Source organism: Nicotiana tabacum, chromosome 17 (genome assembly GCF_000715075.1).
Source record: "Nicotiana tabacum cultivar K326 chromosome 17, ASM71507v2, whole genome shotgun sequence".
Lineage (NCBI taxonomy): Eukaryota > Viridiplantae > Streptophyta > Magnoliopsida > Solanales > Solanaceae > Nicotiana > Nicotiana tabacum.
In genome coordinates this window covers 88,595,287-88,739,465 of record NC_134096.1, presented here as the reverse complement: position 1 = coordinate 88,739,465, position 144,179 = coordinate 88,595,287, and the positions used below count along the sequence as shown (strand labels likewise).

At 39.1% G+C, this 144,179-nt stretch overlaps 6 protein-coding genes and 1 long non-coding RNA gene across 11 annotated transcripts; 6 read left to right on the top strand and 1 right to left on the bottom strand.

Annotated features, from left to right (window-relative positions):
• Window positions 1-30,513: 30,513 nt before the first annotated feature.
• LOC107795620 (glycerophosphodiester phosphodiesterase GDPD1, chloroplastic) lies at window positions 30,514-33,139 on the top strand. Its single transcript, XM_016618281.2, has 6 exons — window positions 30,514-30,772; window positions 30,858-31,039; window positions 31,640-31,699; window positions 31,790-32,167; window positions 32,267-32,463; window positions 32,565-33,139. Exons 1-6 carry the CDS (start codon window positions 30,676-30,678, stop codon window positions 32,788-32,790), a joined length of 1,140 nt encoding a protein of 379 aa, XP_016473767.1. The 5' UTR covers window positions 30,514-30,675; the 3' UTR covers window positions 32,791-33,139.
• Window positions 33,140-38,690: 5,551 nt separating this feature from the next.
• LOC107795632 (NAC domain-containing protein 83-like) lies at window positions 38,691-40,213 on the top strand. Of its 2 annotated transcripts, none has more exons than XM_016618296.2 (3): window positions 38,691-39,021; window positions 39,177-39,472; window positions 39,554-40,213. In XM_016618296.2, exons 1-3 carry the CDS (start codon window positions 38,820-38,822, stop codon window positions 39,731-39,733), a joined length of 678 nt encoding a protein of 225 aa, XP_016473782.1. In that variant the 5' UTR covers window positions 38,691-38,819; the 3' UTR covers window positions 39,734-40,213. The 2 variants fall into 2 exon arrangements, with proteins under 2 accessions (XP_016473782.1, XP_016473781.1); XM_016618295.2 differs by having other exon boundaries at window positions 39,174-39,472.
• A 19,198-nt stretch (window positions 40,214-59,411) lies between these two features.
• On the top strand, window positions 59,412-66,256 carry LOC107795630 (uncharacterized protein At2g33490-like). Its single transcript, XM_075234569.1, has 11 exons — window positions 59,412-59,787; window positions 60,142-60,214; window positions 60,553-60,627; window positions 61,480-61,541; window positions 61,625-61,693; window positions 63,199-63,227; window positions 63,321-63,510; window positions 63,619-63,840; window positions 64,427-64,483; window positions 64,672-65,647; window positions 66,049-66,256. Exons 1-11 carry the CDS (start codon window positions 59,683-59,685, stop codon window positions 66,057-66,059), a joined length of 1,869 nt encoding a protein of 622 aa, XP_075090670.1. The 5' UTR covers window positions 59,412-59,682; the 3' UTR covers window positions 66,060-66,256.
• A 731-nt stretch (window positions 66,257-66,987) lies between these two features.
• On the top strand, window positions 66,988-71,116 carry LOC107795619 (putative inactive shikimate kinase like 1, chloroplastic). 2 transcript variants are annotated; one of them, XM_016618279.2, is made up of 11 exons: window positions 66,990-67,246; window positions 67,566-67,612; window positions 67,701-67,755; window positions 68,866-68,938; window positions 69,025-69,112; window positions 69,206-69,288; window positions 69,384-69,507; window positions 69,668-69,746; window positions 69,827-69,891; window positions 69,995-70,093; window positions 70,867-71,116. In XM_016618279.2, the coding sequence occupies exons 1-10, from the start codon at window positions 67,078-67,080 to the stop codon at window positions 70,061-70,063; spliced, it is 852 nt and encodes a 283-aa protein (XP_016473765.1). In that variant the 5' UTR covers window positions 66,990-67,077; the 3' UTR covers window positions 70,064-70,093; window positions 70,867-71,116. The 2 variants fall into 2 exon arrangements, with proteins under 2 accessions (XP_016473766.1, XP_016473765.1); XM_016618280.2 differs by lacking the exons at window positions 67,566-67,612; window positions 67,701-67,755 and having other exon boundaries at window positions 66,988-67,246.
• Window positions 71,117-95,952: 24,836 nt separating this feature from the next.
• LOC107795628 (uncharacterized) lies at window positions 95,953-96,648 on the top strand. Its single transcript, XM_016618291.1, has one exon. The coding sequence runs from the start codon at window positions 95,953-95,955 to the stop codon at window positions 96,646-96,648; it is 696 nt and encodes a 231-aa protein (XP_016473777.1).
• A 2,248-nt stretch (window positions 96,649-98,896) lies between these two features.
• On the bottom strand, window positions 98,897-115,047 carry LOC107795618 (phytyl ester synthase 2, chloroplastic-like). 3 transcript variants are annotated; one of them, XM_075234568.1, is made up of 15 exons: window positions 114,678-115,047; window positions 113,511-113,562; window positions 113,249-113,304; window positions 107,598-107,756; window positions 107,410-107,514; window positions 105,870-105,976; window positions 105,403-105,524; window positions 105,053-105,161; window positions 103,584-103,714; window positions 102,872-103,241; window positions 101,961-102,074; window positions 100,481-100,566; window positions 99,734-99,843; window positions 99,475-99,644; window positions 98,897-99,288 (listed from the first exon to the last, which is right to left on the bottom strand). In XM_075234568.1, the coding sequence occupies exons 1-15, from the start codon at window positions 115,045-115,047 to the stop codon at window positions 99,274-99,276; spliced, it is 2,076 nt and encodes a 691-aa protein (XP_075090669.1). In that variant the 3' UTR covers window positions 98,897-99,273. The 3 variants fall into 3 exon arrangements, 2 of the variants coding, with proteins under 2 accessions (XP_075090669.1, XP_075090668.1); XM_075234567.1 differs by lacking the exon at window positions 98,897-99,288 and having other exon boundaries at window positions 99,292-99,644; XR_012701309.1 differs by lacking the exons at window positions 98,897-99,288; window positions 99,475-99,644 and having other exon boundaries at window positions 99,760-99,843; window positions 100,481-100,603.
• LOC142171582 (uncharacterized) lies at window positions 114,659-116,207 on the top strand. The gene is made up of 3 exons (XR_012701310.1): window positions 114,659-114,795; window positions 114,879-115,084; window positions 115,970-116,207. It is a non-coding gene; the product is annotated as an uncharacterized LOC142171582 (long non-coding RNA).
• The last annotated feature ends 27,972 nt before the right edge of the window (window positions 116,208-144,179 follow it).

The window sequence follows — 144,179 nt, the reverse complement described above, 5'->3', positions numbered from 1 at the left end:
ATTCTACTTCTACTAGTGATTTTTATGCCATTTAAAAAAAATTACCGAAAATTTAACGAACCGTACCGATACCAAAGAGAAACCGACATGATTGAGACGGTTTCGAAAAGTTTAATTTTGGTTATACATAACAGAGTAAATCGAAAATTTAGTGTGATACAAATTTTATAAAATAACCAACCGAACCATTGATACCCCTATTCAGGGGAAATATAATATGAGAGACCAACATAGACTAAACTATAAATTAAGATGGGTTTAGTTTTGATACTATGATTAGAAAATAAACTTCAGGCCTAACTCAACCCAAAAAATTAGTTATCGATTGAGAATTGTCGGAAATAATATAGGGAGATCAAATAAACCACTCACAGACGATGTGAGACTAGGGCTGGCAAGTGGGCCGATCCCGGGCCTAAACGGGCCAAGTGGGCCGGTCCAAACGGCCCGGGCCCCGGTCTCGGGCCGGTCCCAAATTAAACAGGCCCGGACCAAACGGACTTTTTGTATGGACCGGCCCGGGACCGGGACCGTTTGGTCCCGGGCTAAACGGTCCCGGCCCGCGGGCTAAACGGGCTAAGTGGGCCCAACATATATTATTTTAAAAAAATAGATATTCTTAGTCTCCATCTCCCTTGGGATTAAAACAAAGTTGGGGGGTTAAATGACTATTTTCGACAGCCCAACGGTTATATTTTTTTTTAAAAAAAAAAAAAATAGCCGTTGGGACCGTTTGGCCCGCTAAGAGGGACCGGGCCGGTCCCGGGCCTGACGGCCCCAAATCATAGGACCGACCCACGAGACCGGCCCAGACCCGCTAAAGCCGGGCCAAACGGTCCTGGCCCGTTAGCCCGTTTGGCCCGCGGTCCCGGGCCTGGACCGGCCCATTTGCAAATAGGTACATCCCCTTCTGCAAAATAATTTGTATAAATTATTCTTTTTGCAGTATGATCACCGCCCAAATACTCCATAATAGTGGGTTTGTTGCCATTATAACACAAGTCAATTTCCTGTATCCTAATTACACTAACAACGATTCACGAATATAACATGTATTTACGAAGAGCTTGTAGATTTTGCACTATTTTAGTGGGCGTTTGGACATAAAAAAATTGTAAAATTCGAAAAAAAAATGAAAATAATTTCTTGAAAATTAGATTTGTGTTTGAATATGAATATAATTTTGGGTTATTTTTAAAATTTTGTGAGTAATCCGAGCGAAAATTTTTAAAAATAATTTTTTTGAGTTGGCAAGCCATTTTCTCTTTGAAGCATTAATTTTTATGGAGAAGGAAAAAACCAACCGTTTATTTATGCCTTTATGGAGTTGTACTTCCTCGAAGAGGGGGGGAAGAAGTTTTAAAAAGATTTTAAAAAATACCAAAATTAGGATCTCAATGATAGTGGAGACATACACGCCACTGGTATGGTCATAGTCACATTAAAATTACTATTAGTAACTTTGATTTAAATCTTGTATTTATATTAAAAATTAACTTTATATATAAAAAAAAGTTATTTCAAATCAGTTAGCAAAAATTATTGTAATTCAAAACTCATAACCTTAAAATTTTGGCATGGAGACTATTAATAGAAGTAATGCAGCAGAACCAACTACCTAACTCAATGTATGTATGATGTGCTGGCGTTATCCTACTTGCGATATTTTTGGCCTTTTGTATATAAAATAATCCGTATGTAGTGGTGGATCCACCTCACCTTTAACTCAGAATAACAATAAATGAATGCTATCCTCTCGAAAGCCAACCAGATTCCAATAACTACAAGTTTCAAAACACTCTGGTTGTCGATAAAAATAGTAATAAAGTATACAAAGGATAGAAGGCATCACAAATGTGGCTGACAAAAGTAGACAAATCCTGAAGCACTGCTTTGGGCTGCCAAGAATTGCGGAGTGCGCGTTGCTTACTCATATTCCTATCCATACATGTCAGCAGCTCGTGGTTACACTTCATATACCATCTCCCAACACGAATTAATTCCATTTAGTTTATGGCGTAAGAGATTGCAATAATAGAATTTAGGTGTCTCTTCTTCAAATTTATACTCTTTTGTTTACTACTGTATGGTCTATAGACGTTAATAAATTGAACGTTTGAATTAGAGAAATTTCATGCGCTACGTAAGGCCTATTAGAAGGAACGACACCTTTTATCAATCTCATTATATTTCCTGGCCGTGCAAACTATATAAGCTAAATTATTTCTCTTATCCATATCTCCAAGTCTACCATAATTTACAATGAATGTCAAGTTATAAAATAATTGTATACGGTCGAAATCGAGCTCGCTTACAACATGGTAGATTAGGTTTATCGAGCTCGCTTACAACATGGTAGATTAGGTTTATCGAGCTCGCTTACAACATGGTAGATTAGGTTTGGAACGTGACAACCAAGGACTGTAGATCGACCTCGAATCCCACCGAGCTAGGGCCCGAGGTCGAAACGCCTGCCTTCGACTAGCGGTGAGTCCGGTGTCGACCTTAGCCTCGAAGGATCTCGGAGAGACATTGTTGAGATAACTAACAGAAGAGCAAAATATCCGTGACCGGCCGAATATTGCGGCGGGAATCTCGACACGTATCAATAAGGAACCGGCAATCAGCAAATCAAGAGATTTTTTACCTTTTATAGAATTGTACCTAAAGTAGGACTCATCTACTATATAAAGGGGGTCTGGTAATTCATTGAAGCCATTGTAACTCGCATTCCAAAGCAATATATTGTTATTCTCTTTAAGTTAATATTATTTTCTTTAAGTTCTCGTCTCTCTTGTCTTGATATCAATCGAAGCACCAGGGCTCGCAGGTGATCAATTCTTCAAGGCTAAGACCGCTCAATTTGTGTGGTTTGCATTTACTTTTCCATTACTTATTTCGATTATAATCTAACTTATCATTTTGTATCAAGATAGACCATGTATCCTTAAAACTACTTACAAATTTAATTGTTATCCGATTTTGAGGGTAAAAAGTTTGGCGCCCCATCGTGGGGCTAAGGATAATAGTGGTTATTTGATACAAATCTCCATAACACACACTACTTTACGCTTGCTCTTTGAAGTGTCTATGATTTCAGGTTAAAACATAAAATATCAAACTCTCAATCAGCACCCCTACATGTTGACAGCGAGTCTGGTTACCACGGTGAAAATAGTAACGTAGCACCCAGTAACGAAGTACCGCCCGCTGATCCCATCGAAATTCTGGTCGCAGACCCAATTGACGCTAATTCACATGTGGCTATCGACGCAAACTTGCCAACTGACCTCGAGAATAGCGTCTGTGGCGGCAACTCAAAATACACAAAACATTGGAGAGGGCGGGATCAGTTTACGGGTGATCTTCGAAATGTTGCAAGCTCAACAGGCAGCGATAGCTCAGTTACAGACCCAAAGTCGCACACCGAGGAGAGTTGAACCTGATCCACCCCGGGAAGTCACCCGTAGGGATGAACCGGTCGCAGAAAGGTCGAATGAACATGAATCGGGGGGTAACCCCGAGATCATAAAGATGCTCGAAGAGCTGACAAAACGGATAGAATCGGAGGAGAAGAAAATCGAAGCTAATGACAAAAAGGTGGAAACCTACAATTCCAGGGTAGACCAGATCCCAGGAGCACCACCGATATTGAAAGGCCTGGATTCCAAGAAGTTCGTACAAAAACCTTTTCCTCCGAGCGCGGCTCCGAAGCCGATCCCTAAGAAATTTCGCACGCCCGAGATTACTAAGTATAACGGAACGACCGACCCAAATGAGTATGTGACCTCTTACACATGTGCCATCAAAGGGAACGACTTGGAGGATGATAAGATCGAGTCTGTCCTATTTAAGAAATTCGGAGAGACCCTGTCAAAATGGGTTATGATATGGTATCATAACTTACCTCCTAATTCTATTGATTCATTTGCTATGCTTGTGTATTCTTTTGTGAAAGCACACGCGGAGGCCATCAAGGTCGAATCCAGGAATCAGACATTTTCAAAGTAAAATAGCAGGATAACAAGATGCCAGAGAGTTCGTGTCCCGGTTTCAAATGGAACGAATGGAACTTCCACATGTCGCTGATGATTGTGCAGTTCAGGCTTTCACCCAAGGGCTCAATGTTCGAAGTTCGGTGACTTTACAACAGTTGAAACAAAACCTGGTAGAATGTCCGATGTTACTTAGGTCGACGTGCATAATTGGTATCAATCGAAGATCAGAGTGGAAGATGATAAACTAGGGTCCCCTTCGGGTCTGTTTATCCCATCAGAAATATTGACAGAGTCAAGATAGGCATCGATCATGAACCGAGACCAAATAGGGATCGGTACCAAGCGTATAATGGAGACCTCAGAAGCAGCGTGCCCGGGCGGAACTCTATGAAAAAATGAAAGAAGAAGCGACATAGGTCATGGCAACCGGGGACTCATGAGCAAAACCAGCTTCCATAGGCCCATCGGGCCTAAAGAAGCATCGAGGTTATCGGAATACAACTTTAATATCGATGTTGCCGCCATTGTATCAGCTATCGGACGTATCAAAGATACCAAATAACCTCGACCTCTATAATCCGATCCAACCCAAAGGGATCCTAACCAGATATGTAAATATCACGACACTCACGGCCATAGAACGGAGGATTACCGACAGTTTAGAGAGGAAGTAGCCCGACTATTCAACAACGGGCATCTTCGAGAATTCTTGAGTGACCGAGCCAAGAATCATTTCAAGAATAGGGATTCTAATAAACAGACCGAACAAAAAGAACCTCAAGACATCATTAACATGATCATTGGTGGGGTTGATGTCCCTCAGGGGCCGATGTTGAAACGCACCAAAGTGTCCATCACAAGGGAGAAACGAACTCGAGATTACATACCAGAAGTAACCTTGTCTTTCAATGACGAGGACGCGAAAGGGATCGTGCATCCCCACAATGATGCACTGGTAATGTCTGTACTCATAAATAAATTTTGGGTAAAATATGTGTTAATTGAGCCAGGTAGCTCGGCTAACATCATCCGATCGAGGGTCGTGGAGCATCTCGGTCTACAAGATCAAGTCATGCCTGCAGTCCGAGTTCTAAACGGATTCAATATGGCATGTGAGACCACTAAGGGTAAGATAACATTACCGGTGAACAGCACCGGGACCATCCAGGAAGCTAAGTTTTATGTAATCGAAGGAGACATGAGGTATAACTCTTTGTTTAAAAGGCCATGGATCCACAATATGAGGGCAATACCCTCAACTCTACACCAAGTGTTAAAATTCCCAATACCAGGTAGAATTAAAACAATCTACGTAGAACAGCCAGCTGCAAAGGAGATGTTTGCGGTCGAAGAGGCAATTCTGATATCCGCGCTTGCAACGGATCCTAAGTTTTCTCGACGCCTACTCCGGGTACAACCAAATACGAATGGACCCGAGTGACCAGGAAAAAACCTCATTCATCACTAAATAGGGCACCTACTTCTATAACTTGATGACATTCGAGTTAAAAAATATCGGTGGCACTTACCAACGATTGTGGACAATGTGAAGGCTGTGCAAAGATTAACCGAGCACATAGCCGCCCTCGGGCGATTCATCTTGAGGTCCTCTGACAAGAGTCATCGGTTCTTCACATTATTGAAGAAGAAGAAAAACTTCCCATGGACCTCGGAGTGTCAGCAGGCTTTGGAGGAACTCAAGCGGTATCTATCGAGCCAATCGCTGCTTCACACTCCAAAGGAAGACGAACAACTATACTTGTACTTGGTAGTATCAGAAATAGCGGTAAGTGGAGTCCTGGTCCGAGAAGAACAAGGTACGTAATTTCCAATTTACTACGTTAGCAGGACCATATGTGAGGCCGAAACTAGGTATCCTTACCTAGAAAAGTTGGCGCTCGCTTTGCTAAGCGCCTCTAGAAAGCTAAAACCTTACTTCCAGGGTCACCCCATATATGTCGTAACTACTTACCCATTTAGGAATGTTGTGCATAAGCTCGAGCTCTCAGGCTGGTTGGCCAAATGGGTCATGGAAATCAGTGGGTACAATATTGAATATCGACCCCGAACCGCCATTAAGTCTCAAATTTTGGCAGATTTTGTGGCCGACTTTGCGCCGGTCCTAATACCCAAGGTCAAAAGAGAGTTATTAATCAACTCAGGGACGTCCTCGAGGATCTGGATCCTCTTAACGGACGGCGCTACGAACACAAAAGGTTCTGGACTTAGCATCGTATTGAAACCACCAACATGCAATATAGTTAGACAATCTAATAGAACTGTGAAATTGACTAACAATGAGGCCGAATATGAGGCCATAATTGCAGGTCTCGAAGTAGCCAAAAATTTTAGAAGAGGTAATTGAAGCTAAGTGAGACTCCCTCATTGTGGTAAACCAAGTAAATGGAATATACGAGATCAGAGAAGAACGAATGCAAAGGTACCTGGATAAACTGCATGTAACATTACATTGATTCAAATAATGAACTTTGCAACACGTACCTCGAGATCAAAACAGTGAGGCTGATGTCCTCGCTAACCTAGGGTCATCGGTCGAGGACGGCGAGTTCAACTCGGGGGTAGTTGTACAACTTATGAGATCGGTAATGGAAGAAGGTCATGATAAGATTAACTCAACTGGTCTAACTTGGGACTGGAGAAATAAATATATAGAATACTTGAAGACTGAAAAACGGTCATCGGATCCAAAGGAATCAAGGGCCCTACGTACAAAGGCAGCCTGGTTTAGCCTATCCGAATACGGAACCCTGTTAGAAAGACATTTGATGACCCACTAGCGATATGTCTAGGAGTAGGGGACACTGACTACGTTTTGAGGAAAATCCACGAAGGTACATGTGGAAATCATTCAGGCGCCGAATCATTGGTTCAAAAAGTTATCAGAGCCGGCTATTACTGGATCGATATGGAAAAGGACGCAAAGGAGTTCGTACGAAAATGTGATAAATGTCAAAGACACGCTTAGATGATTCATCATCCCGGGAAGCTGATGCATTCGGTTTTGTCATGATGGCCGTTCATGAAGTGGGGAATGGATATTGTTGGCCACCTTCCATGGGCACCGGTAAAGCTCAATATATATTATTTATGACTGACTATTTTTCTAAGTAGATGGAAGCCCAGGCATACGAAAAGGTCAGGGAGAAAGAAGTCATTGACTTTATTTGGGATCATATCATATGTTGATTCAGAATGCCGGCCGAGATCGCTTGCGACAACGGGAAACAATTCATCGGCATCAAGGTAAGCAAGTTTCTCGAAGATCATAAGATCAAAAGGATCCTATCAACACCCTACCACCCTTGTGGGAACGGGCAAGCAAAATCGACCAACAAAACCATACTCCAAAACCTCAGAAAGAGGTTAATTGACGTCAAAGGAAGATGGAAGGAAATCCTGCCCGAAGTCTTATAGGCATACCGAACGACCTCAAAGTCCAGTACCAGGTCCACCCCATTCTCACTAGTCTACAATGCCGAAGCTCTAATACCGGTCGAAGTCGGAGAGCCAAGTCTCAGGTTCTGATATGCAATCGAGTAATCGAACGACGAGGCTATGAACACAAGCCTAGATTTATTAGATGAAAGGTACGAAGCAGCCTTGTTTGGTTGGCCTCCCAAAAGCAGCGGATCGAGAGATATTACAATCGAAGAACCAACATTCGACACTTCAATGTCGGGGACTAGGTGCTAAGGAAGGTTACACTAAACACCCAAAACCCGAACGAAGGGAAGTTGGGGACAAACTGGGAAGACCCTTATCAAATTATCGAGATCACTAGTAAATGATCGTACAAACTCAGAACGATGAACGATGAGCAACTAACGAACAACTGGAACATAGCTCACTTGAAGCGATACTATTGCTAAGGTACGGTCCCATGCATTTCCTTTTATTTATTTACATTCCGAACTAACACTTGCAGGGAATCATCAAAGAACGATACAACCTTTAGGCCCGAAAGCACGCGTTGCACTCTTTTTTCCTTGAACTGGTTTTATCCCAAATGGGTTTTCTAGCAAGGTTTTTAACGAGGCAACAAGTAAATCGTGCTAACTTGAAATTGAAGGCCGGTTACAAACCGGTATCGAAGACTACAACAGTATTCGAGGCCTCTCGTCGATCGGCCTCGAATGCCGGGGGGCATCACCCTCGGTTAAAAACTATAGCCAGGGAGGAAACTTTATGATCTCGGCTCGATCGATAGGATTTACTGTAAGGGCCAAACGGTCACATGAACCATGCCCGCATAGACTACTCGAGCCCTAGCACAAAACTTGTACACATGTGTAACTATTACGCATAAGAATAAAGTCTCTACCTTGCGGATAAATATCTTTTCCCTTTAAAAGGTTTTCCTACATACGATCCCCTAAAGGTATCGAGCCCAAGGGCCACCTTATCCGGGTTCAAACGATCATCCCAATCGGGTATTGTCATTCAAAAACAAACTTGGACGGCTCGAGTTATCGAAGCCCGAGGGCGCAAGACCTATTAGGCGACGCCCAAACCTTAAAGGTTGCGGCCATCCCTATTCGTGAACTATTATCTTGGGCGAGCCCGGATAACTCAGGGTAACAAGCTCTCTAGGAAACATGCGAACTAAAGACTATGGCCATATTACAATGGCTCGGAGACGTCCGAGACCTATAACAAAAAACAAGGCCTTCAAAAACTTCAGAACCGGTTCTAAAGGCTACCCTCGACAAACTACAATCTAAAAAGTCATAAGTACTTCAGGGAAAATGTTTTTTGATCATATCAAACCCCCACGATGCCTTAAACAAAATAATGAGGCAAGGTTCGAACATGACCTAACTATTTTATGCTACGTCATTTCGATCTTTGCAAACATAAAAAATAAAGTAAAGTAAACTATTTTATGCTAAGTCATTTTGATCTTTGCAAACATAAAGAATAAAGCAAAAAAAAATAGAATATAAACTGTCGAAGGGGAAAACAAGCCTCATATATTATATGTAATCTTTACAAAGGCCAAATGGCCCTAACAAAAATAAACGGTCTGGTCGTCTTCGCCCCGGTTCTATCGGAACCATCGAAGTCTTCTACTTCGGGGCAAGCCAATTTCTTAGCCTCGGCCTCGAGCCCCCTGGCGATTTCGATCTCCTTTATATATCGAAACCCCAAGCATGAGTTTCCTCGAGGGCCTCTCTTCGTGACTACCGCTTCTCGTATTCAATGATATCTTTTAAGTGGTCCTAGACCGCCTTGGCATCGACCTTATATTGGGCCACCATCTCGTCGGTGTCGGCTTTAACCACCGCCGCCACTGACTTGGCCGTTTCAAGTTCCTTGGCCATAATTTTCTACTCAAAGGCAGACGAACTTAGCCGAGACTGAAGCTCTTCAACCTTTTTGGCCTGTGCCTCGGTTTTTTCCTTTGCTGCTCGAAAATGGACCTCAGCCGAAGTCAGTTATGCCCGCGTAGCCTCCTTATCCGAGGCCGGACGATCCATCATGCCCCTCCATTCGTCGGTCTCGGCCTTGACAACATCCATTTCAACTCGAAATTGGGCAACCTGATCGATTTTCTATTGGAACTACGGATTTCGATCGTTAGTTACTGAGCCTAGCTCGTTATCGCTAACCTCTAATATTTTTACCTGCTCGACCAGATCGGCATGTTCCTTCCAAGCCACCCCGAGCTCAGCTCGGAGGCTCTTAGCCTCCCCTTCACACCACTCACTAAGAAGTTTGTAGGAATCTTTCTTCTCAGTGAGCCCTCGGACCTCGGTCTCAAGCTATTTCAGCTTATCCCTGTATCAAAGGAAGTCTCGTGGTAAAGCACCGAGGCCTACAAACACAAAGAGAAAATGTTAGAGTTATCTGCAAAATAGCCTAAGTACAAATTGAGAACCATTGAGAAATATCTAAAAGTTACCCGGTTTAATGCCTGTTGCGCTTCGTTTAACAGACAGGATACATCCACCTCATTCATCTTGGCCTGATCATCGTCGGGCACCAGACACCAAAGATAACTAGCCAACCCTACAGGGCCGGAGAGGACCCGGGAGTCCTTCGGGAGGGAGAAAGTGATGAATCGCTTCTGGCCAGGATTCACACTCGGGGCAGGGAATCAATTTACCAGTTTTGGACTCGAGGAAGGTTTGCTTGCTCTCGAAGATGGGCTCTTCCTCGATATCTCTAAATCACCCAATCCGGTGACTCCCTCTTTGGTCGTAGAATCCACTCCATTGAAGAAGCCGCGGAAGGGATCGTCCGTTCCGAGGACTCCCTCATTGGGAAGTTCTTTCACCGTCTGAGCCTCATTGTACATGGACTCAATGAACTAAGGTGACTCGGTATCTCTATCACATCGAGAGCTTCCTTCGGCACACTGCCCACGTCCTGGGAAGCTTCGGTCTCGGCCTCCTCCTCGACCTCCCTAGCTCGAGGAAGATCAGCATCGTCTCCCTCTAGTTCGGAGGCCCCTTTCCCTTCGAGTCGTGTTGACACTCAGAACACTAGATTGGAAGGTTTCTTCCTCTTGTTCTTCTTTGAATTCAACCCTCAGCTGATAGAGAGAACCCGAAGGTGGTGCCCGAGCACTTATGCTTTCTTTGGACTTACATACCAGCCTTCTCTTTGGCTTTTTCTTCTCCAAGCTCGGAGAACTCGGGGCCCTTTTTCTTTACTTCTCTTCACCCTGTTTCAGAGTAGGGAACTCAGTGGGGATATAGTCATTACCGGATGGAGGTCTCATTTGGGCATCCTTGGGTAAACCGACAAAAATAATAAAGCAAGTGAGGACTTAGTCATGCAAGAGGGAAACTAAATATTACTCATGAAAGAGATCTCACCGTGCGAACGAGCCTCCCATCGACCCTTTGAAAGCTCGCACCACAAGCGCTCAGAATATGGCCTTTGCGATACATTGCCCTCGACATACTCCTTGAGTCGAGGAACCGCGTTCGGGATCCGGGCAACAGCTGCACCGCCACAGAACACCGATAAGAAGGAAGGAAAAGGGAGATAAATAAAACCTTAAAAGAAAAATTATATACTTACAATTCATGTTCTACTTCTCAAGAAATGGCATGTGCTCGGTGATGAGTGGGGATTTTGACTACTTATTAGCACCTTTTTACTTTCGTTTTAGTCCGAAAGCATTTATTTGTATTTTCGAAAACTGATGAAATATGCTTAATTGTAGGAGTAATTGGAAAATGAGCCACTAAGATGAAATCTAACTCAAGAAGAAGTGACTTGAACTCAAGGACAAAATCAGGCACAAAAGCTCAAAGTGCGGACCACAGATTTTCATCTGCGGCCATAGATTGCGAAGGAAAGTTTATCAGAGTCCAAATGCAAAGTGCGGTCCGCACATGAAATGTGTGGCCGCAGAAGTTAAGCAATATCAGAAGTTTAGAGAGTTCTCATTCCAAGCTCAAAGGAAGTGCGGACTACACAATTATTATGCGGCCGCAGAAGTCAGCTACGCGGTCGCACTCAGAAATGTGCGGTCCACAAAAGAACCCTGTGCGGCCACACTCAGAAATGTACAGTCCACCGAAGAACCCTGTGCGGCCACATCCAGAAAAATGCGGACCGCAGAATATGAGAGATGCGACCGCGGTTCAGAATTGTGCGGCCGCAGATTTACATCCTGTCAAGACTGAAGCAGAGTGCGGACCGCACATGGAATTGTGCGACCGCAGAACCTCCGAGAAGGGCAATTTTGTCTGAAAATTATAGCATTGTATAAATAGAATGGTTTCAATTTTTTAGGTCAACTTATGTACCTTTTCACATCCGCTGCCATTTACTTTGCTTATTTTGGTTATTTTTGCCATTTTGATCTTTTTGAATATTAGTTTTATCATTTCAATCTTTAATATGGGTTTAATTATCACATCTTCTTCTTCATCTCCTAATTTAAGCATGAGTAGCTAGATTTTTACTAGGGTTGTGACCCAACCCTGGGGTGTGAACTTAATGGGTGTTTGATTTATTACTTGTTTATGGTTGGGTGTTGATTATCTAGCCTAGTTCTTGCTTTTATTTGAAGATTTAATGGTTGCAAATATTATCTCATGCCTAATTGACTTGGTCTCTACTTGAGAAAGAGAGTCATAGTCTAGAAAAACTTGGCTAGCAAGAAATTGGGTCAATCGAGAGATTGATAAACCCAATTAAAAGGTTGAACCTAGAGATAGTACAACCCGACTTGAGCTTATTATCAACTGCTTTGTTCAATACCCATTTGGAGTTGAGAAAGCCAAATTAGGCAAAATCACTCTCTGACCGAGAGGTATTGAGTGGGTACTTGAGTGTTGATAGCTATAATACACCCCGACCAAGAAAACAAGCTTTAAGGATTACAACCCATTAAGCGAATACCTAGGTGAAGGACATAGCCCTAGGCCTTTTTACCATTTGAAAAACAAACAACTATAATTTGCTAGTTTTAATTCTTAATTGTCATTTTTAGTTTAAAATAGATTTAAAAACAAACCAAATTTTGCGAAAGTGTAATCCGAGATAATTCAAACTCATTCACTCGAATATATACTCTTAAACCCCATTCATAGCTCTGTGTGGAAAATCGACCCTGACTCCTTGTTGGGTACTATTATTGCTCCAACCGTTTCACAACTCCAAGTAGAGGTGTGGCTTGGACGAGATCAATTTTTGGCATCGTTGCCGGGGAGCTAATAACGGATTTAGCTATATATTTGGTTTTGTGTGTGAATTGTCTCATTTTCCTTCCTTGTTACTAACGTGTGAGTATTGTAGGTGCATTGATGGCAAACAACGAGTTCGAAAACATAGTTGTGGGGGATGTGGACGTTGATGATGATGCAATGGATGGCGTCCCTCTAGAACCTCAAGCCAATAGACGAGGCTGACTGCCTCGGGACAATGTGCATGTTCCACCCCTACCTCCACCACGAGCAGCTCCACACCGGGTGTTGCCGAATGAAGGGTATGCAAGTGCTATAGTCCCACCCCGTATTAGGGCGGGCAACTTTCAAATAACCAACGTGATGCTCACTTGGCTTGAGCAACTAGGGTTCTTCACCGATGCATCGGGTCAAAATGCATATAAATATTTGAAGGGGTTCGTTGATACGTGTTACGGAAGCAAACAAACAAATATCTCAGAGGATGCTTTGAGGCTAAGGTTTTTTCCCTTCTCTCTACAGGGAAAAGCTTTAGATTGGTTGGAACGTTTGCCAAATCATTCCATTCGTACGTGGAATAAACTTGCGGAGAAATTTATTTCAAAGTGCTTCTCTCCCGTACACATGGTTGTTCTTCGGGATAAAATTCTAGCATTCAAGCAAGAGTCTAATGAACCACTACATGAGATATGGGAAAGATATCGGACAATGGTGAAAGAGTGCCCCAATAATGATATGATGGAAAATATGATTCAACAAACTTTCTATCGGGGGATCAATACCACCAACTAATGTGTAGTGATTCAACTTGCTGGTGGAAACTTCATGACTAAGCCTTATGCGGAGGCATGTGAGGTTTTGGATGAAATGGCGGATACTTCATCGGCATGAAAATCTAGAGCCAATGTCCCACAAGGTGATCCAAATGTGATTCTTTTTCATAAAGAGTTACATGACCATGGGCAAGCAATAGCCGAGTTGACAACCACCATGAACCAATTGGAAAAGGCTCAACTTCAACAAATGCAAAACCCGAGGCAAGTCAATGTTATGGAGGGAGTCAATATGATGGTAAACAAAAGAAGACCAAGAAGTCCACATGTGCAATAAAGAATGGACAATTTTGTGCAAGATGAAAGTGGGTTTGATGAAGGCAATTCTTACAATAATCAAGACGAAGAGGTCCAATATGTGAACAACTTTCAAGGGCAAAGAAACAACCACCAAGGCCCTAGTCAACAACAATGGAGACCTTCGAATAATCAAGGCAATTGGAATTCTAGCAATCAAGGCAATTAGAATAGTGGAAATAATCAAGGCAATTGGAGTGGAAGCAATAACCAAAGAAATTGGCAAAATAAAAATAATCAGGGAAATTGGGGAGGCAACAACCAAGGCGGGTGGAACTACAACCAAGGAAATCGGGGGTCGGGTTTTCAAAGGCCCCGATGTACCAACAACCTAGCAAACCACCTCATTATCCTTCTCATGGTCCTAGTTCCTCCAACAATGAAATGGGTCGTATTGAGAACATGTTCAAGCAAATAATGGAGAAGAATGTCGATTCTGATGCCCAACTTGTTTCACACAACACATCAATCCGTAACTTAGAAGTGCAAATGGGTCAAATCTCTCAAGCTTTAAATTCTCGTCCTAAAGGGGCACTACCAAGTGATACGGTAATGAACTCGAAGGGTGGGAACACTACGGGGCATGCCATGAAAGAAACAACCACCAAGGCCCTAGTTAACAACAATGGTGACCTTCGAATAATCAAGGCAATTTGAATTCTAGCAATCAAGGCAATTAGAATAGTGAAAACAATCAAGGCAATTGGAGTGGAAGCAATAATCAAGTGAATTGGCAAAACAATAATAATCAGGGAAATTGGGGAGGCAACAACCAAGGCGGGTGGAACTACAACCAAGGAAATCGGGGGTTGGGTTTTCAAAGGCCCCCGATGTACCAACAACCGAGCAACCTATCTCCTTATCCTTCTCATGGTCCTAGTTCCTCCAACAATAAAATGAGTCGTATTGAGAACTTGCTCAAGCAAATGATGGAGAAGAATGCTAATTCCGATGACCAACTTGCTTCACACAACACATCAATCCGTAACTTAGAAGTACAAATGGGTCAAATCTCTCAAGCTTTAAATTCTCGTCCACAAGTACAACAAAGAATGGACAATTTTGTGCAAGATGATAGTGGGTTTGATCAAGTCGATTCTTACAATGATCAAGATGAAGAGGTCTAATATGTGAAAAACTTTCAAGGGCAAAGAAATAACCACCAAGGCCTTAGTCAACAATAATGGAGACCTTCGAATAATCAAGGCAATTGGAATTCTAGCAATCAAGGCAATTGGAATAGTGGAAACAATCAAGGCAATTGGAGTGGAAGCAATAATCAAGGGAATTGGCAAAACAATAATAATCAGGGAAATTGGGGAGGCAACAATCAAGGCGGGTGGAACTATAACCAAGGAAATCGGGGGTCGAGTTTTCAAAGGCTCCCGATATACCAACAACCGAGCAACCCACCTCTTTATCCTTCTCATGGTCCTAGTTCCTCCAACAATGAAATGGTTCGTATTGAGAACATGTTCAAGCAAATGATGGAGAAGAATGCCGATTCCAATGCCCTACTTGCTTCACACAACCATCAATCTGTAACTTAGAAGTGCAAATAGGTCAAATCTCTCAAGCTTTAAACTCTCATCCTAAAGGGGCACTACCAAGTGATACAGTAGTGAACCCGAAGGGTGGGAACACTACGGGTCATGACATGGTCATTACTACAAGAAGTGAAAAAGGTGGTAATGCACCTACCTCAAGTCAAAGGCAACTTGTGGATGATGAGCAAGTGGTAGAAGAAGAGGAGATCTCAAACAATGTGCTGCAAGCAAATGATGAAGTGTGGATTGATATTGATGACACGGTGGAAAAGACTCAAGAGGATGTGAACTCGTCTAGGGATCATGTGATTGATATACCGGAAACAGAATGCAAAAATCTAAGGCACCATTGCCTAAGCCACCTCCTCCCTATCCTCAAAGGCTTGCCAAGAAAAATGGCGAGAATTAATTCAAGAAGTTCATTTATATGATGAAGAGTCTCTCTATAAATGTTCCATTAGTTGAATCTTTGGATCAAATACCCGGATATGCTAAGTTTATGAAAGACTTGGTGACAAATAAGAGATCGATGAATTTTGAAACTATCAAAGTCACTCACCAAGTGAGTGCAATTATGCATTCGATGGCTCCAAAGTTGGAAGATCCAAGTGCATTCACAATTCCTTGTGCCATTGGAAGTGCCGAATTTGTAAAAGCTCTCTGTGACCTTGGGGCGAGTATCAACTTGATGCCCTATTCGGTTTTCAAAATATTGGAAATTGGGCAATCAAGACCTACATCTATGAAATTACAAATGGCCGACCGTAAAATGAAGAGACCATTGGGGTGATTGAGGATGTATTGGTTCGGGTTGACAAGTTCATTCTCCCGGCGGATTTTGTGATTCTTGATTGTGAAGTGCACTATGAGGTGCCGATTATTCTTGGTAGACCTTTCCTTGCTACAGGAAAGGCTCTTGTTGATGTGGAAGCCAGTGAACTCACTTTCTGGGTGGGTGATGAAAAGGCAGTGTTCCACGTGTGCAAATCTATGAGGCAATCGAATAGCAATGAAGTGTGTTCGTTCGTGGACTTAGTGACCGATGTTATTATTGATGATACAAGTGCCACGATTAATGTGGGTGACATGTTGGAGGCCGTTTTGCTAAATTTTGATGATGAGTAAATGGATGGCTTCATAAAATGTGTAAATCTTTACAATGGATGGGGTCATACAATTATGCACCTCGAAAACTTTCCTTGGATCTCGAAAATAGGAAAACTCCTCCTACAAAGCCTTCAATTGAAGAGCCTCCTATCTTGGAGTTGAAGCCATTGCCTCCACATCTCAAGTATGAATTTCTTGGCCCTTGTTCTACTTTACCGGTTATTCTTTCCTCTTGTTTGACTAACGTGCAGGTTAACTATACATTGGCGGTGCTCCACAAGAGGAAGAAGGCTATTGGGTGGACTTTGGCGGATATTCGGGGAATAAGCCCCGCATTTTGCATGCACAAGATTAATTTAGATGAAGATGCCAAACCCTCCATTGAACATCAAAGGAGACTCAATGAAGCAATGCAAGAGGTGGTCAAAAAGGAGATCATAAAGTGGTCGGATGCTGGGGTTGTCTACCCTATTTCTGACAGTTCATGGACTTCTCTGGTACAGTGTGTTCCGAATAATGGGGGCATAACTGTGGTCACCAATGATAAGAAAAAGTTGATTCTAACAAGAACGGTGACCAGATGGAGAGTATGCATGGACTATCAGAAGCTAAACAAAGTCACGAGGAAAGACCATTTCCCACTACCCTTTCTGACCAAATGCTCGATCGGTTGGCCGATCGGGCGTTCTATTGCTTTTTACATGGATATTCGGGCTACAATCAAATCCTTATTGCCCCGGAAGATCAATAGAAAATAACATTCACTTGTCCCTATGCCACTTTCGCTTTCAAGCAGATGCCATTTGGCTTATGCGATGCACCGACAACTTTTCAATGGTGTATGATGGCGATCTATACGGATATGGTAGAGGACTACCTTGAAGTCATCATGGATGACTTTTCGGTAGTCGGGAATTCCTTTGATGATTGCTTGGAAAATTTGGATAAGGTTTTGGCAAGGTGTGAGGAAACGAACTTGGTGTTAAATTGGGAGAAATGCCATTTCATGGTTGAGGACGGTATTGTCCTTGGCCACAAAATTTCAAAGAAGGGAATAGAGGTCGACAAGGCGAAAATAGAGGTGATTTCTAAACTTCCACCTCCAACATCCGTGAAGGGCGTGAGAAGTTTCTTGGGTCACGCGGGGTTCTTCCGGCGTTTCATAAAGGATTTTTCCAAGGTGGCGAACCCCTTGTGCAAGCTTTTGGAGAAAGATGCTAAGTTTCACTTCAATGATGATTGCATGAGAGATTTTGAATTGCTCAAGTTCAAGTTGACAACTACTCCCATTATCAACTCCCCGAATTGGAGCATTCCTTTTGAGCTCATGTGTGATGCTAGTGATGTGGTGGTTGGAGCAGTTTTGAGGCAACGTATCAACAACCTCTTTCATCCGGTCTACTATGCTAGTAAGACCATGAATGATGCACAAGTCAACTACACTGTAACCGAAAAAGAGCTCCTTGCCATTTTGTTTGCTATTGAGAAGTTCTGCCCGTACTTGATGGGTGCAAAAGTGATTGTCCACACGGATCATGCAGCACTTTGTTACCTTATGAGCAAGAAAGATTCCAAAGCCCGGTTGATGAGATGGGTGCTTTTGTTGCAAGAGTTTGACATAGACATCCAAGGACGAAAAGGAAGTGAAAACCAAGTGGCGGACCACTTGTCTCATTTAGAGGAGGAGGGGAGGCCACATGATGGACTTGAAATCAATGACTCCTTCCCCGATGAGAAACTCTTAGCCATTTCAATAAAAGAGGTGCCATGGTTCGCGGATCTAGCAAATTTTCTTGTGAGTGGTATCATCTCGGATGAGTTCTCTTCAAACCAAAGGAAAAAGCTCAAACAGGATTGTCAAGACTAATATTGGGACGAACCGTACCTTTCCCGGATTTGTATGGATGGAGTAATTAGAATATGTGTATCGGAGGAGGAACAAAGTGAAATTCTTGGGGCTTGTCATTCTTCACCATATGGTGGTCACCATGGTGGAGCAAGAACGGCGGCCAAAGTATTAAGTTGCGGTTTCTATTGGACCACTCTTTACAAAGATGCAAGTGATCTCATCAAGCATTGTGATGAATGTCAAAGGGGCGGTGGAATATCAAGGAAAAATGAAATGCCCCTCACTACCATTTTAGAGATTGATATTTTTGATGTGTGGGGTATTGACTTCATGGGTCCCTTTGTGAGTTCTTGTGAAAACACCTACATCTTGATCGCGCTTGATTATGTGTCCAAATGAGTTGAGGCCATTTCTTTACCCAACAATGAAGCGAGAAGTGTGGTGGCATTTTTGAAGAAGAATATTTTCACAAGATTTGGTACTCCAAGGGCTATCATAAGTGATGGGGGATCACATTTTTGCAACAAAGCTTTTGAATCCCATACTCACCAAGTATGGTGTCACTCATAAAGTTACGACTCCCTATCATCCACAAGCAAGCGGTCAAGTGGAAGTCTCCAACCGAGAGATAAAGAGCATTTTATCCAAAACAGTGAATGCAAACAGAACGGATTGGTCCAAGAAACTTGATGATAATTTATGGGCTTATCGGACTACTTTCAAAACTCCTATCGGGATGTCTCCATACCGGTTGGTGTTTGAAAAAGCTTGTCATCTTCCGGTAGAACTTGAGCACAAGGCCATATGGGCCTTAAAGAAATTAAATCTTGATTGGGATGCAGCTGCCACCTTACGGGTTGCATATCTGAATGGATTAGATGAATTCTGGTACTATGCATATGCAAGTTTGTCCTTGTACAAAGAAAGAATGAAGTACCTTCATGATAAATACATCCAAAACGGGGAATTCAAGGTGGGAGATCTTGTTTTGTTGTTCTACTCACGATTAAAGATGTTTCCCGAAAAGTTAAAATCCAAATGGAGTGGTCCCTTTGAAATTGTGGATGTGACACCTTTTGGTGCATTGAACTTGAAGAACAAAAATGATGAGGTATTCCAAGTCAATGGTCACCAGGTGAAGCATTATTTGGGACAAGCTGATGATGGCCACGTGGTGGCAGTGATTCATTTGAAGTGATGGTAATATACGTCGTGCCGCGACGTTAAATCAGGCGCTTCTTGGGAGGCAACCCATGTTTATTTTTCTTGTTCTTTTTCTTCTTCTTTAGATATGTCTTCTTTTGTGCTAACTGGTTTTGAAGTGTGTTGCAGGAATAATTGTGCTTTAATAGAACTGTGCTCAGAAAAATTGACTAAGCATGAAAAAAGTACGGACCGCACAATTTTGAACGCAATAGCAAAAAGGGATCTGCGGCCGCACAAGTCTTGTGCGGACCGCACAACTTGAGATGAAAAATTGCACACTCTCTGAAGTTTGTTTGTCAGAGAAATGGCCATTGTGCGACCGCATAAGGAAATCTGTTGTCTGCACAAGAACCTGCGGTCGCACAAGGAATTCTGCGGACAACATATCATCAAAGGGTAAATGCACATCAGGCAAAAGAGTATGGACCACAGAAGGAATTCTGTGGCCGCAGTCGTCTCTTGAACTTTTGTCCAACCCGTTAAGTATAAATAGTAGCCTTCACTTTACTATTACAACTTTACACTCTCGGAGAATTAAAACAAAGGCACAAATATTTCACTCAACTGAAGCACTCATTCGCCTCCTAAATCATCATCTTTGATCACTCCTTAACTCCACTTCATCACTGGTATGTTCAAATCATCCTTAGAAATTTTTAATTTTCTTAATTTAGTTGATAATATGTTTAGTTATTTCCAATTGTCAAATTCATAACCATGTGGACTGTACTTTATGTTGGGTAAACTCCTAGTATCTATATGGGTATTTGGTTGATATAGTTTAATTGCTACTACTATGTCCAAATTGTGCGTAAGAGTAGAAACCCTAGAATCTACCCGATAAACTTTTGGACGCACAAGGAATTGTGTGGTCCGCAGATCAGTAGGCTAGGGAATTTGGTGTAGAATGATTGTTGCGGACCGCACTTGAAATTGTGCAGTTCGCAGAAATTCAACTGTGGCCGCAGAAAAGTGTGTGCGGCCGCAAATCAGGAAATTCTCTGTCTTCAGAGAGTTGTCATTTTTGAAGTTTCAATGCGCGGTCGCACCCAAAATTGTGCGGACCGCACTTCAGATGTGCGGTCGCACTTAAAATTCTGCGGACCGCAAAATCATCACTGCGGCCGCATTTTGAAATTGTGTGGTCCGCACAACCTCATCTGCGGCCGCACTAAACAAAAGTGTGGTTCGCACTTCCCCAACCTGCAACATGTTTTGTTCTGCAAATTTTCTGCTTACCTGCACTTAACTAGAACTGACTTTTACTGCTATTTTGTACAGAATATGGTTAGATCACGTGGTCGTGGTGATACATCAAAAGGGAGGGATGAACCTTCCAGAGGCAGAGGCAAAATCACCTTACCCCTCGCCCTCCAAAAAGTGATCAGTAAGAAGGCAACAACAGGCCGAGGTAGACAGCCGGAGCCCTCCAAATCAAGTTCATATGCCCTGTCTAGGGAAGTATCGGAGGGCGACTCAACACAAAGGCAGCCCGTTATGCAATCACAGCCACAGCTGCCCCAGGACAGATACCGATTGAGAAATGAGCCTACCTCTTTTTAGAGTACTTCTGAGTGGTCAGAAGGGAACAATAAGGCTTCAGAGCCTTCATCTACACATGCTCCCGACACACCAGCTACTACAGTGGAGGTGGATGAGATCCTAGATGATGGTCGGGGGGTGATACCAAAGTTGCAAGCCTGGAGAGGTCAAAGAAGAAGGAAGTTTGGGAAGATAGGTTTGTGAGCCTGACTGCATTCAACATGTTCCGAGAGTGGTGGCCGCAGAGATCGCTCACTCTTGAGCGGTAGTTTGTGTTGAAAAATCTGGATAGATACAACCCAAATGTGTTAAGATAATTTCGGAGAAGAAAAGGGTGGACATGGTTCACTCAAAGTGTAGTGTATGCCAAAGAGCACTTGGTCTGGGAATTTTATGCCAGTGTGGCTCACATCAAGAAGGGGACCAAAGTGACGAAAGTGAGGAACTTGAAAGTGAGGTTTGACCAAACCACCCTGAACACATACCTAAGGTTGGAGGATGTGGAGCCAGTGCACTACTTGGAAAAGCTGGCTATGGGCGATGTAGCTCGCCCATGGCTAGCTGAGCTTCTGGCAGCTCCGGGACCACCACCACCATGGATCACAGTAGGGATTCCAATTCAGCGGAACACCCTAAATTTTGAGACAAAGTGATGGCAGACGTTTGTGTGTAGCAGAATAGACTCATGCCAGAATGAAACAAATCTACCAATCCCGCGAGAATTGCTAGTCGCCTCGATCATGGCTGGGTACCCAATCAATGTGGGTGCCGTGATGTCGGTAAACATGTCCTTGGTTCCCAGGAAAGGTGACACCTCCTACCCGTATCCCAACACTATCACTGAGTACCTCACAGATGCTGGGGTGGAACCAAGGGATTTTGACACCAAAGTGAGGGCGAAGAAGCTTTTCTCGTGGTATTCGTTGATGGATGGTGGAAACCCAAAAAAGAAGGGTCAGCTCTCTACTACTGCAGGCCAGTCTGATGAGCCTGCCGAGGTAGCTGTTAAGACAGTTGACATGCCATCTACTTCAGCAGATCCTTCTGATAGTGCAACAGCTATGCCTCCACCTCTTTCTTCAGGTCCTTCAACATCAGTACCTTCCACATCGGTTTTGAAGCCGATGCCCATACCCGCTCATCTACTATCTGCGCTGCGAGTCCCCCAAACACTGGCGAGCCTCAACAACTGGATGGAGACAACCACTACAAAGCCGACGGACATATCCAGTGCTGTTGCAGCACATTCATCCATCTCTACACCCCAGATTCCTTCGACAATAGAGGACACATTGAAAAAGATCTTGGAGAACCAGACCACCATCATGAACACCCTGGTAGCACATGGCACAGTGATTGAAGAGCTCGGGAAGCAGGTAAAAAAATGAAGGAATCCCAGGCATCCAAGAAATCAGTTGATAAACTGATGATAGAGGTGACAAAGATAGCAGCAGCTGGTGACCTTCCATTTGATATGTTGATGGGGACAGACCCAGCAACACTAGTAGATCCAGCTGCACCAGTTGGCCAGTCTGAGGTGCCAAACATGGCTACCGACATTGCTGAGGCGGTGTACCAGATGTTCACCAACCCAGTTACTCCCAGAGCCGGGGATGATGGGATCCAGTTAGAGGAGACTGAGGGTGGTGACGCTGCTATGGACACAGAGATGTCCAAGGCCACATAGGGAGTCCTCTTTACTCTTACATTTCCTTATTCTTATTTTGTTATGCATTGGAGACAATGCTTATTTTTATTCAAGGGGTGGAATTTATTTGATATTTGAATATTTGACATTTGGTTTGTAATAACTGATAACATTTTCCTCTTTCCTTTTATTTATGTATATATTCTTCCCTCTTTCTCTATCGATGTATATATTCTATCTTTTTCCCTCTCATTATGTACATTCATTTATGTCTTTAGTAACTTTCTTTGTAGCTTCTTTATTTTATTTTCTTATTAGTCTATGTTTAATTTTATAGCTTTTTTTTATGTTATTAGTAGTCAATAAACCTTTGGTTTTCTTAATGCCATGATTGTTTCCAAAGGTAGTTTTTGTGTGAACTGGGTGATTCTTCCCAACGATGGATGGCGTGACAACCTTCATAAGAGATTGAGTCCGTTTTTGATGTTTAGGTAAGAATAGTAGTAGTAGTAATGAATAAAAAAGTCAAACATGCTTCACTTGGTACCAGCTTACTTAACTACATGCTTATGGTTAAAAACAAGTTTTTCGGGAAAGAAGTAGCTCTAATTAGCGACCTTGTGACTCTTGCATTGACTTAGGCAATCATCGAGTGGTTTAGTAGAGCCATAGTGATTTTCAATCTTGAATATGGTCATTGTGGGCCCTCGACTCTATCCTTTTTAATATTCCAGCTGCGTGATAGGTGAGATGATTTTGTTGCAAGTTCAAGTACCCATGCAAATAGTCTAGAACTTGCCCCGAATATGTTTCTAGGCGAAATTTTAAGTTTTGCTTGGCTATAGAAGTGATTGTAGGCTATCCTTGACCCGCTTGAAATTTTCCATGACCCACCAAAGTTGTTATCCCCAGTGAACCCATTTGATCCTAAAACCTTTCTCATTTGATAACCATGTTACAAGCCTTTACCCGTTTTATAGTAACCCTCTCTTGGCACCCGAACTTTTCTTAATACTCTTGAGAAACAATTGGCTAAAACATAAGTTTGGGGGAGAGACGAGGAGTTTGCAAAAAGGTATCAAGGCATAAAAAGAGAAAAGAAATGAAGAAAAGGGAAGGCAATAAAAAGAAAGAAGAACAAAAAGAAAAATGCAAAAAGAAAATGAATAAGTTAAAAAATTGAAGGGATTTCAAAGAATGGTAATGATGCAAAGCATGGAGAAAACAAAAAAGGAGAAAATGAATATCATGACCAAGAAAGAGTGATGTCAAGTCTCTCTAGCCCCCCCCCTCCCTCCCCCCTATAAAAAGCCTTTTTTTTAAAAAAGCATAGCATGAGCCGATAAGAGAAAATGGAGTGCTTAAGGAAAGATGAATCCGTTCTATCCTAGTATATCCAACCCTAGTCCAAAAGCCTTCATTACATTCCCAAAAAGCCATACGTGATTTCAAGCCGAGTGAGCTTAAATTAGTGGTGATTTACATGAGGGGCAAGCCTCTGGTACTTAAAGTCGTACTTGACATTCTTTTAAGAGAGATGAGCGAACCTTTCACAAAAACTTTGAATTGAGTGCTACATTCTTAAGTGAGGTGCAAACAGAGAGTAGAAGAGGAGGAGTTTGGGATCCACAATGACCTACATGAAAGAGCGAGCTTCCTTGATGAATTAAGTCAATTCTTGATGCTCAAGTGTCACATTAGAACTATTTGTGCTTAAAAGTTCAATCCATTTCTTTGTTAATAATTCATGAGTGTGTGGGTAATTATTGGTCCCAATTGAGGTGTGATTGATGCATTTTTAATTGGCTGGAATAGCTTTTAACTTGGGGAGGTGAGAATTACTTTATTTGCTTGAGGACAAGCAAAAGCTTAAGTTTGGGAGAGTTGATGAGTGGGGATTTTGACTACTTATTAGCACCTTTTTACTTTTATTTTAGTCAGAAAGCATTTAATTGTATTCCTAAAAACTGATAAAATATGCTTAATTGCAGGAGTAACTGAAAAATGAGCAACTAAGATGAAATCCAACTCAATAATGAGTGATCTGAACTCAAGGACAAAATCAGGCACAGAAGCTCAAAGTGCGGACCGCAGATTTTCATCTGCCGCTGCAGATTGCGAAGGAAAGTTTATCAGAGTCCAAATGCAAAGTGCGGCCACAGAAGTTAAGCAAGATCATAAATTCAGAGAGTTCTCATTCCAAGCTCAAAGGAAGTGCGGACCGCACAATTATTGTGCGGCCGCAGAAGAGCCCTGTGCGGCCGCACTCAGAAATGTGCAGTCCGCCGAAGAACCATGTGCGCCGCACCCAGAAAAGTGGACCACAGAATATGAGAGATGCGGCCACGGTTCAGAATTGTGCGGCTGCATATTTATATCATGTCAAGACTGAAGCAGAGTGCGGACGCATATGGAATTGTGCGGCCGCAGAACCTCCGAGAAGGGCAATTTTGTCTGAAAATTCCAGCACTGTATAAATAGAATGGTTTCACTTTTTTAGGTCAACTTATGTACCTTTAGACATCATCACCCGTTTACTTTGCTTCTTTTGGTTATTTTTGCCATTTTTATCTTTTTGAATATTAGTTTTATCATTTCAATATTTAATATGGGTTTAATTATCACTTCTTCTTCATCTCCTAATTTAAGCATGAGTAGCTAGATTTTCACTAGGGTTGTGACCCAACCCTAGGGTGTGAACTTAATGGGTGTTTGATTTATTGCTTGTTTATAGTTGGGTGTTGATTATCTAGCCTAGTTCTTGCTTTTATTTGAAGATTTAATGGTTGCAAATATTATCTCATGCCTAATTGACTTGGTCTCTACTTGAGAAAGAGAGACTTAGTCTAGGAAAACTTGGCTAGCAAGAAATTAGGTCAATCGAGAGATTGATAAACCAAATTAAAGGGTTGTACCTCGAGATAGTACAACCCGACTTGAACTTATTATCAACTGCTTTGTTCAATACCCATTTGGACTTGAGAAAACCAAATTGGGCAAAATCACTCTCTGACCGAGAGGTATTGAGTGGGTACTTGAGTGTTAATAGCTATAATATACCCCAACCAAGAAACAAGCTTTAAGGCTTATAGCCCATTAAGCGAACACCTAGGTGAAGGACATAGCCCTATGCCTTTTTACCAATTGAAAAACAAACAACTATAATTTGCTAGTTTTAATTCTTAGTTGTCATTCTTAGTTTAAAATAGATTTAAAAACAAACCAACTTTTGCGGAAGTGTAATCCGAGAAATTCAAACTCATTCACTTGAATATATACTCCTAAACCCCATTCATAGCTCCGTGTGGAAAATCGACCCCGACTCTTTGTTGGGTATTACTATTGCTCCGACCGTTTCATAACCCCAAATAGAGGTGTGGCTTGGACGAGATCACTCGGCCGAGATCAAATTCGAGGTCCTCACTCGGACGAAACAACCTAGCCATCCTCGATTCCTATCTTCGTCGATACTTGAGAATGCGGCTTTACTAGCCCAACGGGCAAGCTTGGTCAGTCCTCCCGGTAGAGTCGGGGGCTGTATAAACGCATAAGGTGGTCGATCGTGAAAGGGCACCCCTTGATCTTGCTCACAAAGAAATGGAGGAGGATTACGATCCTCCAGAAAGAGGGGTGAATCTGACTGAGGTTACCTCGTATCTCTTGCAGAAGTCAATGATGACCGGGTCCAAGGGACTCAACGTGAAGGGATAAGTGTAAACAATTAAAAATCCCTCGACGTGGGTGGTGATGGCTTCGTCAGGTTCAGGAACCACCACATGTTTGTCAGCCTAGTTGCAATCCTTTCTTACTTCATAGAGAACATCCTCGGTAATCGAGCATATGTACCTCGATACCGCCTCACATCGGCCTGGTACGGAAGAAGGTTTTTCAACGTTGAAATCGGCATTGACCGGGCACCCTCCGGGAATAAACATTATTAGAGGAGGCTTCGTTACTGGTTCCTCGATAGCAGTGCGTGAGACAATTTCCTCGGTAGCCGGCCGCGAGAAAGAGGGAGTTTCTTTTTGGGATACGGATTTTGAAGTCTTCGCCATTTCTTTTAAAATGAAGGAAAATGAGGGATTTAAAAGAGTATGCTTGATGATTTGGGATAAAGACAGATCAGAAGTTCTTATAAAAGGATTTCAGAATAACCAGAAAATTAATGCTTGGAAGTAGGGGTGTACATAGACCGGGTTGGTTCGAATTTGATCAAAACCAAACCAAACCAACTATATCGGTTTGGATTGGTTCGGTTTTGTCGGTTTTTTCGGGTTTCTCGGGTTTTTTTGTTACATGAGTATTATTTCAATCTTACTTTGTTAAAATTGTAGATAAAGTTTTGATAAGTGAATATATATTTAGTAAATTTGAAAAAACTGACAAACTTACTATCTATTAATATATTCTTATAGGAGTAGTTTTTTAGTAGCACATGATAGTTATTTTCTTAGTCATCTAACAATAACTTGATGTATACTATTAAGGTTAATCGAATTTAATAATTATATATAAAAATCAATATGGAACCTAAATAATAATATGTCTATTTAATTTTAAAATTTTGAAATACCATTTTAAATTCGGAAAAGATATAAGAATTTAAGTGATGATACAACCCATTATTTAAAATAAATAAAAATGGATGCACTTCATAGTTCTATTAAATATTACATCCCATGAGAGGATCCCAAATATGTCTAGATGTTTTTTAAAGAAAATTCTATATAAAGTCTTAGAAGTATATATAAAAATTATATATTTATATGTCGGTTTGGTTCAGATTTTTTACTCGATACCAAACCTAATCGGATTTTTTAATCGGTTTGGTTTGACTTTTCGATTTGGTGTGATTTTCCGGTTCGGTTTGAACACCCCTACTTGAAAGTGTTGAAATCTCTAAGGTACGAGGTAAGAAGGTTTGAAAGTAAAGTTTGAATGAACTAATGATGGGGTATTTATAGTTTTCCAGCGACTGTTCACATCTGGGAATGGCCGACCGGCAACTGACGAGCATTTAATGCCATTAAAACTTGACTAACGAGATGTTTCAACTGTTTTGTCGTTTCTGTCACAAAATATCGAAGTCAGCATAGGAAGTTCATATCGCTTCTCGTCATCTACTCTCCGAAAAATGAGGGGACTATCTGCATACGGTCGAAATCGAGCTCGCTTACAACTTAGTAGATTAGGTTTGGAACGTGGCAACCAAGGACTAAAGATCGACATCGAGTCCCACCGAGCTAGGACCCGAGGTCGGAACGCCTGCCTTCGACTAGCGGTGAGTCCGGTGTCGACCTTAGCCTCGAACGAGCTCGGAGAGACATTGTTGAGATTACTTACAGAAGACCGAAATAACCGTGACTGGCTGGATATTGCGGCGGGAATCTCGGCACGTATCAATAAGGAACCGGCAATCAGCAAATCAAGAAATGCTTTACCTTTTATATAATTGTAGCCAAAGTAGGACTCTTCTACTATATAAAAGGGGTCTGGTAACTCATTGAAGACACTGTACTCGCATTCCAAAGCAATACATTGTTATTTTCTTTAAGTTAATATTATTTTCTTTAAGTTTTCGTCTCTCTTGTCTTGATATCGATCGAAGCACCAGGGCTCAAGGGTGATCAATTCTTCAGGGCTAAGATCACTCAATTCGTGTGGTTTGTATTTACTTTTCTATTACTTTTTTCGATTATAATCTAACATATCGTTTTGTATCAAGATAGACCACATATCCTTAAAACCATTTACAAATTCAATTGTTATCCGATTTTGAGGGTAAACAATAATACAGTAATAAAAAGTCATATAAATTGCACTAAAAAGAATACTAAGATAGAGCTGCTTGTTTTATCGTATTGTACCTCTAAAATCACTAATTCTAATTTCTCTATAAGAAAAAGCTAATAAAAGAATGGAGTAAATTTTTTAGCCAAAGAAAACTAAAAAAGATGATTTTCCCTTTTCGTAAATAAATATGGCAACGAGAAAAGAAGAATTGGATCTAAGCTGCTTCGGTCAGATGGGATTCAAATTAAATCCATCTCGTCTTTATTTTTATTTTCTTCAATCAATATTGATCTAGAAGAAGAGCTAGTAATGATATTCACGTGAAACAAACGTGAGGACCAGTCAAATCGGACGGATAACATATTTTCTTCCACTCGCAGCACGTTTACATATCTACCTACTTCTCCAAGTCCACCAAAGGAAAGCAATTAGCTGAAAGGTGGCCAATTTGGAAAGTTCTCAATACTAGAATTTTGTTTGGCTTTATATTTTTCTTTTTAATTATTTTAAAAGAACGTTATACTTCATTATTAATGAATACTTAATAAGACGATTTATACTCACATAGATTTATAAAACTTTTTTTAGATCATAAATTTTATTCTTCTTTAAATTTCCTTCTCAGTCAATCACCATGATGCAAAATGAAATGGAAGGAGTATTAATTATGATTAACCTTTTGAAAATAGAATCTGAAATATATTTGGAATATATTTCGCATATTCTTCCTTCTAATGTGCGCTACGAATATCCAGACAACTTTAAGAAGGAAAAAAATAGACACACATAGACGTGACTCGAACACAAAATTTACCAACCAGCCAATATAGATAATATTCAACACAATTACATTTCATTTTATAGTAAGTGGCCTAATAATAGTGATATCATAGTCTAGAAAATTACTAAAACAATATTCCAAAAAGAATTATTGTGCCAGGCTTGATGCATGCATAGCCGAAAGCGTTAAACCATTATGTTCTACTTGAATTGACTTTCCTGGAAAATATAAACAATTATTGAATAGAGTATAATATTATATTGATTTTGGAAAATTTTAAATTAATTAAAATTAAATTGTAATACTACAGAGAAGTTAGTTGAAAAAGGTCTTGCATTAAAGTTAAGGGCAATTCAAAATGTAAACCACTTAAATAAATTGCAGTTACCTTAGGAAATAGGAATGTGGATGATTAGGTATGAGCGTTGGTGAGAATTATGATGCATATTAATAACAAAAGTTTCAGCCATGTCAAATGCGTGATGGCTAGGAGAAGAAGAAAAAACTTAAAAAGTAATATTCGCAATAGTATGGTGAATGAGATTGATGCAACTTGCAAGATATATTCGGATTATCGTGAAAATCATTGAGATGCTACATATTACACTAGGGGTCATTTGGTTTGAAATATGTTATCTCGAGATTAATTATTTTAGGATAACTCCATCTTCCTTGGATAAAAAAAATACTATAATTTTAAGATAATTAATCTCAAAATTAATAATAAATACCGCAATTTTCTCTCAATTAAATATAAAATAAATTCTTCTTATATTTAGTCACGAAATTAATTATTCTTTATCGCTTATACCAAACGAGCCCAATATTATTCTGAGGACAAGAAATATGATAAGCATATTGTGCCTCTTAAAAAACTATGTTACCAAAGTTAGGCCGTTAATAATGCTATTCTTTTCTTTAGATTTTATTTTATTTCCTTTTGTGCATTAAAATAATACTACATTATTGTATGTGATTAAAAAAAATGAAGTTAGCATGACGTGGCAAAACTAGAGGGATAAAGTTGATGGGTGGCTTAATACAGATTTAGGTACATTTCATAATGTATTGCTCTTAATTTAAGTCTTGATTTTTTTTAATATTAATTTATGTCTTGATCACCAAGGAAAATAATTAAAAAAACATAAAGCATGAGAAGAGGGAGGAAATTCAACAGTTGAGGACGCGTCTGATCTACGTGAGAATTGATAAAGAGGAATATCCAAAAGCATAACCCCGTTGTGGATTGGGAATATTCTTTCGTGTCAATGGAGATCCCATTCCAATTCCACCCTCCTTAAATACCATTGTTGTACATTACATCTTTCCTAACTTCTCGTACAATTTCCATCTCCTTTCTTTGTCCAAAATTTCTTCCCCGTTTTCTCTCTTTATTTTTTCTAATACAATGGCTCTTAAAGCCGTTCATGTTTCTGATGTTCCCAATTTAGATCAAGTCCCTGAGAAACCTTCTCTAGCTCTCTATTCCACCCGCTTCTCTCAAGGTTTGTTTTGTGTCTATTTTTATTTTGAGTTGTTTCACATTGTGTGGATTTGCAGAGAATTTGACAGAATATTGATTTTATGCAGGGGTTGAAATTGGAAGAACATCGTTCAAGCCATCGAATTTTTTAGTCGTTGGCCATAGAGGGAACGGGATGAATTTGTTGCAGTCTTCTGACCGGAGAATGAAGGCTGTTAAGGAAAATTCAATTCTTTCATTCAATTCAGCTGCTAATTACCCCATCGATTTTATCGAGTTTGACGTTCAGGTAGGAATATACTTTCTCTTCCCCCCATTGTTTTTTCAATGTTTTCCTCTCTGTTTCCTTTTTTTTCTTCTCTTTTTTGGGGGTTTTCCGGCGAATATTTTGTTTCGTGCGCACCGCGTGCAATATTTGTTTTTTTTCCTTCTATCTACTGTAGCAAACCGTAAAGCCCGAAAATCAATAAAATTTTCTCCGTAATAGTCACGACAAATTTTTTAAAAAGGAAAAAAGTCCGTCTTTTTTAGCCCATTTGAATAACTGTTGTAAATGGGATTTTGGACAATTTACTTTAATTCCAAAACCCTAGCAATTGGATCTTGCCCGAGAATTCTAAGAAAAATTCAGCAACGTAAATGAAAATTAGGTTAAAAAAATATAATATGCTAGTTTAAACCCGATGTTTTTTCCCATGTTCACCACAAGTAAATTTACAATGATATTTTATAATGATACTGATTTGTCTCTCTTTTTCTCTGCTATCTTTTGGGATTGCAAATTAATAGATGTGTAAAGAGTATCATGAAAAAAGTTGCTGATTACTTGGAGTAAAGAGCCCCTTGGGCTTTGACGGGAAAGTAAAGAAGTAAATGTCGTTTTTTGTAGGTGACAAAGGATGATTGCCCCATCATTTTTCACGACAACTTCATCCTCACTCAAGAAAATGTAAGCTCTTCCAATTTCTTTATGATTTACCTTTTCCTTTTATGTACTTTGAGCTTGATTCTCATGGTTGCAGTTATGTAATTTATGCAGGGTACAATCTATGAAAGAAGAGTAACCGAATTGACGGTTGCTGAATTTCTTAGCTATGGACCTCAAAAGGAAGAGAGTGTCACTGGAAAACCTTTACTGAGGAAAACAAAAGATGGAAAGATTGTTAGCTGGACAGTTGAAACGGATGATTCAGTGTGTACCTTAAAAGAAGCCTTTGAGAAAGTGAACGCTTCTATTGGCTTCAACATCGAACTCAAATTTGATGACCACATTGTTTATGAGCAAGACTACCTCGTCCGCGTTCTTCAAGCCATTTTACATGTTATCTCAGAGCACGCTAAAGGCAGACCAATTATCTTCTCAAGTTTCCAGCCTGATGCTGCTCTGCTTGTCAAGAAACTCCAGACTGCTTACCCTGTATGTTCCATTTTATTAAACTAGATTAGAAAAAGCTATGATTTCAATTAGTAGTACTATTTTCAATTGATTTTGACTTTTGGCATTACAATCTTGCAGGTATTTTTCCTCACAAATGGAGGAACAGAAATTTACTATGATGTTAGAAGGAACTCATTGGAGGAGGCCACTAAACTGTGTTTAGAGGGTGGTCTTGAAGGGATTGTTTCAGAAGTCAAAGGAATCTTTAGGAATCCAGGAGCAGTTAACAAGATCAAAGGGTCTAAGCTCTCTCTTATGACATATGGCAAATTGAAGTGAGTAATCAATATTGATTCACATGTTGTTTCATCAGTATTACTAATCAATGATCTGTGAAGGAGGAACACTAACTGTTTTCTTTTTTTTTGTGTCTCAGTAACGTGCCTGAAGCTGTGTATATGCAACATCTGATGGGAATAGATGGGGTGATTGTGGATTTGGTTCAAGAAATAACAGAGGCTGTGAGTAACCTAGTGAAGAAGCCTGAGGAGGTTGAAGATGAGATTTTGCTGGAAGGGGAGGAGAAAGTTCAAAATAGACCTCAATTCTCACAAAGGGAATTGTCTTTTCTTCTCAAGCTTATCCCCGAATTGATACAATAACATGCCTGCTCACTACTTTATGTTTGTATTTCTAGTGTGTCAAAACAAATCAGTCAAATACCAACAAGGACATTCCCCATTTCCCACCTTTTGGTTATTGTAGATAGTGTTTTTAAGCCATATAACTTGTTTACAAGCGTTATTGAGTGCTCACCCCTTTCGCTCTGGGATTGTCATACTTTAGTGTAGAAATTTAGGTATGGCCTTCAACTTTTTCATTTTTTCCTTTTTTCTTCGTAACCTTTACTACCTCTCGTTCTGTCATTTTTTCTGGCCATACCGGGTCCTCTGTAATCGACTATTGTACAATATCCTTGAACCAGAGATAAAGAAGCAAAGGTTCCACATCTATAGATGTTACTCCTATTGTTTATTTTCTTAATTTCATGTGCATATTACTCTGCCAAGTGCCATCTCCGTTACTACAACAGGATGCTACTATTAGTGTGAATATTTGTTTTGATAACAGCTTTATGAACACTAGGGCGGTAAGTGGTTGAATTGGACTTTTTTATTTTATATACAATTTATAACATTAGGAGGCATAGTTCTTGTATTGCTCACCAAAAATTACAGCATAAGAGACGAAGGCATCAACCTAGCCTCAGTTCAACCAAAAAAAAAAAAAAAAAAAACTGTAATAATAACCAGGGTCATACACAAGTAGGGGTGGACGTTCACTCGGTTCGGTTTGAAGAAATTTGGTTTGGTTATTTGGTTTTCGATTTTGTAAAAGTAGTAACCAAAATCGAATTGAAATAAGTTAGGTTCGGTTTTCTAATTTCAGTTTGATTTATTTCTAATCGATTTTCGGTTTGAACATTATCATATTAGGTTGTTTCTATGTAATAATTGGACGGACGAATTTGTTGGTTTTCTTTCAAAATTTCGGTAAGTTAGAATAAAATGGTAAGTTTTGTTAAAGTTAAAAGTCTTAATTGGGTCTTTGATGGACTTCAAAATTAGGTATATATTATTACCTATGGGCTTAGCCTATATATAACTTAAAGAATCTATCTCTAATAATTTGGTTTTTCGGTTAACCAAACCAATTAAATTAATAACCGACAACCGAACCGAAAAACTGAATTTTAAAATTTTAAACTGAAACCGACCGAAAAAAACGAATAACCGAAACCGAAATAAAAATATTTTTGGTTCAGTCGGTTTCTTCAGTTCTGACCGAAATATGCCCACCCCTATATACAAGTACAAAGATCCACAATCTAAGTTATAAACACTCATAGGATCTTATACCAGATTAGTACCCATGTACATCTAATTTATCCAAGACAAACCAGTGCCAAAAACAAAAAACTTATACAACACATTCCTCCTTTACTTATGCCTTATTGAAGTCATTTGAGCCTTGTCTATCAAATAGGGTCCAGCGGCACACCTGGGCAAATCTTTAGGATTGAGGAAAATGGATTCATTCTCCTCAATGCCCCATTTAGCAAGAGCATCTGCTACTTGATTAGCTTCACGGAAACAATATTGGATCTCAAAATTCACATGTTGAAATAGTTATTTAGTATCCAAAATTATATTATGCATTTGCCATGCTAAGCTTGTGTTCCCTTTAATCATATTGATTACTACCATATAGTCACATTCAAGGACGATATTTTGGAAACCCCGTGAAATACACCACTTCACCCGAGCCATGCTGCCTTTGCCTCCGCTAAATTGCTACTGCCCCTTCCCATGTTATATGCAAAAGCCAATATCAAATTGCCTTCAGAGTCTCTAATAATACCTCCAGCCCCCATAACCCCTTTCCCATTCTGACTTTCATCAGTATTTATTTTTACCTAGTTGGAGAGAGGTTTCATCCATTTAACAATAAAGCATTCAATCTTATGGGAGAGTGAAAGAACTTGATCACAGATGCCAAACCAGTGCCCAGGCCACTCCTTGCTGCAATGGTGTTTAGATATGGACCGTCTTAAATGGTTCAGAATTTGATACTTTATTCTAGCCCTTGAAATTCTAGTATCTCTGTACCTTGATGCACATCTTGCCTTCCGAATTTTTCAACAAATTACAATATGAGTTATTCTCAACAATTCTTGATGTATAATATTTTTGGGCTTAATTGACCACCATCTAATAAACATACCTTTGATGGGGATAGCTTCCCACCTGATATTCAAAAAAGTCCCAAATATATTCCACAAGTCCCTTACAAGTTCACCAGCCATAAATTTATGTTGACTTGTGAAACTCTACAACAACACTTAGAAACATAGTTCAGGCTAAATTTGATCACAACCTCATCAAAGGGAAACTTCTTCTTCAACAATCTCCAAGCCAAAAAGGACATCTTAAAGAGAAGATGATTGTGCCATACTTTATGCAATAAAGGTATTGCATCTTGTATATGTCTTACTAGGCCCCAGGCTGAAGCGGTAGAGAAAGTTCCATTAGGAGATGGCATCCAGATAGGTGAATCAGAAACATTTGAATCACCAATACGAATACTCAAAATATGTTCTGTTAGAAATTCAGGCAGATGCAATTGGTCAAACTGCCATTTGCCATCCACAGTAATATCTCTTACATATTGTCCTCTTGGAGTGTTCTCATAGGAGATAATATGAGTTATCACCCTCATACCTGTCCAATTATCCCACCAAAAGCTTGAGTTGCCAGCGTTAATCTTCCACAGTAAGTTCTCCTCAACTTTCTCCTTTATTTAAGGCATTTTTCGCCAACAATGTGATTGTCCTGTCCTCCAAACTTTCTCGATTGGATGTGTTAACCTAAAATATTTAGTGTTGAGGAAGTTGGACCATAGGGTGTCGCACATCCTAAGTCTCCGCCATCTTTTCATAGCTAGAGCATCACTGAAATCCTTCAAACATCTGAACCTAATGCCTCCTTCTTCAGTTGGACAGCACATCTTAGACCAAGAGCTCCAATGAAAATTCTGCTTACCCACTGAAGTACCCCAAAAAAATCTAGCAATCTACCTCTTAATATGTTTAAATGTAGTCTTTGGAGGTTCTAATGCCGCTAGTAGATGGATATGTTGGGATTGTAAAACATGTTTAATATGTGTTGCTCTACCACCAACGGATAATAATTTTCCTTGCCAGCCTGCTACCTTCTTGATGATCTTGGAAACAACATCATTGAAGATTGCTATCTTTTTCCTTCCCACATAGATAGGGCAGCCCAAATAAATCATAGGGAACTCCTTATGTTTATAATCAGTTAAGGTTTTAATTCTTAATACCTCACCGGCACAAGTATTAAAGGCTACCAAGAAACAACTCTTCTCTTTGTTAATCAGCTGACCTGAATACTCTTCATATTTAAGTAACTATTGTTTTACCATGTTCAAGGATGGTTGATCTCCTACTGAGAAAATAATGATATCATCTGCATAGGTGAGGTGAGTGATTTGTGGTCCATGTCTTGGCATAGAAAAGCACTTGAAATGTTGATTTTCCTTTAACTGATTCAGCATCTTCGACAATACTTCAGCACCAATAATAAACAAAACAAAGCTGGGGAGAGAGGGTCCCCCTGCTTTAATCCTCTAGAGGAGTGAAAGAAGCCTTGCCTGTTGTTAGGGGTGTACATGGACCAGGTTGGTTCAAATTTGATCAAAACCAAACCAAACCAACTATATCGGTTTGGATTGGTTCGGTTTTGTCGGTTTTTTCGGGTTTCTCGAGTTTTTTTTTGTTACATGAGTATTATTTCAATCTTACTTTGTTAAAATTGTAGATAAAGTTTTGATAAGTGAATATATAGTTAGTAAGATTTGAAAAAATGACAAACTTACGATCTATTAATATATTCTTATAGGAGTAATTTTTTAGTAGCACGTGATAGTTATTTTCTTAGTCGTCTAACAATAACTTGATGTATACTATTAAGGTTAACCGAATTTAATAATTATATATAAAAATCAATATGAAACCTAAATAGTAATATATCTATTTAATTTAAATTTTTTGAAATACCGTTTTAAATTTGGAAAAGATATAAGAATTTAAGTGATGATACAACCCATTATTTAAAATAAATAAAAATGGATGCAATTCATAGTTCTATTAAATATTACATCCCATGAGAGGATCCCAAATATTTCTAGATATTTTTTAAAGAAAATTCTATATAAAGTCTTAGAAGTATATATAAAAATTATATATTTATATGTCGGTTTGATTCGAATTTTTTTACTCAATACCAAACCAAATCAAACCAAACCTAATTGGATTTTTTAATCGGTTTGTTTTGACTTTTCGGTTTGGTGCGGTTTTCCGGTTCGGTTTGAACACCCCTACCTGCTGCCATTGATGGGGATAGAATACCAAACATTGGCAATGAAATTCCAAACTAGATCTATCCACCCTTCAGAAAAACCAAATCTTCTCAAATATTGGCAATTGGACTAATTTAAATGAAATAAACAAACGAATTGGGCTAACTTTAGATGGATCAAAACAAGTTGAGTCAGTGACTGATTCTGACTGAACATCTCTAAAGTTTGCTTAGGTTAATTGAGTTAAGCAATTATCATTGCCAATATTCTTTTCCATTTGTTTGTTTATCTTTTATAATTTGTTTAGTTACCAAACTAATTTTTTCTCTTCGTAGAGAGTGTGTTAGAGAAATGAAAATAAAAGCCAAACTCCGGATGGATGAATTGGATTTTTGCGCAATCTGACCTATCAATATATGTATTCTCAGCCGAATCCGTTCGGGCAAGTTTTGCGTATTAACCTTAACTTTAGGTAGTTCAGTACGTGTAATCAACATATTAAGTGACATCAGTCTAATTTATACGTACCATTTAATAACAAAAGTATTTTTCTTTATATTTTCTTGTTTGCAAAGAGAAATTCTTCTAAATAAAATCGTCGTTTGAAAATTTTTGGAACTTAAAAATAAAAAAGGGAACATCGGCCTGAAATTTTCTAGAAATCATGAAAGAGGAATCTACATGTTACAATGGGTACGGCTGTAAAATCACAGAGTAGCAAAATAAATTCTCCCCGTGCATCGTATTCTTTATTTTCAAATGACGTATCTACCTTCACGAGAAAGCAAGAATAAGGGGAACACTAATGTAACTTAGGATAAATGGATGTCGATCGCGAGCTATATGTGACTTTTCTACCGACAAAAGTAGAGGGGAGATGGTTGTTATTTTACCCTTAAGGAACGGAAAGAAAGAAAATTATTTGGCATCATATGATAGTAGTCAATCGCAGAGCAATTTGAACTGAAACTGATCAAAAATTATCTTTGAACTGAATGTAAAACTTGTCAAAAGTGTCGGTGATGTCCCTATGTAATTTGTATTTCCGGCCATACTATTGGAGGAATGATGTAATTTAACAAATCTGTGAAATATCAAATTATTTACTTTTATCAGGAAAAATAATGTACTTTTATAAACAACAATAGGTTGTAAATGTAATACTGGATCTGTGAATTCATAGTGCAATGGTTCGTAACAAGATTACAAACTACTACAAAAGAAGGCTTTAGGAATATTTGGCTTTAGCCTTTTGAAGTTGAGCAGGGCTTTACATTGAGAAACGGCCCTAACAAATGGAAGCTCCATTGAGGAACTACCTTTGAAGTTTGAATTAATTTATATTTTAATCAAACTTTTAATGGCATGAGGGTGCACACTACCTACCAGATTATTGAATAATTTATTACCATTTTCCTTATTGAGAGGAGGGGAATCTGAGTAGAGCACATGACACAATACTTTGGGGGGATGGCTGGTGAAAGTTGAACTCTTTAATTGGGGCTTGGTGTGTTTTATTACACGTTTCCCACTGTCTACTTATTACTAACGAGTCAATTTTGGAGATGATAAGTTATGGTCCTAGTCATGGAATCCGTGTTTGTCAACTTTCAACTTTGTTTCTTTTCTACTTCCTTAAGACATACATAAGACAAACCTTCCCACTCTCCCAAATGCCTAGTCCTTTACCATTTTTCTAGCTGGCCGAGGATGCTGTCGTTGGCTTAAGAGAAAAAATTTCAAACCAGATATGGAGGAGCAGAAGGACGGTGCAAAACGTGGAGGGGGCACAGTTAGGAGCTTAAATCTGCCCATTGGATTTAGGTTTCGTCCCACTGATGAAGAGCTATTGGCTCACTACTTGAGTAGAAAGATCTTTTCTATGCCTTTGCCTGCCTTAATCATCCCTGAAATACTGGATATTTTCGACTCCTTTCCCTCTGACTTGCCTGGTAAATTAATAAGTCACCCTGCTAATTCTTGAACAAGATTAGTCTTTTTTTCAACTTTAGTTATGTGTATCCTATGTTATATGTACTTCCAGTAGATGTCATTGTCGGTTTTTTTATGTAGCAAAAACTTATTAGTGAATAACAATTTATAGCAGGGGACTTGAGGGAGAAGAGGTATTTCTTCAGCAAAGCAAATGGAGATATAAACAGCAAGGGGTGCAGCAGATTGATCAGTGGCAAGGATTGTTCTGGTTATTGGAAAGCCGTTGGCCAAGGCCAGTTAATTGTGGTTCCAATTTCGGGTTCTGCAATAAGTGACCAACAACAACAGCGGCTACTTCTTGGGATGAAAAAAGCCCTTCGATTTTACCAAGCAACGCGTTCTGGATATTTAACAACTCGTTGGATTATGCACCAATATTCCCTTGTCACAATTTCCCCCTCTGATCAGGTATGAACGTGACATTTCCTATGTTCGATCCCATATCTGTGTTATTTACATATAAACTTAACTTAGTTCGTCGATATGCAGAATGTTAACATGATGCAAGTAGGAGATTGGAGCATCTTTCGCATATACCAGAAGAAATTACTAATTTCCAAGAATGTGAGGACTAAGTCTAATGGTTTTGCTGAGCAATGTAAGATCAAGACAAATACCCGAAAGAGGCTTTTTAATGAAGTGTTAAAAGACAAGGAAGTTCTCATTTAGGCTCTTCCTCTTCAAAATCAGCAGTCACTTACATCTCCTCTAATCAATTACTGGAATTAGATCAAGAAGCTAAGCAACCACTTGATACTTCAGATTCTATCTTTTGTTTTTTTCTTGGGCCAGCTCAGTAGTGAGCATCCACAAAAGCTTGCTTTAGTTTTTATTTTCGAGTAACAACAAAGAGAAAATTGGCAGCACTTGGCGTTGTCTTATACTCCATCTATTTGATTTCGGTTCTTCTTGTATGGCTGTTACACGATTGGAGCACTATTTTAGAAAAATGACATCAGTTAGGCACGTAGGGACATCTTACTTTGCAAATTGAGACCAGTATATCAAAAGCTAGCTAATGAACGAAATTTAGATTAATGTTAAGAATATTTGTTATTTCTGCGTTTTCCTATCTAATTAAATAGCGACTTTCACTTGGGATTTAGATAAATTTTAAGAATAAAAGGGATTAAGATGATTATTTCGTCATCTCGAGTTAAAAGCAATTATTGAGAAGTGGGAATACTTATATTAATATTAAAGTAGTTGAGAACTATAACAAGCCAATTCTGTATTATTTAACAGCTCAAGATTCCCATTGTCACCCATTTTGATAAGTCAGACACGGACAGGAAAGTCAAATATCATACAAACATAATAGTAGCACTATTCTCGACTCTCCAGAAGACAGAGCGGTAGTTAGATGGAACCAAAATGTGGTTCTTTTGGACTTAAAAAATTTAAATGTGGGGAAAAAAACTGGTGATCATAATATATATAATGCCCTTTTATAAGGCGTTATACCTTAAAGGCCGTTTACCTAGTTAAGCATAGCACCCTTTTTTAAGGCGTTATATATATAACGCCCTAACTTACCGCGCTATATATATTATGTGGCTCGCCAATGATTCTTCTGGGCTTAACTGATATAACAATAATTTAACTGGGTATAGCGCCCATATTTAAGACGCTATACCTCAAATAATTGTACCCCCTGACTGGTTTTTGCCTTATTTAAAGAGGTTAAAGATTTTGTAAAAATCCATCCATAAATATTCTCAAATCTTCTGAAATATTTCTTCGTTAAGTTATTTTGCATTTTGTCATAATATCTAAAGAGCGAAAAATTAGGGTTTCATTATATTTGGGGGTGAGGTTGTGGTGGCGAATAACTCAGTAAGCTATATTTTATCTCCACAGTGTCATGTTAAGTTGTCACTTACAATGGAGTACGATACATTGGTATTGTTGTTATGTAAAAAAATGAGTGTGAGCAAACGTTCAGTGAATATTAAAGTAACCGGAAGATATCTGTATTCTGTCACTTCGCAAGGGGTTGCTTGTTATGCTGAGTTTAACATCGAAGACAATGAAACTCTAAAAGATTTTTTGAAGACTCCAGATGAATACCGGAATTTTCTTGTGATAAAAATGTTGAAAATGTACGTCAAGGCTGAAGACGTTCGCAATAATGAGATTGCGCAAAGTAGGGATATTCCTCAGTCATCGGGTGGTTATTTTGGAGCAGTTTTAGCCGAACAGGTTCCGGGTGAAAGAGCTTGGCCTGATCTAAACTTATCTCCATGGGCGAATGAAGAGCGAGGAAATAATTTCTCCCCTAGTTTACATAATCCATAAGCCGAGTGGTAAACTTCATTTTTCCTTTGTGTTACGATGTTTATTTTTGATGTATTGAATTTGTATTAACACTCATATATTCCACAGGGGGTACCAGTCAGATATGAATTTTACAAGTTATGAACCAACGCCCAGTTGGAATATGCCTAGTTTTGGTGTGTTGGATCATGGTGGTCCATCCGGGAGTCATCACCAATAGGATAATGTCCATCATAGGATATCAACACATTATGATTTGTAAGTGAAGTGATAAAGCTTTATGTAAAGTTTGGATCAATTTGAGTAACTCATTAGTTTGTTGGTTGTGCAGTGAAAACGAGCAACTTGAAGGTCTTGTCCTTACTCAATTGCCCGAAGACGACATATTTAATCGGGATTTGGCAGATGCGCAGAGTCAGAAAGAGAATAGTGATTATGACAACAATGCCGATGAGTCTGGAGATGACACACCTTTCCCTGATAAGGGTGATGATGAGGAGGAAGAGAATGTTGAACCTGATTTGACGAGAGAGCATGCTCCACCTCCCGTTAGACCAAGAGCGTACGAGTCCCACGTGCCGTTTCATTCAAGGGAGATTCTCTACCTTGATCATTTGTCAAGTATGTCGGATGTGGATGCCCTCACAAGGGATATTGACTAAATTCGGACACCAATGTAGGATGAATCTAGAGCAACGGTGTTGTCAAAGGGCATACTTTTTCATGATAAAGCGCGCCTAAGCAGGGCGGTGCGAATGTACAGCGTAAAATAGTGTCGTGAGATCACGGTAGCAGAGTCATCTCCGGATGTATACAAGGTTATTTGCCGTAGATGGTTTACGGGTTATAATTGGATGCTGCGTGCGAGGAAGAAGAAAGCAAATATGTGGGTTGTGGGTAAATATATTGGCACCCACAATTGTGAAATAGACACATTCAGTTGGAATCATTTTAACTTGAATGTTGACTTAATTTCTCTTGTCTTGATTTCACACATTGAAGCGTCCATAAGGTACAAGATCAAAGAGTGTATAACATCTGTTCATCAGGAATATGGGTGTTCCATTACCAAAAGAAAGGTATTTCTCGGGCACAAACGTGCGTTTGAAATTGTTTATGGTAGCTGGGATAAGTCCTTTGCATCTCTACCCAGGTACATAGCCGCATTGCAACACTTTAACCTCGGGACTGATGTTGAATGGAAGCTTGAGCGGAGTTCGAGAATACCAGAACATATATTCAGATATGTGTTCTGGGCATTTAAATCAACAATTGATGATTTTGTGCATTGTCGGCCGATAATATCCATAGACGGCACTCATGTATATGGAAAGTATAATATTAAGTTGTTGATCGCCATTGCAGTAGATGGTAATGGAAGTATATTTCCCCTAACTTTTGCTATTTGTGCCAATGAAAGCCAAGAGACGTGAACACTATTTTTGAACCACTTGAAGGAGCACGTTGTCAGACAACGTTCAGGTATTTGTCTAATATCTTATAGGCATGGCGGTATTTTAAGTTCTGTACAGAATTTGCCTGCATGGTAGGAACCGTATGCCTACCACTGTTACTGTGTGAGGCACCTGAAGGCCAATTTTCAGAAGGCACATCCCAACAAGGATTTGCATGATTTAATGTAGATGGCTGCAACAGATCACTAAGAGTGTAAATTCAGGAGGCGCATGAAATCGATCAGGCAGGAAGACCAAGGAGCCTATCTTTGGTTGATGCGACATGAGCTTGACAAGTGGACTTTGCATGCGGATGGTGGGAGGAGATGGGAAATTCTGACTACAAATGTGTCAGAATCTTTCAACGGGTTATTGAAGTCTGCACGTGGATTGTCTGTCACTGCCATGGTGCGGATGTCATTCAAGCAGATGGCGGAGAGGTTTGTTGAAAGGACTAGAGGTGCATCGTCATTGATGGAAAAAAGGGTGTTGAATTTATGCCAATACCAATGAAAAAATCTGAGAAATACAGGAGGCGAGCACATTGGCATTCATATTTACAGTATTGCAACGAGCGAAATATTTTTGAAGTTCGCACTGCTATCCATCAAAATTGGGGGAATAGTACACACACCGTAGATGAAGCCAGAAGGTTATGCTCTTGTGAGAAATATCCATCTACCACATGTCGTGCTCACATTCCATGAAGTGCTTTCAACATACAGGTTTCGCGATAACCAGCTACGTTGATAAAGAATATAGTATTGCTGCATACTTAAACACCTATAGTGGACAGTTGCAGCCAGTGGGTGCTGAGCATTATTGGCCGCCGAAACCATTTAAAATGGTGTGTAACAAGGAGTATTTGCGTCAACGACAAGTGCAAAAAAGAACGCGTATACGAAACCAAATGGATGTTGGTGATACCGTTTATGCGCGTAAATGTGGCATATGCTCGCAAACATGACACGACCGTCATATATGCCCTTCAGCTGGTTTGGGTAGCGGTAGTAATTCAGCTCCCAGTGGAAGTTCATGTAATGTTCCCAATTATCAAGGATACCCATAGTGTTGTATTTCAATAATTTGTTGTAATAAGTGTATGTACATGTTCATCTTGCAGAATGTATGAAATAAAATTGTGTTTCTATTGGTGTTAAGTCTTATTGATATTTAGCATTAATACTTCAGTACAATAATTTAACATACACCCCAAGAAAAAAAAATTGTCATTCGCCATTATCGTCGCTGTCTGGCACTATTTCATTGTCACTGTCTCCATCTTCTCCGTCAACATCGTGTACGTACCATTCGGGACCGAGGGCATCATAATCTAGGCCCAGTTGACACACATTTCTCGCATTTCATCGCTATCATCAAGAAGATCACTTGCTTAATTTCTACAATAATATGGGACTGCTACGTCCAACGTCTATGGTAGAAACTTAGGTATTCCCTCCCCCTCGACAACTGTTGGGAAAACAGTATAATCATTGTCTCTATGTATTTTATCATTTTCTAATAAATTCCAGTACTGAGCCTTCGTTCCTCCCAGGAAGTTAAGATCATCTATTACATGATGAACAACTAGTACCTTTTCCATCTCTAGAATCTCCTTCATCAAATGTCGAATCACTTCTGGTTCATCTTTGTGTGTGTTTGTTTGGAAGGTTACAGACAGTGTTTGTGGCACAACAAGCCCATGTCAGCGACATAGTACTTCGTAATCACACCGTTTTAAGTAAAGGGGAACCCATTATAGTTTTTCGCCCCAAATTCGCATACCTTCAGTCTTTGTAGAATGCGCTCCGCCCTCAATAATGTGCCCTGCAACTTTGAGATCAGTGTGTATATTGATAGGATTATTTTCCAAGGTACGCAGAACATCATACCACTTGTCATCAACCAAGTTAGTGTAGCAACCTAGCATATTTTTTTCAAGGTAGGGATCGATAGTGTTAAGACGTGTTCCATGGGGATCTGTTGAACTACCTTCATTCTTTTGCCTCTTTTTGAACCACTTGTTAAATGTTAATGGCATTTTTAAATGGTTGTTGTAATGTTTATTCAAAAGGTTTTTGAAATACATATGACTTGGTTCAGTTTAACAAGTTGTTTTATACCCGAAAGAATCATTATCACGCGAAACATAGCGCGGTGAAATACCACGTTATGTGTATTGTCTTGTCGACCTGAAAAAGCTGAAGGGGAAGGGATGATTATTTATATAAGTATAGCGCCTTAGGTAAGGGCGTTATACTATAGCGCCTTAAGTGAGGACGCTATACCTTCCCGCCCGTTTGAGTTCAAATATAACGCCTTAAAAAAGGGCGCTATACTTAACTGGGCAAACGGCCGTTAAGATATAGCGCCTTATAAAAGGACGTTATATATATTATGATCATCAATTTTTTTTCCACATATTTTGATTCTTTGAGTCCAAAAAATTATATTTTAGTTTCGTGCTCGTGGTAGACAAACGAGTCTCTCTCAATAGAGTGCAATAAGTTAATTAATTGGTTGTCGTAACTTGTGAGAAGTGGCATTTATTACAGTTACAAATACAAATAAAGACAATTACAGATGGATCAGAATTCAGCACTTTGAGCCGGTCAACGTGTCTGCTCAAAGCTGAAAGGACAAAGTAACGGGAAAAAGAAAACTCCAAATCTGCACTGCAATAGAGAAGAAAGAAGAAAGATTTTGGGTTACATTTGTTTGTTTCCTCATTTACTCTCAAAATACCACACCTTATTATTTACAGCTTTTTTTTTCAGACGTGTGAATTCTTGGCAAGTTTCTGAATTGGCTAGATAACTAGCTAGGCCAAAAAACAGAAGATAATGATAGTAGAGTAGTTAATAGGTTGAAACTAGTATAGTAGGCCTATGCAGTACTAAAAGTAGACAATGAGAAGTACTAGCAAACTCATTCATGTGTTTAATGTTGAACTCCAATATATGGAATGTGTTGAATTTGACAAAATTAATATCAACTACTATGAATATTTGAAACCTCATTTTAGGAAAAAATTGGTAGATGAATTTTTTAATGCATTTATATTGCATGATCACACTTATAGCCTGTTTGGCCAAGCTTCTCTCCAAATCAAAAGTATTTTTTTTTTTTTAAAAAGTACTTTTTTTCCTTAATTTGAGGTGTTTGGTCATGCTTTTTTTGGGAAAAAAATGCTTTTGGCTAGAAGCAGAAGCAGAAAAAAGTAGCTTCTCCTCGGAAGCAGAAGCACAAGTAATTTTGACTTTTCTTCCTACCAAAAATACCCTTTGCAAAATATTATTTATACCAAAATAACCTTACTTAGTTTAAACTATTAAGTAATATAAAATGACTTTTGGGATGAACTTTCATATTTATTGGATGCTTTTTGATATATTTAAATTATCTTGAAAGAATAAAGTACTTTTCAATTTTATTTTTATATTTTACTTAAATAAAATAAAAAAACTTAATTATTATCTTTAATAATAAATATTTATAATTATTTATCTACTTATATAATATTAACTATTAAGCAAATTTCTTCATGTCCTTATTTATAATTTGACATTTAAAAGCACTTTTCGAAAAGTTTGGCCAAACACAAATTATTGTTCAAAAGTGCTTTTCAAATTGATTAGTCAAACACAAACTGTTTTTTCTCCAAAAGTACTATTTTCGCACTTTTGAAAAAAATACTTCTCAAAATAAGCAGATTTTCTAGCTTGGCCAAACAGGCTATTAATGTGATGCCATGCATGTCATTATTAAGATCATTTCCCTTCTATAAATAGCAAGGGTTTTGTTCATTTGTAAACATCTCTCACTTGCCTTCTTATCTCTTAAGGCATTTGAATCTTCTTTCTCTCTTGTAGTATTTCACTTGTATTTTCGGAGTGAAATAAAGTTTGAGTTGATTATGTCCGAGAACTAGGCAAAAATTAAATTTTATCGAACCTCATTAATTTCTGGTGTTCTTTTTATTATTGTCTCATTTACTATTTATTAGCTACCTTTAGATATAGTAGATATGATTTAATCACTCTATATATTCGGCTTTCACAACAATTGATATCAGAGCCAATGTTCTATCTTAGTATGCACTGTGGTTGTAGCATAGTCTGAACTTTACATCAGAAAAGAATTACTTTGGTGTTCTGTACTGTCAGCAAATAAATAGTATATGTAAAAAAAAAAGGGAGATAATAAAATGAAGAGTCCACATCGGGTGTTAGTAATACGTCGTTGGCATCTTCGCTTATGATAAGAATTATGTCACATGCGAAATTTGCAGTTGAAATTTTTTACGGGTCAGGACATTTCGGGATGTAGCAAGCTAAGGTTCTTGATGTCCTTTTTAAAGAAGGACTAGATATTGCCATAGAAGAAAAGAAACCAGATAAAAACGGAGAAGGAGATTGGAAGATTATCAACCGTATTGCTTGTGGTACTATTCGATCTTACCTCGCAAGAGAACAGAAGTATCCATACACAAAAGAAACTTCTGCAAGTAAATTGTGGAATGCATTGGAGGATAAATTCTTGAAGAAAAACAGTCAAAATAAATTTTACATGAAAAAAAGACGGTTACACTTTACATATATTCCTGGTACTACAATGAATGATCATATCACCAACTTTAATAAGTTGGCGACAGATTTGCAGAATATAGACGTGACTTTTAGTGATGGAGATATGGCTGTAATATTATTAAGTTCACTTCCCGATAAGTACGAGAACCTCGAAACTACTCTACTTCATGGGAATGATGAAGTGTCTCTCAAAGAAGTTTGTTCTGCCTTGTACAACTATGAACAACGAAAGAGAGAAAAGCAAAAGTGTGGAGAAGGAGAAGCACTGGTTGTGATAGGTCGTTCTCAAAACCAGATGAGAACGAAGAAAGGAAGATCAAAGTCAAGATCAAAACCCAGTAAAGATGAATGCGCTTTTTGTCGAGAAAAGAGGCACTGGAAGAAAGACTGTTCAAAGTTAAAAAACAAGGCCAAAACTAACAATGGAAAGGCTGTCATAGATTCAAATGTAGCTGATTATGACGATTCTGATTTCTTACTAGTTACTACTGAGCCATTCAAACCATCTGACATATGGCTGATGGATTCAGCTTGTAACTATCATATGTGTCCCAACATGGACTGGTTTGTTAATTTTCAAGAAGGACAATGTGGAGTTATTCACACCGTAAATAACAATCCCCTTACCGCATATGGTATTAGTTCAATCCAATTAAGAAACCATGATGGATTGATCAGAATATTAACAGATGTTCGATACGTACCGGAATTGAAAAAAAATCTCATTTCTATAGGAGCCTTAGAGTCAAAGGGGCTCAAAGTCGTCGTAGAAAATGGGGTAATGACAATATGCTTCGGAGCACTAGTGGCAATGAAGGGAATTCAGAAAAATAATAACATGTACCACTATCACGATAGTACAATTATTGGGACAGCGACAGTGACATCCAGTGATGACAAGGAGGCAGAAACAACCAAGCTATGGCACATGCACTTGGGACATGCTTGAGGAAAATTCTTGAAAATTTTATGAGATCACGGATTGTTAAAAGGAGTAAAGACTTGCAATTTGGAGTTTTGTGAGTATTGTGTCAAGGGGAAACAGACAAGGGTTAAATTTAGAACAACAGTCCATAATACTAAAGGTATTTTGGATTATGTTCATTCTCATATTTGGGGTGCTTCAAAAACACCTTCATTAGGTGGGAAACACTATTTTGTAACCTTTATTGATGACTTTTCCCGAAGAGTGTGGGTATATACTATTAAAATCAAAGATGAGGGGCTGAGAATTTTTCTTAAATGGAAGGCGATGATAGAGACTCAAACATGTAGAAAGATAAAGTGTCTTCGCACAGATAACAGTGGAGAATACAGAAAATGATATTTACAATAATATTTGTGAAGATGATGGCATTTTGAGACATTTCACAATCAGAAATACACCACAACAGAATAGAGTGGCAGAACGTATGAACCGGGCTTTGCTGGAGAAAGTTCGGTGTATGCTGTCCAATACTGGCTTGGGCAAAGAATTTTGTGCTGAGGCAATACCATATGCATACCACCTTATTAATTGTCTACCATCTTCCTCTATTGGTGGCAAGACACCATTTGAAAAATGGTATGGATAACCTGCTGAAGATTATAATTTTTTGCATGTATTTGGCTCAATTGCATACAATCATATGAAAGAGTCAAAATTAGATCCGAGAGTAAAGAAAGATATATTTATGGGGATTACTTCTAGAGTCAAAGGATACCGCTTATGGTGTCCAGAGACAAGAAAAATTATATTCATCAGAGATCTTACTGTAGCACCCCGAAATTGTTTTTGAAATACTTAAGCGCATTTAAGAAAGTTGATGTGTGCTAATTATATTATTTCTTGTGCAGACTAGGACTATTAATATGATGGATATTAATTTGGATATGATAATAAGTATACGAGGCATATTATAAGTGATGTGGGGACTAAGGAGAGCCCTAAGTCTAAGCCAACTTGGAAATTACATAATAGACTAAAGTTCAAAATGAGTACGCACAAGACCAATCTCTCTCTCTCTCTCTCTCTCTCTCTCTCTCTCTCTCTCTCTCTATATATATATATATATATATATATATATATATATATATATATATATATATATATATATATATATATATATATATATATATCGAATATAGCTTATATAACATATAAAAAGAAATATCTATGTGTCTAGTTTATAATGCTTCAAACCGTTTGTCATTTGGACATTCCTACAAGAGGTTATGACCAAATTACCAAAGGCTAGCAGAGGAGTCTGCGGATGCGAAGCATCCGGGGCCGCGTCCGAAAGAATGGCTGGCAGTGAAGTACTGCCATAGCATCCAAGGCGGCGTACGAAACCCAAAAATCTGGGCCTATAAATACCAAGTTAGGGGAGAGAGTATTTTGAGTATTGGGGGTAGGGTTCTTGAGGTGAAGGGGTATTTTAAGCTCAAATCAAGTCCAATCAACCAAGGTAAGATGTTAATGTTATTTTGGATTGATTCTTACTCAATATACATGAGTTCTAATATCATTCTTGTATCTAAATGCTAGATTTCATCATCAAATCCTCAAGAACACTAAAATCACCAAAGTTGTGATTTTTCAAGATTGAGCTACTAAAGGTAATTTAATGCTTCAAACTCGTTTATTATGAGTAGTTAGAAGTATTTGAAGCATTTGTTACAAGTTTTAATGGTTGAAAGATTGGATTATAAAACTCTAGTTCATGGCATGAATAGTACTTTTGAGAAAATAAGGGAGAAGATGAATGGTAATCTTGGCGATGAAATTTATGAATACAATGAACCTATGAAATTATTTGTTAGCAAAAGATGGAAGTGATCAACTAAGTAATCACCCGAATTGTATATTTTGCAAGTATTGATTATAGAAGACGATGAATACTAACTCGGTGATAATAGACAATTGATGTAGTATCATTAATGACTATGAATGGGTATTAAAATATAAGAATGAAGTTGAATAGTCTAGCATGTAAAACTATTTGGCGATTTGAGTTGTTGGAGGCTTGTAGCTAACTTATGAACCATATATGGATGTTGATCAATATCTTAGGTCATATTTTGATGTAATTAGGATATCTAATTGTAGATACTGACTTGTTGGTGATGTCAAGTATTTTAATCAACATTAGAATGATGGAGGAGGATTGAAAGCTTGTGAATGTTAATAAAGCGAAAGCGAGGTAAGTTGATTAAAATTTACTCTTCTTGATGGACTTTCTCTAAAAGCATGTTTCGAGTTAATACTTAAGTTGTTTGCAAATGTGCTTTCGTACTTGTGGGGACAAACAAGTACGGATGTTTCCATGTATTAAAATATTATGTTATTTTATAAAATTTTATTTTAAATCTTATTGGCAAAATGGCACTCAAGGTAAATGTTATAAGTTTTTATCAAAACCTACATATTGACAAGAGTATACATATTTGAGTGCTAAAGATAAGTTTTCATGGAAAGTATTTCTTTTGGAAATTGATGAGCAGAATAACACTTGTGGTAAATTTTAAAGATTGATGTTAAATTACTAAAAGCTTTAGCATGTAAAAGGTTATTTATTTAAATTTTGATCAAATGATTTATATTTTCTATAAATGCTATGATTTGATAAAAATAGATCCTTTGAGGCTACTATGCAATAAATCTATTTTTGAAGTATCAAATATTTTGGAAATTACTTGTGTTCACCTAGATTGGCTTCGTATATATCGTGTTCGTTGTCATAAAACTACACGTGTCGGTGTAGACGTAGATGGCCACTTGTGGTATAGACTACGACAGAGTGCTCTCCCTCGAGAGAGTACTATTTTGTGCTATTATTAGCATGGCTGAGTCGATTCGTACGGCACTACGATGAGACGACCTGAGCAAGTAGGGTATATGATACTTGCCGCTAGGTACATAACCTAGTTGACCTTCTTATGTCGGTGATGGTATAATACTCCCAGTGAAAGGTAATGAAGATTTTCTTATGTTTAGGCCTAAGGAGCCAAAAGTGATTTCGACGACTTAAAGAAAATGTAATGATTTTGTATGATTTTATCCAAAATCTTGGATTGATGTAAATATTTTAAAAGTTTATATTGTGGGTTATATTTCACTTAGTTGTTATTTAAAATAACAAAGGTCATGAAATGATAAAATTTCTTATCGTTTTATATCAAATATTAGTGCATTGTTGTCCCAAGAACTTAAGTTAGAGAGAGTCTGTGACACTTATTGAGTACCGTTGTGGTGTACTCAGCCTTTATGGGCCCCCTTCCAGGGTCTTGCTTACTTTACATGTTTCAGGATGATGTATGATATGTGGCATGTGGTCAGGTTAGGATAACTCTCTTTTCGAGGTATTATGAAGCACCACTTTTATCTCGTGGTAGCTATCATGTTCTTTTTTATTTTATTTTGTTGGAATTACTCTAATCGTTGGTTCTATTCTTGGTATAGAGGCTTCATAGATAGTTGTGAAAGGTTGTAATAACGGGGTTGTACACGACATACATGAAATTATATTTATTTTACTTAGTCACATTTTTATTATCATGAAAGACGTCATGTATGATTTTGAATTGGAAAATATTTTATCACTTAACTTGAAAATGTATATGATTTTCAAGGAGCTTCCGCAATTAAATTTGTTTTCATGCATATGATTTGGGTGCATCACATGGTTTGGTTCGCTCACGTCGGGTGCCGGTCACGTGGTTTTGGGTCGTGACAGTTACCTTTAATGAATCTGCCATAACAGATAAGGTGACTGTTGAAGATGTCAATCAAACTAATGGTGCTTCAAAGCAGGTGGAGTTTGAGGGAAAAATTTATTTTCCCAACACAAGGAGAAAACGAGGAAACAATAGAAGATTTTTTCCTGGAAGAAGAGTTAGTGGAAGGGGAGGTTCCAACTCAGGAACCCCAACAACAACTTGAATCAATAGCAACCAACAAGCCAAAACGAACAATAAAAAAACATGTTCATCTCATAGAGACGGTGGCTTGTGCAGCCTCAATTGTCGCTGATGGTGTTCCTATCACTTATAAAGACGCAGTCCAAAGTTCAGAAGAAGATAAGTAGAGGATTGCCATGAATGAAGAAATGCAGTCCCTTTATCAGAATCGCACATGGAAATTGGCCAATCTCCCGAAGGGCAAGAAAGAAATTGGATGCAAATGGGTATTTGCAGAGATAGAAGAATTTCCTAACCAAGAAGACGTTCGCTACAAAGAAAGATTGGTGGACAAAGGGTACCTTCAAAAGGAGGAAATTGATTACAATGAGGTATTTTCTCCAGTCGTGAAACACTCCTCCATTAGAGTTTTGTTGACTTTGGTAGCACAATTGAAGTTGGAACTAGTTCAGTTAGATGGAACTTGGAGACTTGGAAGAGGAAATCTATATGATTCAGCCAGAAGGATTCAAAGTCACTGGAAAAGAAAACAAGGTGTTCAAACTTGAAAAATCGTTGTACAAATTGAAACAATCTTCTAGACAGTGGTACAAGCGATTTGACAAGTTTATGTTGCGGTAGAAGTACAGAAGAAGCAAATACCATTATTGTGTGTATTTGCGCAAGCTTATAGACAGATCATTCATATATCTTCTCCTATACGTTGATGATATGTTGATAGCTCCAAAATCAAGAGGAAATTGAGAAGTTGAAGATTCAACTAAGAAAGGAGTTTGAGATGAAGGATTTGGGTGAGGCGAAGAAAATTCTTGGCATAGAGATAAAAAGAGATAGACATTTAAAGAAATTCTATCTATCTCAGAAAGAATACTTGAAGAGAGTAATCAATCGATTTGGCATGAATGATAATACGAAGTCAGTTAGCACTCTGCTTGCTCCTCACTTTAAGCTTAGTGATGCTATGTCGCCGAAAAATAAAGCTGAACGAGAGTATATGTCAAGAGTACCATATATGAATGCCGTTGGTAGCTTGACGTATGCAATGGTTTGCACAAGACCTGATATTTCACATGCTATTAGAGTTGTAAGCAGGTATATGCAGGATCCAAGAAAGGAACATTGGCAAGCTGTGAAATAAATTCTACGATATATTCGTAATACTGTAGATGTTGTATTGATTTTTGAGCTGGAAGATAGTCAATATCTGGTTGGATATTGTGACTCAGATTATGCGGGTGATTTGGACAAGCGTAAATCAACTACTAGTTATGTTTTCACTTTTGCAAATGCACCAGTTAGTTGAAAGTCTACTTTGTAGTCAACGGTTGCTTTGTCTACTACTGAGGCAAAGTACATGGCAATTACAGAGGTTGTAAAGGAGGCAATTTGGCTTCACGGGTTGCTTAGAGAGTTTGGTATTGGTCAAGAAAGTATTACACTATTTTGTGATAGTCAGAGTGCCTAGCAATTAGCAAAGAACCAAGTTTAGCATGCAAGGGCGAAGCACATTGATGTTCGATATCACTTTATACGATATATTATATAAGAAGGTGGAGTCATGGTGCAGAAAATTCGGACTACAGACAACCCTGCTGATATGCTAACAAAAGTAGTGACTGCGATCAAGTTTCAACATTGTTTGAACTTGATCAACATTGTTGAACTTTGAAGATTGAAGTTGAAGACACAATCAAAATTTATCAGTGAGAGAAAATTGAAAAAGTGACATCTTGCCAAGGTGGAGATTTGTTGAATTTGACAAGATTAATGTGAACTAGTGTGAACGTTTGAAGCCTCCTTTTAGGAAAAAATTGGTAGATGCATTTTTTCATGCATTTACATTGCATGATCACACTTAATGTGATGTCATGCATGACATTATTAAAGCCATTTTTCTTCTATAAATAGCAAAGATTTTGTTCATTTGTAAACATTTCTCACTTACCTTCTTATCTCCTAAGGCATTTGAATCTTCATTCTCTCTTGTAGTATTTCACTTGTATTTTTGGAGTGAAATAAAGTTTGAGTTAATTGTGTCCGAGGACTAGGCAAAAATCAAATTTTGCCGAACCTCGTTAATTTCTGGTGATCTTTTTATTATTGTCTCATTTACTATTTATTAAGTACTTTTAGATATAATAGTTGTGATTTAATCACTCTATATATTCGGCTTCCGCAACAATCTGCATTGCTTATGTCCAGTTTTGGATGTATGCGGTAAAGAGAGAGGAGTATATAAGAGTTTCTGGTCGATTTCTTCTTATATAATCTTGAATATATAATCCTCATAACTAGCTTTTCTGTTGAGTTAGAGAACCCAACTGCGCAGCACTAAATTCAAACATACTCCTCGGACAGAAAAGTTAGTTATGAGGATTATATATTCAAGATTATATAAGAAGAATATGCACTTATTTTTTTATTATGTTTACAAACAAAAAGAAAAAAAATCAGAACTTTTCTTGTTTATCCTAAAATTTATCCAAAGATCCCCAACCCAAATTAAACAACCCATATGTAGTTTCCTTAATTTAGTAAGCACAATTCTCAACCCCTCCTCCCCACGTCTAAGCTGGAAATGATCACTATGTTTATCGTTATAAATCATAAAAAATCTAAAAGTTTAAAAACCGTTACACTTGGGAACGTTCTAAAAGTTAGCTTCTCATTGAAATATGGAATCAGAGTGGAAGAAAGCTGGCGTGAAAATGTTGCAAAGACCTTAGACTTGATTTAAAAAGATTGGATTTAAAGTAGTGAGTCCTCCGGAACAACCACTATGTGTTTTAAAGTTAAGGTTAACATTTGTTTACGCTCTACCCTTTCCAAATCCCACTTGTAACACTACATTAGGTATCTTGTTGTTATTGTTGGATTTAAAGAAGTGCATATAATAGTACCGAAAAATGTGAAATTTGAAATCCCTACATATAGGTTTTTTAACTTGGGTTGAGTTGGGTTTTTTTCAGGAAGCTTTTTTCAGTTTAATATATGTATACGGTCGAAACCGATTTTGCCCTTCGTACGACTGGTCGAGATGGGAACATAATGGACCGAAGAGTGTCTTCATAATTTCGGGATAAGATCCGAAGCCGGGTTACCTAGCTTCGAGTTTTAGGAACCGATCAATCCGAGCTCGAAGTCATTATCGAGCTCGAATCCAAATCGAACCATGATGCGAAGCAACGTTATCGAGCTCGAGAGCCAAAGACCGACCAATGCTGAGCCCGAATCAATACCGGGCCTCAAGTCAAAATCGAGCTCGAATCAATATCGAGCTCGATTCAGTATCGAGCTTAAGTCAATATCAAGACTATAGACAAGAGCCGTTACAGCCGCACTAAAGGAGAGAATCTCAGCAGGAAAAAGGAGAAAGTTGATTTATCATGGTTCCCCACTATGTATTTTTAATTATATCTAAAGTAGGATCCCCCACTATAAGAGGGATGACTATTATCTCTGTGAAAGCATAACTATTGAGACATTAAGACACCATAACTAAGATACTGTGCATATGCTCCATATTGAGAGATTATCATTTTGAGCTTTATACATTATTTTCATCTTGCTTACTCATAAATCATCCTCCCTTCAACCTTGTTTGTATTTTCATTCTTGATAGTCAATACTCGATATTTTCGCTTATACGATTCGTATCAAGATATACCACGTACCATTAGAACTACGTACAAATTCAACTTTATTCGTTTTTTCGGGTAAATAGTTTGGCGCCCACCGTGGGAATAAGGATAACAGTGGTTATTTGACACAAATCTGCAAAGCACATCATTTTACGCTTGTTGTTGAAAGTGTCTTTGATTTCGGATTAGCAACAACGAACTCTCAATTAATGGCCTTACATGTCGACAACGAAGCTGGCCTTCAAGGTGAGAACAACAACTTGACGCCCAGGGCCGAAAGGCCGCTTGTCGATGCCGTTGGGGGCCGAGTCGAAGTACTATCAGATGTTAATTCGCATGTGGCTATTAAGGCAAACCAACGTTCTGAACCTGAAAATAGCATTCATGGTGGTACTCGATCTGCAGTTCGAGACACCCATAACGTTAGGGAAACGGAATCAGCTTGCGTATGATTTTTGAAATGTTGCAAGATCAACAGGTAGCGATAGCTCAGTTGTAGAGTCAAACCCAGGTACCGAGCAGACCGGAGCCCAGTCCACCCCGAGAAATTACCCACAGAACAGAGCCAACTATAGTAAGGTCAAATGAGCAAGAATCGGGGATTAATCCCGAAATTGCTAAGATACTAGAGGAACTCACAAAACGGATCGAAGAAAACAATAAAAAAATGGAAACATATAATTCAAGGGTCGATCATATCCCGGGGGCATCACTAGTGTTGAAAGGGTTGGATTCCAAAAAATTCGTGCAAAAGCCTTTTCCCCCGAGTGAAGCTCCAAAATCGATCCCTAAAAAATTTCTCATGCCCGAGATTCCTAAATATAATGAGACGACCGACCCTAACGAACACGTCACCTCTTACACGTGTGCCATAAAGGGTAACAATTTAGAAGATGACGAAATCGAATCTCTACTGTTGAAAAAATTCGGAGAGACCCTTTCGAAGGGAGTAATGATTTGATATCACAACCTGCCACCAAATTCCATCGACTCATTCGCCATGTTAGCAGATTCTTTCGTAAAGGCACACGCATGGGCCATAAAGGTCGCAACGAGGAAATCGGACCTTTACAAGGTAAGACAAAGGGATAATGAAATGCTGAGGGAGTTCATGTCCCGATTTCTAATAGAACGCATGGAATTGCCACAGGTCACAGATGATTGGGCCGTTCAAGCTTTCACCCAAGGGTTGAACGAGCGGAGTTCGATGGCATCACGTCAGTTGAAACAAAGTTTGATCGAGTATCCGGCCGTGACCTGGGCAGATGTGCACAATCGATATCAATCGAAGATCCGTTTCGAGGACGACCAACTAAGAGCCCCTTCCGGTTTAGTACATCCAAACAGGTCGGTAGTTAAGAACCAGAGGGACATCGACAGGGATGTTACAGCCGCACTAAAGGAGAGAATCTCGACAGAAAAAAGGGGAACATTGATTTATCATAGTTCCCCACTATGTATTTTTAATTATATCTAAGGTAGGATCCCCACTATAAGAGGGATGACTATTATCTCTGTGAAAGCATAACTATTGAGACATTAAGACACCATAACTGAGATACTGTGCATATGCTCCATATTGAGAGATTATCATTTTGAGCTTTATACATTATTTATATCTTGCTTACTCATAAATCATCCTCCCTTTAACCTTGTTTGTATTTTCATTCTTGATAGTCAATACTCGATATTTTCGCTTATACGATTTGTATCAAGATATACCACATACCTTTAGAATTACGTACAAATTCAACTTTATCCGTTTTTCGGGTAAACAATATGTTTCTTTAATGGAATAGTATTGATTTTTTCGGCCAAGACTTCACCAATTTTTGGTTTAAACAAACTCCTAAAAGATATTATAAGAAATTTAATGAAGTTGAGGAAAAATTATCAACTATAAGTTGAACGACCTTTTTTGTAATTAACCTCTATTTATTTAATCCAATCTTTAAAAATCCTCCTGCCTAGACCGAATTGTTTCCATCGAAAAATATGAAGCAGGCTCAGCTTATTTGAGAGTAGAACCAGCAAGAAGCCCAAGCCCAAATCATGTGCTCGGATCCTCAACTTTCCACCAAGTTGATACATTTTTGAGGCCTGCAAATTCACTCACCAAACCTGAGGGCTAAGTCCATTATCCTTTTCCTTTATTTGGGTCTTATCTTATGGGTAGGGATGTACAAAAAAAATTGATAAATCGCACCAAATCGGTAATCCGAATCAAACCGAAAAAAAATCCAATATGGTTTGGTATTGGAAAATAAAACCCGACCATTATTGGTTTGGTTTGGTTTTAACTAAAAAAAGTCAAACCGAAATCAAACCAACCCGATAGTACATTTATATAATTTTTAAAAATATTTTATACATATAAACATTTATTATAATATAATTTATAAATATTTCTTAAACTTTTTCACAATTTTATAAACCCAACTTTGTTAGTTTGGTTTAGTTTATAAATTTAAAAATCCGACATCATTGATTTGATTTGATAATTGAAAAATCCGAACTAACTCGATATATGTACACGTTGCTTATGGGACTTGCTCATCCGTCCATCTCTCTCTAAATTAATCAAGTCTAGCATGTACCGCATGTTATATTAGTAGCTATAACACGCCAATTATGCACGCCAACCGTTTTATCTGAATTTTCCCCCAGCCTTTTTTATGCTAAATTGTTCTTTATTAAGAATGATTACTTCTACTATATAATTTTTGTTGGTATATAAGTTTGAAAAATTCACTAGACTTTGTTTAACTATTTGAAGAAAGATTAAGAATCTAGTGCAACGAGAATAATAGCTATGCCTCGATTTCACCAGTTTAAATCGAATATATGAATATAAATTTATGAACCCGTTTTGGCTACTCTTTTTCAAAAAAAAAAAAAAAAAAAAATCGAAAATATGTTTGTTCATGTAATTAGATCAGTTTTTATTTTATTTTTTTGAAAAAATATTTCGAATTCACAAAAACCTGAAATTTTTTTATCTACTCACAAAACTTCTAGTTTTTTTCAACTAAAATACATGTCCAAACTTCAACTTCCAAAATTATTTTTCAATACAACTTTAAAAACTTTTATTTTTCAAATTTCAAGCAAATATATGTCCAAGCGCTAGTATAGAATGAAGTTTCTGATGCTTAGATAAGAGCCGGGCCGGATGTAGTATGCCAATGACGGGTTCAATTGAATCCATAACTTTTGACGCGAAGTAAAAATTTATATATAAAAATTCGTTAAATTATAAAAATAATAGATATGAACCTATAATTTTAAATATATAATGACAATACTAAATCTAAAAAGTGCATAGAGGTTGAAAATAAAAAAAAAGAAAGGAAAAGGTAATTAACCATGGCAAAAAGAAGAAAAAAAGAGTATGCAGTAACAGTAACTAGTAGAAGCGGAGACGAAATTACAAAGATGGGTCAAAGTAGAGACGTGTTAGCAAAGAGAGGCAGTTGCCTTTCTGACTTGGGCGCATGACATTAGAATTTTCTTTGGTAAAACTAAAATAAGCTCCTTTTTTCCTCTGTAATGCAAATTATACTACTAATTTATTTTATTTCAATTCTAATAAATCTAAATTCTTCTCCGGCATACTGCAGCCCGTCAAAATTATACTCCACACAGAGAGAAAAAGAGAAGAGTGTGTGTGTGTGTGTGTTTGTTTGTGCGCGCGCGTGTTTAGGTGAGAGAGAAAGAGAGATCATTGAATTGAAAGAAACAGTAAATCTGATTTAGAGATGAAGTCGTCTTTGGGGAAGCTGAAGAAATTTGCACTGCACAATAAGGAGAAGAAGGATCCTCAGATTTTGTTGCATTTGGATGGCCTCTCTCAAGCTTCTCAGGTTTCTTCTTCTTTTCCGCTTTCTTCCCCACTCCCTTTCCACCATTCCCCAATTAGGGTTTCCGATTCCTCTTTCTTTCCTTTGCTTTGCTTTTACCCGACCCGTATCCATTTTCTCACTTGCTTTCAATCAAAGTTCCACTTTTTTCGTAAGTCTCCTTCTGTTACTTGTGGTAGTGCTGTTCCGAATTCATCTCCGTTCAAGTTACGAATCTGATTTATCAGTCAACTATTTCAACTCCTCTTACAGCAGTTTTTCATCTCTCTCTCATTTTCCTGTTTCATTGGTACTTAATTTTTTAGCTCCGTGGTGCTATGTCTAAATTAAGGTTTTCTTATTTTCCTCTTTTTGCAGGATATGAAAGACATGAGAGATTCCTATGACAGCTTACTATCTGCAGCAGCAGCTGCAGCTAATAGTGCATTTGGTACACACTTTATCTGCTATATTTTTCATTTTTATTGTTAGTAGCATCGCTTTTGAAACGGGTTGTATGGAAGCATCTAAAGTTCACTTCCCTGTTTGTCAAAAGAGAGTTTGATAACAAGAAGTGCCCTATAGATATGGGAAAGCTCACTTCATTTGCAGTGTGTAACAGGATCATCAAATGTAATCCTCCCCCTCCCCCCCAAAACCTTTATTTTAGTCTTTCTAGATGATCTATATCTGTAAACCTTTATGTAAATTGCGTATTTAGTTACTTCGTAAAAAGAATCCCATTTTTAGCTCATCAAAGACCATCAATTTTGTCTTTTCCTTTTGCAGAGTTTTCAGAATCCTTGATGGAAATGGGCACCTGCCTGTTGGAGAAAATTGCACTGAATGGTGATGGAGAAAATGGTCAGTGAATCAATGTTTAGATCTCCTTATATAATTCTATAGTTCTTTTCTTTGTTGGGCTCTGCTTGAACAATTAGGCTGGGATCGTTTCTACTGCTTAAATAAAGTTATCAGCTAAACCTGTGCTTCCTTGTAAAGCGTATTTGAGCATCAGCATCCTTGCTTAATGTATACTTAGATGTTAGGTGAATATAGAAGTTGAAATAAAAGATTGGGCCCCACTTTTTGTGCTACCAGTTCTTGTTAATTCCTTTGAACTTTTCAGTAAGAAAAGAAAAATTGGATTTGCCCTTTTTAGTGCTTGAGTGAATGTTACGCCTTTCGCAGTGTTATACCTTTACCATGCAGGAGCTCTACCTGGTTTCATTGGTTTGGAGTTTTTTATTTGGTATCTAAGATTGTCAATTTGATCACGATTTCCCCTCCAGGTCAAATGATATTAGGCACTGTAAAAAGTGTTAATTTCCCACTGATTGCTGTGTCTTCCCAGGCCCATCCACAGTGCAGCAAAAGGAAAATGGAATAGAATAAAGTAGTACCAAATGGAAATAGAAGAGTCACACATTCTTGTCTTAGTATTTTCCAGTGTCTGCTGTAGTAAATTTATGATATCTGTTCCATTATTCTCTTCTCGAAAATCTGATTACACATGCATAACATTTGTTTTCTATCCATTTCTAATCCCTATTTGTTTGCTGAGTTTTTCAGTTCCTCTTTCTCTGTGGCAGAAGTTCTTTGAGATTTTCCTTTTGCTACTATATGCATGTAATCTCCCATTTAAATATGAACTTGCCCATAATTCCTCATTCTGTTGTGTGATTATTTCCTTTGTCAAATACTATCCATATGCAGGCAAAGCACTGTCAATGTTAGGAGGAGTACAATTAGAACTTCAGAAACTCGTCGACTGCTATGTCAGTGCCATTCTTTCTCTCATTAATAATCGTTCTACCAAATTACATTGAATGTGTAATGACTTTTGCTTTTTGTATTGCAGCGTTCACATATCATCCTAACTATCACAAATCCATCTGAATCTCTTCTTAGTGAACTTCGGAAAGTGGAGGTTTGTTCTTTTGTGATTCTGTTATTCACCTCTACATCTTCCTGATAGTGGTACAAATTCTGGGAAGAACCAAAATTCCAAATTCAATATGGGACGATTTAATAGTTTTTCATTCATTCCCATCCAAATCAAAAGACTTTTCTGTATTTTGATGAATCATAAGATAAAAAGGCACTTTTCTCAATTTTCTCAATTATTTGATAATTATTTATAACTTTTCCTCAGCTTTCCCCTTTCTCTTTATTGATTTAACTGTATCAGTCTTGATATTTATGCGCTTTATTTTCTTCTCCACATTTTAGATAATAAGAAGGCTAAATGAGCTGTACCTTTTCAATAGTAAAGGATTTCCATTTCCTTCCTTTCTCTTCCTCAATAACCCCACTTGTACCAATCATGTGCCGCAACCACTTAGCTAACCAAGAGTTGTTGGATCTGAGCAATTTTGTCATACTAATTCAGCCTAACATGTTCCTGAAACGAATGAGATGTAGTGAGGTTAATGGTTGCCAAATTGTTTCAGCAACTCTGATATGAAAGTACCAAAAAAATGGAGAGAACCACAATGAATTTGTTCTGCATGCTGCCTGAAATTTCTTTTAATCTTGTTTTCTTTTCTTTTGAGCCATTGCTTCTATGGTACTTTTGATGCAGGTTGGTTTTTATTGATCTTCATTGCCAGTTTCATTTGACTCCAACAATTTGGAAACTATTAATTCTTTGGTCCTGACTGATAGTTGTATCTCTTTAATTGGTTGAAACTTTTGAAAGTAATATCGTTTGATGATGTTTCTTTTCCTTTTCTTTGTTGTTATTGCCAAAAGAGCTAAATTGGGATAGAATAAGGAAATGTCTACGGTTATGGTCATTCGAATCTAGTAACAAGCTGTGAGACAAAATTGATGATCTCTTAATGCCTTTGACCTAGGTACAACATGAGCTTATATTACAGTTACTTGATAATCTTCACTTCTTCAGTGTATCTCTTTTGCCGCCTTAGTTGAAGATGTCCTGCATTAGGTGCTGTGGTAACGTTTTAATTGGGTGCGCTTGGAGTTACTTGTATAGATGCACCACAACTGTGGCTTCTTTGCTCTCTGATAGATTTTAAATTATCGACAATATCGTTACACCAACAATCCTATAAATACGGGGGCTTGGTTGGTTGGGATTAATTCAATTAATTTGCTGATTTCTTTTTCTCATTAATTTGGTTTATTTAATCAGAGTAGTTTTTGCTAATTCTATAAAACATCAACTTTTACAGCTAATAACTAAAACTACTTCTGTGACTGGTTAATTAAATCAATCTGATAACCAGTCAATCAGATGACCAAAAACAATTTGGTCTATCAAACAAAGCAGATCCTATTAATTTACATCAACCGCCAAAAGTCGGTTATATGAATGGATTCTTCAGGAGGTTGCATATAGAACACTTCTATGTAAGAATTTTTGCATGTTTCCTCATTACTCACTGGGCAGTATCCTTTTCCTTAATGCAGGAAATGAAACTGCAGTGTGATGAGAAAAGGTATCCTTCTTCACATGTCTTTTGGCATGGTACACAGATATCTAATTTTTCTTTGAAAAATTATGTCTTGCTAACATCAGGCATGATCTACAGGGAAGTGTACGAGTATATGGCAAAAAGGGGAAAGGGTGGAAAAGGGGAGAACTTTACTTCTCAGCAGTTACAGGCTGCTCGGGAAGACTATGAGGAAATGGCAAGACTTTGCATTTTCCGTGTACAATCTCTGAAGCAAGGGCAATGTCGCAGCCTTTTGACCCAAGCAGTTCGTCACCATGGAGCACAGGTGTCCTTTTGCATTTTTTTAAGCTCCATTTGTCCCATTATAGGTTATCCATCTTTGTCTTGGATCGGGTAATGACTTGTTTGCCTAATTTCTCTTTTTCTGGAGCAGTTGAATTTCTTCCGCAAAGGACTGAAATCTCTTGAAGCTGTTGAACCACAAATAAGGGTGGTTGCTGAAAAGCAACACATTGACTACCAACTTGTTGAATTGGATGATAGTGAGGATGGAGGGAAGAGCTATGAGGCTAATGATGTTGGTGAATTGAGTTTTGATTATAGACAAAATAAGCAGGAACTAAATGATCCTTTCCCATTGAGGGATTCAATGGAGGTAAATTACCATATTGTTGTCATGCCTCTATTTTCCTCTGTGGAAGATTATGAACTGCCTTCATTCGGGTTCATCCTGGAGATCTTGACTGTTGCAGCTTTTGGCAGCGTGTCAATTTTTAAATCCTGTTGCCTGCCCTTTGCTTGTAATTAATACAATAAAACTGGCTGACGTAAATATGTTCTAGTTCACGATGCTATACCCATTTTTTTTATCGTATTGTGTAAAGTGATAGGGTGCTTGCTTTAAGCAGAAAAAAAATGTCTTTTGGTTTTCCTAATCTTCTCTATGCATTTCTACACAAACTGAATCTTATCCCACTATTACTAAGGCTAGCTAAGCCTTTTTATTACTGCCTCTGTCCTTCAATGGCATTTCATCCCTTGACTAATTTCTTGTACTCATCCAATGCACATCTGAATTCATCCGCCTGTTAATTTTGTGCGTACAAAAAGGGAGAGCCGAGAATGGTGGTTATTATCTGTCTTGGTAGCGATATAGGCATTATTGAATTTTGGTTTGAGATGATGAACTTGTTTAATTTGCCAAATGTTGGATTTTGGTCTAATATGCCTGACTTTGGCAGTTTGATCCAGCGGATGCTCCAAGTGCCCTACTAACCTCTGGGATGGAGGAAGGGGAGGTAACATTCTGTTACTGTTACTGTTACTGGTACTCAGTATACATATATTCAGCTATATAATTGTCTGTAATTTATTTCGAAAGAGGTTTATTACTGTTTTGAGCTACTTCACACATTGCCTTAGATTTTCGCTTAGATTATCAACTTGTGCGACTTAACTTATTTAATTTGGAAGACTCATCTTGCAGTTGGATTTTGGCAAAAACCAAGAGCAGACTTTTACTAGACAACCTCGTGCAGGCAGTCATTCTGCTCCAATATTTGCGGAGAAATTGGATATTTCTGATAGAATCAAACAAGCACAGACATCTGTCCGCAAATTTCACACATACGTTTTACCAACTCCAGCTGATGCGAAAAGTTTGAGTACAAGGACAAGTGTTTCCCTTCACTCTAGTGCTACAAATCCTAGTGGAGGAGCCAACAATCCCTGGCATTCTTCCCCGCTTAATATTGATAATTATTCTAAATTTGCAGAAGGAAACTTGTCAGCGGACATTCTTGCAAAAGCCCAACCCACTGTTAATAATCTCTCCGCCCCACTACCCCCACCTCTTGCTGAGGGAACTTCTTTCCCACAATATGATGTACAAAATGGACTTGATGCTAGAAAAATAAGACGACTTGCTTTCTCAGGTCCATTAGCAAGTAAACCTTCATCGAGCAAGCCTTTGTTATCTGCCAGCGGACCTATTGGCTTGGCTGCTGAACGGCCTCTTCTAGAACCTGGATTGGCCTCTGGAGTACCAATAACTCAGCCACCATCAGCTCTAGATGTATCCTACAGTGCTTCACCTCCCCTTGTTTCTTCACCAAAAATTAGTGAGCTTCATGAGCTCCCGCGGCCTCCTGGCTCATTGGCCTCCAAGCCATCAAGTTCAACTGCAGTTGGGCACTCTGCGCCCCTAGTCAACAGAAATCGAGAAATGTCTCCAACAAATCAGAGTCCTGTGCTGGCATCAAATACGGGTTCTCCACTACCACTTCCTCCACTAACCATTCCTCGAAGTTTTTCTATACCGTCCAACAATCAGAGAGCAATGGCACTACATGTAGCCCAGCTACTAGAGTCTCCTCAAAGAAAGGGCAAGGGTGATGTAATGTGCTCTCCTCCATTAACACCTATATCTCTTTCAAACGCTTCAAATTCTGGGCAAATCAGAGGTAAAATATCTTGATTATATTAACTTGGCAACTATATTGTTTCCAGATGGATTATTTCTTTTTCCGAGCAAATGATAAATTCTACAGTGAACCTCTTATCTGTGAACCTGATTATGAAGATCTGCCTGAGTCACCTTTGGAATGGAAAAAGAAAGGGTTACAAGTAAAAAGGAAAAAACAGTTTTTTTTCTTGTCAATTCTTCACTAAAAGACTATGTCAGCTTGGTTGTTTTTGGGGGGGGGGGGAATGGTCAATAAGTAGTTAAGTATTTCTATAGCTAAAGGAGGCTCTGGATATATCATAGAGGCAGATTGGAGAATGCATTGTTTTTATGTGTTTATTGCTCATTTTATTCCTTTCCCCCCCTTGTCTTTTGACATCTAAATTTCGGTGGATGCAGGTAGGAGCTGATTTACGTAAGCCTTTGCAGAAAGTGACATTTTTTTTTTCTTTTGGGTTCGGGGTGTAGAGTTTTTTTTTCCACAAGCTGGTGTTGCGGGAGTGGGTTTTGTACATATGTTATTAATGTAAGTTTTTATTTTTTGTCCATTTGACGTTCTCCATATATCTTACACGAATGTAATGGAAGCTCCCTGCCTCAGTTTTGATCTCGTGGGGTTTGATACCGGAGTGTATTCTTTACACTGCCTTCACCCTTTCTAGCGTTTGGAGAAGCCTTGAAAAGAAAAATCAAATCAAGAATGAATCTCAGTTATGTTCTTAATAAGGTATGTAGTCCAGTAATTATTCAATATATGGTCGATGAGAGATAGCAAGTAGACTAGTGGGGACGCATAAACTGGTTCTAACCCCATTGTTATGAAAGAAAAATTAGTACTTAGTATAATGTTTAACTGGTAAATTTGAGCACAAGGCAGTTTAATTCCTCAAACTCGGGAAAATTCTATGTGTTTCTAAGTTATTTCCAAGATCATCGCTGCCAAAACATCTATGCGGGAATAAGTAAAGTATGTGTACTTTGCCCTTGAGCTTACAAATTTTATTTCCGACAGGAAGTAAAATGAAATGCAACATACGGATAAATCGAAAGCGAAAACGAGTGGTGTTTTTCTCTCCAGTAATTAGACGTTCAACAAAGTGGAAAAAAACCACAATATGCATTACGAAAGTGTTCTTTTTTTTATGGTAAAAGATGATAGTAGTAAGCTACGAATTCTCATTTCTCAATATTAAACTTCAGTAAGTTGCATGACTGATAATCTGTAAAGCTTGAATAATTCAGTAAATGTCATTTGCAGAAAAGTTTGAAATTTTAAGTGATTACGTGGAGTAGTTTTTCACCTGTACTATACATTACCTTGAATTTAGGCCGAAAAAGGACAAAAATGGAAAATAAGTTGATAGAGGAATGTAGAAGTGAAGATAAAGAGGCGAATAGGAGCGAAAAGCAATTGGGCATATAGAAAAAATGAAGCTATTCCAATTGCCTCAGCAATTGTGGCTGCAACAACCATACGCCGGCAAGTCTGGCCATTCTCAGCTTCCTCCTCCTACTCATCTTCCTTATTCAATTCCCTCTCTCAGGCTCAAAATTCGCACCTTCACACTCCTAGCACTTTCCGACCCTGGTGCTTCCGGTGAGCTTTACACTTTTCATTCCTTCTCTCTTCTTTCTGTTATAGTCGCATACCAAGTTCTTGATATTGGTTCCTTCGAAGCAGATTCGAACATTTTATATACTTAGCAGTGTTATAGTACATTATGCCTTACTCAATTGTAGTAATGGGTGCAAAGTTAGTATAAATAATGAATGCTAACTGTTTAAAATTGTCTTACTTATATATAGAGTTCGTCTAGTTCAAAGCAGTGCATGGATGAGCTCATCCACATCCAATTCACGCTCCAATTTGGAAAAGAAAAAAAATGTTACGTAACCTGTCTTTTGCGCTTTTTCAGATTCCACAACCCAGGCCACTCAATTTGATCTTTCGTTAACCGTGAAGGTAGGACTGGGAATGAAAACCAAGCTTTGAATAATATTAGTTATTTGTTTTTAAAATACTCAGTTGTAGTTCTTCTCTTGTGATTCAGAGGAAAGCAGCAGAAATATCTCCAGACATGAAAGGAACTTGTATCTTCCTTGTTGGTGGGCATTACTTTTCTGCCTCCATTTTAGCATTCTCTTTGTTTCTTGTCTCATTTTATCTAGTTTGTGTCTCAATCCCAAATTGGTTGGGGTAGATATATAAATCCCTCGTAGTTGTCATAGTTAGAATATCTTTAGCTAGCTCGTCTAGGGCTGTTCAAAACCGAACCGTAACCGTTAACCGAACCGAAAAAATGGCTTATTGGCTTATTAGTATTGGGTTATCGGGGTAACGGTTGGTGAATGGATTGAAATTTTATAATTAACGGCCTAATGGTTTGGAGGCGGATTACTCAATTTCCTTATCGGATAAACCGTTAACCCGTTAAGAATTTTTATATTTATACTTTTACCCCTATGTATATAAAGTAATTTTTGAAACCTTAAGGCCTAAAATCTAAATCCCAAATTTATCAAATATAAGCACCCCTCCTACAAGAATTGGCATGGTTGACTACTAACATGAACTAGCAAAAAAAACTAACAAAAATAATAGAATTGGTAGTAGACATGAACTAGTTCATATCAAATAAACACCCAGATTGGTTGAAATAATGTTTAGTTTCTTATTTAGCATTCCTGGAGGGCAAGGAAATTCCAGTTACTAAGCTGACTAAGGTTGTTGAAGGATTTTTGTCAAGTAGGAGGAAAGAGCTTGGATGATGTAGCAACGGATTATTTGATGGATCTTATGGTTGAGCTAGTTGTAATTGCCAATAAATAAATAAATCAAAGGGTGGGGTAAAAAGAAGCTGTCTTTATAATCTAGCACATGATTTCTGTGGGAAATTAAATGACAAATTTTCTAGTTCTCTACTTCTCTTTTATTGTCTATTTGATTTAGCCGATAAACCGCCCGATAACTGGCCGCTAATCCTTAATCCGATACCAATCCGCCCGATGTCAATTGGATGGCTAGTGGGTTACTACATTTATAAATCGATAACCTATAAGCCGAACCGTTAAGCGTAAGTAACCGCCTGATCCGCCCGATAAGCACCCCTCCTACTGCAACCCTCCTCCTTTATTCGGGCTTCACAGTGGTTATGCTTTACAAAAGTCACTTGTGCAGATTTATCTTATCCAATTTGTGTTGCTTTGAACTGACAGGCTTAAACAGCTCCATCAAATCTAACTTGGGAAAACTTCTTGCAGATGCACTGCGCTATTATTATTTTGACAGGTTGTACATTTAAGTTGTTTGCGGGAACTAGTGCTACAATAATAACCATGTCTAGTAACTAAAGTAGTTTCCTTAATCTGTTGCAGTGACAGTGTCGTTGAAGAAGCTTTGGGAGGAAAGGATGCTGTCAGGTCATTTGTGAAGACAGACTTGAAGGGCTTTCGAGACTCAGAAGTGACTTTCTAATGTCCATATGCAGTGTTTTCCTGTCTTTTACTGCTTTTTCTGTGTTGAGATTTATGACCAAAACTACACTTTGCAATGCAGACGGAGGTACTGAAGCAGTTATCGTCCATGGGTCGCCTTGTTATTGGTGCTGGGAATGGTGCGGTTCAGCGTGCAGCTAATCTGTAGGACAGCTGCTAGTTGTATTTTTTCTCCCCTGTCAAACAGGAAGAGGAAAAAAGAATAATCACTTGTTCTTGATCATACTTGATGTTTGTAGGGCGCTTATGAGACACGGCATATCAATATGGATTGACGTCCCCTTGGATATGGTAGCCAAGGAAATTGTGGAGGAGAGTTTTCAACCTCCTGCTTCTGAAACAATAAAAGGAGCATATCCCGAGGTCTATTTCTGATGACTTCCACCCCAAAAAGCTAGACAAACCCGAGATATTTTGCTCATATTCATTGTTAATCTTCCTTCTGTTAACCTAATGGTGCCTCTTGTTTGTGGATTTCTTCAGCTGTTGGGCTATGCTGATTTTTAGCCTACCATGGTAACAGGTGTTGACTCAATTAACTGCTATTTATGAAGAAAGCCGTAAGGGATATGCTACAGCTGATACAACTATCGCACTCCAGAGTAATTTGCTATTTGCTTCATACTCAGTAGCACTAACGTTTCTTTTGCTGTATTTTTAACAGCTTATTTTACATTTGCAGAGGTTGCTTCTCGGTTAGGCTATGATACACTAGATGCAGTAACCACAGAGGATATGGTTTTGGAGGTAAACTAAAAATTCCCCATTAAGTGGGAGGATTTTTTAAATATTTTTTGCTAATTGGCCGTGTAAGCTTAAATAGACTTTCTGTTTTTTATGGTGATTTTAGACTCTGAAGGAGATAGAGAGATTGATGAGAGTAAAGAAGTTGATGGAAGAAGCTGCCAGGCCATTTTAGTTTCGGTCACAACCAATGCCGACTATCTTGGTTAGTTCTTATCAGTATTGTTCACAGGGGTGTTTGATGATTTCTTTTAATCTCATCCTGCTAATTAACTGGACTTTAAATTTATATGCCGTTATCATTTAGAAAACCTGAGATTATTCTTGATGTGTCATACCTCTTGCTAGGCTTGCTCTTTTAGATGAAGGCAACCTAAGGCAACCAAACTATCAAGTCACTCGGTCATTTCATTCATAATATATTTTCTGCTTCTACCAATGTCGGTGATAATACATTAGCTGCATCTAACATTGTGGTATATGGAATCTTTATGCGGAAAAAGAATTAGATCAAATAAAATAGTACATAACAGAGCGTGACATGCTGAATCCTGAAGTTACATTTGTGGATTTGACTAAGATGATGCGGGGAGTTCGAGAGGGAAGACTAAGAAGAAGATAAAGGAAGGGTGTAGGGAGGAAAAATGGAAGCACCTAAGAGGTTTTGACATCAAGGACATGTTTTGACGAAGCTGCCCAAGAGGGATGTCTGTTTTCAAGGGAAAAACAGAGAAAAATCAGTGTTACTTCCTACTAATTGCAATTAGTCATTTAGAAGTTCAAGTTAAAAAATGCCGATGACCTTAAGAATGACTAGAAAACAGTATATTGTTGAACAAAATAATCATATTGAACAAGTCTTAGATGCACAACTGTGACTTGTAACAAAAAAGTCTTAAACATACAATGGAATGCGACGATTTTATTATTAGAACATCTAATGAAAGATTTTGAAATTATTCGAATTATTATGTGCAGAATCAACATTTATTGTTTGGAGCCTTAAGTGCTGTGCTGAAGTTGGAGAAAGATGGCAACACTTGAAGCTCTTGCAGTTGAATGACTTGTAGTATTGTGAGAGTAATTCTTAAGCGGCATGTATATTGCGAGTATTGTAAATGTTGTACTTTTGTGCACATTTGTATCTTATGTGGTCGGATGAAACTCTCTTCTAAGTGCCAATCTGCAAAATAAGTTTCAACTTCCTAATACTTAAAAGTTAAACATCTACCAACCGAGTAACTCCCACCTCTAAATTTTTGCTTCCATTTATATGCAGTTAGCGTTAGAGCCTTGTTCTATATAGTGACCATACAGCTATTCTTTTGTTGTTTCACTTTTTCCTTTTTGTCATTTTTTCAATAATAGAAAGGGTATGACACAGCTTGTGAATTTTTCAGCTATACATACTATTGTCCTTGAGATGGTGTGTTTGAAGCAAGAAGTTGGCTAAATTCGTTTGAAAAATTTCAATATTTAGCTTTGCGTAATGTTATTTGACCTTTTTGGTTATTCTTAATCAGATGCAAGCAACTCACACTTACCGATTCCCTTGCCTCTAATTGTAACATGCTCAGGTTTGAATTGGGCAGCGCATAATGCAATGTTGGATAAGGGAATCAAAAAAATAAATCAAAATCCTCTGGATCTCATTAGCAAACGACACCAGAAAAATCATCCTCAGGTTTTGGAGGGGTTGGTGAAGACATAGCATTTTCACATATGCGTTTCAGAACATTCAGATTATTTACAATTAAATCCTCAAAATCTGACCTCTTCTGTAGTTGAGTTTCATTCAATTATATATATTTGGGCCTTATCAGAACAATAATACTTTTCGGACGTTTAATCCAGGGTGAATTGGTTATAAAGGGAAGGAAATATTGCAAAGCTAGTAACATCAATGTAGTGCTTAATTAGAACAAATAAGTAAAGACACAGATGTGTGCCTGGGTAGATATATACTACGTAGTAGTTTTAAGTTTTAGTTAGGCATGTTGTTAAAGCTCGAGAGCCTTAGGTCCAGTACAATGTTGAATGGAGCAGTCAAGTCATTGGAGAAAGGTGGCAAGTCTGTTTTGTTCAAACATATAACTTGATGTTAGATTAGCTTTGAACTGGTTGGTGAAGCGGTCCTAATCCATTTCAGGAAAGGCTCGTCCAAATTCGACCTACAAGGTTGCCCCTCTTTCTCTTTGTGATTATATATGTTTTCTTTTGGGTGAGAGCAGAAGTGATGTTTGGTTGTCGAAATGAAAGGAGATTGAAGGCCATATACCCTAGTACGTTCCATAAAAGGGACGAGTGTCGGATCGGACTAGCTATCGAGGATGACGCAGTTGCTGAAAATTTCATGCATAGGCCACACAGCCATGTGCTGATGCCAATCATATTTAATTCTTTATTACTATGACTATTTAGTGTATTTATTTTATATACATTGGGGAGTGAGCATAATGTATGCGGTCGAAATAGATTTCGGCCTTCATACGATTGATCGAGGTCAAAACATAATGGATCGAAGTAAGGCTCCGTGATGGGTTCCGAAGATGGAACAAACAAGCTTCGAGCCCGAGGGACCGATCAACGTCGAGCTCGATATCATTATCAAGCTCGAATCCAAATCGAACTATGATGCAAAGAAAAGTTATCGAACTTGTGATTCAAAGACCGACCCACATCGACCACGAATCAATTCAGGGATCCGAGTCAGAATCAAGTTCAAGTCGAGATCGAGAGCTCGAGTCAAGATCGAGAGCTCGAGTCAAGACCGAAAACTCGAGTCAATATCGAGCTCATAGACAAGAGCCGTTGCAATCCCACTAGAGGAGAGAATCTTGGCAGGAATTGTGGAAAAGCTGATTTATCATGGGTCTCCCACTATGTATTTTTAATTATATCTAAAGTAAGATCCCCCTACTATAAAGGGGATGATTATCATTTCTGTAAAGGCCAAGTTTTTTGCTTATATTGTAATTCAAGCACCATATTCCCCTACAGTGAAGAATTGTTCTTTCAAGCTTCATAAATTGATTCAACTTATTTAGTCCTAGCAATCATCTTCCTTGCAACTTTGCCCACTTTGCATTCTTATCAATCTATACTTGATTTTTCTATTCATCCTTACGATTTGTATTAAGTTATACTATATATCCTTAGAACTGCGTACAAATTCAACTCTATCTGTTTTCTGGGTAAACAGTTTGGCGCCCACCGTGTGGCTAAGGATAACAGTGGTTATTTGATACGAATCTGCAAAAACACACCATTTTGCGCTTGTTTCCGAAAGCATTTCAGATTAGCAACAATTGACTACCAATCAAATGGCCTTACCTATCGACAACGAAGCCGGTCTTCAAGATGAGAATAACAACTTGACACCCAGTACCGGAAGACCACTTGTCAATGCCGTTGAAGCTCGAATCGAAGTGCCGATAGATATCAATTCGCATGTGGCCATTGAGGCGAACGTACATCCTGAACCTGGGAATAACATTCATGGTGGCACTCGGTCTGCATTTCGAGATACCCATAACGTCGAGGAAAACGGCGTCAGCGTGCGCATGATTTTCGAAATGTTGCAAGCTCAACAGGCAGCGATAGCTCAGTTGCAGAGCTAAACGCAACTACCAAGCAGACCGGAGCCCAGTCCACTTCGAGAAATCAGCCACAGAACGGAGCCGGCCATAGTGAGGTCAAGTGAGCAAGAATCGGGGACTACTTCCGAAATTGCTAAAATGCTCGAGGAGCTCACAAAGCGAGTCGAAGCCAACGATAAGAAAGTAGAAACGTATAACTCCAGGGTCGATCAGATCCCGGGAGCTCCACCAATGATAAAAAGGTTGGATTCCAAAATATTCGTGCAAAAACCTTTTCCCTCGAGCGCAGCCCCAAATATAATCCCCAAAAAATTATGTATTCTCGATATTCCCAAATATAACGGAACGACTGACCCCAACGAACACGTCACTTCTTACACGTGTGCCATCAAGGGAAATGATCTAGAAGACGATGAAATCGAATCTGTGTTGTTAAAAAAATTCAGAGAGACCCTCTCGAAGGGAGCAATAATTTGGTATCACAACCTACCACCGAATTCCATCGACTCGTTTGCCATGTTAGCGGATTCTTTTGTAAAAGCACACGCCGATGCCATAACAGTTGCAACAAGGAAATCATACCTTTTCAAGGTAAGACAAAAGGATAACGAGATGCTGAGGGAGTTCGTATCTCGTTTTCAAATGGAACGGATGGATCTGCCACTAGTCACACACGATTGGGTTGTTCAGGCTTTCACTCAAGGTTTAAACGAACGAAGTTCAACGGCTTCACGGCGGTTGAAGCATAACCTGATCGAATACCCAGCCATCACGTGGGCCGATGTGCACAATCGGTATCAATAAAAATTTAGGGTCGACGATGATCAATTGGTGTCTGAACCCGCTGCTCGAAGGGATATTAATCGAGAACAAGGTCTGATTGGTGATCGATACCGACCATATAACGGAAACTGCAGAATCAGTATGGAGACATAACCCCGAGCAAAATAACAAAAAAAGTGATCGAGGTCAAAGGTCCCGTAGGATGATGAACAGAAGTAGGTTCGACAGGCCTGCAGAATCTAAGGAAGCGCCTCGGTTATTGGAATATAACTTCAGCATCGATACATCCGCTATTGTGTCAGCTATCGGACATCAAAGACACTAAATGGCCTCGACCCATGCAGACCGATCCTGCCCAGAGGAATCCTAATCAAATGTGAGAATATCATGGCACCCATGGCCACAGAATGGAAGATTGCAGGCAGCTAAGAGAAGAGGTAGCCCGGTTATTCAACAAAGGGCACATTCGAGAATTTTTAAGCGATAGGGCGAAGAACCTGTCACGACCCAAATCGATGGGCCGTGACGAGTGCCCGAGTTCTACCTATCGAGTACCCCTAAGCATTCGTCTAAGATATAAACATGAAATAAGTGTAGGTCATGCATAACATCTGGAAATAAACTACTAATCCATATGAACAACCTATGTGAGAAAACATGCCAAAAGAACATACGTGGGAAACACATGCCCAAAAGACAAATATACATATATATACGGAATACGGTAGGGCGAGCCGACAAGGCCACATACTATATAACTATACATGACTGTCTACAGACCTCTATTAGAGTGTACAACTGTATAAAGGACGGGACTGGGCCCCGTCGTACCCATATATATATATATATATGCAAACACATCGTACCAAAACTCAAAGCATCGTACCAAAACTCAAACCAGCACCGGATCAAATGGAGCACACCAACTCTCGCTGATCAAGGATCTTAAGAAGGGGGACCGTCAGCCTGTCTACATGCACCTGCGGGCATGAAACGCAGCGTCCCCAGGCAATGTACTGAGTATGTAAAGCATGAAAATCAGTACATAAAAGACATAGATGAAACATGAGAAGAATTCCACCTGTGAGTCTAAATAACTTTGTGAATCCTGAAACATTTATAATATCATGCACATGCGTGTAAATGTCGTATTATGCATAGGTATAGGTGTACATAACATCATCAAGCCTCTAAGGGTATCTCATCATATCATCTCAGCCACTGTGGGCAAATCATCAATGTATACCAACTGATCAGGTGGTGGTGCGTATATAACGCCTTAACCTTTTTCCATATCCCATATACATATAATATATGCGTATATAACGCCTTCTGGTCATGGGTCAATGTACATGTATAAATGCATGAAATGCATAAGAAATACGTTAATAAGATTTCTCGAATATCATAAAATCAATATGCCTTTCGGACAAACTTTATCAAATACGTATTTTTCTGAGACCCATGAACAAAGGATATAATAATAATTCACACGGGGAATCAAGTATATAGACACCGCTAGTATTTCTATAAATAGAATTATTTATGAAAGTTGCGTATTTTGCTCGTTTCAATTGTATCATTTGGATCATGCCAAAAAGAAAGAAGGGATAGCCTTAACATACCTCAAGTCGTCAATGCAACTCAACAACAAGCTTACGACAACTAGTGCGCCAACTCTATAACAAAGAAATGCATGTACAATTTAGATGGCTGTAGTATATTACGTATCTCAAACGATAACTCGATTCTAAAATAAAACGGGCAGCATTTCCCTTGATTTTATTGCTCCCTCAAGCCTACTATAGGTGAGATACAAACATAATATAATCAGCAACTCAAAACCAACCTAGTTACAATTCGGGACCTTCAATACAACAAAACCCCTAAATATACCATAATACACCCAATCAACAGGTTATCAATTAGCCTGTAACTACAACGACGAGCGACCAACCTACTACCCTACCACATGTGGCGTTTCTCCACGCCATATTTATCCTTCCAAACTCCATAAATCAGCAGCACAATAAACAGCCCAAAAGCAACATGAAACAACCCACAAAACAGTCTACTACAAGTCAAATAACTCGAACTCATGGCTTCCGATCATCGTCCCGTGAGGTCTAACTATTAGGAAACGAATTTATCAACTTTTCTTGATATTTTAAAGCTTAAATACAGAAATTAGGAATTTTTATTAACTATTAAATACATTCCAAAAGTAAAACTATAAAGAAAAAGAGAGGCGATATAGCGATACTTACGTCGTAGGGATCGTTCTGATGTTATCACTTCTCGATTTCGTACATTGTTCTTTTAACAAACTCAGCTCTACAAGTGCCATTCTATAAGGAGGAATAGATATCTGCTGAGTATCTGGTAATGTGTCAATAGCAAACTCAATCTCCCGCTCTGGCGAAAGGCCTGGAAGCTCATCGGGAAAAACATCGGGAGACTCATTAACCACCAGAATAGATTGAAGGGTCGGTGACTCTGCTTTCACATCCTGTACCCGAACTAAGTGATAAATATAGCCCTTTCTGATCATCTTCCTTGCCTTGAGATAGGAAATAAACCTACCTCTCGGCGATGCAGTATTACCTTTCCACTCTAGAACTGGCTCCCCTGGAAACTGGAACCGAACCATCTTTGATCTACAATCAACGTTATCATAACAAGAAGCCAACCAATCCATACCCATTATAACATCAAATTCTACCATATCTAGCTCAATCAGGTCCGCTACTGTAGAACGACTAAGAACTCCTACTATACAATCTCTATATACCTGTCTAGCTATCACTGGATCCCCAACATGTGTAGACACCTCAAAAGGTTTAATCAACTCAGGTTCTATCCCAAACTTGATAGCAACCAACGGAGTGACATACGATAAGGTGGAACCTGGATCAATCAATGCATATACATCATATGAAGAGACTGATAATATACATGTAACAACATCAAGTGACGACTCCTGATCCTGTCAACCCGCTAATGCATAAATGCGGTTACGAGGACCGCTCGAGCTAGATGCTCCACTTCTGCCTCTACCACGATCGGCTAGTGCCTGTAATCCTTGCCCAGGGGGCGTACTGATGATGACGAACCAGCTATAGATCCCGCTGGCTGAACTATACCTGCACCACCTCTCGTCGAACAATTTCTCATAACGTGGCTTGGATAACCATAAGTATAACAAACCCCAAACCCCACGAGGCATTGCCCGACATGATGCTTACCACAATGAGCACATCATTGCAAGGGTGGCCTCAACTGACTTGACTCACCCATATACTGAGAATGAGAGGCCCTGGAACTCTGATTGGGCCCTAAATATGTGGAATGATCAAATCTCCTACCGGAAAACTGAGGGGGTGCACTAGCTGATGGCTGAGCTGGATACCTTGGATACTGCTATCTCTGACCATCTCGAAACTCACCAAAAGGACCTGAATATCTCGCTCTCTTACTCTGGCCCATATCTTGCTCACGATCGGCCCTCTACTTTTGCTTACGCTCCTCTACACCCTGAGCGTATGCCTGAATACGAGAAATATCAATGCCTAGATGAAATGAGACCAACATACAGTCATTGAGCAGGTGCGGCTCCAACCCTATCACGAACCGGTGAACCCGATTCTCTATCTTAGCTACAATAGTGGGAGCATACCTAGCCAAAGAATCAAACTGAAGGCTGTACTCCCGAACACTCATATTACCCTGTCGAAGAGTCAAGAACCTATCAACTCTGGCCATCTAAGCTCTGGTGGAAAATAATGGCGAAGAAAAGCCTCTGTAAAATCTTGCCATACTGCTGGAAGGGAATCCTCACCTCTGGACAACTCCCAAAACTCGTACCAATTAATTGCAATATCCCGAAGTCTATAGGAAGCTAGCTCAACAGACTCAGTCGCAGTGGCCTTCATTACCCTCAAAGTCCTCTGCATCCTCTTGATAAATACCTGAGGGTCCTCATTTGGATCTGCTCTAGTGAATATCGGAGGGTCCAAATTAATGAAATCACGAACCCTCGCACTAATGGGCCACTAATCGAGTTAATAGCTGAATAACATCTCTCATCTCCTCACCCGGTGCATCTGGCTGAGGACCTGGTGTTGAGGAGCGGGTGTTGAGGAGCGGGTGCTGGAGCTGGTGCCCCTCGGATCTCCTCTGGAGAGGGCAGGGTATGTGAAGTCTGAGATGGAGTCTCACTATGCGACTCTCCTCAGCAGATGATCATCCCAGCTACCTTTGAAGTCTATCACACAAGCCCGTAACATATCCTCCAGTGTCTATAGCCTTCTTAGGAATCGCTGAAAACATAACATGTCGTTAGGAAAATGAATTCTTATATCGCACGATCTAAGATAAGAAAGAAAAGTAACCATCCTAAATATCTTGTAGCCTCTTGTCTATAAGTGTGGTACACAACACACCCATAAATAAGACTCTACTAGACACAGTCTGTAGACAACCCTAGGACAGAACTGCTCTGATACCACTTTTGTCACGACCCAAACCGATGGAGCGTGACGAGAGCCTGAGTTCTACCTATCGAGCACCCCTAAGCATTCGTCTAAGATATAAACATGAAATAAGTGTAGGTCATGCATAACATCTGGAAATAAACTACTAATCCATATGAACAACCTACGTGAGAAAACATGCCCAAAAGAATATATATATATATATATATATATATATATATATATATATATATATATATATATATATATATATACGGTAGGGCGAGCCGACAAGGCCACATACTATATAACTATACATGACTGTCTACAGACCTCTATTAGAGTGTACAACTGTATATAAGACGGGACTGGGGCCCCATCGTACCCATATATATATATATATATGTAAACATATCGTACCAAAACTCAAAGCAGCTCCGGATCAAATGGAGCATACCAACTCTCGCTAATCAAGAATCCTAAGAAGGGAGACTGTCAGCCTGTCTACCTGCACCTGCGGGCATGAAACGTAGCGTCCCCAGGCAAAAATGGAAGTCAGTACGAATAATGTACTGAGTATGTAAAGCATGAAAATCAGTACATAAAAGACATAGATGAAACACGGGGTAAAGAATTCCACCTGTGAGTCTAAATAACTTTGTGAATCCTGAAACATTTATAATATCATGCACATGTGTCTAAATATCGTATCATGCATATGTATAGGTGTACATAACATCATCAAGCCTCTGAGGGCATCCCATCATATCATCTCGGCCACTGTGGGCAAATTATCAACGTATACCAGCTGATCAGGTGGTGGTACGTATATAACGCCTTAACCTTTTTCCATATCCCATATACATATAATATATGCATATATAACGCCTTCTGGTCATGGGTCAATGTACATATATAAATGCATGAAATGCATAAGAAATACGTTAATAAGATTTTTCGAATATCATAAAATCAATATGCCTTTCGGACAAACTTTATCAAATACGTATTTTTCTGAAACCCATAAATAAAGGATATAATAATAATTCACACGGGGAATCAATAATATAGACACCCCTAGTATTTCTATGAATAGAGTCATTTATGAAAGTTGCGTATTTTGCTCGTTTCGCTTGTATCATTTGGATCATGCCAAAAAGAAAGAAGGGATAGCCTTAACATACCTCAAGTCGTCAATGCAACTCAACAACAAGCTTATGACAACTAGTGCGCCAACTCTATAACAAAGAAATGCATGTACAATTTAGATGACAGTAGTATATTACGTATCTCAAACGATAACTCGATTCTAAAATAAAACGGGCAGCATTTTCCCTGATTTTACTGCTCCCTCAAGCCTACTATAGGCGAGATACAAATATAATACAATCAACAACTGAAAACCAACCTAATTACAATTCGGGACCTTCAATACAACAAAACCCCCAAATATACCATAATACACCCAATCAACAAGTTATCAATTAGCCTGTAACTACAATGACGAGCCACTAACCTACTACCCTACCACATGTGGTGTTTCTCCATGCACTTTTTATCCTTCCAAACTCCATAAATCAGCAGCATAATATACAGTCCAAAAGCAATACAAAACAACCCACAAAACAGTCCACTACAAGTCAAATAACTCGAACTCATGACTACCGATCACCGTCCCGTGATGTCTAACTATTAGGAAACGAACTTATCAACTTTTTTTGATATTTTAAAGCTTAAATATAGAAATTAAGAATTTTTATTAACTATTAAAAATATTCCAAAACTCAAACTACAAAGAAAAAGAGAGGCGATATAGCGATACTTACGTCGTAGGGATCGTTCTGATGTTATCACTTCTCGATTTCGTACCCGGGATGCTAGTATTATTTGAAGCACTATTAGAGAGCTCAAGGACTATATTTATGGTATTCTATGGTCAGATTCTGTGAAAAAATGAAGAGAGAGAGAGAGAGAGACGAGTTAAAACATATATAACAACTTTTGAAGAGTCAAAAGGTGCTAGCTTGGCACCTTCTGATTCGCCCATTTTCCGATGCTTATATCTTTTTATCCGAATATCGTATGAACAAACGGTTAAGAGCGTTGGAAACTAAATTCCAAGACCTTAAATTTGGTATATAATATGTCCCAAAATACCTTATATAGCACACGAAATTTATTTCTCAAAAAGCTCTGTTATAGGGCAAATCCTTAGTTGGTTTTTCCGCAACTTTAATCCGATTTTCCCCCGAACTTTATATGTTTTATCCAAACATAATATATAGTTGTATTATGACTTTAAACTCATTTAAATCATGATTAACAAGTTTCATATTTATTATACGTCACCTTATGACGCACAAAGTGTAACAATCTTCCCCCATTAGAAACATTCATCCTCGAATGTTAAACTCCCAGATATTTATAGAAATATTTGGCAGAGTCTTCTCTGTAATGGTGCCACTATCAACCTGTCAGACAAAAAACCCAACAATACAAAGCCACACAGGGCCACAATCAACAATTACACCATTGGTCTCACACGATCGATGCCATTAACTAACATAAGAATCAAGTACCATTGTGATGTCTTACTCTGATCCTCCTCCGGAAGCGGAAACAAGTGAGGATACATAGAGTTCATGTCTTCTTCAGCTTCCCAAGTCATCTCCTCCATAATATTGTTCCTCCATAGTACTTTAACTGAAGATACGTCTTTAGTTCTCAATCTCCGAACCTGTTTATCTAGTATAGCAATGGGAGCTTCCTCATATGATAGATGTTGTGTGACCTGAACATCGTCAACTGGAACGACTCTAGAAATATCTCCAATACACTTGCGAAGCATAAACACGTGAAAAACTGGATGTACTGACTCCAAGTTGGAAGGCAAGTCTAACTCATATGCTACCTGACCTACTCTGTGTATGATCTTATAAGGTCCGATGTACCGAGGGCTAAGCTTTCCTTTCTTACCGAATCTCATAACGCCTTTCATCGGTGATACCTTTAGGAATACCCAGTCATCTACCTGAAACTCTAAGTCTCGTCGTGGATTATCTGCATATGACTTCTGATGACTCTGAGCTGCTAATAACCTTTCCCATATAAGCTTAATCTTCTCAACTGCCTGTTGTACCAACTTTGGTCCTACTAACTTAGTTTCCCCAACTTCGAACCATCCGATGCACTGGTAATATCCGTACTTATGAATAAAACTAAAGTTAAGCTTGTGTTGATTGATCCAGGTAGCTCGGCCAACATCATCAGATTGAAGGTCGTAGAACAACTCGGCCTACAGGACCAGATAGTACCCGCAACCCTGGTTCTAAATGGATTCAATATGGCATGTGAAACCACCAAAGGCGAGATAATTCTATCGATAAACGTGGCCGGGACCATCCAGGAAATGAAGTTCCATGTGATCGAAGGCGACATGAGGTACAATGCCCTTTTTGGAAGGTCGTGGATCCACAACATGAGAACTGTACCGTCGACCCTACACCAGGTCCTTAAATTCCCAACATCGAGGGGAGTTAAAACAGTATACGGAGAACAACCGGCCGCAAGAGAAATGCTTGCGAACGAAGAAGCGAATCCAATATCCTCGCCTTCGCCAATAAAGGGTTTGGGCTCAAAAGGGGAACGAGATACCAAATAGCAATCACAGACATCGGCTTTAACCCGACCAGATAATCAGAAGATCGAAGAAGATGATGATCAGAGGATCCCTCGATCCTTCGTGGTTCCCGATGATTCCGACGCTACCAAATCAATGATTGAGGAGTTGGAGCAAGTCACACTAATCGAGCACTTCCCCGAACAGAAGGTATACCTGGGAACGGGGTTGACCCCCAAACTCAAGAAAAAACTTATTCAATTTCTTATCGATAATGTAGATTGCTTTCCCTGGTCCCATTTAGACATAATAGGAATCTCACCGGATATAACGACGCATCGGCTAAGCTTGGACCCTAGGGTCAGACCGGTGAAGCAAAAGAGAAGATCTCAGTCTGAGGTAAAGCACACATTCATAAAAGACGAGGTAACCAAACCCCTCAAGATAAGGTCCATTCGGGAGGTAAAATATCCCGAATGGTTAGCAAATATAGTTGTAGTGTCTAAAAAAGGGGACAAACTTAGAATGTGTATAAACTATAAGGATTTGAATAAAGCATTCCCCAAAGATTCCTTCTCGCTGCCCAACATCGATCGCATGATCGATGCCACGGCCGGCCACGAGATCCTTACTTTTCTCGATGCCTATTCCGGGTATAATCAAATCCAAATGAACTCGGAAGACCAGGAAAAGACTTCATTTGTCACCAAATATGAAACATATTGTTATAATGTGATGCCCTTCGGGCTAAAAAATGCAGGAGCTACTTACCAACGCCTAGTAAAGAAAATATTTGAGGAACAAATAGGTAAATCAATGGAAGTTTATATTGATGACATGCTAGTTAAGTCCCTACATGCATAAGACCATTTGACCCATTTGCAGTAGATGTTCGAGATTTTAAGGAAATATAACATGAAGCTCAACCCCAAGAAATGTGCTTTCGGGGTCGGTTCGGGCAAGTTCCTCGGCTTCTTGGTATCAAATCGAGGGATCAAGATTAACTCCGATAAAATCAAGGCCATCAAAGACATCACCATCGTCGACAGTGTAAAAGCCGTGCAGAGGTTAACGGGACAGATTGCAGCCTTAGGCCGATTCATTTCAAGGTCGTCAGATCAGAGTCACAAATTTTTCTCTCTACTCAAAAAGAAGAATGATTTTGCTTGGAACCCGGAATGCCAACAGGCGCTAGAGGAATTAAAACGATATCTATCAAGCCCGCCGCTACGTCATACTCCAAAAATGGACGAAAATTTTTACTTGTACTTGGCAGTATCGGAAATCGCGGTAAGCGGTGTCCTAGTTTAAGAAGATCAAGGTACGCAATTTCCCGTTTATTATATAAGTCGAACCTTAGGAGAAGCAGAAACTAGATAGCCACACCTAAAACAATTGGCGCTTGCACTGATAAGCGCCTCTAGAAAGTTAAGACCGTACTTTCAATGTCACCCCATATGCGTATTAACAACTTACCCACTTCGTAATATTTTACACAAGCCCGAACTATCGGGCCGATTGGCCAAATGGGCCGTCGAGCTCAGCGGGTACGATATCAAATATCAACCCCGTACGGCCATCAAGTCTCAAATTTTAGCAGACTTCGTGGACGATTTCACGCCAGCCCTCGTACCCGAAGTTGAAAAAGAACTCTTGTTAAAATCGGGTACATCATTGGGGGTTTGGATCCTCTTCACAGACGGTGCTTCGAATGTGAAATGGGTTCGGGCTTGGCATCGTGTTGAAACCCCCCATGGGTAGTATCATTAGGTAGTCTATCAAAACCTCTAGGTTAACTAACAATGAGGCCGCGTACGAGGCCATGATTGCAGGTCTTGAGTTGGCAAAAAGCCTGGGAGCAGAAATGATTGAAGCTAAATGTGACTCTTTACTGGTAGTAAACCAAGTAAACAAAACCTTGGAGGTTCAAGAAGGCAGAATGCAGAGGTATTTGGACAAGTTATAAGTAACTTTGCACCGTTTTAAGGAATGGACTTTGCAGCATGTGCCTCGAGAACAAAACGGTGAGGCCGATGCACTCACAAATTTGGGATCATCAGTCGAGGAAGATGAGATGGATTCGGGGACTGTCGTTCAACTCTCGAGGTCTGTAATCGAGGAGGGGCACGCCGAGATAAACTCCACAAGCTTAACCTGGAATTGGAAAAATAAGTATATTGAATATTTAGGAAACAGAAAACTCCCATCGAACCCTAAAGAGTCAAGGACCCTATGAACCAAAGTTGCTCGATTCACGTTGGCTGAAGATGGAACATTGTACAGAAGGACGTTCGATGGACCATTGGAAGTATGCTTGGGACCATGAGACACCGATTATGTTTTATGAGAGGTCCATGAAGGCACTTGTGGGAACCACTCCGGCGCCGAATCACTGATTCACAAAATCACCAGAGCAGGATATTACTGGGATAACATGGAAAGGGACACTGAGGAGCTTGTTCGAAGATGCGATAAATGTCAAAGGTTTGCACCGATGGTCCATCAACCGGGGAAAAACTTCATTAAGTCATATCCCCATGGCCATTCATGAAATGAGGGATGGATATCGTCGCCCCCTACCATCGGCCCTAGGTAAAGCTAAATATATTTTATTTATGACTGACTATTTCTCTAAATGGGTTGAAGCAAAAGCGTTCGAGAAAGTAAGAGAAAAAGAGGTTATAGATTTTGTAACGACCCGGTCGATCGTTTTGAGAATTTGAGCCCCGATCCCCTAATAACTATTTTCCCCACGTTTGTTTCCGCTATTGAGACTTGCCGGAGTGATTGGTTATGGAATTCAAAGAGTTTTAGGACATTTAGTCCCTAGTTATGAGTTTAAGCCTTAGAGTTTGGACTGTAGTCGGAACTATGTGAAGACGGATCCAGAATGGAATTCCATCGACTCCGTTATCTCTGTTGAGTGATTTTGGGGTTAGGAGCACGTCCCAAATGTGTTTTGGAGGTATGTAGTAGATTTAGGCTTGAATTGGCGAAAGTTAGTTTTTCGACGATTTCGGCCGATAGTGGAAATTTTGATATCGAGCTCGGAATGGAATTCCAAAGGTGGCTGTAGGTTCATAGTGTCATTTGTGACCTGTGTGTAAAATTTGAGGTCATTCAGACTAGATTTGATGTGGTTCGGCGTCGTTTGTAGAATTTGGAAAATTTTAAATTCCTAGGCTTGAATCCGTGCTTAATTAATGATTTTGGTGTTGTTCGATGTGATTTGAAGGCTCGACTAAGTTCGTATGGTGTTATAATATTGGTTGGTAGGTTTGGTTGAGGTCCCGGGGGCCTCGGGTGTGTTTCAGATGCTTAACGAAATGAATTTGGACTTAGGAAAAATCTGGTGCTTTTGCTGGTTCTGTTGTAATCGCACATGCGCAAGGCTACCCGCAGGTGCGAGAAAATTGGCGCAGAAGAGGAGTTGGGTGGATTGGTCAGGGGTCACAGGTGCGTGGGAAAAGGCCGCATCTACGATGCCCGTAAATGTGCAAGACTGTTCGCAAGTGCGCAAGTTACGCAGAAGCAGAGGGGATTTCCGCAAGCACGCACGCGCATGTGCGACCCTTTCGTCGCAGGTACGAAGGCAGAGGGGGGCAAGTGAATTGCGCAGATGCGCACTTTTTCCGCACAAGAGCACCCGCAGGTGCGAGCCTAGGTTCCGCAGGTGCGGAAATAACTGGGTAGTGGTTAAAACCGAAGGGCTTCGCGATTTTTGTCATTTTTGACTTTGCAAACTCGGTTTAGAGCGATTTTTAGAGCATTTTTGAGGCATTTCTTGAGGTAAGTCCCTTGTGCTTATTTTTGATCAATAATCTTGCTTTGCCATGTATTTTTCCACCTAGTTAGTATGTATTTAAGGTGGAAATTAGAAGTTGGAGGCTAGGGATTTGGAAGTATGATTTGTGGATTTGGAGGACCATTTGGTGTTGAATTTTAGTAAATTTGATATGGTTAGACTAGTGAGTGAATGGGTGTTCAAAATTTGTAATTTTTACCCGATTCCGAGACGTGATCCCGGGGAGACTTTTTGGACGTTTTTCCTAATATCACGCTTTAGCTTCGAATTAATTAGTTAAATTTATTACTTGTAGTTATATTTACATTATGCAATTAATTTGAATAGATTTGGTCCATTTAGAGTAGGATACACGTGGCAAGAATGTGATATCGAGTTGATTTGAGCGGTTCGAGGTAAGTGGCCTGCCTAACCTTATGTTGGGGACTTTCCCCTTAGGATGTTTGATATTAATTGATGTGTGGGCTCCGTATACGTGAGGTGACGAGTACGTACACGGGCTATTATTGCAAAAATCCCGTTTTTTCCTTTCTAAATCATAAACTACTTTTCCTTATTAAATTGCAATAATGCGTTTAATTGTTAAACTTAGACTAGAGAAGCATGCTTACGTGTTTTAACTGCATATTTGACATTTTGTGCGCCATGCTTAGTTAAGTCCCTATTTTCCTTATCTGTGTTCAGTATAAACTGTATAACTCGATGCCATACTTGCCATTTCATCTTGCGTTGCATATTTAAATTGGGACTACGAACGTATTCCGGGAGATCCCCCTGTCTTGCATATTTATTTTAGGACTACGGACGTATTCTGGGAGATCCCCCGGCACTGCATATTTACTTTGGGACTACAGATGTATTCCGAGAGATCCCCCAGCACTGCATATTTACTTTGGGACTACGGACGTATTTCAGGAGATCCCCCTGTAATGTATATTCAATCAGAACTACGGGACGGTATCCCAGGAGATTCCCCATTGTGTCTACCTTGTTCTAAGCCGAGAGCTCCCTTAACTGTTATATTTTCGAGAATTTCATTAACTGTGTTACCGTAAACTTTACTTATATCTTTTACTGTTTAAATAATTATATTTACTCCGGTAGGTCCTTGACCCGACCTCGTTACAACTCGACCGAGGTTAGGCTTGGCACTTACTGGGTACTATTGTGGTGTACTCATGCCCTTTTCTGCACATGTTTTCGTGTGCAGATCCAGGTATGAGCTATCAGCCTTGGGGTTAGTGCGTGCTGCTGATTCTAGGAGACTTCAAGGTACTTCTGCTTGCGTCCGCAGATCTTCGGAGTCCCCTTTTACTCCCTCGCTTAGAGACTTTCTTTATTATCTTCAGACTTTTGTATAGAGCTATATAGATTATAGCAGCTTGTGACTTAGTGATATTTCGAGTCTTGGAAAATTATTTTGTATATGCCGAGTGAAACTACTCGTGGCTATTCACAATATGCTATTTATCTTTAAAATGTTGTGTTTTCTTTATATTTTTCGTAATATTAGGCTTACCTAGTCGTAAAGACTAGGTGCCATCACGACACCTTACGGAGGGTTAATTTGGGTCGTGACAGATTTCATCTGGAATCACATCGTGTGTCGATTCGGGATATCCGCAGAAATAACATGCGATAATGGTAAGCAATGTATCGGCAGTAAAGTAACAAAATTTCCTGAAGATCATAAAATAAAAAGGATATTATCGACACCGTATCACCCAGTGGGAACAGACAAGCTGAATCAACAAACAAGACTATCATCCAAAACTTGAAGAAAAGGTTGAACGAAGCCAAAGGGAAATGGAGAGAAATTCTGCCCGAAGTCCTATGGCATATCGAACAACATCGAATTCTAATACAGGAGCAACTCCGTTTTCTTTAGTGTATGGCTCCGAAGCCTTAATTCCAGTCGGAGAACCCAGTGCAAGGTTTCGACATGCATCGGTGGAATCAAACCATGAGGAAATGAACACTAGCCTTGAATTATTAGATGAAAAACGAGAAACGGCACTCGTTCGAATGGCTGAACAAAAATAACGAATCGAAAGGTACTACAATAGAAGAACCAACCTCCGCCACTTCAGGATCGGGAACTTAGTCCTAAGGAAGGTCACCATCAATACTCGAGATCCTAATGAAGGAAAGCTCGGCCCAAATTGGAAAGGACCCTATCAGGTCCTCGATATAGTCGGAAATGGATCTTATAAACTCGGAACGATGGATGGCAAGCCATTATCGAACAACTGGAACATATCACTCCTCAAACGATATTATTGTTAAGGTATGATTCTCTTTTCCCTTTCGCCCATATATACATATTCGAAGCTAACCCATCGCAGGAGTTCGATCAAAGATGTCGAGACCTCAGGTTTTAAAGTACGCGTTGCACTCTTTTCCCCCTTAGATCGGCTTTTATCCCAACTGGGTTTTCCCGGCGAGGTTTTTAACGAGGCAACAATCATGTGCTACCTGAGGGCAATTCAACAGTATCCGAGACTTCTTCATAATCAACCTCGAATACTGGGGGGCATTAGCCCTCAAATATATCAAGTTCTGAGGCAAGAAAGATATTTCTTAACAACAGGGTTCCAATAGGAAAAGTTGTAAGAGCCAAATAGTCAAAACGAACCATGCTCATGTAGTTGGCCCGAGCCCTGACGCAAAACATGAACACATTTATAATGCCTTGCAAAGAAAAGTTCTCTTCTATACCGATATCTTATATCCAAGCAAAACTCCTATATTTCGAGATTTATTATGCAAACAGGATCAAGTTCGAATCATTCACTCGACTACTATGCCTACGGGCAACTTTTATTTCGAGTTCGAGTAAGCACTCACTCGACCATTATGCATACGGGCTACATTACTTCGAGTTCGAATCATTCACTCGACCATTACGCCTACATGCTACTTTGATTTCGAGTTCGAATCATTCACTCGACCACTATGCCTACGGGCTACCTTTATTTCGAGTTCGAGCAAACACTCACTCGACCATCATGCCTACAGGCTACTTTTATTTCGAGTTCGAGCAAGCACTCACTCGACCATTACGCCTACGGGCTACATTACTTCGCGTTCGAATCGTTCACTCGACCATTACACCTACGGGCTACTTTTATTTCGAGTTCGAATCATTCACTCGACCACTACGCCTACGGGCTACCTTTATTTTGAGTTTGAGCAAGCACTCACTCGACCATCACACCTACGAGCTATATTACTTCGAGTTCAAATCATTCACTCGACCATTACGCCTACGGGCTACATTACTTCGAGTTCGAAGCACTCACTCGATCATTACACCTACGGGCTACATTACTTCGAGTTCGAATCATTCACTCGACCGTTACGCCTACAGGCTACTTTTATTCCATGTTCAAGCAAGTACTCACTCGACCATTACGCCTACGGGCTACATTACTTCGAGTTCAAAGCACTCACTCGATCATTACGCCTATGGGCTACATTAATTTGAGTTCGAATCATTCACTCGACCATTACGCCTATGGGCTACTTTTATTTCGAGTTCGAGCAAGCACTCGACCATTACACCTACGGGCTACATTACTTCGAGTTCGAAGCACTCACTCGATCAGTGCACCTACGGGCTACATTACTTCGAGTTCGAATCATTCACTCGACCATTACACCTATGAGCTACTTTTATTTCGAGTTCGAGCAAGCACTCACTCGACCATTATGCCTATGGGCTATATTACTTCGAGTTCGGAGCACTCACTCGATCGTTACGACTACGGGCTACATTACTTTGAGTTCAAATCATTCACTCGACCATTATGCCTACGGGCTACTTTTATTTCAAGTTCGAGCAAGCACTCAACCATTACACCTACGGGCTACATTACTTCGAGTTCGGATCATTCACTCGACTACCAAGCTTAAAGGCTACATCGCTTCAAGTTTTAGTAAGCGCTCACTCGGTCACAAGACAAGAAACAAAACAAAAGCATATCGGCAAAAAAGGGATATTATTATATACAAAATCGTTTACATAATTGATTACAACATAAAAATTGAGGACTAAGCTTCTTGGTTATCCCCAAGAACGGTCTCTTCTCTATCGCCCTCCCCCCATTCTCAAACCCGCTCTTACTCCCATCATCATCATCGTTATCATCATCATCGTCATCGAAAACCAAGACTTCAGCTTCGGCTTCGAGTTCTTTGACCCTTTTAATCTCTTCAGCGTGGTCGAAACCTCGAGCATGGATCTCCTCAAGGGTCTCCCTCCGAGATCGGCACTTAGCAAGTTCAACGACCCAATGTGCTCGAGTATCGGTGGTCTCGGCTGCCTCTCTTGCTTGGACCTGGGCAGCTTCAGCATCGGCCCGATAGACGGCCACTAGTGCATCCGCATCAGCTTTTGCCTTTTCGGCGTCAGATTCGTCCTTTGCAAGTTCAGAGGCCAACTGAGCCTCGAGCTCCTCTATTCTTCTCGTTTGGACCAAGCTTTTCTCCTTCATTTTTTAGAGTGGCTTTTCGGCCGATGACAATTGGGCTCGAGTAGTTTCTTTCTCTACAGCAAAGCGGTCCATTCATTCTTTCCACTCCAAAGATTCTGCTTTTATCACATCGACTTCTTCACGGAGTTTTCCAATCATCTCAATTTTCTGCTGCAGCTGTGAGATCGAAAAATTAGCCATCGTTCCGGTATCGAGCCCATAGGCTTTTAAAAGTATTATTACCTGCTCGGACAGATCGATCTGATCTTGGTGAGCCTTGGCCAACTCAGCTCGAAGGTCTTTTATTTCTTCCCCCCTTTGGCCTAAGAGGAGTTTTAGGGAGTTCCTCTCTTCCGTAACCCGTTGAAGCTCGGCCTCGTAGCGATGTAGCTTGGTTCGGGACCGAGAACATGATTCTCGATGAACTTCTGCAGCCTTCAAAGAAAGAAGGAACAAAGTGAGAAAAGAAAAGCAAACTTAAAGGTAACACCATATAATTTAAGGCTTACCTGATTCAAAGCCTGCTGCACTCCATGAAAAAGGTCTGATGCGTCACTTGTACCGATAGTTCTTCGACACCGATAAACAGGTCACGAAAAGGATCCTATCCATCATGAGGCTTATCTAATTTGAGGGCCCCCAAAGCTTGGGCTTTCCGAATCGTTCCTGCGGAAAAAGTAGGGAAGTTGGGCGAGTCTTTGATTGCTACTGCCCCAAATGAATCACCTGGGGCATTCTCTTCGGTTCGAAAAGATTCGAGAAGAGCCCCTTCAGGCTTATCCCCATCCGTCGGCTTCGATGGGAAGCATCTTCAATTTCCAGCAACTCGGGGACTTTGCCCGAATCTCTCCCCGATATATCCTCAGTTCGAGGCGGAGCCTTATGAACCACCATCAATCCATCCGCCTGTGGAACGTCGGTGGTCTTCTTTTTTCGGGCCGCCAGCATAGACCCATCGTTCTCTTCTTCTTCTTCTTCTTCATCCCTCAGACGCAGAACTGATTCCACGGTCAAAGGAATGATATTTTTGTTCGGCTTACGAGCCGTCTTTTTCTTCGATTTTTTATCATCGAGGACATGGGCTCTTTTCCTCTTATTATCTTTCACTGGCTTTGGGATAGAGGCCGAAGCCTCTTCCTCGACGGATGAGGGCCTCAAAACCGCATCTTTGCCCACACCTGCATACGGAAAATTTTATTGAAGTGTGTGAAAGGTATTCGGATTACCAAAAGATACGAGAAAGGCGCTCACCGTGATTTTTTGCCTCCCATCAGCCCTTTGACAAGTCACGCCATGAGCGCTCGGCGTATCAGGAGGTCGAAACCAAATCGCGTACCCAGTTCTTGAGATTGGACACTGCGTCGGGCATCCAGGGAACTGCTGCACCACAAAAGGGGAATATTGATGGGAAAAGAAATTAAAGAACAAAATAATAGGAGATAACAACAGAATTGTACTTACGCTTCATGTTCTACTCCTCAGGAAAAGGAATCTTCTCGGTCGGAATCAGGTCCGAAGTCCTTACTCAAACGAACCTACCCATCCAGCCTCGATCCTTATCCTCGTCTATACTCGAGAACAGAGCCTTGGTAGCTCGACATTGGAGTTTTATTAACCCTCATCGAAAAAGGCGAGTACGGTATAATCGGATAAGATGATCGAGGGTGAAAGGCATCCCCTCGATTTTACTCATAAAATATCAGATCAAAATAACGATCCGCCAAAAGGAAGGATGTATATGGCCTAGCGTTATTAGGTATTTACGACAAAAGTCTATGATAATAGGGTCGAGGGCACCTAACGTGAAATGGTAAGTATACACGCTTAAGAACCCTTTCATGTGAGTAGTAATGTCCTCTTCGGGAGACGACACTACCACTTCTTTGTTCTCCCAGTTACAATCTTTTTTTATCCGCTTGATGTGCTCCCGGGTTATCGAACAAATATATCTCGATACGGGCTCACATCGGCCAGGAATCGGCGAACCTTTATCGAGTTTGAAATCGGAGGTAAGAACACACGTCGTCGGAATACACTCCTCAGGACGTGGATTCACAGTGTTTTGTCGACGACGGATTGGGAAGAAGAAGCTTTTTCTTTTTGGGGGACAATTTTTGATATCTTCACCATTTTGATTTTAAAGAAGGTGACAATGATTTAGTAATTTAGGAGAAGAATTTTGCAAAGAAGAATCACATATTTTTGAATGAGCTCAGAGAACACGAAAAAGAACTTGGAAAATTTGGAAGACTGAAGATGTAAAAGTGGTAAATGATAAAAGGAAGGGCTATTTATTGGTTAAAGCAATGGCGGTTCAGTATTAGCGGTGGCCGACCACCGTGTGACATGCATTAAATGCCTTGAAAGACTAAATCGACGGGACAACCATCACGTGCGTCATGGTCGAGCCCAATGTAAACGTCAGCTTATAACCCGATCGAGCCATTGAAAAATCATATCGTTTCTCACCACATCCTTCCTGAGAAACGGGGGGACTATCTGTATGCGGTCGAAATAGATTTCGGCCTTCATACGATTGATCGAGGTCAAAACATAATTGATCAAAGTCAAAACATAATGGATCGAAGTAAGGCTCCGTGATGGGTTCCGAAGATGGAACAAACAAGCTTCGAGCCCGAGGGATCGATCAACGTCGAGCTCGATATCATTATCAAGCTCGAATCCAAATCGAACTATGATGCAAAAAAAAGTTATCGAACTTGTGATTCAGAGACCGACCCACATCGATCCCGAATCAATTTAGGGATCCGAGTCAGAATCAAGCTCAAGTCGAGATCGATAGCTCGAGTCAAGATCGAGAGCTCGAGTCAAGATCGAGAGCTCGAGTCAAGACCGAAAACTCGAGTCAATATCGAGCTCATAGACAAGAGCCGTTGCAATCCCACTAGAGGAGAGAATCTTGACAGGAATTATGAAAAAACTGATTTATCATGGGTCTCCCACTATGTATTTTTAATTATATCTAAAATAAGATCACCCTACTATAAAGGGGATGATTATCATTTCCGTAAAGGCCAAGTTTTTTGCTTATATTGTAATTCAAGCACCATATTCCCCTACAGTGAATAATTGTTCTTTCAAACTTCATAAATTGATTCAACTTATTTAGTCCTAACAATCATCTTCCTTGCAACTTTGCCCACTTTGCATTCTTACCAATCCATACTTGATTTTTCTATTAATCTTTACGATTTGTATTAAGTTATACCATATATCCTTAGAATTACGTATAAATTCAAACTCTATTCGTTTTCCGGGTAAACAGTCAAGTTATGTCACATTCAGACGTCTTGTTAAGAGGTACCTGGGCTACTTTGGTAGTCTTATCTTATGAGTAAATGAAGTGTAGGTGTTAGCTTGGGCACTTGCGAGCGAGAGGGAATATACTATAGAGCAGTTTTGGAAACTCCGACAGGAATTATATGATGATAATGATAGGCTCATACTTCCCACTCTCCTCTATTCAGTACAGTTCTAGTTTAGTTCCCTCCTCTCCAAGTCTCCATCACATATATATCACCAAACCAATTGTTTCTTTTTTAACTTATAGTATATATTTCTTTGACACGTGTCTCCTAATTGTCATCTACTGTAACAAACAAACTGCAGCATTGCTGGGGTGCGTTTGTACGACATAACAATCACTGCAGCCAAGTAAGTGGGTGATTCCAGTTCTCAGTCCTGCTTTCTCTCCTTTTCTTCTACATATAATAATATCTTCTTCTTCTTTTTGTTTGGGACGTTAATTAATTAGTACTCCACATCACAGCTCTTTACTATAATTCTAATTATTTTTAGCTTTTCTTTTTAAATTTCCCCCCTTTTTATATCAGTCTTTCAATGTTACATCAAAGTAAAAAAAACATAAAATGTTTTAATCTATTTGGCTTCCCGTCAAAGTGTAGTTTCTGAAGTTGTCATTCAGGAGTAGTACTAGTTGACATAACGTAGGTGTGTATCACCATACCTCTGGAATAGGAGTAGGACTCCATTTTAGGATTGTTTAGTAGTGTAGCCATATTGGGTAGGGTGTCATTTTAGTGATTTATTTGAATTCAAAGTTGAATGTGATTAGACTTCCCTTTAATTTTGTGTGTCAGAATTATATTATACAAGGAATTGATGAATGCATATACACATTAATCTTCTCAATCACTCTTTTCCTTAAAGATATGAAAGTTGTTAACCCACCCACCCCCTAAAAAAAAAAAAAAAAAATCACGTACTTCATACCTCGTATCCTTTAAACCGAACCAATGTGTACCTAATCCTCTTAAAGAGTGTTACTCCTAGTGAGTCTATAACTTTAACAGAATCAGGACTGCAACTATTTGTAAAGGATAAAAGAAACTAAATGATGAGGAATATACGACGTTGAACAACACTAGTTACGAATGTTAATTAAGTCAAATTTAGCATGATGAAAGTCCTAACTAATTAAAAGCATGGATGGATATAGCTTGTCCTACAGCACCCAATGTCCTTAATTTCATATTTGATATAATTGAACAAATTTTTAACATATTGGTATATCCATACTATGGTGGTAAATTAACTGAAATTCTACATCTGCCGACAAAACATTTTGAATCTACTTTTTATTAAACCACTTAAGTAAAGACTCAGATAAAGAAAGTGTTGTATCTTGTAAATTTTACCTCATGTAATGTCCAAAAAAATTTTATAATGTAAATTAAGAGCTTTCACAAATATTATAGTAGTTAAAAACCAACTAATGAAATTAATTTTCTTTATAACAAATGTGAATTGAGAACCTGTAAAGTGATAAATCTATTACTAATACAACTTAAGGAGTATAAATCAAGTACACTGGTAACATTAAATTTTATGTGTATACTTATAATAAACCAAAAAGATTTGCTATTAGTATGAGTTTATCATTATTAGTGATTACATGCATTGAGGATGCAATTTGATGATGACAAAATTAGTAAAAAGTGTAGTGAAGTGCACCCTTGTGTACAGGTGTACACTAATTGAACAACTGTAGAAAAGTGGGGTAGAGATAAATAGATACAAACAAATTAAACAGAGGTACAGCTCTGCCAAAATCTCTAACCATTTGCAACAATTCCCTGCTCTCAGTACGTACTGCTTCTCCTCCCTCCCCACCTTCCACTTTTTCTGATTTCTACTCTCTCTCTGCATATATATATATATATATATATATATATATATATATATATATATATAATACTCCACTCTCATCATCTCAATATACACTACTCATCGTTTTCCCTCTTTTCTTATATTTCCAGCTAGAGCAAAAATGGCCGACCCCAGCCTAGTTTACGACTTCTGGAACCAACAGCACTCTAATTCCACTGAAATGGTCTTGCTGTCCGATATCAATGTTGCTTCTCCTCTGAATCAGCAGCAGCAACCCATTCCTATCCCAAAACCCAATAAGCCAAAGGTTCAAACTTCCAGAACGTTCTCCTGCCTTTACTGTTCTCGCAAGTTTTGCACTTCTCAAGCTTTGGGTGGACACCAAAATGCTCACAAGCGTGAAAGAGCCGCTTCTCGTCGTACTATGTTCCCGGTCAACAGCACCGACTCCGACACCCGTAATATGGTACATTTCCATTTTCTTCAAAAAAACAACAACAACAACAACAACAACGACGACAAGCAGGGGCTGGAGCCCAGTTTGAATAATTATCCTCTGATGACCGGCCAGATGCTGCCTGAACATAACATTAATCATACTACTACTACTACTTATAGTAACCCCTACGCTAATTACTTTAGCGGCCAGCTCCAAACACCAGCTTCAAACAATATCAACGTCTTTAACCCCTTCTCTTCCTCTGACGTTTATCATCCTCCTCCACTACCGACTCTTGGATTTGGCGGTCATCATGTCTATTTTACTAGTGGTGATGCTACTCTCTCGACTGCACAGGATTTGTCTTCTATGGATAATAATCACCAGCTCAATCTTGACCTTACCCTTCGTTTGTAAGAGAAATTGCCTTGGTTTTTTATTTGTGGGGTGATATATGCTCTGTGTTTTCCCTTTTTTCTAGAGAAATTCAGTCTTATTGGAGTTTTAGTCTTTACAATAGCGAGCTACTGAAGCATTAGTTTGTTTAGGGGGGGGGGGGAATTCAGGCTATTGAATTTTTTTTTTTTTAAGAATATATAGAACGAGCAACTCAAGCAGTTACACTCATGGCCGGCGTCAGATCTAGTTCATTTACTACTAGCTAGTTAGGTACTAAACTAGTTCTGTAGTTAAAAAGTTTTACAGATGAATATCATGAATTCTGTTGAGCTTCTTTAATTTCATTTTCATTTTAAGTTTGTATTTATCGTAATTAAATCAAAGCAAATTCTGGGAAGCTAATGTTTCCTCTCCTCTTTGTTAAATCAAAGCAATATGTACAACAAGTCTTATATGTGTACTATGTTTTGGAGAGACACGCCCGGTTTGGGTAGGGGGAGAGGGTTAAGAAAACTGTAAAGCTGAAAAAGTGATGGTGGCTCCGACTTATTAAAAGTTTAAATTCAGTTAATCGATTAGTAAATTTATTTTTGTGTGTGAATATATAGAGTATATATGAAGAAAACTGATTGTTATGGATAATATCATAATATATTTTTTTTTGAGTAGGAATAGTATGGGTAGTAGTAATAGTTATTTATAGTTGCATGCATGCATAGTCCAGAAGGTATACCCTTTGATGTTCAAGCAATGCGTAATTAATGCGAATGTGATGTTGTATGTCTTTATTAACTACTTATGTTATTCAATTGTGGAGCAGAGAAGTGAGTAAAAGAAGTAACATGTAGGTTTGTCTTTATTTATATATTGATCAAGTACTAGTTAGTATAATTAATTTTTACGTGTGTTGTTATAACACAATACAGTGAGATACCCCCATTTATTCTGCTGTCGTGTTGCCCCAACAAAGTGAGCATTCTGTTGAGCTTCAAAACCAACCCCTTTTTATTACTTTACTACAAAATAAAAACCATTCCTAACTTGTTCATTCTTCTGATTTCCATTATTACTTAATGTACACACTAGTAGTTCTAAAATAGTACCTTATACTCTGCAACACAACATTAACTACCGCTACCTCCAGAATAGGGAAATCAATTACTATTACGTAGTTAAAAAACATCCTACATATACTCGTTCATTTTTAATGGCACATGTAATATTAGCATTAGACTTGCTACAATCGCTTTTGACTGATTTCTCTTACTATACTTGGGACAATCGATGGAGGGACCACCACCACCTAAACGTCTTTTGCCTAATCAAATTTGGTCCTTTTTTTTTTTTTTTTTTTAACTTTGTATTTCTATATTTTCTTGAGAGCAAACTTGCAAGAAAATGTCTGATTTTGTTTTTGAAAACCCTGTCCTTGAGGTGGCCATATAGGGTGGTAATATGCCCGCAACTTGTTATTCCCGGTCAATATTGCTGTATTTGTAAATATTAATTCTGCAAAATATAAGTTAACGTAATGAAACAATAATAATAAATTCGAGCCCACTGAATTCACAGTGTTTCCTTAAGGAATTTAATCCCCTCCTAGTACCCAAGGTAATGGATTATTTCCTCCCAGGATAGAACGAATAACACACTAGTGTAGCGGTACTTCAAACCCCAGTGTTTCGGCGAACACAAAGTTCGGTAGCAAATCACACTTACAGTTGCTTTGTTTGAAGTTAAAAAACAATGCAGAACGAAGGAGTATATACTCAGAAAAACGTATGGAAGTTCTGAGAGGAAGGAGTGCAATGTATAGCCAATTTGTTGAGCGAATTGTATGTTGAGTTGAGTATTTCTTCAACATTTGCTGCTCATATATATATAGCAGCCAAGAAGGAGTGCAAGACCAAACGTCCACCCTTCATGGTGGATCAAGCATTACATATTTGTGGAGCAAGCACTTCATATTTGTGGAGCAAGCACTTCATGGTGGGAAGACCATTATCCGGCTACCAAATTATCAATAATCTTACGTTAATATTTACTATTAACAAATAAATTTGGTCCGAAGCCGAAGCCGAGCGACGACGACGACGCGAGGCTTGCTTTCTTCTTAACTCTTTAAGAGCTACAAGAAGAGCAATTATATATATACCCACCAAAAATGTCTTCCACTTCCAATATGGGACAATGTCTCATTGTTAAGAGGGGGAAACTTAAAATTTTACTCAAAATTTCATTTTTCCTCCATTTCCCATTCACCCTCATTTTAAGAATATTACATCTTAAAAAATAAAACCTCAACACTAACTCACAAACCAAGGCTCTCGCCGCTTTTGGCTATTACTAAAGAGATAGAACTAAAACTCAACTCCTGTTTTATGTACGTTTAGCTTTCACTTTCCCTCACGTCAACAAGAAGCTCAACTCAAACATTAACCTAACGATTTTTTTAAAAATCTTTTTTGATTAACCTAAAGATTTAGGGTACGTAATTGATGAAGGGGCAACACCTAACATATCAACATTTCCTTTGACCCAAACTTTTGACGATGAGTGAGTTTTCCCATGCCACATTATGTAAAGGTTGATCAACTCGCAGCAAAATGCTAAGAGCTTTAGAGCTCCTTCTCTTTAAGCTTGTTAACCCAAAATACCCTAGAAAAAAAGAACTTGTAAATCAAATCATTGCTTACTTCTGATACAAACACAGAAAAGAAGGTAGCACCTTTTTTTTTAATTTTGTTTTTCCTTTCAAAGACGAAAGGTGCCATATTTTATCAAAGGAAAGGAAAAGAAAAGAATTAGATACGTGAAGAATAACTATAGATCAAAGGTGGGAACCTCAGATTCAAAACCATGGGTAGCCTGGTACACTATTCGGGCCATTATGTTCCTATATGGATCATTCTCTCTTTTCTCCTTCAGGAAATGAATGCATCTCTCAACCTCAGACTTCACTTCCAAGTATAATTCATGTGCTTTTTCCCTGCTTTTTAATTCCTCCTTCCTCCCTGCAACACCAAGTAAAATGACATCAAATATCACCTCCAGGCTTTCCCTAGCATGGAAGGTTAATACTGTGATGTACTTTAAGAATTACCTTCTGTTTCAATTGGCTTGCCGAAGTAGAAGTAAAAACGACCGGGAAGTTTTGGAAGAATGATTGGAAGATGTACATCTTGGTTTGCAACCTCTCCTTCAATGTCATTTCTGTATTCACGCAAAGTGGCTTTTAGCTCAACTACCTTCTAATTAGCTAAATCTTTCTTCAAAGTTAATGTTTTAGGCTAAGGTGCAATATTTTCAATCATAAACTTAATCAGTCAAATAGGTGATACCCATAAATGCTAAGGAGAGGTTATCGCATTACAAATTGTACGTTTTAACTGGTCTAAAAGCTTGAACATGTTAAGTCTTTAAAAGTAATGGACATTTCTAGTCTTCTAGCAAGATGACATAGACCACCATGGATTTCCACCTTGCAAATAAGCTTCCAAGTATTAAAGCAAGGTCCATTGACTATCACAACATAGAAACTAAGGGTGTGTTTAGTATGAGAAGTCATTTTTCATAAAAATGTTTTATGCGAGCTTTAAACTTCATATTACTTGTTTCAACTACCACTTGGACATTATTATTGATCTTTACTACTCAAAATTTCATCAAACCATTCTCCTATGTGCTAACATTATTATTAAATCTTTAATATACATTTTTTCGTAAAAGATTTTCTACTCGCCAACCAAAGAGCGGAACAAACCAGGAACACCTTTTCCATGAAAAATGATTTCCATCATATCATACACACTCTAAGTTAGATAAAATAAGGAAAGAACAAACTTGATACCTTAGCTTCTCCAGCTCATCAGTTAACTCCTCTATCCCAGCCTTGAAATAGGGAATCTTCATCAGGTCATTGTAATCAAGGAGCATCTGTTGAAAGGTTGTTGAGTGAACAAGAGGATGAATTCTGTGATACAAAAGTTGCTAAATTTCCTCCAATAAGGAAAGCTCTCAATGTTACTCGCAGCAGATAAAAAATTTAGAATAACAGCCCACCATAGAAAAGCATATTCATTTTATTCCTTCTTCAAGAAAGAACTTTGGGGGGTAGTTAGATCTGTCGACGTAGTTGAACCAAATTTTACCAACTTTATCTTTCAACATAAAAGCAAAAGAACATTTTCTCCATGCTAAAACTAAGTTTTGGAGGGACGTCAGTTAGTAGATGAAAGACTTTATATATTGAGTAAAAAATCATGACCAGCCAAATAATGACTAAATTTTCTGCTTACAAGAGCTGCTCTCTTACAATCTACTTATGGTAGAAGTTTTGATATATCCATTTGTAAACTCTGTTTCTTTTCCCTTTCAAAATGAAAAATGTGTAACCTCAGCACCAGAAAAAAACTAAAGGATTCAGTTCGATTATAAAACACCGTTGAGATGGATGTGCGGGCACACTAGGTTGGATAAGATTAGGAATGAAGATATTCGGGAGAGGGTGGGCGTGGCTCCCATGGACGACAAGATGCGGGAAGCGCGGCTTAGATGGTTTGGCACGTGCGGAGGAGGAGCCTAGATGCCCCGGTTAGGAGGTGTGAGCGGTTGGATTTGGCAGGTACGAGAAGAGGTAGAGGGCGGCCTAAGAAGTATTGGGCGAGGTGATCAGGCAGGACATGGCGCAACTTCAGATTTCCGAGGACATGGCCCTGGATAGGGAGGTGTGGAGGTCGAGCATTAGGGTTGTAGGTTAGGGGGTAGTTGAACGTTTTTCCTCGTTGTTCCGGCTAGTCTGATATTGTTTTGTCTAGGACTGCTAGCGGTTTTTGTTTCATCACACTATTTTTATTTTTATTTTAAATTTTTATTATTATCATTATTATTGTTCTTCCACCTATTTGTTGTCTCTTACGGTGCTGATATTATTTGTCTGGTTTCTGTTGTTGTTATAGATCTTTTGCCTCTGAGCCGAGGGTCTCCCGGAAATAGCCTCTCTACCCCTCCGGGGTAGGGGTAAGGTCTGCGTACACTCTACCCTCCCCATACCCTACTAGTGGGATTATTACTGGGTTGTTGTTGTGGTTGTTACGGCACTAAAGCCACAAAATGTTTTGTGCCGGCAACCTTATCCATTTGCCTTATCCATCTTGTCGTCATAAGTATTCAACATTGCTTTAAGCATTTCTTTTTATATTTATATTTCTAAATGTATTTGTGCATCCCAAACAAAACAAGCTCAACTTTTGTGGTGAAACACATGCACCAGAATAGATGTGCATGTGCTGATTTAAGTTTTTTCAAAGAATGTAAACTCATGAGACTACCTGGCCAATATCATCTTCTCCCACCGTACCAAAAGGTATAATTTTCGCTCCAAATCTAGCTGCCATCCTGACAAATTCAGACTGTTCTGGCCAGAATAATTTGTACTCCTCCCCCTGAAGTTAGAAGACCAAACTGTTAGAAGAGCAGTAGGCTTTTATTTTCTGCTCATTAGCTATTTATGTAATAACCTTATTCAACATTTAAAACTACAAAGAATACTGCTATTGTTCTAAGTCAATCTCCCTTTACTTAAAGAAAATATCGACCAACAACTTACTTTAGTACTTAATTTTGGCCTTCTCGTTAGATATACACTGTATCAAACTTTCCTTAGAACCACATATAACAACAGATAACATTGCATCTTGAGAAATCAACAGGTTGTAACTTTCACTTTTGTTTCATCAATATGAAAAATGACCATCTAATTCTACATTTAGTGATGGGGTCCAGATATTACAAAGTTAAATTAGGTCATATATAGTTGTAATATCAAATGATTACAGATGACAGATTCAGTTTCCAAACTGGAATATTCAATTTCCTATAATTATTAATATCTTTAAGAACATGCATATATGCCAAAATGAGTAAGCAAGAAAGAGAGAGATGTGTATCTCTATATACAAGATAACTGCTCCTACCAGATGACGTTAATAAGACTAATGTTGAGCCTAAGATGCAGAATCAACTGATCTGCTGGATGGTGCAGTGGTTTTAAATAAAGAAAAGGTTAGTGATCAACTCATTTAACTGTTTCACATGACTTTATGTTTCAAGTACAGCAGGGAAAAATCACACAAATTAATCACAAAGTTTTTAAGAGATGCAGCCCTTAGATTCTTAAAATGAAATATAGAAATATTTTGAGTAGCGCATTTCTTAGCAATATGTTTTAAGTAAATAATACCTTCCGGTGAAGAGCTTCCCGCATGCCCCCGGGATACAGCAAAACATGGGATTTTGATGATAAAAGTTTATAGAAGTTAGTTGCTGACACGGGAACTGCACCCATAAAACGGAAATCATCATACATCGATAACACAGGCATTCTCCCCTCTCCTAGTCTCTGAAACATCATAGGATGCGCTATGCCTCGCAGGACAATCTTTTTCTCATTCCACAAACGGGACACCAGAGGAACTAGTTCAAGTCCAAGCATCATGTGATAACCTACGAGTAAGACCGGGCCTTCAGAAGGAATTCCAGTCAGACCCCGCACAATATTTCCATTCTCGAAAGTTGATATCATTACAGGGTTGAAGGCAACTTCCATCCATCTGTGTTTTGATCAGTCATACAAGTACTAACAATTAAATAAACTTACAGTTTTTGTGTTATTTATCAAATGAACTAAGTACACGTTGAATTGCAGATGCGGATGAGTTGATTCACTATGCCAATAGCTTAACCCTATTTAAGTAGTTCAAAGGTAGCATCTTATATAGAGAAGCAAGACCCGCCAATAATAGTTTTTCAGCATAGAACCTCATTAACTAGATATCCTATCTATGCACATAGAGCACAATATACAACTGTAAGTGACCAGGAAGCAAATTATGCGGCTCTACAGTGCCCTAAAGACTGGTTAGTGTCTTCCAACATAGTACAGGACAACATACCTGTATGGTTGATACACAGTGTCAAATTCAGAAGTGCTTGGTGGCACAAAATCTTTAACAAAGTCAAGGTGCCTTCCACGTCGATAAAAATTGGCACCCTTTATGACAGTAACCAAATCAAAGCCATCTTCCTGCACAAAAACTGCAACTCAACATGTACCCCAGCAAAGTTTTTTTTTTTTTTTTGGGCATAAGATTTTGTATGAATGCTTTAAAAATTGGGAGTATATATTTTTGGGGACTTGAAGTAACCAGCTACATGCATGCAGCACTTCGAGCATACAAAGTAGGCTATTGCATGACTATATAGCCTATTATATAAACTGCCATTACAACAACTATATGAATCCTCACTTACTATAAGCCTATTATATAAACTGCCATTGGTACTGATTATTTCACTTTGAAGTAAGGCATGTAATATGCCACTGTGTGAAATTTTTATGGAATTATATTGATAGAGTAATTTTGTTGGAAGGCCACACTGAAGTTGGTACTTTTTATCTTCAATCTTCAAAGATAAAAAAAAAAAGTAAGTAGAAAAGTGCTATATCAGGATTGTAGCATTCCTGAATCCTAAATTACAGCAGATAATAGAAAATGAGAGAAAAAGCTACACACTTCAGCTGGTATACAAACTGCATGGATAATTCCAAGTTGGAAGAGCGCAGTGAATATCCCAATACTCAAAAACGTATAAATGAATGACCAGGACCTGTATTTTGTGTAAGCAACTAGAAAGCACACTATTACCAGGAAATTGCAAGTACCAAAGACCAGAGGAGGACCTACGTTGTAAAGAGAGGGGTCACCAGCATCAGGAAAGTTCGGCAAAAATTCCATGTAATCATGTATACATGTATATGTCTATTCAAAAATAATAATATATTAGTAGTGGCATCCTACATACAAAGAAGATTTTAGTTGAATGCAAAAGTGCACCCGTAACCTTCAAATCCTGGGTCCGCCTCTGCCAAAGACAGAGGGCTCGCTATCATCTTGCCTCACTATGCATCTGATCCTTGAGATTCTTTCTCCTACTTCACTTATTCCTAAGCCTCTTCATTCACTAAGAAGCATGTTCTCTTTGCTCCATTTTATTAAGAGTCATTTTCTCTTTTATTTTCTTTTTTATCACTAAATAAACCTCAACTAGACTTCATGTACAGGATTTTTGAAAATTCTATCTATATTTGATGTATAGTCTAAACAAGAAGTTCTCTGCTTTGTTTTATTATTTGTTGACAAAGATTATGGTACCGAACAAAATTCATTTGTGGAGGTTGGAAAAAGGAATTGGGTCCTGAGCCGAGGGTCTATCGGAAACAACCTCTCTATCTTCACAAGGTAGGGGTAAGGCTGCATATACACTACCCTCCCCATACCCCACTTGTGGGATTACACTGGATTTGTTGTTGTTGGAAAAAGGAATTGGGTCTGAAAGGGTTTGGAAAAGAAGAACAGCGTACCAGGAGAAGAGCATGACCACTATTATTAAATCTCCGGATCTCACAGTTTGGAAGCATGTGACGAAGCCTCTCACCTTCGTCCGGGCTGGGTATCAAGTGATCCTTTCCACTGCATAGCAATAGAACACTTAGTCATGCATAGTGACATTCGCGAAAGCTAACCTGAATTAGATATTGCTCGAAATGTCTGGAAAGAGAAGAGAATGCAACAATTCTAGTGTACACTAATAAACTTCATGTAAAGATGGAAAGAGAGAGAAAATCAACTATTTCCCGGGAGGGAGGAGGGGTTTAAAAATCTCTCTTTCACCAAATTTTACCAGTGACACGCTGGAACTCTGAAGAATTACCTAGAAAGTACCAGAGTCTGAGCTTTGACAGCATGGAGGCGAGAATTGACAAAAGCTGCGGCTGATTTGAGCATCTTCAACCGCCAGATAAGTGTTTCTACAGGTAAAACATCAGCCAGCACCTGCAACCTATTTCATCATTTTCTTGCTCAAACTGACTACAAAAGAAAACTGAAACTGAACATATCAACTAATAATGGGCTTCTAAATTAAAATCTTTGAAACTATTGAAGTATCAAAGCTAGAGCGGAAAAGAAGATTTCAACATGAATAAACTTGGTGACTGAAAGGAAATCTTATCAATGCTAAGGAGATGTCACAAAGAATAAATTGATGAAAGGTCCAAATGCAAAAAAAAAATCTAGGGGTGAAAACTTTAAGAGGATGAGAATGCTACATCACCGCGAAATAACTCAGCGGGATGACTTTTGCATTTAACCTACTGAATTAAGACTATTGAACCTTACAGTTAAGTAGGATGAGAATGCTACATCACCGCGAAATAACTCAGCTACTGCTTGTTGCAGAGGACGCCCATTATCAGGAATTGCCACTGCCACCCTTGCAGGAACACCTAATCATTGTAATTGAGTTTCACCCATCAGTTGTCAGTTCATCTAAAAGTTTACCACAAAGTAAACTCAGCTAACCAATTTAAGCAAGAAAAACGGCAAGTATCGCTGAAGTTATTTAGTCCTAATCAGCAACAACAACATCAACAACTACGCCTGAATCCAAAGCAAGTCGGGTTGGCTATATGAATCCTCACTCTTCATGTCGCTCCATTTTTAGCCCATCATAGTCCAATATTAAGGAGGGATTTAGTCCCAATCAACATTACAACTAAAAGTACCAAATGTAAATTTATTCGTGCAGGCGCTAAAAGCTTAGGTGATGATTTATTGACATCATAAATCAGATGAACATGAACATACATGCTTTATCAAGAGAAGTTTAAAGGATAGGATGTAATAACAAGGTGAGGTGTTTTACCAAATCTATTGCTTCTTAAAGAATTATGCATACAGCAAGCAGATCTGAATGTTTTGTTCAATGTTGGGATTAAGTTCTTCAAGTCATTGGTTTATTCTGGCTCAGCAGTCAAGCTGTTCGAGTTGACTGGATTTGTGGTGCAAGTTAGAACAAACATGACCAGAATAAGTTGCTGCACACTGAGATGAAGTATGCGTTGCCTCAACTGATACACACATATTTTGGAGAAATATACAATGTAAAGTGAGATTTGTGGTAATAGATTGGCAAGCAAACATCTTAATTTGTAACTGGAGAGCATGTTTAGCATGCTTTTTGCTCCTACAATCTAAAAAAGCAACTCTTACAATTCTAGTCAGCAAGATTTTTGATCATAATGATTAAAAAAAAAAAAAAGGGCAGCCCGGTGCACTAAGCGCCCGCTATGCGCGGGGTCCGGGGAAGGGCCGGACGATAAGGGTCTATTGTACGCAGCCTTACCCTGCATTTCTGCAAGAGGCTGTTTCCACGGCTCAAACCCGTGACCTCCTGGTCACATGGCAGCTACTTTACTAGTTACGCCAAGGCTCCCCTTCTCTGATCATAATGATTCAGAATAAATAATAGTCCTAAGCTATGATCATTTATCCACCAAACCAAACAGTTCACATTTCATCTAGCACAGTAATCTAGGACATGCAGGAATTTTTTATTTTTTATTTTGGGAAGATTTCCCGAAAACCCCAGACCCCACGGTGTGAATATTGCGTATGTTGTTGTTGTAAGATGTCCCGAAAAAAATGAGTTAGGAAATCTTCAAAAGAAGTTAATCTTTCCTGAAAAAATCATTCAAACAAACACTTTCTACAAAACTCAACAAAAAAAAAAATCAGTTTCTGGTAACTTCAAAACAAATGCCACATAAATATACAACTCAGAGTTGTTAAAAGTTATCATAATGCTAGTTCAGCAAGTCAAATTTCCATCTAGTTGAACTACTATACTCATAAATTAGAGGATGAAGTTAACTATAACCTGTCGTCACACTTAGCATTTTAACCATGCTTGGATGGAGTTGCTCAGGAATGACTTCTGACAACATTATCAGATTTTGCAGCTGAGATTCACGTAGACGCGTGGCTGAGACACATCTTTGCAATGAGAACTATGACATGCTTCAGGCAATATTAAATCTTCTCAGATAAAATTACAAGCTTCTGAACCTGGGTTTGCCAAAATTAGTGCAAGATCAATATGAGGATTACGAGCAGCAACAGCAAGTGCTAGGCATCCCCCAAAAGATTCTCCAAGAAGATAGATGGGCCGTCTTGGTGCATGATGATGCTCTGACCTAACAGTTGCTTCAACCAGGTGCACTAGGTCTGGAGGACAATTAAGTGGAAGCATATCCCGCTGTTACTTTCATTTCAAATGATAAAACCAGCACACAAGTCACCAGTTTAAAAGGGAAAAAATGCTTAAGATGGAACACGGCAGATTTGTCTAGACATTGTTCAAATTGTGAAGTGAACACGAGTTAAATTACACATTACAAAAAAATGCAAAAAGCACAAGATATCAAGGCAAAGACATTTCATGTTAATGTATAAAGAATAACTGAAAGACTTTTATGCACCGCTCACTCCCACTTATTTGGTGATTCATAATTATCTCATTCAGCTGAACGTAAAGGGCCCCTTTTTTTGCAAATTACATAAGATCTGTATCTTTTATGCAACACTAAGAGAGTTCGACTTCAGTATATGATAATTGTGAGAAGGCACGGGAGAAAATATGTTATTGATATTAGATGAACAATACAATACAAGAGGTTCTTATTTATAGCTATACTATACAAGGACATACGGCTCTTCTACCAATGTGGGACAATACTACACTATATACATATTGTAAACTAACACTCTCCCTCAAGCAGGTGCGAAAAAATCATATGTACCGAGCTTGTTACATATATAACCAATACGAGGACCAGTGAGAGACTTGGTGAAAATATCTACAAGTTGATCATTCGACCTCACAAACTTTGTAGCAATCTCTCCTGAAAGTATCTTTTCTCTGACGAAGTGACAATCAATCTCAATGTGTTTAGTTCTCTCATGTAACACCGGATTTGATGTAATACGAAGGGCAGCTTGATTATCGCACACAAGTTCCATCCGACTGATTTCACCAAATTTCAACTCCTTGAGCAGTTGTTTGGTCCAAACTAGCTCACATGTTGCCATAGCCATTGCTCGATATTCTGCTTCTGCACTAGACCGAGCAACTACATTCTGTTTCTTGCTCTTCCAGGACACCAAATTTCCTCCTACTAAAACACAATATCCAGACGTAGAACGTCTATCAGAAGGTGATCCTGCCCAATCAGCATCTGAGTATCCAATGATCTGCTCATGACCTCGATCCTCAAAGAGTAACCCTTTGCCTGGAGCCGATTTTATATATCGAATAATGCGGACAACTGCATCCCAATGACTATCACAGGGAGAATTCATAAGCTGACTTACAACACTCACATGATAAGAAATGTCGGGTCTAGTCACTGTGAGATAATTTAATTTTCCAACCAGCCGCCTATAGCTTGCAGGATCGCTAAGCGGCTCCCCCTGTCCTGGCATAAGTTTAGAATTCGGATCCATCGGAGTGTCAACAGGTCTGCAACCTATCATCCCCGTCTCCTCAAGAATGTCTAAAGCATATTTTCTTTGAGAAATAACAATACCTGAGCTAGACTGGGCAACCTCAATACCTAGAAAGTACTTCAATCTGCCTAGATCCTTAGTTTGGAAGTGCTGGAAGAGATGCTGCTTCAGATTGGTAATACCATCCTGATCATTGCCAGTAATAACAATATCATCAACATAGACTACCAGATAAATACAGAGACTTGAAGCAGAGTGCCGATAAAACACAGAGTGATCAGCTTCACTACGAATCATGCCAAACTCCTGGATAACCGTGCTGAACTTACCAAACCAGGCTCGAGGAGACTGCTTTAGACCATAAAGTGACCGACGCAAGCGACATACAAGGCCACGAGACTCCCCTGAGCAACAAAACCAGGTGGTTGCTCCATATAAACCTCATCCTCAAGATCACCGTGAAGAAAGGCATTTTTAATGTCCAGCTAATAGAGGGGCCAATGACGAACCGCAGCCATGGATAGAAAAAGGCGGACTGAAGCCATTTTAGCCACGGGAGAGAAGGTATCACTGTAATCGAGCCCAAATATCTGAGTATATCCTTTGGCAACAAGACAGGCCTTAAGTCGATCAATCTGTCCATCGGGACCAACTTTGACTGCATAAACCCAACGACAACCAACAGTAGATTTACCTGAGGGAAGAGGAACAAGCTCCCAAGTACCACTTGTATGTAAAGCAGACATCTCGTCACTCATAGCATGTCGCCATCCTGGATGAGACAACGCTTCACCTGTAGACTTAGGGATGGAAACCGAGGACAAAGAAGATATAAAAGCATAATGGGGAGATGACAGACGATGATAGCTCAAACCGACATAATGAGGATTAGGGTTAAGTGTGGTCCGTATACCTTTCCGAAGTGCAATCGGTGTACTAGGAGCAGGGTCCGCAGCAGGAGCAGGGTCAGGTGCAGGACGAGAACCAATTGGGCCTGATGGAAGACGCAAACGACGATGATAAGTCAAGAGTGGTGTTCCTGTGGCTGGGGAACTAGGGGGAACAACACTAGACTCCTCAACGGTTGGTATGGATGAAACCTCTGTGGTCGAAGGTGGAGGAGGAGCTATAGTAAACTCCTCAAAGGTCGGTATAGGTAAGACCTCAGATATATCATGGTGGTCAGCAGAGGTAAAGAAAGGTTTAGACTCAAAAAATGTGACGTCAGCTGACATAAGGTACCTACGAAGATCTGGAGAATAACAACGATATCCCTTCTGAACATGAGAATAACCAAGGAAGACACACTTGAGAGCACGAGGAGCTAACTTATCTTTCCCAGGGGCTAAGTTATGAACAAAACATGTGCTCCCAAAAATACGAGGTGGAAGAGAGTATAAGGGTGACTGGGGAAACAATACTGAATGCGGAATCTGATTCTTGATGGGAGATGAAGGCATCCGATTAATCAAATAACAAGCTGTGAGAACTGCATCGCCCCAAAAACGCAACGGAACACGAGATTCAATTAAAAGTGTGCGAGCAGTCTCAATAAGGTGCCTATTCTTTCTCTCAGCAACCCCATTTTGCTGAGGGGTATAAGGACAAGATGTCTGATGAATAATTCCTTGAGAAGTCATAAACTGCTGAAATTGAGAAGATAAATATTCTAAGGCATTATCACTGCGAAAAATGCGAATAGAAACACCAAATTGGTTTTTGATTTCAGCACAGAAACTCTGGAATATAGAAAATAACTCAGAACGATCTTTCATTAAGAAAAGCCAAGTACATCTTGAATAATCATCAATGAAACTGACAAAATAACGAAATCCCAAGGATGAACTGACTCTACTAGGACCCCATATATCAGAATGAACTAAGGAGAAGACAGACTCTGCATGACTCTCAACACTACGCGAAAAGGAGGCTCGGGTATGTTTCCCAAGTTGACACGACTCACAATCTAATGTAGACAAACTAGATAAACTAGGCACCATCTTCTGAAATTTGGATAAACTCGGATGTCCTAAACGTCTGTGGATTAGATCTGGAGGATCTGTAACTAGACATGTTGTAGAAGGACTGAGTGAGTTAAGGTAGTAAAGGCCTTCTGATTCACGTCCTGTACCAATTGTCTGTCCCGTACTGCGAACCTGCATAATAAAAGAATCGTCAATAAAATATATACCACAATGGAGGGTACGAGTCAAACGACTAACAGATGCAAGACTAAAAGGACAACCAGGGACATAAAGAACGGAATCTAGGGTGATAGAAGACAAGGGATTAGCTTGTCCAACTCCTTTTGCCTTAGTTTGACATCCATTGGCTAAAGTAACAGTGGGAAGAGACTGTGAATATACAATATTTGACAAAAGTGATATATTACCAGAGATGTGATCAGAAGCGCCGGAGTCCATGACCCATGGGCCAAGAGTGCTAGACTGGGAAACACAAGCAAAAGAATTACCAGTAACAGAAGTATCAGTCTGAGCAACTGAGGCTACTTGTGGAGATGTCTGCTTACTTGCTCGATACTGAAGGAGCTCATTATATTCTTCTTTAGATAAAGAAAATCCTTGGTTACCTGGAGTCTCGGTCTGAGCAATGTAAGCATTTTTAGGTGGACGACCATGTAAGGAATATCACATTTCACGAGTGTGTCCAAGTTTGTGACAATAAGAATACTTGGGTCTAGACCTTCCAAAACGACCTCCTCCTCGTCTATGCTCCATAGTTTGAGATGCCCGAACATCCATTGTCTGGGATGCAAGAACAGAGGAATCAAGTGTTTGTGATGAGATCACTGGTGGACTTGGTGCTGCAGCAAGGCGGAGTAATCAAGAGAATAATTCATCAACTGTCGGGAAAGACGGACTAGCCAAAATCTGGTCGCATACTGAATCAAGATCATTAGGAAGTCCAGCGAGGGTAAGAACGAGAAACATCTTCTGTCGCTGCTCTTGTTGTTTTTCCACACTAGCAGAAACTGGCATCAACTTCTCAAATTCCTCCATGACTGCCTGTACTTGACCCAAGTAAGTAGACATATCCAATTCCTGCTTCTTTAAGTTTGTCATCCGCGATATCACATCATAGAAGCGAGATATGTCATTAGTGTATAAGGTGCGTGTCTTTGCCCAAACCAAATAACATGTCTGGAATGGACGAAACAAGGGCATCAACTTGGAATCAATAGATCGCTACAAGATGCTACATAACTGAGCATCGATTTTTGCCCAAAGTGCTATTGCCTTTTCATCTCCATCGCTAGACTGTTTGATTAGATGATCTTGAACACCTTGACCTCTACACCATAACTCGACAGATGAAGCCCAAGCTAAGTAGTTTGAACCTCCCATTAAAGGTTCCGAGGTAATAATAGCACTAGAGCTTCCAGAACTCATGTTTCTAGACCCAAAAGCATCAAATCCCAAAGACATTGTGGCAAATTATTACCAAATCAAAAGCATCAAATCACTGCCGGAATCTACTGTAGCTGCCGGAAAAAACTCAAAGTTGTCGGAATGAAATGAAAACAGTAGGGGTAGGATCGGAAGTGGTCGTACGCGCCAGCGCGTGAGCTCACGCGCATGAGCTTCTGGTGGCGCATGGAGGCGCGTGAGGAGGCTGCTGCCGGAGTTTTTCACTGGAGTTTAGTCACCGGACAGTGACGACTCTTGTGGTAGTGTTGGATTTTGCACAACACTGACAAAAATGAAGCAGATAGAAAACAGCCTTAAAAAGTACTGATTTCTCTTTCCCGGAATCGCTGGAATTTATGCACAGCGATTTCTCTTTCCCGGAATCGCTGGAATTTATGCACAGCGATAAGTCTCTCACAATTGCTCTGATACCATGTGAGAAGGCACGGGAGAAAATATGTTATTGATATTTGATGAACAATACAATACAAGAGGTCCTTATTTATAGCTATATTATACAAGGACATACTGCTCTTCTACCAATGTGGGACAATACTACATTATATACATGCTGTAAACTAACAATAATAGTAGTAATACATCCTCATATCATAACTTCTAAATTTCCATATGGAATCATACAATGAATCAAAATTTAGGGGCAGCAGCACTTACTACCATTTCCACTCTTTAAATATTCTTATTCAGCTGTTTGGTTTCCATCTATTAAAATTCTAGCAAGCAATTTTCCTATTAAAAATAGGGAGATGAGGAAGGAGAGACCTGTGAACGATGTTCGATCTGTAACTGGAACATGGAGACACCATATATTGAAGATCCTTCATGTATGGAAAGCACCACCCAAAAAGAAAAGAAAAGAAAAGAAGAAGAAGAAGATGATGACTTAACAGGATATTGTTATCCAGTACAACACAAACATCTTATGATGCTTTATAAATGATGCTTTTAGAGGACAATAGTAATACTGAAAATCAAACATTTTAAATTCCAGCATTGTGCCGGAAAGATCAACTAACAAACTCACCTTCCAAGTCTCTTATGATGCTTTATAAGGCCAAGTCCAACACCATCAATCCCTGCAGTGTTCCGAGTAAAGAGAATTGCTTAATTAACTTATAGATTTAGCTATTTAGATCAATGTATGAATAGTTCACAGACACTGATACAGAGAAGGATATTTGTCTAGTCTGTGCCATATATCAATATCTGCACTATGGCTTTGTTCACAACGAAATAATTGGGCCACTGAACAATGCAATCAATTATAAATTTTTTCTTTGCAGCTATTTGAGAGAATGTTAGTGTTATTATACAAGAGGATCAATAAGCTAGAGCTCATTTCTATGTCCAGCAACATTATATTTGATTAGATCCTTTTGTAAAACCAAACATAGTTAAGATAACAACATAAGATGAATCAAAAATTTATCACATAGTGTGTGATGGACATACTTAAGATTCTACTAACAATGGAGTATTATTTTATACAACAAGTTTCTAAAATTTAAATCTATTAACCATTCACTTTAAGTTCAGATGTGATATTTTCTTATTCAAACTTATATCTAATTTTTTATTTTGCTATTTTCTTTCATTACTACTTTTATACAAAGAAGTTAAACTAATATCTTAAACTTCGTACTTAGTTAAATAACGTAAAATAAAATTGGACGGAGGGAGTATACTTTTGGAGTTAGGAATCTAACGAAAATACAATACACATATGCAATATAACAATGTAAGGAAACAAAAACGAGGCATGTAAAATTTGAAAATTAGCGGCAAAAACAGCACATAGTTAATGCTCTTTCTTTTTCTCGTTCGAACATTTTTTTCATAAAGTTCATCTTTTATATGCTGTCTCGTTCAGACACGGAAGAACTTAAAAGAAAAGAAAAAGGGAAAAGTAGATATATCTGCATCCTTTGCTCGTAGCAGCTACGTTATCAGTGATTACTACGTGTTTGATGATGAAAGGGAAAACGTGGATAGTTAGTTAGGTAGAAGACCCAATCGATACTTTCTACTCCCACAGTAGTAATAAATTAATTACTAGCAGTTCACTATAATACTGGCATGTCCTAATCCAGATCGCCTTAATTTCTTGTCTATCGTCCATTCAATTTAAGATATTTTGTAGTAACAGAAGAAAATAAGTAAAGTTGGTGATTCGGTGTGTCATTTAACTCACCTGGTAAGTAGAGCAAGAGAGGCGAGTCTTTGATTGGACAAGTGCAATCCAAGGGCGAAAACCAGCGTGGTGGCCCATCCTCGGATCCGCATCCAATCATATCCTTGCTCCATTCCAGGTAATCCTTTATAGTTAAAGTTTTTTCCTCTAGCTCAGTAGTGGAGTTGTTCCTTAACCTTCCGTTGTTGCTCGACGGAGCAGGCGGCGTTGGCGGTTGCTGGCCGGTGGAGGCGACTGATCCCCCAGCAGTAGTTGCTGATGCACGCACCCGAAAATTGAATCTAGCGGAGGTGACAAGGAGACATGAGTTCGGATGGAGCAGCGGCGAGGCACCGGCCGCCGTGTAAGCGCCAGTGGGAATAGCCGCCATAGACAAAAATCAAAATGCCGATAAGCTTTTGCACTACGTAAGAACAATTAGTTTTGAAATGGAAAGCTCGTTATATCTTTGCACCTTCTTTTTATATTGACTTTTTAGTTTATTCTATTCGGGTTCTGAAATCACAAAATATCAATAATGGACTCATGACTACCAATATATACAGACATCGTCTGGACCCCACAGCCTCACTTAATCACTTTTAAAACTTTTGGTGAAGTAAAAGTCAGCCATTATTAGCTCATCCACACATTTTTTGCGGTAATGCAATTGCTTGTACGGGATCTTTAACACAAATAGCCTGTTCCGTTATATTCTTTTTCTTAATAATTTTCATAGATTATACATCTATTATATATAATTATACATATAAAATATATGAATTATGTATATATTAAACTTATATTGACTATTTTTAATTTAAATGGTTAGGCGAACGATCACTTGATCACTTGAGTTAATTATTATACTTAAATTTGGATGATAGGCTGCTTTATATGAACTGTTGTGTCTAGTTGTTGTATGCCACGTAATTTCTTCTGTTACCAATCTTAAAGTGCGTATTGGAAAACGACTTTCTTGATTGTAACAACATAAATTTTGCCTATAAGAAAGCAAATTAGATTATACTTATCCAACATAAATTTTAAAAAAGATTATAATGAAGCATATTCGGACAAATTCTAATTTTACCCACTTGATAGCTATAACAGTGATGCTGTCTATTTCATTTACACACTAATAAACATCCAGATCTTGATATATTAAATGGTTATCTATCAAAAGTATGTGAAGTTAACCCTTGCTCAAAGTTAATACTAAGATATACTGTGCTAAAATGCAAAATTGTGTTTGAACTGTAATTTACACAGGGCTTGCCTAGTGCAGTTTACATCCCTTGTGTGGTTTGCAGGCTATTTCACAGGGGGAGTTTACCCAGTGCGCACAAAATGTTCACCACAGAGTGCTCACCCGAAGGACAGAGGCTGTGACAGAGGTTGTAGCGGTTGCGGGTTTCCCCTCTTACCAAAAAAAACTGTAATTTAAACACCATTTATGTTGCAAACAACTTAAGCATTATTTGTGTATTATGTGATTTTATATCTTTCACATATGCACACAGAAGAATGATTTTACTGCAAGAAAAAAGAGAAGGAAAAAAAAAAAGAATTATAACTTAGAAGTCATCTGTTCCGAAACTTGTTAGTTATTCTCTCTTTTTTACTATTCTTTGCTTTTACCTCCGCTCTAATATTTCCAGAGTCTCACACGAAAGAGTGGGAGTCCTCAATCTTAATATATGTGTGATTATAAAAAGATTTATACTCGTAATCTTATACATAATATAATATTTGTATAATTATAAAAAATTATCATTAAGAATAAAATGTGAAGTAAAAAATTAATTATTTTTCAAATATAAAAAAGTAAGAAATTAGCGTCATATAAACTAAAAGAGTGAATATTACTATTTTTTTAGGCATTACTCCGGATTTTACATAAGAGAAAACTGGCCCGGCAAATAAGGAGTCCTTCCCTTTTGTGAGTTTCACATTTGGCTACTCTGAGTGATAAACCAACTAATTACTGGTCTTACCTAATTTTTTTTTTTATACGCAAAAATATATCTTTTAAGCTAACAATGCTAAAGTCATAAGAGAAGTATTTTTTTTAGTATTAGTCGCCTATCCTAGAATGGAATGGGATTGAATAGAAAAACGCGAAGCACTAGGGCCCTATACCATACATCCTGCCTTGGGACGACTGCACCTTAATCTTCCACCGGCATTTGGAATATTGCGGCGCATATAGTTACTTGTGGCACAAAAGGTCGAATTTCAAAGTAGTTAAAGTACAGCCAAAACAAGATTACGTTTGTAATTTTTAGACCATGATTCTCGACGTAATTTAGATGAAAGTTAAGTTTCCACAAATTTGATTATTTACTTGGAAAATTAGACGAAAGTTGTTTCTTTCATTGGATACGTGTGAATGGACGGTGCATGAAGCATGCGTCCAGCATTTGCGCCTTTTGAGTAAGAAACCAATGGTTATCTTAAACAGACAATCTAGCTTGGTTAGTAATAATTGGATTAGTATAAATTGTTAGAAGAAAAAGAAAATTTCTGTTTAAGAGAAGAAGCCAACTTGAGAAATGACTAAGGAGTAAGTCAATTTAAAACAAAAATGAATATACTCTTACAATCAATTATTATGCACAAAAAGTGGCAAATTTCGTGACAAAGGGTAGTAACTCAATGGTAGAGTTGTTATCGTACATTTTGGAAGTATGGATTAAGTAATACTGCAATTAACAGAGAAATGCTCTTAAAATCAATTATTATGCATAAAAGGTGGCAAATTTCATGACAAAAATTGATAAGTAAAAGGTATAGTAACTCAATGGTGGAGTTGTTATCGCACATTTTGGAAGTGCGAACTAAGTTGGATTTTTTCCCAATTATTTCCCTTCGCCTTCTTTCTAGCTCACGGCTTCCAAACCTGCAAAGGAAAGGGAATTTCCAAATGCAAATGGTAACCACGACGAAGGAAAGGGAATTTTATGTTGGGAATAAACCCCTGGAGAATAATAGTCTTAATAATAAAAGCGGAATAATAACATAGTATCGAGATACGGTAATTGACAAGAATAAAAGAGTGATAACGACACCAAAATTTTTATGTGAAAAACTTTTTTGAATAAGGGAAAAATCACAGCCCCGAGACGAGCAACTGATATTACTATAGCAAGTAATTTTACACTTTGTAGGTCCGAGTAAAATACTCCAAAAACCACTACAACACTCAAAAGAAATAACCCTCGTTTGATATTCCCACCTCACTACAATATCACACATTCTCTATTTTTCTCACAAACTATTTTCTTATACCTTGTCTGTGAAACCTCACTATTTCTTTGTCTCTTTGTTGGTGTGTAGGAACGAGAGTCGAAGCTCTCCTTTTATAGTCGAAGACAATTCAACAAAGTTGGCAACCAAACTAAAGAAATTCAACAAAATTAACTACCAAACCAAAAAAATTCTCTGCCAAATATTTTTCTTAGGCACATGCCTATTACTTTAGCTTTTGAATGAGATAGACCCATCATTTTCTTTTCTAACTTGTGGTTGCTCAGTGGACAAAATCCTTCTATTGTTTCACATCTGAAAACGGACCATTGTTCTTTATAAGTATTGATAATACAGAAAAAATAGGAAATAAGTTGTTACCATGATTAAACAACTAATAATTTAAATAGCTCCAATGAAACGATATTTTCATCTTTTGGTTGTATGTAGAGATATCAAGCAGCAGTTAAGCCCAAGTTCTTGGTCAAAGGACTAGGGTACAAATCGGAAACTAGTCATTTTTAACCCTTGTTATTAGAGTTTAGCTAGTACCTTAAAGGGTATTAGTATTTAGCTACTCTTTTTGCAGGAAAAATATTTGGATAAAAATACCCACAACCGAAACATGAAAATGATGGGACAAACCCATGTGTGTAAATGAAAAAGTCAAAGAAAAAGAATGAAAGGAAAAATAGAAAGAGAAAGAAAGAAATAAGAGTCACCAAAGATAGGCCGCAAATATGAAAGAAACAATTTGGCGCGTAGTTTACAGTGCCGTCCTGCCGCGTATTCACATTCGCTGCAAACTTTTCTTTCAGCAGATGCTTTGCCTATAAACAGGCGCTCTTCTTCAGTTGTACATCATCCTCAGCAGTTTTTAAAAGGTATTTTCGGAGCGAGCACTGGGGCGAGGCGCACCAAAAATGCCCTGAGGCGATGATGTGGGGCGAAAGTCTCAAGAGGCGTTCGGGGCGTACGCCCGGGAGTTTGAGGCGCATTTTTATAGTGAGGCGTAAGCCCCAGAAACTTTTTCAAATTAAAACAAAATTTGTTGAATAAGTCCTTCATATAATACCCAAATTCTTAAAAGTCGGCTTGTAATTACTCAAAAGCTTTAAAAAGGAATTGAAATGTATTAAATTTAAAAGTCAAGACCTTTTTTATTGATTGACGCTCTAATTCATGGTCTTTTTCAATTTTTTCTCTTGTACGATAGTCTGCTAATATCTCTAAAACGGAACAAATATTCAAGTTTTTTTTACAAATACAAAGAGAACTCCATTCTCCTTCATAACAATAAGTTCAAAGTTCAAATCGCAGGTTAGTTATCCTTTTTGTTCCTCCATGTAGAAAACTTTATTATTTTCGACTCAAGTTACTTGTGTTTTAAGTAGCGTATAATAGATTATTTTGACTAGTTTTTTATGGTGTGTGTGTGTGTGTGTGTGTGTGTGTGTGTGCGTGTGTGTGTGTGTGTGTGTGTGTGTGTGTGTGTGTGTGTGTGTGTGTGTGTGTGTATATTATTTTATAAAATATTAAAAATTAAATACCTATGGGGCTTACGCCCCGTTCCTCGGGGCTTACGCCTCGCTGAGGCATATGTAAAACGCTTTGCCTTACGCCCATGCCTTTTAAAACACTGATCCTCAGAACATTCTTCTTTCTCTCTCAATATTAATAAAGAGCTATTCTTTGTATGGCCGTGGAGTAGGCAAAAATTGGCGAACCACGTAAATCTTATTTTGTGCAATTTATTGTGGTTCTCTTTAAATATATTTTTCTCTCTCTATCAGTCTGAGATGCTTCCCAACAACTGGTATCAGAGAACAGACAATGTAATTCTGATGAAAAAGTACGGTATTGGTGAAGATACTATTCACAAGAATAGTGCGGCACTATTGATCATCAATACTAACACTACTCACAATTGTGAAGTATTATTCATTAATAGTGATAGTATCGTTCACAAATAGTGATTGTTGGCTACTTTATACGGTTGAGATATTTTTTCTTACACAAAGTAGTATTTGCGGTTACTATTCACATAAATTTCTTTTTGTGAAAAATAATGTCGGAAGAAGGGAAGGTTAAGATTGACAAGTTCAATGGCAAAGATTTTGGATTCTGAAAAATACAAATATAGAATTATTTGTACCAGAAAAAATTACACTTACCTCCGACCGGGGTAAAATAAGAGAATATGGTTGATCATGTCCACAACACACCTCAATAAGAGATATGACACGGTCGTATGCGATAATAATTACCCAACTAGGAGTCGGGGTCGAATCCACTAGGAGTTATGATGGGAGTTAGAAATATATATTTGAAGCAAACAAATGGGTTATCTAGATTGCACTTCCACAACAAGGTTTTGATTTCCTATTTCTACTGTTAATCTAATGATTGCAAGATAAAAAAAATAGGCTAGAGATAAATGTTTTAAGGTTTTTTCCAAATGGGTAAAAGGCCTAGGGTTGTGACCATAACCTAGGTGTTTGCCTAATAGGATAAAGACGTTAATGCTTGTTTTGTTGATTGGGATGTATTATAGTTCTCAACTCTACGTTACCCACTCAATACCTCTCGGTCTGAGAGTAGTCTTGCCCAATTTGGCTTTCTCAAGACAAAATGGGTATCACCCAAAACAGTTGATAAGAGCTCAAGTCGGGTTATTACTATCTCTAGGTTGAACCCTTTAATTGGGTTAATCAATCTCTCAATTGACCCAATTCCTTGTTAGCTAAGTTATCCTAGACTAGGTCCCTCTTTCTCAAGTAGAGACTAAGTCAAATAGGGATGAACTAATATTTGCAGCCATTAATTGTACAATTAAAGCATGAACTAAGCTAAATAATCAATACCTAATCATAAACAAACACTAAATTAGATACCCATAAGGTTTACACACAAGGGTTGTGTCACAACCCTAGTAATAGTCTAGCTATTCATAATGAGATTTGAAGAAAATAAGGAAGAAAAGCTAATTAAACTCATAATGAAAGATTAAAATGATCAAATCTAATGTAAATACACCAAAGTAATGTAAAACTTCCTAAAGTAGTAAAGAAAAACGGCTACAGCAACTTCAGGTGTTCAAAACTTGACCTAATTTTGTGAAACTCATCTATTTATACAGGACTGAAAATCTATGACAAAAATACCCCGCGGGAGGTTCTGCGGCCGCACAATTCCATGCGCGGTCTGCATATTTCTTTAGCTGGTAGGAAGTGGAGTTCTGCGGCCGCACATTTCTGCACTGCGGCCGCCAGACAATCTTCTGCAGCCGCGAAGCAGTCTTCTGCGGCCGCACAATTCTTGTGCTGTCCGCAATTCACAAAGGCTCTTGGACCTGGTCTTTTTGCATACTCTCTAATCTTTGACTCTTGGCCTAGTTCTACGGCCGCACAATTCATTTACAATCCGCACATTGCTGAAAGCTCTGCTAGATTTTCCTTCTTGGTTTGTGGACGCAGATGAAATTCTGTGGTCCGCAGTTTCTTCTGCGGACCGCACTTTTGTGCTTCTGCGCCCTTTATTGCTTTGTACTTCAGAACACTCCTTTTTGAGTCGGATTTTATCTCGGGAGACCAAAATTCCAGCATTCCTGCAGTTTGCACAATTTTATTAGTTTTGGGAACACAATTCAGTACTTTCAGACTAAAACAAAAGCTAAACAGTGCTAATAAGCAGTCAAAATTCCACTTATTAACTCTCCCAAACTTAAGTCTTTGCTTGTCCGCAAGCAAATAAATTAGTTCTCACCTCCAAAAGTTAAGGGTCATTTCAGCGAGTCAAAGGTGATTCATTCACACATCAGTTGGAACCAACAATTACCCACACTACTCATGTATTATCAACAAGGCGACGCGTTAAACATTCATGCACATATAGTTCTAATGTGACATTTGAGATTTAAGAATTGACTTTACTCATCAAGGACTTTTGCTTTATCATGTGGTTCATGGTGGGATCCAAACTCTTCCCCCTCTACTTTCCATTTTCCTAGCTCACTTAAGAAATTTAGCACTCAATCCAAAGATTTATGAAAGGTTCACTCATCTCTCTCAAGAGATTGTCGCAAGTACGGCTTCAAGTACCATAGGCTTGCCCCTCATGTAGATCGCCACTAATGTAAGTTCACTCGGTTTTAAATAAAGTAGGAATTCTTTTGGGATGTAATGAAGGTTTTTGGGTTAGGGTAGGATACTATATAGGTAAGTGGTTACATCTTTCCTCAAGCACTCCAATTTTCATTTCTCGGCTCACACTTTGCCATTTCTTAGAGGCAATTTCTTTTTATTGGAGATTAAAGAGACTTAGAATCACTCTTTCTTGATCATTTCATTCTTTTTCTCCCCTTTTGATTTCTCCATGTTTGGGATCATTAACTCTCTTTGAATCCCTTTAACTCTTCCACTTATTCACTTTTTGCATTTTTCTTTTTGTTCTTTTCTTTTCTTGCTTTTTCTTCTCATCATTTTTTTTCTCCTTTTGTGCCTTGATACCTTTTCAAGTTCTTCGTCTCTCTCCCAAACTTATGTTTTGAGCCATTTGTTTTATAAGAGTGTTAAGAAAAGCTCGGGTGCCAAGAGAGGGTCACGACAAAATGGGCAAAGGTTTGTAACATGGTTATAAAATGAGATAGATTAGAGGCTCAAAGGGGTTGACTAGGGATAATGACATTGGTTGGCAATAGAAAACTCAAACGGGCCAAGGAGAGCCTACAATCACTTCTCAAACCATGCAAAACTTAAGATTTTGCCTTGAAACACTTTCGGGGCAAGTTCTAGAACCTTCGCACAAATACTTGGACTAGTAACAATTCATCTCACCCCTCACACAATTGGATTGTTAAATAGGATAGAGTCGAGGGCCCACAACGACCACATTCAAGTTTAAAGATCACTATGGCCTAATTAAATCACTTGATGATTGCCAAAGTCAACACAAGAGTTACAAGGTCACTAACTAGAGTTATTTCTTTCAAAACAACTTGTCTCTAACCATAAACACGTAGTTAAGTGTGTTGGTACCAATTGAAGCATGGTTGACTCTTCGAGCATGACTTAATTAGGTCTTTTTATTCATTACTACTACTATTATTACCTAAACACAAAAACGAACTCGTTCCCTTAAGAAGGTTGTCACGCTATCCATCGTTAGGACGTGTCACCCGGTTCACACAATAACTACCTTTGGAAAGAACCGTGGCATTGAGAAAACCAAAGGCTTATTATCTACTAAAACATAAAAAGAAGCTACTAAATCAAACAAATAAGCTACTAAATCAAACAAAGAATTCATAAAGAAACAAAAATAAAGAAGCTACTAAGCAAAAACTACTGAAGATAGAATGGATATACATAATGAGAGAAAGAGAGAGAATATATACATAATAAGAAAAGAGAGAATAATATCAAGTTATTACAGGACAAATGTCTCAGAATGTATCAATTATGATCAATAAACTCCACTCCCCTGAATAAAGATAAACATTGTCCCCAATGCTTAATAAAATAAGAGTAAAAGAGGGAAAAGAGTGAAGAAAACCCATGTGGGCTCTAAAGAAGTTGAACCTTGATTGGGATGTAGCCGCTAACTTGAGGGTTGCACATTTGAATGAAATTGGATGAGTTCCGGTATCATGCTTATACAAGTTTATCCTTTTACAAAGAAAAGATGAAATATCTTCATGACAAATACATCTGGAACAAAGAGTTCAAGGTGGGCGATCTTGTGTTATTGTTTAACTCAAGGTTGAGGATGTTTTCCGGGAAGCTAAAGTCTAAATGGAGCGGTCCTTTTAAAATTATGGGTGTGACACTTTTTGGTACATTGTACTTGAAGAAAAAAAATAATAAAGTATTCCTAGTCAATGGTCACTGGGTGAAGCACTATTTGGGAAAAGTTGGAGATAGTCATGTCGTGGCGGTCATTCATTTCAATTAATGGTATTCTGCGTCGTATCGCGACATTAAATCAGGCGCTTCTTGGGAGGCAACCCATATTTTTTTTCCTTTTTTCTTTTGTAGTTAGATGTTATTTTTGTGCTAACTTAATTTGAAGCGTGCTACAGGGCTTAGTGTGACTTACAGGAACTGTGGACAAAAATATGGTTAAGTGTTGAAAGAAGTGCGGACCGCGGTTGACTTGTGCGGACCACACAATTTGGAGTGTTGTAGCAAAAGATAAATGCGGCCGCAAAATTATCTTGCGGACCACACAAATGAAAAGTTGTTAATGCAAACTCTCTGAAGTTTAGTCTGTCAGAGAAAAGGTCGATGTGCAACCGCAAGAGAAAATCTGCGGCCGCACGCAGAATTTTACAAACCGCAGATGGAGAACCAAAAATAAAGGCAATCGACCTTCTTCTCCCTTTCATAAACCACAAGTATAAATAGAAGGGCAGGGGCAAAGGTTACGTTTTTTCACTCTCTGAGCACAAAAATAGCACTCTCTTGAAATTTCTTGGTGAATCTATCTGTCCACACACACAACATCATTGTTCAATCACTCATCACACTCATTCATTTGGTATGTTTCAATTTCTTGTTAATTATTTTCTTTTAATTTGTAGATTTTTAGTCATTTTGACAAGGTGGGTTGCTCTGATGGTAAACACTCTCCACTTCCAACCAAGAGGTTGTGAGTTCGAGTCACCCCAAGAGCAAGGTGGGGAGTTCTTGGAGGGAAGGATGCCGAGGGTCATTTGGAAACAGCCTCTCTACCCCAGGGTAGGGGTAAGGTCTGCGTACACACTACCCTCCCCTGACCCCACTAGTGGGATTATACTGGGTTGTTGTTGTTGTTGTTGTTAGTAGAATTCAATTGTGTATCCATGTGGGGGTAAATCTGTAGTGGGTTAACTAATATATGCTCTATGGAGACTGGGTCAACATATTTTCATGCCTTTATGATGTTATCGTGTAAAATTGTGCGCAAAATTGCAAAACCTAGAATGGCTTAACTGAACTGTTCAAAGTTTTTGAATTATGTGATCACACCTGTAGTTGTGCGGTCCACAGAAATTGATTCTAGGACATCATTAGCGAAGAAGGGATTTGCGGCCACAAGGTAAAATGTGAGGACCGTAGAATTCCCATTGCGGCCGCAAAACGGCCCTTTTACTGTCACCAAAGAGTCTACACTTTGTGACTCAAATGTGCGACCGCAGGTCTAATTGTGCGAACCGCAGAAATCATGTTGCGGCCGCACTTCAGCCAATTCTCTATCATCAAAGAGTTGGCATATTTTGGATTTCTGAGATGCGGCCGCAAGTGAAAATGTGCGGACCGCACTTCACTTTTGCAGTCGCAAAGCAAAATTGTGTGGTCCGCAAGGCCTCATCTGCGACCGCAAGAGAATTGTGCGGATAACAGATCCTTATCCTACAAGCATGCATTAATTGTGAACCTCACTGTGTTTTCTGGTGTATACTTGTATATCTCCTTGTATGTCTAAACATTGAATTACAACTAATAATTGCCTTTTCTTGATACAGATAATGGTTAAATCTAGAGGCAGAGACAACACTTCTAAAGGGAGGGGTGAACCTTCTCGGGGTCGAGGCAAGAATGCCTTACCTCTCGGCCAACAAAGGATAATTACAAAGAAAGATATAGCCGACAGAGGGAGAGGTGCAGATCTCTTTGAGACGAGATCTTATGTCATGTCTAAGGAAACATCAGAGGGCAACTCAGCCTTTGTTCAGGAGCAGTTGACCGTACAGTTAAGGCCGCAAGAGAGATACCAACTCAGGGATGAGTCGTCCTCATCTCATAGCACTTCTGAGGGACCGAAAAGTGCTAGTCAGGCTTCTGATCCATCAACTACACCTGTCCCTGAGGCAGAAGATACACCAGTTCAGGATATCCCCGATGATAGCAGAGGGGGAGATGCTATAGCTGCCGGCCTTGAAAGACCGAAGAAGAAAGAAGTCTGGGAGGACCATTTTGTCATCATGTCCGCCTTCACCAGCTTTCGTACATGGTGACCAGTGAGGTTGCTAACTCTTGAGCGACAGTTTTAGTTGAAAGATTTGGAGAGGTACAACCCTGCAGTGTTGAGACAGCTCAAGGAACACAAGGGGTAGATGTGGTTCACCCAGAGTGTCGTGGATGCCAAAGAGTACCTTGTTCGTGAGTTCTATGCCAATGTGGCGCATATCAAAAAGGGGACAAAGGTAACCAAAGTACGTTACCTCAAAGTGAGATTTCATCAGCATACACTCAACACATACTTGGGCTTCGAAGATGTTCAGCCAAAGGAATATTTGGAGAAGTTTGAAATGGGAGACGCAACCCAGCCTTGGTTAGCGAAGATTCTAGCAGCACATGGGTCACCATTACTATGGATTTCCATTGGGGTTCCTATCCACATGAGCATGCTAAGTTTTGAGGCGAAGGGGTGGCAAACCTTTGTCTGCAGCAGACTGGACCCGTGCCAGAATGAGACTTACCTTCCGATTCCTCGGGCAGTCTTGGTTGCTTCTATTATGGCGGGGTACCCTATCAATGTGGCTAGTCTGGGAGCAATTATGCAGTCGACTATGGGATCGCATAACTATTTTGCGGTGCATTATGTGACCGCATAACAATTATGTAGACCGCATAGTGATCGCAGACTCAGACAGATGTTTTGGTCATTTTGGACACCAATTATGCGACCGATATGCTGTCCACATAACCATTATGCGGTCGCATATGCGACCGTAGAACCTGTTCCGGAGCTCCATTTTTGGGTTTTTAAAACCAGACCCTACTTCATTAAATACACGCTTTGGGCCATTTTTGAGAAAAACTCTGATGTTTTAGAGAGAATGGAGAGTGTTTTAGAGAGAGTGGAAATCCTAGGCTAATTATTCATCAAGTCTTGCTCAAATCTTGGAAGATTAACAAGGAAAATCCACAAGTTCTTCATCTAAGAGATAAGGTTCCATACCCTAATTTTCAATTTCGAATTTGGGTAGAAGATGATTGATTAGGAGTGTGATTCTTCGGTATGAGAGTATTATCTATACTTGCATGTACCAATAAGATTTGTGGGAAGATTGTTGAGCTTAAATAAGTAAGGATTGGGTTGTGTAGTGAAGGAAATCTTGTAGAAGAACCTTTTAGTTAAATTTGCACACCTAGTGTTTGATAAAATGCTCAAATGATCTGAGACCATAAATATCTTGCTAATTATGGTTCAATTTTTTTATGTCTCAAATAGATTGGGATTGCTAGAATTTTCGGAATGTTGTAGTAATTTAAGGAAAGTTCTTTTGAGGTATGTTGGCTAAACTTTCTCTCTTGGAATCGAACTCCATAATGTTCCCGTGAGTTTCAAAGTATGGGTTGCATATTAAAATGTTGTGGCTTTGAATCGTATTTCAAATGAAAGCTAGTATGCCAAATTGTCTGAGAAAATCTCAATATTCTTAAGACTCTTAGTTGCTCATATGTGTACCTAAAGTCTTGATTGGAAATGTATTATTGTTGATAACCTATAAAAATGGTTGGAAGTGAAATCTGTGAATTGGGGATATAAAGTGTGGCCAACGTGCCAATAGTGAAAGTTATACTTGTGGCCAATGGTGCCAAGGAAATGAAATAATGTGAGAAAGATTATGAAATGAGCATTGACTCAACTATTCCAAAATTGACTTCGATAATATAATTGGCTAAAAGCTTTTGAACTCAAGTGATGCCCATATGTGGCTGTTTTAGCTAATGCTATGCTTTGTAAGTATTTTTCAATGTGTTTTGCGTTCTTATATATTCGTGAGTGGAAATTGTGTATGATTTTAACTTGTGCTTCGATTTCCAATCATTTTACTCCATTTATTGGAAAGAAATCTATTGTGTTTAAAGCCTTCATTACTAATGAACTTAAAGTTGTGATTTCCGGAATATTATACTTGTTAATAATTATGATGATGGTCTATGAAAGGGAAGAAATGAAAGTGTGAATTATGAAATACGGTCATTGCGCCATGAAAAAAGAATCATATGTATGGCCAAGAGAGCCAATGAAATAATAATGTTATAAGTGGTTGAAAGTACGGATTAAGTGATATGTGGTGTGAAAGGTTATGAAATCTTGTGGATGGTTTAGGAAACACATAGGAGCATTGTGTATGAGAAGTATAGGTGTACGGTATGAATAAACACCACGGACGGTCTATGAAATGCATAAGTGTATAATATTATATATGAACACTATGGACGATCTATGAAATGCCTAAGTGTATAATATGATATGTGAACACTAAGGGCAGTCTAATGAGACACATTATTAATTCATACAATAGGTGCCTCTTTCGTTGTCCTTGTTTGTATAGGTTGTTTCAATTACATTATATTTTGTGTTCCACGTATAGATCATATGGGCATTCTATTTTGAAAGAGGATTTCTAGCTATACATACTAGTGCTATTCGACAGTACTAACGTCCCTTTTGCCGAGGGTGCTACATCTTTAATGAATGCAGGTGGTGCTACAGTAGGCGGCATTGATCAGTGATAGCAGTACACTCTTTTCAGCTGATTTGGTGAGCCCCACTTCATTTCGGGGTCATGTATCTTTTGTTTCTCATGTACTTTGTGGTTGAGGTATAGCCGGGACCTTGTTGGCAGCATTTCCATATTACTCTTCAGTTGCACTTAAAGGCTCCGTAGACAGGTTCAGGTTGTGGGTGGTATGTGATGTTAGGAATTGGATTAGAACTGTTGGTATTTAACAACATATTTTTCATTAAATCTATAAACTCGTACTATTTTGGAAATATTGAATGATGTTGTTAATAGGAATGAGATGGAAGCGGTTAATGAAATCTCTTCAGTATTTGATTAATGGAGTACCTCTCCTCTTTATTCAGGGATGAATTTGGGTAGAATGAAATCTAACAGGCTTGCTCAGTCGGGTTTACTCGATTGAGCGCCGGTCGCACTCCCCGAGTTTGGGGCGTGACAGGGTACCCCATCAATGTGGGGGTCGTGATATCGGCCAACATCTCAGTGATTGCTCGGCAAGATGTCTCGTCTTATCCGTATCCCAACACTATCACAGAATACCTCACAGATGTAAGGGTAGAGACAAGGGATTATGACACAAAGATGAATCCGAAGAAGACTTTTACTTGGTATTCACTGAAGGATGCGAACAATCCGAAGAAGAAAGTTCAGCCTCCTACTACTAGGGGCCAGCATGATGAGCCAGCTATGATAGCTGCTGAGGCAGTTGATGTTCCATCTACTTCGGCTGAGCCTTCCTCCAGTGTCGTAGCTATGCCTCCGCCATCATCCATAGCCCCTACTGTCCTGCCACAACTTCCACTTTGCTTTGACGTCGGTTCCCCCAGACATTGGCGAGCCTCAACAACTGGATACAGACAGCAACTGCAAAGCTGTCTGACTTATCCAGTACTGTTTCAGCATAGTCTACTGCTCAGGCACCTCAGTTTTCCCCAATAGTTGAGGAGACATTGAAGAAGATCATAGAGAACTAGAACACTATTATGGCTACCTTAGTACAACACGGGTCAGTGATTGAAGAGCTGGGAAAAGAAGTACAGAAGATGAGAAAGTCCCAGGCTAGCAAGAAGTCAGTGGACTAGCTCCAGAGATAGGTGGCTAGGCTTGGTGCATCCGGAGATCTCCCCTTTGACATATTGATTGACCCACACTATTCAGGCCCAGATCCTACAACTCCATCAGCACCGGTAGCACTAGATGGCTAGTTTGAAGAGCCAGACTTTGCTGCCGACACTGCCGAGACAGTACGTCAGATGTTCACCAACCCAGCCACACCAGATTTGAGGATGATGAGATTCAGTTGGATGAGACTGAGGGCTGTGACATTTCTGGCGACACAGAGATGTCCAAGGAGCCGTACTGTGAACAAACCGAATCATATATTTGAGTAATTTCTTGTACTGCTTTTATCTTATTATTACAAGTTGTTCTTGGCTATTGGTGTTGGACCCTGACCATTGTCCAAGCTCGTTATTGTTTTTAACATAAGGTTAGGTTTGTTACTTATTGAGTACATAAGGTCGGTTGTACTCATACTATACTTCTGCACCTTGCGTGCAGATTTTGGATGTTGATATTGATGTGTATGGCGGGAGCTGGCATTAAAGATGTACCAGTGTTCCCGTCATAGCTACCTCTTGTTCTTGGTAGCTTTAGAGATATTAATCTGTTAAAGTATACTTCAAATATATGATGTATTTATTTCATACCACCTTTGTAAACTCTAAATCTTAGAAGCTCAAGATTTGTACTACCAGTCCTTGGGAAGTGTATAAAATTTCAGTTCTTTCATCATTTATTTTCTCAGTAAATCTCATTGAATTATATTATTGTTAATTGGCTTACCTTGCGGGTTGGTTTAGGTGCCATCACGACTAGTTGGATTTAGGTCGTGACAATATAGCATACGGCAAACCTTTGGAGTGAAGTCCATATAAAGACTTCACAAGGCATGCTATGGAAATTGCAAAATGTCCGACATGTTCCTGGCCTCAAGAAAAATCTGATATCCATGGATCAGATTGAAAGTGAAGCATACACAATAGTATTTGATAACAGATCATGGAGGATAACCAAAGGAAATTTGGTTGTGGCATGAGGCTTAAAGAAGGGAACACTGTATGTAACTGCAATACAGAGAGATACTATAGCAGCAGTTGACCATGGTCATGACACAACATTGTGGCAGTGGAGGCTTGGATATATGAGTGAGAAGGGAATGAAGTTGTTGGCATCCAAAGAAAAGTTGACAAACCTAAAGCACGTTGAATTAGGTTAGTGAAAAGATTGAACTTATGGGAAATAAAAGAGAGCTAGTTTATTAAAGGCTGGAAGGATGCCAAAGCAAGAGAAGTTGGAACTAGTGCATACAGATGTGTAGGGGTCAGTTCCTGTAACTTCTCTGGAAGGCTCACGCTATTATGTCACCTACATTGATGATTCCACGAGAAAGGTATGGGTTTATTTTCTAAAAATAAATCTTATGTGTTTGTTACCTTTTAAAGATGGAAAGCTGAAGTTGAAAACAATTTCAGCCTTCTAAATTGGAAATTGCAGAAAGGCTGAGATACATTGGAACAATGATCCAAATAATCTTTAATGTTTTGAATTAGAAAATATCGCCAATTAGATTGTGTTAGACAAGCCTGGAGTTAAAATATCTGAAGTCTGACAATGGAGGAGAGTATGATAGTCAAGAGTTCAAAGCATTCTACTTTGAGATATCAGAATGATCAAAGCAGCTCCTGGAATACCGGAACAAAATGGCATTGCTGAGAGGATGAACAAAACCCTAAATGAACGAGCCAGAAATATGGGAATTACATTCTGGGTTGCCAAAGTATTTTTGGGCAGAGGCTGTTCACACAACAGCTTACCTCATAAACAGGGGACCCTCTCTACCGCTGAATTTGGAAATTTCGGAGGAGATATGGACATGAAAGGAGGTAACTCTCTCACATCTAAAAATCTTTGGTTGTGTTGCTTATGTGCATGTAAACTCCAATAATAAAGATAATCTTGATCATAAAGCCAAGAAATGTTTGTTATTGGCTATGGTGATGATAATTTTTGTTATCAATTTTGGGATGATCAGAATAGAAAGATCTTAAGACACAACAATGTCACATTCAATGAAAATGTGATGTACAAGGACAAGCTTAAAGTAGAACCAACTAGCACCATCAGACAGATATCCGAAACAGTTGAGTTAGAAGAATATCAAAAAATGAAGTGGCTAGTGGGATTATGACTGATTCTGAAATTGAAGATACAGAACCAAAAGCTGAATCTGGGTCAAAACCAGAACCAGAACCAGAACCAAAGATAGAATCAGATGAAGAAATAGATCTGAAGTCAGGATTTGAATCAAATTCTAGATCAATTACTCCCAAACCTACATTAAGGAGATATATAAGAGTCATTAATGCTTCAAATAGGTTAACTCTATCTCTCCACTATTTACTTCTAACTGATGTTGGAGAACGATATCATTTTATTGAAGCAATGCAGGTGATGAACTCTGATAAGTGGAAGCTATCCATAAAAGAAGGGATGAATTCTCTTCAAAATAATAAAACATGGATAGTGTTACCAAAAGGAAATAAGGCATTGCAGAACAAGTGGGTGTACACAGTCAAGGAAGAGCATGATGGTAAGAAGAGATACAAAGCACAATTAGTAGTAAAAGGCTTTCAGCAGAAGGAAGGAATTGACTACACTGAGATCTTCTCTCTTGTAGTCAAATTAACTACTATAGGATTGGTGCTAAGTATCGTAGCTGCAAAAAAATTGCATTTAGAGTAGCTAGATGTTAAAACTGCTTTCTTGCATGGTGACCTTGAAGAAGATATCTACATGAAGCAACCTAAAGGTTTTCAAGTTTTTGGTAAAGAAAACCTTATGTGTAAGTTGAAGAAGAGTTTGTACGACTTGGAACAAGCTCCCTGACAATGGTACAATAAATTTGATGGATTCATGCACAATAATGGTTTCACACGATGAGAGATGGACCATTGTTTTTATATCAAAAATCTTGATGAATCTTATATCATTTTACTATTATACGTTGATGATATGCTAACTGCAAGATCTAGCACAAATGAGATAATAAGCAAAAACTACTGAAGATAGAATGAATATACATAATGAGAGAAAGAGAGAGAATAAATACATAATAAGAAAATATAAAATAATATCAAGTTATTACAGGCCAAATGTCCCAGAATGTATCAAATATAATCAATACCCCCCCCCCCCGAATAAAGATAAGCATTGTCCCCAATGCTTAACAAAATAAGAGTAAAAGAGGGGAAAGAGTGAAGAAAAGTCCCTATGGCTCCTTGGACATCTCTGTGTCCCCAGTAATGTCACCGCCCGCAGGTTCATCCAACTGAATCTCATCATCCTCAACTCTGGGTATGACTAGGTTGGTGAACATCTGACGCACTGCCTTGGCAGTGTCGGCAACAAGGTCTGGCTCCTCAAACTAGCCAGCTGGTGCCACCGGTGCTGTTGGTGTTGTAGGATTTGGGCCTGAATGGTGTGGGTCAGTTAACATGTCAAAGGAGAGATCTCCAGCTGTAGTAAGCCTGGTCACCCGTCTCCAGATCTTGTCCACTGACTTCTTTCTGGCCTGGGACTTTCTCATCTTCTTTACTTCTTTCCCAACTCTTCGATCACTGACCCGTGTTGTACCAAGGTAGCCATAATAGTGTTCTAGTTCTCAAGGAGCTTCTTCAATGTCTCTTCAACTGTCGGGGGAAACTAAGGTGCTTGAATAGAAGACTGCATTGCAATAATACTGGATAAGTCAAACAACTTTGCAGTGGATGTCTGTATCCAGTTATTGAGACTCGCTAATGTCTGGGAGACTCACAGCGCAGAAAGTGGGGCAGTAGTCATAGGTACTGGCTTCAAACCCGAGGTGGGAGATGTGGCAGGAACTGCAGTAGGGGTTGTGGATAATGGCGGAGGCATAGATGCAGCACTAGAGGAAGGTTCTGCTGAAGTGGATGGAACATCAACTGCCTTAGCAGCTACAATAGCTGGCTCATCAGACTGGCCCGCGGTGGTAGTAGGCTGAACTTTCTTCTTAGGATTGTTCGCATCCATTAGTGAGTACCAAGTAAAAGGCTTCTTCGGCCTCACCTTTGTGTCATAATCCCTCGGTTCTACTCTTGCATCCATGAGATATTCTGTAATAGTGTTGGGATACGGGTAGGATGAGTCATCTTGCGGAGCAATCACTGAGATGTTGGCTGACATCACGACCCCCACATTGGTAGGGTACCCGGCCATAATAGAAGCAACCAGAACTACCTTAGGAATCAGAAGGTAGATCTCATTCTGGCTCGGGTCCAGTTTGCTGCAGATAAAGTTTTGCCACCCCGTCACCTCGAAACTCATAGTGCTCCGGTGGATAGAGCAATCCATGGAGGTGGTGTCCCTGATGCTGCTAGAATTTCTGCTAACCAAGGTTGGGTTACTTCTCCCAATGAATACTTCTCCAAATATTCCTTTGGCTCAACATCTTTGAAGCCCAAGTACATGTTGAGTGTATGTTGATATAATCTCATTTTTAAGTTTCGTACTTCAGTCACTTTTGTGCCCTTTTTTATGTGAGCCACATTTGCATAGAATGGACCAGTCACTCTTTGGCATCCACTACACTTTGAGTGAACAACATCCATCCCTTGCGTTCCCTGAACTGTATCAACACTGTTGGGTCGTACCTCTCCAAATCTTTCAATAGAAACTCTCGCTCGAGAGTTAGCGACCTCACTGGCCACCATGTACGAAAGCTAGTGAAGGCAGCCAAGGTGACAAATCGGTCCTCCCAAACCTCTTTCTTCTTCGACCTTTCAAGGCCGGCAGCTGTAGCATCTCCCCCTCTGCCATCATCGGGGATATCCTGAACTGGTGTAATATGTGCCTCAGGGACAGGTGTAGCCGATGGCTCAGAAGCCTAACTAGCACTCTTCTAGTCCTCAGAAGTGCTATGAGATGAGGATGGCTCGTACCTAAGCTGGTATCTCCCTAGCGGCCTTGACTGTACGGCCGACTGCTCCTGAACAGAGGCTGAGTTGCCCTCGGATGCTTCCCTAGACGAGACATATGAGCTCATCTCGAAGAGATCTGCCCCTCTCCCTCTGCCGGTTATAGCTTTCTTTGCAATTGACTTTTGTTTGCCAAGGGGTAGGACACTCTTGCCTGAACCCTAAGAAGGTTCACCCCTCCAGAAGATTCACCTCTCCCTTTAGATGTGTAGATCTAACCATTGTCTATATCAAGAAAAGGCAATTGTTAGTTGCAATTCAATGTTCAAACATACCCATGAGACATGCAAGTAAGATATAAACCAGAAGACACAGTGAGGGTACACAGTCAAATCATGCTTGCAGGAAACCAGATCTGCAGTCCGCACAATGTTCTTGCATCTGCATATTTGGACTTGCGAACCACACAAATTTGTCTTGCGGCTGCAAAAGTGAAGTGCGGTCCGCACAATTTCACTTGCGGCGCACCTTTGAATCCCAAAAATTGCCAACTCTTTGATGACAGATAATTGGCTCATGTGCATCCGCAACCTATTTTATGCGGTCCGAACAATTAGAACTGCGGTCGCACAATTGAGTCAAAAAGTGTAGACTCTCTAATGACAGTAAAATGGCTATTTTGCGGCCGCAATGGGAACCCTGCGATCCACACATTTTGTATTGCGGCCGCAGATCCCTTCTTTCACTATGTTGACCTAATATCACAATTTGTGGACCACACAATTTCAAAAACTACGAACAGTCCAGTTTTTTTTGTCTAGGTTTTGCAATTTTTGTGCAAATTTTGACATGGAAACAATATAGAGGCATGAAAATATATTGACCCAATCCCCACAGAGCATGTATTAGTTAACCCACTACAGATTTACCCCCACATGAATGCACAATTGAATCTACAAATTAAAAGAAAAAGATTAACTAGAAATTGAAGCATACCCGATGAATGAGTGTGATAAGTGACTTAACAAAGATGTTGTGTGTGGGGACATATAGATTCACCAAGAAATTTCAAGAGACTATTATTTTTGTGCTCAAAGAGAGAAAGAAAAAATGTACAGTAGCCTCTATTCCTCTATTCATACTAGTTGGTTTTGCTATGGGAAGGAAGGGCGAGTGCGGCTGCATAATTCATGTGCAGTTCGCACTCTGTTACCTGGTGACCTTAACTCAGCACCTCGTCTGTGGTCCGCAAGATAATTTTGTGTGTGGCCACATATTGCATGTTGCAGCCGCAGACTTCCTTTTGCGGTCGCATATCGACCTTTTCTCTGACAGACTAAACTTGAGAGAGTTGACATTTTCCATCTTTCATTTGTGCGGCCCGCAAAATAATTGTGCGGCTGCATTGCACTTTTGTTGTAGCAACCATAAATGTGCGATCCACACAAATCAACTGCGGTCCGCACTTCTTTCAACACTTAGCCACATTTTTGTCCACAGTTTCTGTAAGTCACACTTAGCCCTATAGCACACTTCAAATCAAGTTAGAACAAAAATAACACCTATCTATCAAAGGAAAAAGAAAAGAAACATGGATTGCCTCCCAAGAAACGCATGATTTAACGTCGCGGCACGACGCAAAATACCATTAATTAAAATGAATGACCGCTACCACGTGGTTATCTCCAACGTTTCCCAAGTAGTGCTTCACCCGGTGACCATTGACTCAGAATACTTCATTATTTTTGTTCTTCAAGTCTAATGCACAAAAAGGTGTCACACCCACAATTTCAAAAAGATCACTTCATTTAGACTTTAGCTTCCCCGGAAACATCCTCAACCTTGAGTTAAACAATAATACAAGATCGCCCAACTTGAACTCTTTATTCCAAATGTATTTGTCATGAAGATATTTCATTTTTTTCTTTGTACAAGGACGAACTTGCATAAGCATGGTATCGGAACTCATCCAATTCATTCAAATGTGCAACCCTCAAGTTAGCGGCTACATCCCAATCAAGATTCAACTTCTTTAGAGCCCACATGGCCTTGTGCTCAAGTTCCACCGGAAGGTGACAAGCTTTCCCGAACACCATCCGGTATGGTGACATTCCGATAGGTGTTTTGTAAGTCGTCCGATAAGCCCATAGTGCATCATCAAGCTTCTTGGCCCAATCCGTACGATTAGCATTCACCGTTTTGGACAAAATACTCTTTATCTACCAGTTGGAAACCTCCACTTGACCGCTAGCTTGTGGATGATAAGGAGTCGTGACTTTATGAGTAACCTCATACTTGCTAAGTAAAGTGTCGAAAGTCTTGTTGCAAAAATGTGACCCCCAATCGCTGATAATTGCCCGCGGAGTACCAAACCTTGTGAAAATATTCTTCTTCAAGAAGGCCACTACACTTCTCGCCTAATTGTTGGGTAGAGCAACAACTTCAACCTATTTGGACACATAATCCACCGCGACCAAGATGTAGGTGTTTCCACAAAAACTCACAAAAGGACCCATAAAGTCAATACCCCACACGTCAAAAATATCAATCTCAAAAATGGTAGTGAGAGGCATTTTATTTTTCTTTGAGATTTCACCGGCTCGTTGACATTCATCACATCTTTTCACTAGATCACTAGCATCCTTGTAAAGATTGGGCCAATACAAATCGCAACTCGGCATTTTGGCCGCAGTTCTTGCTCCACCATGATGACCACCATCTGGCGAAGAATGACAGGCCCCAAGAATTTCAACTTGATCTTCTTCCGGTACACATCTTCTAATCACCCCATTCGTACAAATCCGGAAGAGGTATGGTTCATCCCAATAATAATCTTGACAATCCCGTTTGAGCTTCTTTCTTTGGTTTGAAGAGAACTCATTCGGGATGATTCCACACACAAGGAAATTTGCTAGATCCACAAACCATGGCACATCTTTCATTGAAATAGCCAAGAGTTGACCATCGGGGAATGAGTCATTGATTTCAAAGCCATCATACGGCCTCCCCTCCTCCTACAAACGAGACAAGTGGTCCGCCACTTGGTTTTCACTCCCTTTTCTCTCTTGGATGTCAATATCAAACTCTTGCAACAAAAGCATCCATCTCATCAACCGAGCTTTTGAGTCATTCTTGCTCTTAACGAAGTGCCGCATGATTCGTGTGGACAACGACCTTTTCACCCATCACGTACGGGCAGAACTTCTCAATTGCAAACACAATGACATGGAGCTCTTTCTATGTAACGGTGTAGTTGACTTGGGCACTATTCATGGTCTTACTAGCATAGTAGACTGGATGAAAAATCTTGTTGATGCATTGCCCCAAAACAACCACAACTGCTACGCCACTTGCATCACACATGAGTTCAAAAGGGATACTCCACTTTGGAGTAGTGATGATGGGAATAGTTGTCAACTTGAACTTCAACAATTTAAAGGCCCTCATGCAATCATCATTGAAGTTAAACTTAGCATGCTTCTCAAGAAGCTTTCACAACGGATTCACCACCTTAGAGAAATCTTTGATGAAGCATCGGTAGAAACCCGCGTAGCCTAAGAAACTCTGCACACCCTTTACCAAAGTTAGAGGTGGAAGTTTAGAAATCACCTAAATCTTTGTCTTGTCAACTTCAATTATATTCTTTGAGATTTTTTGACCAAGGACAATGCCTTCCTCGACCATGAAATGACACTTCTCCCAATTGAGCACCAAATTTGTCTCTTCACATCTTGCCAACACTTTATCCAAATTTGCAAGATAATCATCAAAAGAATATCCAACCACCGAGAAGTCATCCATGAAAACTTCAATATATTCCTCTACCATGTCCATGAAAATAGCCATCATACACCTTTGAAAAGTCGCCGGTGCATTGCACAAACTAAATGGCATCCGCTTGAAGGAGAAAGTACCATAGGGACATGTAAAGATAGTTTTCTCTTGATCCTCTAGAGCAATAAGAATTTGGTTGTAGCCTGAATACCCATCAAGAAAGCAATATAAAGCACTACCGGCCAATCTATCAAGCATTTGATCTAAGAAAGGAAGTGGAAAATGATCCTTCCTTGTGACTTTGTTGAGCTTGCGATAGTTCATACACACCATCTATCCGGTCACCGTTCTTGTAGGAATCAACTCATTCTTGTCATTGGTGACCATCGTCATGCCCCCCTTATTTGGGACACATTGAACCGGAGATGTCCATGAACTATCGGAGCTGTGGTAGACAACCCTGACATCTAACCACTTGATAATCTCCTTTTTGATAACTTCTTGCATAGCCTCATTAAGTCTCTTTTAATGTTCAATAGATGGTTTGGCGCCTTCCTCCAAGTTGATCTTATGCATTCCAAATGTAGGGCTTATCCCCTGAATATCCACCAAAGTCCACCCAATAGCCTTCTTCCTCTTTTGTAGCACCGCCAAAGTGGAGTCTACCTGCACGTTAGTCAAATAAGAGCAAAGAATAAACGGTAAAGTAGAATAAAGACCAAGAAATTCATACCGAAGATATGGAGGAAATGGCTTCAACTCCAAGGTAGGAGACTCTTCAATAGAAAGCTTTGTAGGAGGAGGTGTCCTATTTTCAACATCCAAGAATAATTTTCGGGGTGCATAGTTGTACGACCCTATTCCTTGCAAAGAGTTTACACATTCCATGAATCCATCCATCTCGTCATCATCAAATTTTAGCAAGACGACCTCCAACATATCACCAACATTGATCATAGCACTTGATTCATCAATAATAACATCGGTCACCAAGTCTACAAAAGAGCATACCTCATTGCTATTTGGTTGCTGCATGGACTTACACACATGGAAGACCACTTTTTCTTCACCAATTCGGAATGTAAGTTCTCTGGCTTCAACATCACAAAGAGCCTTCCCTGTAGCAAGGAAAGGTCTTCCAAGAATAATCGGCACCTCATAATCAACTTCACGATCTAGAATGACAAAATTAGCCGGAAGAATGAATTTATCAATACGAACCAAGACATCTTCAATCACTCCCAAATGTCTCTTCATAGTACGATCAGCCATTTGCAATATCATAGAGGTGGGTCTTGGTTGCCCAATTCCCAAGGTCTTGAAAACCGAATAGAGCAACAAATTGATACTTGCCCTAAGATCACATAGAGCTTTTGCAAACTCGGCACTTCCAATTGTACAAGGAATCATGAAGCACCGGGATCCTCCAACTTACGATCCATTGAGTGCACAATTACACTCACTTGATGAGTGACTTTCTTGGTTTCAAAATTCATTGACTGCTTCTTTGTCATGAGATCCTTCATGAACTTTGCATAGCTAGGCAATTGTTCCAAAGCTTCAACTAATGGCACATCTATTGAGAGACTCTTCATCATTTGAATGAACTTCTTGAATTGATTCTCACCATTTTGCTTGGCAAGTCTTTGAGGGTATGGAGGTGGAGGCTTAGGCAATGATGCCTTATCCTTTTGCACTACCGGCTCTGTTATATCAATAATGTGATCCCTAGAGAGGTTCACCTCCTCTTGAGTCTCTTCCACACTATCATCAATATCAATCTGAACTTCATCATTTTATCGCACCACATTGTTCGGGACCTCTTCTTCTTGTACCACTTAGTCATCATCCACAAGTTGCCTTTGACTTGATGTGGGTGCATCCCCACCTCTTCCACTTTATGTAGTAACGACCATGGCATGCCCCGTGTTGTTTCCACCCTTTGGGTTTACTACTGTGTCACTTGGTAGTGCCCCCTTAGGATGAGAATTTAGAGTTTGAGAGATTTGTCCCATTTGCACTTCTAAGTTACGGATCGATGTGTTGTGAGAATCAAGTTGGGAATCCAAATTGACATTCTCTTCTATCATTTGCTTGAACATATTCTCAATATGCCCCATCTCATTGTTTGAAGAACTTGGAACATGGGAAGGATAATGAGACGGGTTGCTCGGTTGTTGATACATCGGGGGTCTTTGAAAACCCGACCCCCGGTTTCCTTGATTATTGTTCCATCTGCCTTGATTGTTACCCCCCCCCCCCTAATTTCCTTTATTATTGCCACTCTAATTTCCTTGATAGTTGTTGTTATGCCAATTCCCTTGATTGTTGCTACCACTCCAATTTCCTTGGTTGTTAGAATTTCAATTGCCTTGATTGTTTTGAGGTTTCCATTGTTGTTGGTTTGGGCCTTGGAAGTTGTTTCTTTACCCTTGAAAGTTGTTCACATATTGCACATCCTCTTCTTGTTCATTATAAGGATCACCTTGATCAAAACCACTATCTTCTTGCACATAATTATCCACTCGATTTTGCACTTGTGGACCTTTGGTCCTTGTTTTGTTTACCATTATGTTCACCCCCTCCATGACATTGACTTGCTTAGGATTTTGCTCTTGTTGAAGTTGAGCCTTTGCTAGTTGATTCATGGTGGTAGTCAATTCGGCAATGGCTTGCCCATGGTCATGCAACTCTTTGTAAATGTGGATCACGTTTGGATCACCTTGTGGAACATTAGCTCGGGATTGCCACACCAATGATGTTTCTTCCATTTCATCCAAAATCTCACACGCCTGCGCATACGGCATAGTCATAAAGTTACCACCGGCAAGTTGATTTACTACACATTCGTTGGTTATGTAAATCCCACGGTAGAAGGTTTGTTGAATCATGTTTTCCGTCATATCATTGTTGGGACATTCCTTGACCATTGTTCTATATTGCTCCCAAATCTCGTGTAGTGGTTCATTCGGCTATTGCTTCAATGCCAAAATCTCATCTCGAATTGTAGCCATGTTCCCCGGAGAGAAGAACTTAGAAATGAACGTTTTTGCCAACTCATCCCAAGTACGAATGGAATGGTTTGGTAGTCGTTCCAACCAATCTAAAGCTTTTCCCCGTAGAGAGAAGGTAAAAAGCCTTAGCCTCAATTCATCCTCGGAGACATATATTTTCTCCCCCAACAAGTATCCACAAACCCCTTCAAATGTTTGTACGCATTTTGACTTGGAGAGTGAGCATCACATTGGTAATTTGAAAGTTACCCACCCTAATACGGGGAGGGACTATTGCACTAACATATCCTTCACTGGGTAACACCCGGTGTGGAGCCGCTCATGGTGAAGATGGGGGTAGAGTGGGGACATTGTCATGAGGCACTTGACCTCTTCTATTGGCTTGAGGTTCAAGAGGAACCTCATCAACTTGCTCATCCTCGATGTCCACATCCCCCAAAGGCAATTTTTTGAGCTCATTGTTCGCCATGGTTGTACCTACGATTTCTCAAATAAGATAGTAACACGGAAGGAAAAATGATATTCCAAAAATACACCCAAATGTAAAGCTAACACGATTTTAACTCCCCAACAACGGTGCCAAAAATTGATCACGTCCACAACACACCTCAATAAGAGATATGGCATGATCGTAAGCAATAATAATTACCCAACTAGGAGTCGGGGTCGAATCCGCTGGGAGTTATGATGAAAGTTAGGAGTATATATTTGAAGTAAGAAATGGGTTATCTAAGATTGCACTTCCATAATAAGGTTTTGTTTTCTATTTCTACTATTACTCTAATGAATGCAAGTTAAAGAAAATAGATTATAAATAAATGTTTTTGAGTTTTTTTTCCAATTGGATTAAAGGCCTAGGGTTGTGACCATAACCTAGGTGTTTGCCTAATGGGATAAAGACGTTAATACTTGTTTTGTTGATTAGGGTGTCTTATAGCTCTCAACTCTACGTTACCCACTCAATACCTCTCGGTCAGAGAGTGATTATGCCCAATTTGGCTTTCTCAAGTCCAAATGGGTATCAACCAAAACAGTTGATAAGAGCTCAAGTTGGGTTATTACTATCTCTAGGTTGAACCCTTTAATTAGGTTAATTAATCTCTCAATTAACCCACTTACTTGTTAGCTAAGTTATGCTAGACTAGGTCTCTCTTTCTCAAGTAGAGACTAAGTCAAATAGGCATGAATCAATGTTTGCAAACATTAATTCTAAAATTGAAGCATGAACTAATCTAAATAATCAACACCCAATCATAAATAAGCACTAAATTAGATACCCATAAGGTTTACACACTAGGGTTGGGTCACGACCCTAGTAAAAGTCTAGCTACTCATAATGAAAATTGCAAAAAATAGAGAAGAAAAACTAATTAAACTCATAATGGAAGATTAAAATGATGAAATCTAATGTTAAAACACCAAAACAATGTAAACTTCCAAAAGTAGTAAAGAAAAATGGCTACAACACCTTCAGATGTTCCAAACTTGACCTAATTTTGTGAAACTCATCTATTTATACAGGGCTAAAAATCTCGGACAAAAATACCCTTCGGGAGGTTCTACGGCCACACAATTCTATGTGCGGTCCGCAGATTTCTTCAGCTAGCAGGAAGTGGAGTTCTGCATTCGCATATTTCTGATCTACGGCCGTGAGGAAATCTTCGATGGCCGCACATTTCTGGACTTCGGCCACGAGGCAATCTTCGGTGGTCGCACATTTCTGGACTGCGGCCGCGAGGCAATCTTCTGCGGCCGCACATTTCTTGTGTGGTCCGCAATTCACAAAGGCTCTTGGACTTGGTCTTTTTGCATACTCTCTGATCTTCGACTCTTAACCCAGTTCTGCGGCCGCACAATTCATGTGTGGTCCGCACATTACTGAACATTCTGCTAAATTTTTCTTCTTGGTTTGCTGCCGCAGATGGATTTATGCGGTCCGCAATTTCTTCTGCAGACCGCATATTTGTGTTTCTGTGCCCTTTATTGTCTTGTGCTTCGGAACACTCCTTTTTGAGTCGGATTTCATCTCGGGAGACCAAACTTCCAGCATTCCTGCAATTTTGCATAATTTCATTAGTTCCAGAAATACAATTCAATAATTTCAGACTAAAACAAAATCTAAAAAGTGCTAATAAAAAGTTAAAATCCCCACTTATCAACAGGGTTAAGCAACAACTGGTGGAGGAGTTTGAAATGAAAGACTTAGGACCGGCTAAGCAAATACATGGGATGAGGATTAGCAGAAACTGGTCTGAAGGAACCCAAAAATTGTCTGAAGAAAAGTACATACTGAATGTACTAAGCAGGTTCAGTCTTCATGATGCAAAGACCAGAAGCACTCCACTCAGAAGCCATCTTAATATGTCGAAGGACCAATCACCTAAAACAGATCAAGAAAGGAAGTGCATGTCCAGGCCTCTAGAAAGAAGGCGTTCTTTTGCATTGCACTTCTTCATGTCTTGGTTCACCGTCGTTCAAAGTTCCGTATGCTTCAGCAGTAGGAAGTTTGATGTATGCTATGGTTTGCACTAGACCTGACATAGCCCATGCTGTTGGAGTTGTCAGTAGATACATGTCAGATCCAGGAAAGGAGCATTGGGAAGGTGTAAAATGGATATTGCGATATCTCAAAGGCACCTCAGGTATGACACTTTGTTTTAAAAAGAGCAATATTATCTTACAAGGTTTTGCTGATGCAAATTTAGGCAGCGATCTGGATAGTCAAAAAAGTACTACAGGCTACGTGTTCATCTTGGGTGGTATTGTTGTTAGCTGGATGTCCGGACTTCAGAAAAGTGTTTCTCTATCTACCACTGAAGTAGAGTATATGGAAATATCATAAACTGGAAAGGAGATGATTTGGCTCAACAACTTTCTTAAAGAGTTAGGCAAAAAGCAAGACAATTGTAAGCTTTGCAGCGATAACCAGAGTCTAATTCATCTTGCCAAGAATTCAGTGTTTCATACAGGA

Coding starts and splice junctions, on each gene's coding strand:
- LOC107795620 (XM_016618281.2), top strand. CDS start 30,676: ATGGCTCTTAAAGCCGTTCATGTTTCTGATGTTCCCAATTTAGATCAA. Junction 31,040..31,639: donor TTATCGAGTTTGACGTTCAG/GTAGGAATATAC, acceptor CGTTTTTTGTAG/GTGACAAAGGATGATTGCCC. Junction 31,700..31,789: donor TCATCCTCACTCAAGAAAAT/GTAAGCTCTTCC, acceptor TAATTTATGCAG/GGTACAATCTATGAAAGAAG.
- LOC107795632 (XM_016618295.2), top strand. CDS start 38,820: ATGGAGGAGCAGAAGGACGGTGCAAAACGTGGAGGGGGCACAGTTAGG. Junction 39,022..39,173: donor CTTTCCCTCTGACTTGCCTG/GTAAATTAATAA, acceptor AACAATTTATAG/CAGGGGACTTGAGGGAGAAG. Junction 39,473..39,553: donor CAATTTCCCCCTCTGATCAG/GTATGAACGTGA, acceptor GTCGATATGCAG/AATGTTAACATGATGCAAGT.
- LOC107795630 (XM_075234569.1), top strand. CDS start 59,683: ATGAAGTCGTCTTTGGGGAAGCTGAAGAAATTTGCACTGCACAATAAG. Junction 59,788..60,141: donor GCCTCTCTCAAGCTTCTCAG/GTTTCTTCTTCT, acceptor CTCTTTTTGCAG/GATATGAAAGACATGAGAGA. Junction 63,228..63,320: donor CTGCAGTGTGATGAGAAAAG/GTATCCTTCTTC, acceptor CATGATCTACAG/GGAAGTGTACGAGTATATGG.
- LOC107795619 (XM_016618279.2), top strand. CDS start 67,078: ATGAAGCTATTCCAATTGCCTCAGCAATTGTGGCTGCAACAACCATAC. Junction 67,247..67,565: donor TTCCGACCCTGGTGCTTCCG/GTGAGCTTTACA, acceptor GCGCTTTTTCAG/ATTCCACAACCCAGGCCACT. Junction 69,747..69,826: donor TACAACTATCGCACTCCAGA/GTAATTTGCTAT, acceptor TTACATTTGCAG/AGGTTGCTTCTCGGTTAGGC.
- LOC107795628 (XM_016618291.1), top strand. CDS start 95,953: ATGGCCGACCCCAGCCTAGTTTACGACTTCTGGAACCAACAGCACTCT.
- LOC107795618 (XM_075234567.1), bottom strand. CDS start 115,047: ATGGCGGCTATTCCCACTGGCGCTTACACGGCGGCCGGTGCCTCGCCG. Junction 105,977..107,409: donor AATGCTAAGTGTGACGACAG/GTTATAGTTAAC, acceptor TACAATGATTAG/GTGTTCCTGCAAGGGTGGCA. Junction 100,567..101,960: donor GAGAAGATGATATTGGCCAG/GTAGTCTCATGA, acceptor ACCTTTCAACAG/ATGCTCCTTGATTACAATGA.